The following is a 144,179-nucleotide window of genomic DNA, read 5'->3' as shown; positions in this document are numbered from 1 at the left end:
GTAGGACATAACCCCCCCAACCAGATAACACAGTCATAAGTATAACAATATCACAACATCAAATCAATTCATACCATACTTGCATACATATACCAACATATCATATCACATACTATTCTCAAATACAATATAACATCACATCACAATGTAATCTTAATGCATGTTATACTCACACACATAACACATAGTATCTTATCGCACATTGTCCTCACATACGATAATCTACTCCCACTCATGTTGATCAGACATGAAGTGTAACTTTCCCTGCCTTGTGCTGTTCTCACACTCGGCATCCAATAGGGCAATCCCTTATCACAAGTTGTACTCACCCATGATAGGATAACCTACAAGTAAACCCATACAAGCAGCCAAAAATATATCCTGCAGTGCTATGCTCACACCAGCAGCAGAAAACATATCCTATAAGTGCTATCCTCACACAAACAGTCAAAAGCCTTATCACTATCACACACTAATAACATTAGCATAAAACAACAATCTACCATAGAATAAAACATGTAAATACAAACCCATAATACAGTTGTATGTTTCAACATACACCCTGTGCACAGATGTCCACTCTTCTTACCTCAGTTGTTAAGAACACCTTCTTGCTACTCCAAGCACCTCAATAAATTTTCTTGTTGAGGACAAGATCCTCAAATCCCACTGCTTAAGACTTGTTATCTCGTCACTACTACCTATAACAACACATGGTTCAAGGCCCTAACATTAAAATTCGTACTCTTACAGTACAGCAGAAAGATCACTATTTTTGACCAACAAATATACTAATTCAGTGAAAGTTGTCTTCATAAAAATTATAGAAAATTTCATTATCTTTCCAATGATATAAAGATCATTAAAAATGGATTAAAACTGAGGGAGTTATGATTGTTTTACTGAAACTATTTCTGAGAAAGAATATGGAGTAACGAATTACACAACTTAGCAAAAATACAAACTTTTGACATTGAATGGTTCAGAACTAGAAGATAACATCTTCATCAAAGTTTTAGGAAATTAAATTCCCTTTCCAATGATACCAAAATCTTTGAAATTGGAATTATATTCAAAGAGATATTACAATTTTACCAAAACAGTTTTGCAAGAACAAGATTCAAGAAACGAATCACATGATATTGAATAAAACTAACTTTTTGGCATAGTATGACTTCGAATTAACAAAAAGTTTCTTCATAAAACTTATGGGAAATCGAATAAGCTTTCCAACGATATAAAAATCTCTAAAAACGGATCAATATCAAGAGAGATATCATCACTTTACTGAAACTTGTTTTTCTGAAAACGAAAAAATATAATAGATCCGAACCCTAGATAACATTTAGCATTATTGAGCAAGAAAATATTTCATACCTCTTCACATATTTCTATTCGATGTCTTAAGCCCGCAAGCCTTGATTATAAATCCAAAACTTTAAGAATGAAGGTAGAAAATAAGAAGAATTGTGGAAGGTTTGAGAGGAGCAAACATGAAGAAGAATGAGGCTTTGACTAATTGGTTTGGAGAGGAAAAAATAAAACTATGATAGTTTAGGGTTTGATAAAAAGATTATGAGATATCGTATTCTGATAGGTTTAGGTTAACTAAAAATAATAATATATAATAAAATGCTAAAATATTATTAAATCAACAAATATCTAAATTTTTAAATTTTAAAAGTAAGCCCTTTATTTCGTAACTTTAGGCTCCGTTTTCACCTAGAAAAATTCCGAATTATGATATAACTATTTCTACAAAATTTATAGATCTTTGAATTATCTTTCCAACGCCACTGGAATCACCTCAATCGGAGCTCTAAAACTCTAGATATGATCATTTTAGTAAAACAGTTTTTAATCCTGGAATTTATCAAAACCTACGAATTTTTGTGACATTAATTCCATTATAATGTTATTTAATGCACTTCATACAATAGATTAAACCCACTAAATAATCTATAAAACTCTAATAGACTTTCATATTGGGCTTTAATTGAGTAATTATCCTAATTCGTAAAAACACCATAATTTTACCTTGACACTTACTATAATTTCAACTATGTTTAGAAATCTATCAATACTATTCTAAGCAATAGTCTCTATTCACTATTAGTAGAAATAAATGAATATTTATTCTCACACAAATTGTATAACAAATAAAATTTAAAATATATGTATATTTTTACCGGGTATTACATTCTACCCTCCTTAAAGAAATTTCGTCCTCGAAATTTAACTACCAAATACACGAGGGACTTCATGTTTGTCACCACTGACTACATGACCTCCTTATCTACCTTATGGACCCAACAAATATGTACTTAACTTTTATCTTATTGGTCAAACTACAACACATATAACATATACAGCCTAATTAAGTATTGTTATTCCTTTATATATTACTTAAATAACAAACATACTCCATCACAATACTTACATATACGTGCTTTAAATACATAAATTTTGCAATAACATGCTCGCAATTTTATATAAAAAAAAAACTCTTCTCTTATGAACATCCTTATATGCCACTTGAGAACACATTATACAATACAAAAATAACAAACAACAAGGAGTAGGGTAGAAGAACTTATGCAAACTTCTCTTTAATTGTTCCCATTCTTTCATTGAATGTTAATTTTTTTTTTTTAACTTAATTTCCTCCATAAAGCTACAATTCCGTTATTATAGTTACGTAGCATAATTATTAAGAATGTTGCCCTACACATAACGATCCAATATATCATCAACAAACCGATGTCATTCAAACAGACCACATGTCTTCTATAAATTACATGAACTACATGTAAGCTAAAGATCGTTAAAGGTCTTCTTACACATGCGAGCTAGCCAATATATAGGCTTAGAAGCATACAAGTTAACATACTCTCAGGAATGAGCTACATGCATATCACTATAAAAGAAACATTTACTAATCCATCCAACTAATGAAATATGAATAAAATTTTCTATCAAAATCACTCTTTCTAAGAATAACTCGAGAACGAAAATCGCTTAATCCAATTCTCATATATATTTTTCTTTACTCGCTTAATCATATACCATTTATTTGTACTAAACGAAACCATTACATATATGTAGGGATCACAACCCTAACATCATACTCATAGCACAATCATAGCAATAACATATAAAAATTATTTCAATCATATCATGTCTTTACCATAACATTGGCATATCATAGCCATTCCTTACATAACCTGGGCCTAGCCTGGCCTTACAATATCCTGGGCCTAATCTGCCCATATAATAACCTGGGCCTATGTAGCCCTACCATTGTTATAGGATAGGGTATCTCTATATTCAACAGTACATCACTGTATCATACCCCACCATAACAATGTCATACACAAATTAGACAAATATAGGGTAGGGTATCTCTACATTCAACGACCTTATCCCGTATCATACCCCACCATAATAATTTCAAACACGACTCAGAAAAATGTAGGGTAGGGTATCTCTACATTCAACGGCCTTACCCCGTATCATACCCCACCATGGTCCCTCACTTTACCTGAGACGTTAGCATACAACTTGCAGCATACAACACACAATATATGAATGCAACATACAACATATACAAGTCAAAACAACCCTAATCAATATATCAATTCATAAACTCATATTGTGTCCATACCACACATTCTCAGTACCACATACATATTCATAATAACAAAGCATAAAGCATATTCCAATACATAAAGAGTTTAAATTTATGCAAATAAACACAAACAAAACTATCTAATTTCCTTACGAATCACGGGGCTACTGACTGTCACAATCTATTCTTCTATTATAACCTTAATGATTAGATTTCACCCTTAACCAAAATTCAACTTAATTATTTCTAATAAAAGAGTAGAGCTTAAAATTATCTATCCATTATCACTTAAAAAAAACAAACTTAAGAACGTACCAATAGTTATATATGTCTAATTTATTAAACCTGAAACATACACTCTCGTTAGAAATACTAATATAACAACTAAATTCTTTTTTTTTTTTCCTAACATACTCTATTCCAATATGCTTATAACACAATTCCTTTTGAAAAACACTCTTCTTATGCTCCTTATTTATGAAAATAAGTACAACTTATCAAAAATCAAACTTAAATTACGTAATATAGCAATACCTTGAATTCTTTTTTTTTTCCAAAAATATCTCATAGATCGAATCCTACCCATAAAATTTTAAGACATATTCTTCTAAACACAAAGAAAACTTCTAGTTACACTAAAGATGTAACGCAACATAAAATATGTAAGACTAACATGAACAGATTAACTAAAACTTACAGTACAGTGAGTCGAGCTCGTCTTGTGGCAATGAACTTTACATGTTAGGGTCAACCACATCCTTTAGGACCGTATTGCTCTGATACCATATTGTAACGCCCCGATTTCCCGAGACGTCACACTCGCTAGTCCGTTTAAAACCATTTATAATAAAAACAATAAACTAATTTATTGAAAATAATTAAAGCATGAGATCTCATTATTTTAAAACAAAAACACTTGATTCATTTACAAATTTTTAAACATTAATTTTTACAAAAGTAATCGAGCCATAATCTTTAAAGAAATATTCTTAAACCAAAACATCGTGACAATCCCCTAACATGTAATCCACGCCTCGAGCTCGCCACCCTCACTATATAGTTTTGCCTTTACCTGCACACAGAGTACCCGTGAGCTAACGCCCAGTAAGAAGAGCTATGTAGGACATAACCCCCCTAACCAGATAACACAGTCATAAGTATAACAATATCACAACATCAAATCAATTCATACCATACTTGCATACATATACCAACATATCATATCACATACTATTCTCAAATACAATATAACATCACATCACAATGTAATCTTAATGCATGTTATACTCACACACATAACACATAGTATCTTATCGCACATTGTCCTCACATACGATAATCTACTCCCACTCATGTTGATCAGACATGAAGTGTAACTTTCCCTGCCTTGTGCTGTTCTCACACTCGGCATCCAATAGGGCAATCCCTTATCACAAGTTGTACTCACCCATGATAGGATAACCTACAAGTAAACCCATACAAGCAGCCAAAAATATATCCTGCAGTGCTATGCTCACACCAGCAGCAGAAAACATATCCTATAAGTGCTATCCTCACACAAACAGTCAAAAGCCTTATCACTATCACACACTAATAACATTAGCATAAAACAACAATCTACCATAGAATAAAACATGTAAATACAAACCCATAATACAGTTGTATGTTTCAACATACACCCTGTGCACAGATGTCCACTCTTCTTACCTCAGTTGTTAAGAACACCTTCTTGCTACTCCAAGCACCTCAATAAATTTTCTTGTTGAGGACAAGATCCTCAAATCCCACTGCTTAAGACTTGTTATCTCGTCACTACTACCTATAACAACACATGGTTCAAGGCCCTAACATTAAAATTCGTACTCTTACAGTACAGCAGAAAGATCACTATTTTTGACCAACAAATATACTAATTCAGTGAAAGTTGTCTTCATAAAAATTATAGAAAATTTCATTATCTTTCCAATGATATAAAGATCATTAAAAATGGATTAAAACTGAGGGAGTTATGATTGTTTTACTGAAACTATTTCTGAGAAAGAATATGGAGTAACGAATTACACAACTTAGCAAAAATACAAACTTTTGACATTGAATGGTTCAGAACTAGAAGATAACATCTTCATCAAAGTTTTAGGAAATTAAATTCCCTTTCCAATGATACCAAAATCTTTGAAATTGGAATTATATTCAAAGAGATATTACAATTTTACCAAAACAGTTTTGCAAGAACAAGATTCAAGAAACGAATCACATGATATTGAATAAAACTAACTTTTTGGCATAGTATGACTTCGAATTAACAAAAAGTTTCTTCATAAAACTTATGGGAAATCGAATAAGCTTTCCAACGATATAAAAATCTCTAAAAACGGATCAATATCAAGAGAGATATCATCACTTTACTGAAACTTGTTTTTCTGAAAACGAAAAAATATAATAGATCCGAACCCTAGATAACATTTAGCATTATTGAGCAAGAAAATATTTCATACCTCTTCACATATTTCTATTCGATGTCTTAAGCCCGCAAGCCTTGATTATAAATCCAAAACTTTAAGAATGAAGGTAGAAAATAAGAAGAATTGTGGAAGGTTTGAGAGGAGCAAACATGAAGAAGAATGAGGCTTTGACTAATTGGTTTGGAGAGGAAAAAATAAAACTATGATAGTTTAGGGTTTGATAAAAAGATTATGAGATATCGTATTCTGATAGGTTTAGGTTAACTAAAAATAATAATATATAATAAAATGCTAAAATATTATTAAATCAACAAATATCTAAATTTTTAAATTTTAAAAGTAAGCCCTTTATTTCGTAACTTTAGGCTCCGTTTTCACCTAGAAAAATTCCGAATTATGATATAACTATTTCTACAAAATTTATAGATCTTTGAATTATCTTTCCAACGCCACTGGAATCACCTCAATCGGAGCTCTAAAACTCTAGATATGATCATTTTAGTAAAACAGTTTTTAATCCTGGGAATTTATCAAAACCTACGAATTTTTGTGACATTAATTCCATTATAATGTTATTTAATGCACTTCATACAATAGATTAAACCCACTAAATAATCTATAAAACTCTAATAGACTTTCATATTGGGCTTTAATTGAGTAATTATCCTAATTCGTAAAAACACCATAATTTTACCTTGACACTTACTATAATTTCAACTATGTTTAGAAATCTATCAATACTATTCTAAGCAATAGTCTCTATTCACTATTAGTAGAAATAAATGAATATTTATTCTCACACAAATTGTATAACAAATAAAATTTAAAATATATGTATATTTTTACCGGGTATTACAATAACTATAACGAATATTACTATAAAGAAATATTCTGACAATATGTAATCTCAAACAGAATCAAATTGAATAAAAATGCGTACTTAACAATCCTAAATAATTTTAATGTTTTCTAATATAATGGCATAAAAAGTCAAGCAAAGCTGCAAAACAACAAATTGGCAACAATGCAAATAATTAATATTACTCAAATTGATGATTATATATGTATTAATGTGGTGTTTCGAAATATTTATAAGTATATATTTATAAAAAAAAGAAAAAAAAAAAGATAGTTAATTGATAATTTTAGTATATACTAGGTGATTGTTACGTGTCAAGCCACGTAGTGTTAGTTTTATTTAATATTTTAGTTTTTTATTTTAATTAATAATTAAAATACTATAATTATTTGAACGATTTGTTTTATAAAAATAAAATATGTGTCAGTATATTTAGTAAGTAAAACATAGTTGTGTTATAATAATGTATGTTATTAATAGTAAAATGTACATTAATCTTCCAATTGAAAAAAGTTCTATTATCTCATTTCATATCTAATAATAGCTACACAACTATATATTTATAGACTTTCACATTCTTTGCAAATTACTAATAAGCACCAATAATATTTTCATATTCTAATATTTTTCAACATTCTCCTCTTGGTGGTAAAATTAAAAATAAAACTAAAAATAAGCACAAACATATAAGGTAAATACTAATTACAGCCCACTTCATCTTTTTTTTTATTATTTTTTTAAGCCCAAGCCCAAAAATCTCTAAGCCAACACAATCAATCTTCTTTTAATTTATATTATCTTTTCTAGATATTTTATCTATATTTTTCTTTTTTAAAAAATAAAGAAAAAAATTATTAATATTCTCCCAAGATAGGTTTGTTAGAGAGATATGTGGCTAAGATGATTTTTTTAATTTAAAAAGAGATTATTAATATTTAAAAGATTGTTTATTTAAAAGATTATTTAATTTTTTGGGTTTAATTATTGGGTTTATTTTTTAACGGGAGATCAAACCTAATCGTTAAATTTAACAGAATATTCTTTTATTTTTAAGTATATTCTGTTAAACCAAGAATGTTAAACCAAGAAATGCCGTTAGATAGCCACTTTTAATATATAAAGATATTTTCATTAGACATGAGAAGCTTCGTTAATTCTAAAAGGATAAAAGTTCAAATTGACTAAAACAGTCCCTTTATATTCCATAATTAGTAACACACTAATTACACTTCAATAATGAATTAATAGTTGTATAATTAATATAAGAGATTTTTTTATTTTTACAGTTAAATACAATTTATTTTGTATTATTTTATGAAATTTTATATAGAAACTTCTATTGCAACTAGAGCAACCTAAATCGCAACCAAAAATCGTATAGCAACCTACATGTATAGAAACCACTTTACAAACTCAAACTGCAAATTTGAAGAAAAAAAAAATTAAAAAAATAATATATAAAGTAATTCTCCTTAATATAATACGTCTTAAAATTAGTACTCTAGTCGATCTAGAATCATGGTCCTTAATAATGGCAATTTTTTTATTTATTAATTGTAGCTAGTTAATTATTTTTTTCATTTTAATTATTAAAAAGAAAAATAAATAAGGATATAGTCTTATATATATATAAGTCATAAATTTATTTAATTACCGTTAGGGTTGTTTGGTATGAAGTAATATGTTGTAATAAGAATGATAATGTCTTACATATGGCCTGTATAAGATTTTTCTATTTTAAGGTCAGTGTGGAAATTAAATTAACCTCTAAGGAATCAATCTTAAATCTTTCGAAAAATGTGGATTTCAATTAATACTATGGATTTAATATATTAATATTTTTATATAACTTTTTACAACAAATTATTAGATTTCTATGTAATTTAATTAAATATTTTTATGTATTACTAAATACAGTTGTAAGTTTCCGCCCAATAATTATATTCTCTATTTTATTATTCTAATTATTAATTGAATTATTTTGAATACTTCGTACTAAACATTTCAACAGTTTCTCAAGTAAATTAATTATAAGGAAAATACCATGTAATAAAAATGGATAAACCAATATATATATTTTAATGACTTAATATCCACATGTTGTCCTTTTAAACACTATATATGTACTACATATAATAGATTAGATTATTTTTTAACTGTTTCTTTTTCCTTTTGAATAAGAAACCACTAATTAAATATGTGGTCATCTCTCTCAAAATAATTATAAAAAAACTATACATGGTCAAACCACACTATTTGATTTGTATATACGTAACAAAATTTTGATAAAAATAAATTAATTGGCAAATTTATATATACATGTATATATATGTACATATATAGTGTGTGGCTAGCTATAGTTACTTCTTGCTGAAAAACAAGTCATGAATTTTATATAATTAGTCTTAATCAATAACTTATAAATTTTAAAAAATAAAATAAAATACAGAAACATGATGTTATATTATAAGTTCAATTTAATTAATTCGATTAAAGTCTCAGAAAGCAAAATCTTATATTAATTAGTTTTATTATTTTAGCCTGAACACAATAAAACAAAGTTTGACCCTTAATTTTATGAAGAATCTTTTATTTTTAATTTATGTATCTATCATATATACAATATAATATATATATATGACTATTTGAAGAGGTGAGCTTCTAGAAGATGTTTAAGTATAAAACCCTAAGATACACAGGAAGAGTACGTCCAAGTCAATTTGCTCACCAACTCCTAAATCACAATCAATCTCTTATATATAAGAATAGTTGTAGTTAATCTTCCCACATTATAAAAAAAAATATTTAATTTAACTATTAATCTTCTATTATAATTTTTTAGTTGATTTTTATTTTAAAAATATATGGTGGAATATTTATTGTTATAATTGTATTCGTTAGTTATAACATATCCTTGTAAGTTTTTAAATATTTTACAGTGTCGAAAATAAATTTAAAATTTTTCAAATACGCATTATAAATTGAAATATTAGAAATTCTATTTTTGGTATTGTAAACTATTTAAAATTTTTTAAAAATTTAAATGACAATATTGTAACTATAACGAATATCACTATAAAAAAAATATATCGATATGTGATTTCAAACGTAAAAACTGACTTAGAGATTGTAATTTGCAATTCTCTTAATTTTATCGTAAAACAATTAATGCGATGGATAGTAGTTGATCAATCAATAAACTTGAATATATTATAATATGATGGAATGATCACATCACTACATAAAAAAAAAATTACTTGATAATTTTTTAGTCATAACATATATTTTTTGTGACTAAATGTAACTTTTAGTCACAATAAAAAGTTATTTGTACTAAAATATAGTATTTAGAATTAAATTGTCGCTAATTTAATTTTAGTTATAGCAAATATTGTGACTAAAAATACATTTAGTTACAATAAATTGTAATTTTTGTGATTAATACATCTACCTATACGGATCTTTTAGTCACAATATAAAAAAATGACGATTCATAATTAGTCATAATTTTTACTTTTAGTCAAAAAATTTATTGCAACTAAAAATAAAAATTTTTGTAGTGTGTTACTGTAAAAGTTATATTTCAATATCTATTATTTACAAGCCATCTAAGAGTAAAAATATTAATTATTTAATTTAATATTATTATTCTATTATATTAATTCTTCTAATTAAACCATGAATATGTATTATTTCATGTGCTTCTTTTAATTAATTTCTCCATCTATTTATTCAATATGATTGTTTGTTTATGACTTTATTATTTATAAATTAAAATTTCGACTGGTTAGTTTGGCATTCCATTAGACCAATTATTTTTTCTTTAATAATAATCATTGTTTTCCCATATACATTAACTACCTTGTCGTTTACTCTCTTATTATTTCTTTTTTTTAAAAAAAAAATATATATATTAATTATTATAAATTAATTAAGCTTTTTGAATTGTATGGCTTAGCTTTATGATAAGATATATAGTTTATTCTAGTAAAGTCTATAATGGAACTCTTTTTTAATATTGCTTTCCTCTTAAGATATTACTAGTTATTAGTTCTAGAATTTTTGTATATATTATAAATACACTTTTAATTATTGATTTATTAAAATCTTCATCATGAAAAGTACTAGGTAGCTAATCAAAGTTAAGTGCATATACTCTCCTTTGGCTTTTCTACCCTAATGTGAAGATTAATTTAGAGACTTTAAATGTATAATTACATTAATTATTTTGATTCTCTCATCTAATGAAAAATAGACATATATTATAGTGAATCAGTCCAATTTTATTTGCGGTTGTTAATGGAGCACTATACTTATATTTATATATTTATATATATGAGTTCATATATATATACAAATTTCTCTTTCATTAATAAGTACTTTCACACACTTAAGCATCCAAAAGTATCTTTGTTATATTCTTTGAGAATATATAATAAAAAATGTCCAAATTTTCATAGACTTGTGCACTAGTACAAATTTTCAAGTGACTTTCCTCAATTCTCTGCCATATATTAGTATTGATATATCTTATCAGTTGATTTTTCCATCTATATAATGAGTACAATCTTAGAGATGATTAACACTAGGACTCATACTTATAAAGGGTAAAAGAATGAAGTTTTAAGGGTATGAACCCCGATGAAATTAATATCCTCGCATGATATAAACTTGTGAGAAGGCTAGCGATAGACAAAGTCTAATCGCGTGTTATGCATTGCATAACAATAAGATAAAAGCAGGACAAAGAAAGAATCAAGCACGTCGCGCGTGATATCTATAAAATATACATGATTACGGTACTCATATGTGTTTCATACTTTAATGAGAATGGTTGAATTGTTTCTGATTCATTAATTTTCCAATGATTTCTTATTTAATTTGATGCATTTATTATGTAAAACGGTCTCGTTTTATTATTAGAAATACGGTGTACATTTTTTATTTTTACAGTACAAAATAAATAATCTGAAGAGAAAAGTAAGGAGATCAAAAAAATTACGGACCTATATCTTCAGTTATTTCAAAATAATTGAAAACATGGGTTTCCACTATCCTAGCACGATATTAGATACACGTGGAGGCTTATGTCTTCGATTAATTCAAAATAATAGAAGACACAAGTCTCCACTACCTAACACGATATTAGATACACGTGGAAGCTTATGTTTTCAGTTATTTCAATTATTTTGAAATAACCAAAAATATAGGTGTATAAAACCCTAATGTCAAATCTAAAACTCTCATTTTCTTTTCTTTTTTTTCTCTATGTTTCTCTCAACGAAAAAATGCCACCACATTCATCCTTCAAGCTCCATTTCTACACCATCATTTTCCCTCAATTTTTTTTTTTAAACTTTTAGTTTTCTCACCTAAAATAAATGTACACTATAAAAATTAATTTATTTTAGGATATGAAGGTAAATGTAAGAGTTTAGGCTGACAATTTTGTAGGCTTTTTGGAAAACAGCAATCGGCTATAATGACAACGATCTTGAGGGAATCTGTTATACCCATATTTCGAACAAATAATATGGTTATGACACGGGTATGAAGAAGCTAAAAAATAAACCAGTTCAAATTATGAAGAAATTATAAATATGTTCAAATAACTTACCTTGAAAAATATATTTAGTAGAAATATTCAAATTCATCATTTCAAAGATAAGGGTGAGTCGTGAATAACAACTACTATTTTGTAAGACCATCGAGGTGAACAATCAACGTAAACGGTCCATCTTAGGATACACAGAATATAATACAAAACAATAGTCAGTTGGAAAGGGTGGATAATGAGTTCTTTTAGAACTTATAACTTATTAACACACATACTCGTAAGTATATTGAAAGACTAAGGGATCGATATACACACATTGTAATTCATCTCAAAATTATCACATTGTGATAGTATCTTGCGTTTGCCTCTCTCAACATTAGAGAAGGATGCGAGAAGTACTACCCAATATTATACTTAGACGCAAAAAGTTATCTTCAAAGAAAAGCATCCTAAGATGATCATTTATGTTGCGAGGTGAAGAAGCGTAGTCAGCATACCACTTATAGGTAAATACAAGAACAGTTATAGCGGTTTACTTACTTTTATCTCATGTGTTGTAAATATGAAACGTATGGATCACTACTACAAACCAAGCTTTTAGAGGCACTTTTTTTCAGCAAATATTAAAGAACCGACGTCATAGGGTTGGAATTTTTTGGAAGGGATTTTGACACCACCTATGGCGTCGGTTATTTGGAAATAACCGACGCCATAGGGTGTCCCCCCTATGGCGTCGGTTATTTCTAAAAAAACCGACGCCTAAAGGGTTTATAACCCTAGCCCAGCCCATCATCTTCCTCATTCGACCAACCAACCCAGAAACCCCCAAACCAGAGAACCCCAAACCCTCTCCGCCAACCACCACGAAAAACAACCCCCATTTCACCATTTTTTCACCATTTTAGCTCATTTTTGTTTCTAAATCTTCTATTTTTCATACCTAAAACTATATACCTGAAAAGATCACATTTTTCCTCATTTTTTAGGGTAAACCAAAGGTAGAGGTAGTGGTGGTGGTGGTTATACCTCCGGCCACCGTTTTTAGTGGAGAAAACATTGTATTTCAACGTCTATTAAGGTATAAATCTAATTTCTACTAATTTTAGTACTGTACATTGCTTTATTTTTTATTTTATAAATTTTTTTAGGGTTTTTCTATATTATTAAATATGTATTGTGTGTATATATTGTGAATGAGAAATGTATTGTGTGTATATATATTGTGAATGAAAAATGTGATATAGGAGAGTATATATGTATGTATTTTGTGGTGTATTGAATATGTATTATGTGTGTATGTATTGTGAATGAGAAATGAGATAAATAGGAGAGTATTTTATATATTGTATATGTATATATTGAGTATTTTAAACAAATAGTTTTGTTAAATATTGTGAATGAGAATGAGATAAGAGAGTATTAAAATAAAAGTTTAGAAATTGTTTTCTAAAAAATTAGTTTAGAAACAAAAGTTTAAAAATTAACTCTATTTTGTATCAATTTTTTTTCTATTTTCAATTTTAATCATGTGTTTTTATTTTTTTTAGTAGCTAGTAGATAGTTAATTACAAATACTTAGCAAGTTACTAATTTTCATTCTATTCATGTATTTTTAACTAGTTAGTAATAAATTAACTAGTTAGTAACTAAATACTCATAAATTATATAACTAGTAAGTAGCTAAATAAAAAAAATTGTAATTTTGTAGTATTTCTTTCTGTTGTAGGTTGTGAGGTCAATTTGCAAGGATCTGATTTATTTGGTATTGATCGGTTTCTAGTTAGCTCGAGGTATACACTCACTAAATTTTATTATAAATTAATTATGAATGCTTAGTAGAGTTTGAATATCTTAAATATTCATCCGTAGTGAAGTAGGTTCTGTAATATATTGTAATGCGCCGGATCGATGGGTGAAATAATATGCATGTTAGATGAGTTTGAATATCTTCAATATTCATCCTTAGTGAAGTAGGTTCTGTGAATACATGTACTGCAGTCGAATGGGTGGTAAATTTTTATATTGCTAAATGTTGTTGTGATTATTTCATATTGTTTTGAATTGTGTTTTGTTGTTATTAATAGGTTTGAATTTTTCGGAAACGTTCAATTATAGTCGTTATGCTGCCGAAATTTCAGTAAAATTAGGATAATATTTGATTTTAATTTCTCTTAAACTTGGTTGTTAGGATTTTATCGGAAGTGACTTTATCAGAAGACAAGTACATAATTTTTGGTATAAGGTATGCTTTCTTTAACCTACTTTTATAAGAATATTTTTCATATATATTTAGATAATCTTTAAATGCTTAAAGTAATTTTAGAATAATATTGATGTAATACATAGGATATATATTGTTGAGTGCTAAGGATAGATATAGTAAGCTATAAAAAAAATACAAAAAAGGTCTATATTGGGATTTGAACTTGTGACCAAAAGGATAGATTGATAAGTTTTTACCAATATACCAAAACACACTAGAATTAACAAATACATTATAAACATTAATTCTAATACTTAAAATAAGAATTCTATTAGTTTATGTTAAGTAAAATACCAAAATAAAACCCAAAAAATACCAAAGTTCAAAAAAAAAAAAAAAAAAAAAATCGCCTCAAGCGGACAACCGGATCAAAAGTTATTAATAATGTTCAAAGTTTTTAAAAAATTTCATGCAAATTTTAACCCTTTATCTACAAAAATACAATACACTACAAAAATGATACTAATATATTAAAAAAAAATTATAAAAATATACTAATATACTACAAAAATACAAACACATAATATAAAATATTAATAAAAAGATAGCTAATATACAAACACTTAGAGTAATGTAGATGTGTATTTATTCAACTTTTCAATTTAATTTGTATTTATGGTTATTATATATAATTTATACTTAATTTAATTATATTAATAATAAAATAATATATATAAATTATGCTAAAATACAAAATTGGAAGCTGAAAAAAAAAAACCATAGGAAGACCCTATGGCGTCGGTTATTTCATAATAACCGACGCCATAGGACCCCTATGGCGTCGGTTATATGAAACAACCGACGCCATAGGACCCCTATGGCGTCGGTTATTATGAAATAACCGACGCCATAGGGGTCCTATGGCGTCGGTTGTTTGTAACCCTTTAGCGTCACCCGGAATAGCGTCGGTAGCGAATTTCGCCAATACCGATGCTGAAAGCCCTTAAAAACCGCCTCTAAAGCCCAATTTTGTAGTAGTGGATTATCCATGTTCCATGAACGATTATAAGGATACGATCTTAAGGGAATGTCTATCATCTTAAAACCCTTTTAAATAGGGACAGAACTTAAGGAAAAGGGGGAAGCCAATTTCAAAAATAGAGAAAATATTATACAAATATTATATATTATATTCTGTAAACACTTTGTGAAATTCTAGAAATAAGATGGACTCGTAAAGTATGAAGAGTTAACTTCAAAATCACGTTAAAAACCTTATTATTATTATTATTATTATTATTATTATTATTATTATTATTATTATTATTATTATTATTATTATTACTATTATTATTCATTATTATCTTAGAGTTTATTTATTACATTAAGACTCATTTATTGGTTAACGAAATCATTGTTAACAGTTTCAATATTGTCTTTTAGCTTACATTGAGATAAACATCACTTTAGTATGTTTGTCTTTTAGCTTACATTGTATTTTTGTGTGTGTGTGTGTGTGTGTGTGATTTAGGGGTTTGGATATATCGTTGTGGTTGTTGAAAAATGCATGATGGTTTTTGGAAAATCATGCACGGTGCCCTATAAGAAATGTCACTTTTATCGGCACAGTGTAACGTCCCCACTTCAAGCCTCCATTGGGTTCTTACACCCACGGAATGAATGACTCTTATACACGAGTACGTCACTTTGGCTGCTTCCTGGACTGATGACTGACCCTACAGACCAACACGAGTGTTTTCAGCGTGCTTTGTCCTCACTCGTAGCTTCCTTGGAAAACTTCTCAGGAGGTCACCCATCCTTAAATTGCTCCAAGCCAAGCACGCTTAACTGTGGAGTTCTTTCGTGATGGGCTACCGAAAAACAAGATGCACCTTGTTGATATAGGTAGTACCAATCAATCCATTTATGCTCTCTTCAACTGTGTAGTCCCATACCTACACAGTCTCAGAATCATCCCACTTGACCTTCCCAGGCGATGTGGGATTGCACAGCTTACCCGGTATTTCCCCTTACAGATCACGGGACTACTGACTGTCACAATCACCCCCCCTTACGGGGTCCGACGTCCTCGTCGACCACACTTCCGGCTGGGTCAAGGCTCTGATACCATTTGTAATGTCCCCGCTTCAAGCCTCCATTGGGTCCTTACACCCACGGAATGAATGGCTCTTATACACGAGTACGTCACTTTGGCTGCTTCCTAGACTGATGACTGACCCTACAGACCAACACGAGTTCTTTCAGCGTGCTTTGTCCTCACTCGTAGCTTCCTTGGAAAACTTCTCAGGAGGTCACCCATCCTTAAATTGTTCCAAGCCAAGCACGCTTAACTATGGAGTTCTTTCGTGATGGGCTATCGAAAAACAAGATGCACCTTGTTGATATAGGTAGTACCAATCAATCCATTTATGCTCTCTTCAACTGTGTAGTCCCATACCTACACAGTCTCAGAATCATCCCACTTGACCTTCCCAGGCGATGTGGGATTGCACAGCTTACCCGGTATTTCCCCTTACAGATCACGGGACTACTGACTGTCACACACAGTTCGTTACTGCATTGGTAAAAGTAACTTTTACCAGCGCATTTCGCAAACTGCATTGGCAAAGAGGTCAAAATTTTACCAGTGTTCATTTGGAGTGGCTAAAATCTAACTTTTACCAGCGCATTTACGCGCTGGGAAAAGTCATTTTTGCCAGCGCTTTTTATTTTATGTTGGCAAAAGTTCTAATACCAACATTGATTTGCCGACCCTCGTTTTCCAACACATCACAAGTAAATTTTATTTTACCAGCGCAATACCAACTTTTGCCAGCACAAAAATGTGCTGGCAAAAGTGACATTTCTTGTAGTGGTGCTTGGAAATTTAGTGGTGTTAATTGGTGGTGATTGATAAATAATGTTGTCTGATGATTTTGATTTTATGGTTTTGTGGATTTGGGGCTCAGCAATGACAATATTAAACGGTGGCTTCGACTTAATTAGGTATAAATATAGATTTTTTATATAAAAAAAAATACCATGTCTTCAGTTATTTAAGATAGATCCTTTGTATGTCTTCAATTTTTTCACGACCTACGGCTTCGTCTCAATTATATTCGGAGCGAAATTTTATTTAACTGAAGATAAATTGGCTTAAAACCAAAAATAAAGCCAATTCTTCTAGTAATATCTAAACAATTATATATGTATATGATCAAAGGACGTTTGCATTCTATATCAAGGGAATATTCACCAACTAATGGACTCAAGGCCGACTCAAAGGTGGGGTAGTAGGGGCCCACGCCTAAGGCTCCCTACCCAAGCCCAAAAAATTTTTAACAAAAAAGCTTTAAATTTATTTTTTTAAAATACAGTATTTTGTATTTTAACTATTATTTATTAAAAAATAACTATTTAATAAAAAAAATACTTAATTTATTTTTTAAGATATTACATTTAATATTTTATTGAGATAAAATGCCTATTTATATTTTTAAAATACTATATTTTAGTTTTTTACCACTATGTATACAAGAAAAAAAAATATAAAACATTTTATATAAAAAATGCTCAATTAAATTTTTTTGGCTCAAGGCCCCCAATTAGTTTGAGACGGGCCTGAATGGACCCAATCACAAACTTTTTTAAAAGTAAACTAGATAGATCGAACTCTTACTGAACTACTATATTTATGTGTGTTCTTTACTTTTTTCTTTGCATAGTTGTTGTTTATTAACAGTTTTTTTTTTTTAATTTTATTCCATTCGAGTATTCATTAATCTAAATGAATAGTCACTGTTATATTTTGGTGTTGTTTATTTTTTTTTTTTTATTTTTGAACAACAATGCACATATATGCTCAATACTATAAAGTAAATAAATTTATGTGTAGTAATATCTTAGTTTAAATAGTATATATGTACTAATTATATACATATAATAAACTCACATATATATAAATTTATTAAGCTAATATTACGTGTAATACACGTATACTTAATTATATTTTTAGTTGTATAATTAGATTTTAATTTATTATGTGATTTAGTAAATAACATCATCTTTTATTAAAAAAAAATATTAAATGTAAGTGTTATTTATAAAAGAAAATATAATAATATTTAAAATTTGTTGTTTATTATAATTTTAGTTTAACCATAATATTTTTAAATTTATTTTTATAATATTTTTTATTTTTCTAAGAAATATTATACACTTTTTTATTTCTTTTTTAAATAATAACAAAAAAAATTGTAACTGCAATAAATAACAGTGTCACAATAGTGATTCGCTAAGAAACATAAATTCCTTTTTTATTTCATTGTTTTAAATAATAATAATAATAGAAAATTATTTTTTTTGGATATATAGATTGGGTAAAAAATGATAATAAAAAGATATTTTTTAGATTTGTACAATGAATTTAAATTTGAATTACAATGTCCAAAAAAAAAATTTATATTATATAACTACATTTAATATATGATAAAAAAAATTAAAAGAGAAATGTATAATAAATTTAAATTTGAATGTAATGTATTCTTTATAAACATGAGGAGAATCTTTCTCTTTTTTTTTTATCTCTAATTTAAATGAACCCTACTAATCTATTCTATTAATTACAATATTTAGTAAATAAATGAATGATAATCAATACCATATTTACCTTAAGGGCATTTCTAACGCTAGCAACGTTGGTAGAGCTTATTTTTATTTTTTAAAAATATTAAATTTAAATATACCAATAAAAAAAAGGGAAATTTGAATTTCTATGCTTACATTAAGGAATAATTTTTTCTCTAAACTTAAAATAGGGTATATTGGTAAAATGGGATAACATTTTCTTAATTCCCACAATACCCCCCCCCCCCCCCCATTTGAAACCATCAGCCCTCTCTCTTTCGCCTCTCTTTCTTTCTTTCTCTCTTTCTCTCGGTGCCGCACCCACACACCCACGGCAGACCACCACGCCGTCGACGCTTAAACCATTTCACCGCCCCCACCTTCAAATGCACCACCACGGCTCACCTCCACCACCCACCCACTGTACCGCCCCTCTCACTCTCTTCGTCTCTCTCTCTCTCGAACAGGAAAAAAAAAAAAACATATGGTCCGATCGGACCATGTGGTCCGACCATCGGACCATATTTTTTTTTTTTTTTTAAGGAAAACGAAGAGAGAGATGGACATGGTCCGATGGTCGGACCACATGGTCCGATGGGTCCGATTGGTCGGACCCCATCGGACCATGTGGTCCGACCATCGGACCATATATTTTTTTTTTTTTCGATCGGAGAGAGAGAGAGAGAGAGAGAGAGAGAGAGAGAGAGAGAGAGAGAGAGAGAGAGAGAGAGAGAGAGAGAGAGAGAGAGAGAGAGAGAGAGAGACAGAGTAGATAGAGGGGGGTATTTTTGGAGTTTTGAAAAAAGAGTCATATTTTTCATAGTGTAAAATGTATTGGTTCAAAAAAGAAATTTTGAAAATTTTTAAAGCATCGAGTGCTCCTACTAAGCAATATCACTTATATTATTTATTAAAAAGTCAACAATTGCACTATGTAAACGATAAATAATTTGATAAGCTAATAATTTTTTATTGTGTTTCAAAATAACTAAAAATATTATGATTAGTCACACACTTAATATTAATTTCTTGAGTGGTATATATACATAATTTTTTTTTTTTTGTTTATTTAAAACTTTACAAATAATAATAAATTAATATATAATAATAATCTTTATGTGATATATAGCGCTTTTATATTAAAATAAAGTCAACAAACATATACAAGCTACTTTTTTTTTAGAAAACAAAATGTATTACCTAAACCATTAATATCCAACCCTAAGCATTATATATAGTATAAATTAGCTAGAGTCCTATTTATATATATATATAATATATAATTAATAAAGGTTCATATAATATGGCATGCATGCATTAATTTGTAGGAAATGAATTATTTATGACACAAAAATTAATTATTAGAGAGAAAATCTTGAAAATGGTCATGTGATGTATACATGATGAAAAGGGTAAAAACTTTTACCAATTATTAACAATTAATGAAATAGAAATAGAAATAATTTTACCAAAAAAATCAAATAATAATTTTGAAAGCATGCACCAATTATATGGGTAAGATAATTTGACAAAGAAGAGAAATTTTAAAGTACTTGCTATGCTAATTAATAAATGTATATTGCTAGAAAAACACATCACTTAAACCTATATACATAAATATATAAATACATTATCTCAAAAAACAAAAAAAACTATAAATATATATATATATATATAAATACATGTGTTTATAGGGTAGTTCTTGGTCCATGGCATACTACTTCACCTTTAGTCCTTGTCTCACCAGCTAATAAGCATTAATAACATCTTATTTTCTCTTCAAGAGTTGGTAAAGTTAGCTCTCTAATTAATTATAAATTGGAAAATCCAAATCCAAATCCAAATTTACATTTACATTTATATTTATATTGTGTTATTGACTATGTTGGAATTTGAAGATATTTATAAATAAAAATGCTATATTTATATTGATAAATCGAAAGCGAAGTTGGAAATTATAATAATTAATTAAGTTAAAAATTGATTAAGTACATTTAAAACAAAACTAAGCATTACTTACATAAAATAGAAATGAGAATGAACATATAGGAATAGAAATGAGAATGTGAATAGAAATAAGAATAGAATGGAATAAAATTTAAAATGTATAAAAAAAAATTGATAAAAAAATTATTAAAATTTTTCTCTTATTACATTGGAATTGTCTTTCATTCCTTTTTAAAATAGAATAGTCATTCTACCAAAATATAATACTTTAAAATGCAATCAAACAAAGGAATGGAATAAAAATTGTTTATTTTCCATTCCATTTCATTACCTCTAACCAAACGCCACATGACGTTATCATATTTTTGAATAGAGAAATGCTAAAGGGCACTAGTGGTCCCTAACTAGTACCCTCTTATGTGTCAATATCGCTATTAGTCTAACTAAATATCAGGTTCCATATAATTTAATATAATAGCTTTTAGAGAATATCGTTAACCAATCGCAATGTAACACGTCGAGAAAGTGCTAGACACTAATAGATACCTAATTAATAGCAATAATTCAAAATTGTTTTATATATTTTATAAATGTAATGGTGACTTTTTTTATATACATATTATAATAAATATTTGGCCGGTGTATATATTTAATAAAATCCTCTATTATAATTATAATTAAGTCACACATGCACATGCATTATCGTTTGCAATGGCAGACAAAAAAAACCATATTGGCAAGCAAGATGCATGGTTTCGAACAAAGATAATCATAAACCTATCTGCCTATATAATTAATTACCTATATATATTGAGAGATTATATATATGATCAATTAATAATTATTATATAAGTCAAGATGATTTTATAAAAAGCAGACCATGCTAGCTTTATTATTAGTACCTCAAGCCACTAGAGATTACACAACACATATATATATATATATGTATAAATTATATAAATATTTATAATAATTAGGATATATATGATGATCAAAGTCATAAATTACCAGTTACTAATTAATTAGCTTCTAGAAAAAAGCTTCATAAAGATATATAAAGAAATATAAATGATTTGTTTTATTATCATCAAAGTACTATATATATATTTATATAATTAAATCGTGAATCATAAACCTATCCCTTTGGCCCCTCTGAAAGTAGTAGTACATACATAATAATATATTGACAATTTTAGTATCATTATATAATTCAATATATATATATATATATATTTATATGACAGTAAAATAACACTCAAATAAAAAAAATGTTATCAAATATTTATTGAAAAAATTGGAAAATTTTGGGATATAATTAAAATCTTTTTTATAGTGACAAAAGTATAAATAGTACTATTCTAATAGGAGTAATTAAAGTAGTAAAAGTGAACATTTTCTTTTTGTACGTAAATTCTATAGTTTATCATTTGCATGCGAAAAGAAATAAATAAATATAAAAAAGGATCACGTTTAATTATAATTACAAGAGTAGGTAACATATTATTAATTAATATATATTGATACATTCAAATCATATATATAATAAGATGAAAAATCTGATCAAACATTCCAACGTACGTATGTATACGCACTCACGCATGAGTATATACTAATTGATCACTCCAATATTCATATACATAAATATAGATTTGTAGTGATCTATCTAACTATATATATATATATATATATATAACATATATATAAACTTTAAAGTGACCTTTTTTTTTAATGATAATAATAAGAAAAATTTATATATATATATATATAGTAATCTTTAAGAAGTGTTTTTGTACGTATATTTTTGTTTTGATATTTAAGAAAAATTTTTAGTTTACTTTTATTTATAATCGTGTATATATAGGACAGTGTAAATTTTTTTAAAAAAAAACAAATTATTTTTAGTACCAAAAATAATATTCAAATACTTTGTTGTACTGGTTATTTTTTTAGTACTCTATCTATTTTTAAGTTTTTAAAAAATTTATAAGTGATATTATTAAAACGAATATGAAAAAAAAATAGAAAAAATATTTCTTAAATTTTAAATTAATTTTTATTTTAAAATTAGATATGTGGATAAAAACTTAACAAAAGTCCTATATTTTACCATTATCAAAAGTTTGTTGCTAAAAAAAACATTATCTATGGTTTCCAAAAATTGTTAGCAAAGAAATTAATTGAGCACAATTTATAGTGGTAATAGTATACTCGAGGGTGCAAAAATCTCCATTGTTAAGCTTTTACAAGAAATTCAACTTAGAGAACCATATGCATGGGACTGAAGTGTAAAATGAAAAATTGATGATAAAATGTGTTATAATGTATATATATATATATAAATATATATATAAATATATATTTTGGTTACTCTGAAATGTGTTATGAATCTTAAAAAACACATTTACACTATATATATCCTTACCAATAAAAAAAAACATTTACACAATATATATTAGCACATTTATTAAAATATAATTTTCATCATAATAATAAATATATTAAGGAATTATAATCATTAATTTATTATGTTATATTGTTTACCAAATAAAAAAGAAAATCGACAGCATTATTTTACTTTATTTACATGAATAGTGTCTTTTAATTTTTTTAATAATAAAAAAGTCAAAAAATGTGATCAAACATGTCATTTTTCTAAAGATTCTTTGACCAGTATAAACCCATTATGGGAAAAGCCCAAATAACGAGGGGTAATGGTTTTGTTTGGACCCAAAAGATAGGTCCATTAACGAGGAACAATGGAGTAAAACTGTTTTGGGCCTACTTGATTATAGGTTTCTTAATGGAGTTTTTACAAAAAAATTAAGTAAAAGTTTACAATTTTACTGTCACACGAATTTTTTTACAAAAATACTGTCTTTTTATAAAATAATTGTAAAACAACAAAATAAAACAATTAAAACAACAGTAGAACAACTAAAAAATAACCGTGAAAACTTAACACAGTACACAGTATAAAACTTATACAGTATTTTAAAAAAAAAAAATCTTCCCTACAGTAAAAAAATAAAAAAGTTGAAAATTTCAGTATGTGGTGTAAAAATTCCTTTCTTAAAACTTTTGGGTTAGCCTGTTATTCTTATTTAAGAGCCTACAAACTTACAAATTTCAATATAATTACACCAAATGTTTCAACCTAGGCCAGGTGAGAGTTTCAAACGTTACAAGTGTTTAAGCAGTACATGCAAAATCTACATCTCAAGAAATGTAATATTTAATGAGATGGAATTTCCTTTTAAATCTGATTTTCTAAACACACACCAATTTGAACAGTGTCAATGTTCAAGTCCCATCCTGTTTAGCATTCATAAATGTTCCACTTGTTGTCTCTAACACTCAACCTCTTCAAAATAATGTTCCTAAAACTAATAAAGTTCATACTCCAAGTGTCCTTGGAGCACCCTCACCTTCTACATCTACAACTCAAGCACTTGATCGAAGTACAGTGTATAATTTTAATCAAATAGATGATGATGTCGATAGTGAGAATTTAGAAAAATTGAGAACTGAGAATGATTACGCTACTGATGACCTGCAGCCTCAGCCACTAGGTTAAGAGCAGCCTGCAAAACTATTAGCTCTTGATCATCCTATGGTGACTGTTGTGTATTTTTCTATGCAAGTGTACGTATCGAATGCAAGTATATACTCACATGAGTGAGGTCGAAACCACAAAAATTGTAGTTAAGTACTAACAAATTAAACTTCTAATACTATTTGGAAATCACAAAATTTTTAAGAGAGAATAAAAATTGAAACAATAAAAATAATTAAACTTAGAATGAAAATTATCAATGATCAAAATTTAGGATTACTGATTTCAATTGTATATATCTTAGATAGCATAATATAATTTTATTCTTAATTACCAATTTCTACCAAAAATGTGAAACTGCACCAAACACAAATAAAACTATTTAAAAACGCTTTAAAAACAATCTGAAAATAATAACCTAACAATGACTAGAGCTAAGGCTAGAATTTTTAAACCTAAAGCATAAACTAGGAAAGCTAAGATTGTTGAAAAGTTTGCAGAACCTAGCTCAGTCACAGAATCTCTTGCTCATGCAAGTTGGAGAAATTCCATGAATGAAGAAAAATAAGCTCTAGTTAAGAACAAAACTTGGATCTTGGTGCCCAAGTTACCTAACTTGAACATTGCTCACAACATGTGGGTGTTCAAAGTTAAATGGAATTCAGATGAAATAAAGATTTCGATTAGAGATCAGGAATCTATTGTGGTGAGACTTTTTGTTCAATTGTAAAAGCTTGTACCATCAAATCATTGTTGTTGCTAAGTATTGGGGGGTAAGACATCTTGACATAATGTTTATATAAATTAGCATGTTAGTTTTGAAGACAAAAATCATCCAGATTATGTATGCAAGCTTACTAAAAGCCTGTATGGATTGAAACAAGCTCCTAGTGCTTGGTTTGATAAACTAAAACAGGCTCTAATGAGCTTGAAATTTGTAAACTCTAAAGATGATTCTTCATTATTCTTCTACAAGACAACAAGAGAAGTCATGTTTGTGTTAAGTAGATGACATTATTGTCAGAGGTAGCAATGCAGACTGGGCTCATGGCCCAGATGATAGAAAATCAATGACAAGTTATTGTGTCTATTTTGGCAATGCTTTTGTTTCTTGGTCTTCAAATAAACAAGTTGTGGTGTCTCGATCTACTAAGTCGAAATACATTGGAAGTGGTTGTTGAACTTGCTTGGATTCAATCCTTGCTTCAAGAGTTACAATTTCCTCTTCAAGAGGTTTAATTACATGGTGTGATAATATGGGAGCTAATAGAAACAAAACATAGAGAGTTGGATATTTACTTTGTTAAAGACAAAGTTTTGGCCAAAACTCTTAGCATCCAACATGTACCATCTCATGATCAATTTGCATATTGTTTGACCAAAAGTCTTTCCAAATCAAGATTTTATTTTCTTATTGACAATGAAACTACGTTGGTTTCTACTATTATAAAAAATAGCTACACTAGACCTTTCAGTCACAACATAAATTTTTTGTGATTAAATGTAATTTTTAGTCACAACAAAAAGCTACTTGTGACTAAAACATAGTATTTAGATACAAATTGTCACTAATTTACTTTTATTTATTGTGACTAAAAATATATTTAGTCACAACAAATTGTGATTTTTGTGACTAATATTGTTAGCGACGAATTTCTTAATCACAACATAGAAATAATAATTTATAATTAGTAACAACTTTTTCACTTTTAGTCACAAGTTTTGTTTTGACTAAAAGTAAAAAAAATTATAACTTATCAGTTAGTTTGAGAAGAGGTGTTAGAAAATGATATTGCTTTTGGTTACTGGTTACTAATTAGTCGCTACCACTAAATTGTATTGATTTATACCAATTTTTCTTTTCATGCCATTTTATTGTAGTCATTAGTGAATATTGTTAGTTTTTCTTTCTCTTTCCTTTCGGTTAGTGATGTCAAAGAATATCCAATTGGTAAGGTGTCCTTGTTGTAGAAACTTTGTAATCAAGCCTTACAACTATATATTGTCATGTCCAAGCTTTGAGCTGCTTTTTATGTCAAAACCTATTCTCTCTATTTTTCAACTAACAAATCATGAGTGCTATAATTGAAACGTGAATGAACACATATGACATCTAGCTAGGCATGATATTTGTAATTAAAGAAAATAATCGAAAAGTTAAATAATTAATGGACTTTTTGTACCATATAATGAAATTTTTAATTTTTTTTATCTTTACAGTGAGGTGTACTGTGTTAAGTTTTTATTGTTGTTCTACGATTATTTTTTAGTTGTTCTACTGTTGTTTTTAATTGTTTTATCTTGTTATTTTACGGTTGTTTTAAGTTGTTTAATAAAAAGACACAAGTAATTTTGTAAAAAAATTTGTGTTACTAAAAACTGTGTTGCAGTAAAATTGTAAACTTTTGTCCAAAATCTAATATTTTTGTAAAAATCCAATAATTAATTGTGTATTAATCAATTCTTGGTGAGCTTAATTCATGCTTGGTTTTCATTACACCCCTAAACCTATCCCTAATTTCTAGTATTTTTTTTCAACTGAATATTAAAAGTATCAATATTTCTTCAAATCTACATACCAATATTATTCTCCTTACGAAATTCTTTTATTTTTTGAAAATTCTCACAATTTTTAGAAATAATAATATTATCGGTGATGTCAAAACCAATGACAACAATGGTACAAGACCATAGTTGCTCACTATTGTAGCTTTGAACATAAATTTATTAAGATTTTAAAGACATTAAAATTAGCACTAAAAGGTCAATTTTCGTAGTAATCTTCGAACCTCGAGAATTGTGACAGTCAGTAGTCCCGTGATCCGTAAGGGGAAATACCGGGTAAGTTGTGCAATCCCACACCGCCTGGGGAAGTCAAGTGGGATGATTCTGAGACTGTGTAGGTATGGGACTACACAGTTGAAGAGGGCTTAAATGGATTGATTGGTACTACCTATGTCAACAAGGTGCATCTTATTTTTCTGTAGCCCATCACGAAAGAACTCCACAGTTAAGCGTGCTTGACTTGGGGCAATTTTAGGATGGGTGACCTCCCTGGGAAGTTTTCCCAGGAAGCGTGTGAGTGAGGACAAAGCACGCTGGAAACACTTGCGTTGGTCTGTAGGGTCAGTCATCAGTCCATCAAGCAGCCAAAGTGACGTACTCGTGTATAAGAGCCATTCATTCTGTGGGTGTAAGGGCCCAATGGAGGCTTGAAGCGGGGACGTTACAAAATGGTATCAGAGCCTTGACCCAGCCGGAAGTGTGGTCGACGAGGACGTCGGACCCCGTAAGGGGGGGTGATTGTGACAGTCAGTAGTCCCGTGATTCGTAAGGGGAAATACCGGGTAAGTTGTGCAATCTCACACCGCCTGGGGAAGTCAAGTGGGATGATTCTGAGACTGTGTAGGTATGGGACTACACAGTTGAAGAGGGCTTAAATGGATTGATTGGTACTACCTATGTCAACAAGGTGCATCTTATTTTTCTGTAGCCCATCACGAAAGAACTCCACAGTTAAGCGTGCTTGACTTGGGGCAATTTTAGGATGGGTGACCTCCCTGGGAAGTTTTCCCAGGAAGCGTGTGAGTGAGGACAAAGCACGCTGGAAACACTTGCGTTGGTCTGTAGGGTCAGTCATCAGTCCATCAAGCAGCCAAAGTGACGTACTCGTGTATAAGAGCCATTCATTCTGTGGGTGTAAGGGCCCAATGGAGGCTTGAAGCGGGGACGTTACAAAATGGTATCAGAGCCTCGACCCGGCGGAAGTGTGGTCGACGAGGACGTCGGACCCCGTAAGGGGGGGTGATTGTGACAGTCAGTAGTCCCGTGATTCGTAAGGGGAAATACCGGGTAAGTTGTGCAATCCCACACCGCCTGGGGAAGTCAAGTGGGATGATTCTGAGACTGTGTAGGTATGGGACTACACAGTTGAAGAGGGCTTAAATGGATTGATTGGTACTACCTATGTCAACAAGGTGCATCTTGTTTTTCGGTAGCCCATCACGAAAGAACTCCACAGTTAAGCGTGCTTGACTTGGGGCAATTTTAAGATGGGTGACCTGTTGGGAAGTTTTCCCAGGAAGCGTGTGAGTGAGGACAAAGCAGGCTGGAAACACTTGTGTTGGTCTGTAGGGTCAGTCATCAGTCCATCAAGCAGCCAAAGTGACGTACTCGTGTATAAGAGTCATTCATTCCGTGGGTGTAAGGGCCCAATGAAGGCTTGAAGTGAGGACGTTACAAGAATAATTAGGATATATATGACCATATAGACAAGATATTTTTTAAGAAAATAAACAAAGGTACACTTTAATTTGATTTTGTATTATTAATAATTAGATCGAGGAGTATTAATTATAAGTTTTTATTACAATTGTTAATTTCATTTTGGAAAATACATATCAAAATAGAGATATTGTTTTACTTTTTTTTATTATTGATGTCCTTTTTAGTTATAGTATCAAACTTGTAAATTTTTAACCAACTCAAAATAATTAATAAAAATGAATTGTTTTTTTTTTTATGAATAATAATAATGAATTCTTGGTGCACTTAATTTGCCCTAATTTTCATATTACACCCCTAACTCTATCCCTAATTTTTTGTTGTCCTTCAATTGAATATTAAAAGTGGCAATTAAGTTACGTACACGTGGAAGTAATAATGTGTATGTAATCTTTCTTTTTCTTTTTCTGGTAAAGAAAATCATTGACCAAACCAAAGACCTACAGACTAAGCTATGACTAGACCCTAGAAATAAACGACAACAACATCGTAGAATACAAACTAGGCTATTAACACGTGGCAACATTACTTCAAATTTTCTAAATTTAGAAATTAATGTCTAAAATAAAAATCTTAATTATATATAATGCATATTCAATCATAATTAATCCTAACAAAGTTATAGGAACAACGCTAAAGAAGATGAAGAATATTATACGTGTCATTGCAAGGCATTTTAGTATTTTAATTTATTTTAATAAATATTATTTTATAAAATAAATTTATAGTACATCTCTGAACAATATATAATGTTATATTTTTGTGGTCATAAACATAATTTAGTAATTTTATAATTCATGATGATGAAATTTAAAGGTTAAATCTTTTCTTTTAATATTGAAAAATATATATATTGAGATCTGTTTTGCTAGATAAGCTTTTTAGTTTAAATTTTTATATATATATATAATTATATGTTATTTATAATTTTAGAAAAAAAAAATTATAAATATTATATTTTAAATAAATATAATGTATATAATTATAAAATAAAAATTAAAATAAACAATTCTAGCTAGATGAAGATTTTATGAAACATACCATTATATAATTATAACATAAGAATGTATATATACTAAATAATTTTCGAATCCTATATATGTAATATGTACAAATTAAAGAAAAAGAAAAGAAAAGTAATTAAATGGTGAGATTGTAATAATAATAATGATTTGTTTAAGTAGGCAGTGGTAGATGTAAAATTATTTGTTGGTTAATTATATTTTATGTCAAATCAGCTTTGATAATCAGTGACGTAAAATATAAAAGGGACTAGTAGTAGTATAGCTAGCTTAGAGGTGTGTTTATTATTAATAAGAAATAATATCATTAATATATATACTAAGATTAATATAAGTTAATTAATTTGAACGTGTCAAAATAATGTGGTTGGTTAGATATAAGTCAAGTCACACCCTTTTGCCTTGCTACGTATGCTTAACTAACATTTACTCTTGTTTTGGAAATTAAGAACCGAAAGGGAAAACTAATTTGAGGAAAGAACAAAAATAATGAAGATAGCTAACAAATATAAAAGAAAAATATTCTAATTAATAATAAGTTTGGACTAATTGTATTATAACTAAATTAAAAAAAAATTAGGGCTTCTCGTTTTAGAATTTATAGCTATACATGTATTTTTTCTTCGGCTAGAGGCCCGCTGGCTTTCTCTAAGTATAGGTACAGTTTGGTCGAAGTTGCGTTTTGCTATTGCAATTCAATTTTTTCTACTGCAATTAGTCTTGTCTCTATAACTTAGTTTTGAGTGTTTTAGTATTGTCTCTGTGATATAATTTTGAGTGTTTTAGTCTTGTATGTGTGACATAATTTTGTTTTGTTATGTTTCGTTGTTGGTTCTTCTTTGTTCTTCGATGACTCCATCAAACTGTTGTTAGTAATTGAGAATAACAAGTTCTTTATGACAGAAGAGGTTGTTAGTAGTGCAATTATGTACCTTGCACAATAATTGAGCGCTCAAACTACAAGGTTGAATGAACCTGCTGTAACAGTTTTTTCTGTCGTGTCTTTTACATCAGATTTTATTTTAAGTTTTATTGTCAAATGATTTAAGAATTATTAGACAGCTAAATATTTAGCTCATTTTTTTTTTAATTTTAATTATAGTCGTGTCTTTAATGGGAGAGATGTCCCAATTAATTAATTACAGACTATTATTTTAATTAATTGCTATTAACAAAATTGCATGATTTATTAAAAATAATAATAAATTTAAAGTTTCTATTGACTGCTATGTATAACGACTTCTCTCCAAATCTTTTTGTACATATACGTACTAATAACATGCATGGCCTTGATATTATTTTTGTTATAATAATACAACTAAATCAAATTCTCAAGGTTTTGTTTGGTACACAATCTTCTATAGTATAGTATTATATTGTATTGTGTTCGATTATATTATATTGTGATAGATTGTATTGTACTATATTGTATTGGTATTGGCTTATATTATAAGTGTGTAAAATTATATTATATAACCATAAACTCGACCCCAATCCCGACTCTGGATCAGATCCCATCTCTAGTACTCCCAGCCCACAAACCCCGACCTCGGACCCCATCCCTAAACCTTGACCTCATACCCGGACTCGGACCCCATGCCCAGATCCTAATCCCAGTTCAGGGTCTAGGTCCAGAGTTGGGCAGGTCTTAGGTCTAAGATTCGGGTTCGAGTACAAGTTTAGGGTCGAGTTTGGGGCTAGGGCCAAGGTCAGGTTTGGGGTCATATTAGGTGTCCAGGGTCGGTACTTGGCCTAGATTCGTGGTCAGGGCAGTGTTCGGAGTCCAGGCCCAAAGTCTATGTCCGGGGTTGGTCGTATTAAATAACATGATTCGTATTATATTAAAATTTATGATCGTAATAATTATTACAATACAAAATTTTATCTAAACATAATGTTCATTTAATACAATGTGACTCATATGGTCTACCAAACAAGCCGACATATATATTTTGAGCAAATAATTTGTGACTTAAACAAATAGTAACAAAATAATATCAGGGCACGACATTTTATTGTGGTGCCAAAAGACTCTCTTTAGGCACGACAGAATAGGTATGAATTGGCGTGTCAGAAAGTACATTGGCATGGAAAATAAGGCTTGTAGGCACGATTTTTGTTATGCTAGTGGACCTTTTTTCTTGTAGTGGGGGCTGCTAAGTTGGCCATATCATATATTTAAATATCTAATTAATAACATGAAAAACAGAGAATTAGGGTTTGAATACATGAATAATAAAATTAGAAATAAATTATCATATATCTCTATTAATGTAATTAAATATATTAAATTTTACATAATTTAATTTAATAATTAATTATTATAAAATATCACTATTAACCATTTACAAAACATCACTTGTAGACATGATATTATTAAACACCACTAATACCTAATTATAACACTGAATCAATGTCCATTTAGAGATAGAAAGAAATAGGATTATAAATTAAAATATAATTAATGGTGTGGTGAGGTGAGAATGAGATTTTCAAATATGGAAAGACTTGACTTTATTATTTGTATAATAAAACAAAGAAACGTACGTGTTTGAATAGTAGACCACCACTCAACTGATGCAGCTACAGCATGCACATATATATATATCATATATACTATATATATAGTATATACGTGTGCATGTCAAACTCAATCAAAACCCTACATATTATGCCTAATTAATCCCTATGTATATCATAATCTCTACTCTAATCTCTTATAATCATTAATTCATTAAAATTATAATTCAGAGAATAATCAATAATAATAAGTAATTTACGGTATAAATATCTAACTTTAACTCTCAGTTAAAAATAAATACTTAAATTTAATTTTTGGAGGTAATAATACTTAAATTATATTTCTATCACTCTAACTAGATACTTGACCGCTAAATGTTAAATTATTATCTACATGTCATTTTTTTATTAATATATTTAAACTATTTTTAAAAAAAAAATTGATGACTTAGACCAATCAAAAATTGCCACGTGACAACATATTTAATATTTAATATCCAAGTGCTTACAGAAATTTTAAATTATAATTTAAGTATTATTACTGTCAAAAATTAATCTTAAATATTTATTTATAACTAAAAATTAAATTAAATATTTATCCCATAAATTACTCATCATCCGTTCTATACTAGTTACTATTAATGTAGGGAAGGAAGAGCTATACATGATAATTAGACATGTGTTAATAATATAATGATTTATCTGTCAAAAAGTTGGATGAATTGTATATGTTAGAAAATTTATAAATGCATTTAGAACACTATGAGAAATTTAATGATGTAAAAAATTTATATGATGCTCGAAATAATAAAGATCGGTAGTATATAATACTAAATTACTAAGATAATATGTATTTGTAGAGTTAGAAATGAAGTATGGTAACAAAATCCTAGTTAAATTTGGTTTCCTCATCAAAAGCTTCAATTAACTTGAAAAATTCACACTTCTGTTTCAACTATAGACTTCACACAGATGTGAAGCATATATTAATATATATATATATATATAAATATATATATATTTACTACAAGAAACAAGCCAATCTCAGCAGGCCCGGGCCCCTGTTATTGTTCTATTTCAGTAAGCGCAAACCGCCGTGAATTTGAATACCGACATTGAGAAAGGGTCATTCTCGACAAGCTAGACTCGTCGAGATAGATAAGCAATCTTGGCAGGTCAGCCCCTCAAAATATGTGAGTAATCTCGGAGGGCTAGGTACCCCTCGTGATAGGTTATTTTTTTATTAAAAAATTACAGAAATTAAAATTTACTTATTGCTGCCAATATTATATATACATTTTTATTGCTTTCATCTAAACTTTAGACCATAATAATACATCAAAAAAATAGATATTTTACCGTAAATATATAAAATTCTGTTTTCGTACAAAATTGTGTTTTGTAATTTTTTGTGTGTTTTTTTTTTTTTTTGAAATAATCTCCAAAAAAAAATTATAATAATTAAAAGCTTAAGATAATAAACTAAATCTACCAATAATATTTAGAATACGAAATTCTATAGATATGGGATTAAAAATCTATAGATGATTTTGGCGGTACGTACATATATAGATATATTTTAATTAGTGACTCATTAATACTATTTATATGTTTCCATTCAAAAAAATTACTTTTTATATGAGTCATTTGATATGACTTTGTACAAAAGTGTGTATCTTGTTAGAATTTGAGGAATAAGATGAATGAGGTTACATTTCAAAACCAATTGGCAATGGGAGGAGTAGCCCTTTTTATCTTATATATCACAATTTATTTCCACACATTAGCAATGTGGGACTAACTCTTAATACACCCTCCTCACGTTTGGGCCTGAAAAGTGTGGGTATAACGAACGACCTTTAAAAGACTACAGGACCGAACGTGACATTTGAAAGAATCCCATAAGGCCAAATATTGGGAATTTTGTGGGTGTACAGGTTAAAAACCCCAACACTGGAAATTGGCACACATTGGCCGAAAGGTCCCAAATGGAGGTTAAAGGGGAGACAGCGGAAGTATCTGTTTGGACCGGCGGCATTGGCTCACAACGGATCACAAACGGCTTTTTGGACTGGTGGCAATTTAGGCTCACAACGGATGACAAGTGGCTCTGATACCATGTTAGAATTTGAGGAATAAGATGAATGAGATTCCATCCCAAAACCAATTGGCAATGGGAGGAGTAGCCCTTTTATCTTATATATCACAATTTATTTCCACACACTAGCAATGTGGGACTAACTCTTAATATATCTTGTTAATTCGGTTCATATTTTTTTATGTTTTTAAAATATAATTAAGTCGTGTCATGTCGTGCCTTAAAATAATATGAATCATCTCATATCAAAATTTTCAAAGAATAGACCTAACATTTTGGTGTCATATTTGGATTTGTATGTGTTGCATTATGTTCATAGCTTTCAGGCTCGTGTCGATTTTTATGCCGTATAAAAAAAACCGCCAACTTGTATTTTCAGAACTTTTATGGCACGTTTACTATACAGTAATCAGAATCGGAATAAATTAATGGAGAAATGTAACGGAATAAATGAAAAATAATCGGAATCAATATTTGTAATATGTTGTTTACTAAATTTTTTTAGAAATGGAATAGTTGTGATTTATCTTGTTTACTTTATTAGGAAACGTAATCGGAATGCTTAAATTGACTAAATTGCCCTTTTGAGTTAAACTATATTATATGGTAGTTATTTTGCAAGACATATTTTAAAGGACAAAATTGTCATTATATATTTAATATTAAAAAATAAAATAAAAATAATAAAAATCCATTACCCTTAATGGCATTCCTTACAAAATTGGTGGGAGAAGTTCTCCCTTTCTTTTCTCCCTTATTTAATCAACTTCTCCCTTTCCTAATTTTAATAATGCAAGTAAACAAATGTAAGGGAATGATTACCTTACTATTGATTCCCATTACTTATTAGTAAACATGCCATTACATCAATAAGGCTTAAAGTCCTCCCCTATATTAATCTTAAATCAACATATTATATTCTTAATATGTCAAAACTGAACGGAAAAGAAAAAGAATAATCATAGATCCCTAAATTAAAATATATAATTCATTCTTAAAAACTAGTTACTATTTCACCAGATAAAAAATTAATAATAACATTTAATAATTAGTTTTTGTCATTTAAACTATAATTACCATCTGATTTGTTATATTTTTTGTTAATTAGTTAGCCAAAATTGAGTGTATATCTCCTTTCATTAATTTTTAATTACAACTACACTTTTGTTGGATTTCACTCTTGTGTCTCTTTCACAGGAATCTTCCTCAAATAAGAAATTATAGAGAGACCTAATTCCATTTTAATGAATGATATATATATATTTATATATATATATCTATACTCAAATAATTATATATTGAGAAGATATGATAGAGAAAAAATGGAATATAACCTTCTTCTCTAATCGGCTGCATAAAACATACACGTGTATGCCTTGTTTAACGCTAAGTACACGTGACAATCTTATAATACTAAAATTAAACACTATTAGTAACAACTAAACATACATTTTTGGTTTTTCTCAAAAAAAAAAAAAAAACATACATTTTTTTGTTTATTTGTTCAAGATTGTCAATTTATTTTATCTTCTTTAAGTAATGTTTCTATTGGTCATGTTAAACGGTCTACTAACAAAGCCGCGCACTGTATGGCACGTGGTGTTTGTTATTGGTCAGGTCGTCTTTTTACTGAGAGCGATATTCCCCTTGCTCTTCAATCCATTGTTTTAGCGGATGTTTCTATCTAATAAAGTTTATTTTCATTCAAAAAAAAAAAACATACATTATTATTAAATAGAGAAATCCTAAAAAGCACAATGAATGATACGTAATCTCTATGGTGTAATATCGTTATTGGTAAAATTAAGTATTAGATCTCATATAATTTAATTTAATGACTATTATAGAATATCACTAAACAGTGGTAATAAGGCGCCTAGGGTCGGCCCAGAGTTTAAATGAGCCTTAGAAAAAAAAAAGATTATTTTATAAATACACAAAAATTACAAAAAAAAAAAAAAATACAAAAATACAGTTGTGCGGAATTTTAAATATTTTTTCAATTTTTATAATTTTATTTACAGAAAATATGGTCTTTTGATGAATTTTTATATTGTACCCTTGTTAATTTATTGTTATTTGTATATTATTTTTTGTTGTTATTTGAATGTTATTTTCTTGTTACTTTTATGTAATTTTGTGTTTTTTTATAAAACACCGTAAAAACGTAAATAAAAATCTGTAAACGTAAAAATGTAAAAAATTTACAAACAAATAATATTTTATGTAATTATCCAAAAAATAATTGGACCCTTATTATAAGAATAAGTGGTATTTTAAAAAATTATTAAGAAAATATATATATTTTTTAAAATATATTTTTTATTTGGGCTCCTAATTAAGATGGGTGGGCCTTAGGTCCGATCCTATCCCGCCTTAGCCTAAAATCGGCCCTAAAACTGCCACCAAATATTAAGAGGAAATTACACTCTATACCCTTTTTATATTGTCCTCTTTTATTTTTACCCTGTTTTTAAAGTCTATCAACTTTTCCTCTTTTTTTAAACATTGTACGAGTTTTGCCCCTATCACTTCAAGATACTCTCCATGTTACTCTCTTATGTTAAAGTATTTTAGGTACAATACATATAAAAGAGGTATGCTTTAATTAAATATAAAATTAGAGGTAAATTTAATTAATTGATTAATAAAAATGGTAATTTTCAACTTACTCCAAATATTAATTACTAGAGAATAGGCACTACTAATACTTATAGTATTGCTCTATTAAACAAAGTAAAATGAATATATAATGCAATTTTCCATACCAAATATTACTAAAGTAGTAGGCACCAATGATACTTATAGCATTGTTGTATTAAATATTATGGTATTGATTAATGTGTCTCTATAATACCAGCAGCTACCATTTTGGTAGGATTGTCTCCAAAATATTATATATATATATATATAAATATATATATATATATATATACACACATAAGTACTTCATCGAAACACTCTATTAATTAGCCAAAAAAAATCAACAATAATAATGAAGAAATTTCTTTCTATGAAGTCTTTCTCAAGATCAAGATCAGTTGTGGTGGTCCATGATGAAGATGATGAAGCTGCTCATGATGAAAAATACGACAATGAAAAGGATGTCGTTTTGACAGTGTGGAGAAAATCACTGTTAATGAGTTGCAATGGTTTTACAGTGATCGATTCACATGGAAATCTGATTTACCGTGTTGATAATTACATGAGATTTCGACCACAAGAAATTACTCTCATGGATTCCTCTGGAAAATCTATCCTCACATTCAACCATCGTCCTACGGTACATATATTATTACTATATATACTTTTAATATTCTTATATATAACTCTCTCTCTCTCTATATATATATAGTTATTAAAAACTGTTATCTTAGATAAATATTACTAACAAAAATGTCAGATATTTTTAACTGTTGTCTATTCTCATTTTTATCTGGATTTTCACTTTAGAGGGTTAAAATTTCTTAGTTTCATCATGGTTTTGCAGTACAGTTATAAATAATTTTCGGGTGCTTTAATTTTAAAGACCATTTTTTTTTTTGGTTTTTGGTATTTTACAACATAATAATTTTCTTTTTATATGTAACTGTGTATTATGTAATAACAATCCTTATTATCTTACTATAATTTTTTTTAACAACATAATTTTCTTAATTTTTTGAAATTATGAATAATTTAGGTGTGGAATATAAATTTTAAAATAGTTAGTAGCACACGGTCGACGGACCCGCGAGAAGAGACCGTCACTCTCTCTTAAAAAAATATATATATTTTAATTAATTACAATATATATTTATAATTATTGGGATAAATATAAATATAATATTAATTTTAACATAATAATTAAATTATCTTACATATATTAGAGACGTTTAGATCTTATAAAAAAAATAAGAGTAACAATTTTTGGCACTGTATTTCATTTGAAATTTGCCGAAAATGAGTAGAATGCTTGCTGTAACTATAAAATAGAATGTTATATATATTGAAGAAAATATTATAATGTTATATATTTAGGAATTTTTTCTTTTGAATTATAATTAATTTGGTTTGGTAATTAATTTACAGAAGCTTGGACTTGTGGATAGTTGGGTTGTGTACGAAGGAGAAAGATCAATTGATGTTGATCATAATAAGAAGAAGAAGATTAATGTTATTAGAAGATCAAAATCATTATCATCAACATCAAAAAAGCCAATTTTCTACATAAAAAAGAACATCAATTATCTTTACAAGTCATCATCATCATCACATGTTCTTGCCCACGTGTTTCGATGTGGTTCGTCCGATAAGAATACTAAAAGATCATCATCATCATCATCATCATGTGGTGATTACGTGATTGAAGGCTCTTACACTGAAAGATCATGTAAAGTGTTAGATAAATGGTGTAATAATAAAGTGGTTGCTGAAATTAGAAGAAAACAAGAATGTGTTAGTGGAATTTCCTTTGGTAATGAGGTTTTTCACCTTATTGTTCACCATAATTTTGATCCAACTTTTGCTATGGCTTTTCTAATGTTGTTGGATCAAATGTTCTCTTGAATTTTTTTTCATTAGTTATTACTAATTAGCTTAGCTAGATTAATAGATTATTTAGATAATATTTAGTTAAGCTAGAATTTTGACAAATTATAAAAGTCCATCATGATTTCTTTTTTCATGGAAAAGAATTTGTGAGTATGGTGGGTTTCGTATGCAGTACGCAATATTGTAAATTAATTTATTAGCAAATAAATAATTATAATTATTATTTTTAATTTATTATTACTTTTGAGAGAATGGTCGGTTGATGATGACTTTGACTATTTTTAAATGATTACATCTGCAATTACCAAGATGACCCGATGAATTCAAGAAAATGTATCGATCAAAATAACATTATAATTATTGTTGTTATTATTATTTCAAAAAAATTAATAATAATAATAATAACATAATTATTAGTGAATAAAAACAAATGTTTGAAAATGATAAAAATGGAGATGCGGGGTATCGATCCCCGTACCTCTCGCATGCTAAGCGAGCGCTCTACCATCTGAGCTACATCCCCTTATTGATGATTGTTTGAATTGTTTTATATATTAACTTTTTTAAGGCCTCGATAGAAAAAACAACCAACTATCCCAATTTGATCTGATGTTTGCCTACCCTTTTGTTTCAATTTTCATCATTTTAACAAATTTCTTAAATACTGACTTCAAAACTAATCCAAAATTGAGTGATATACTAAGTTGGGAAATGGAGTCATTAACAATTCTTTAAATATTTAACGTGTGGCTTTTACTGGCATCTTTTCTTACTTGAGTCAAAGGGTTCGAAACCAACCACAACCCTTCTTGTACGGATTAAAAAAGGCTTAGCCCTCTAAAGATTAGCTTGGTGTCGTAATAATAATAAAGAGATTACACCACAGATTCCCTTTTCTTCTCAGCAAAAAAACACAATTCTTTGAATATTTCAAAAATATTGTCAAGAGTGAAAAATAACAAGCACAACACCAAAGGCATGTGGTTACCCATAGTTAAGAGAAGTGGCAATAATGAATATTTAACTAAAGAGGAAAGAGATGAGATAAATAATTCCCTGCTGCTGTGTTTTTACATCTGCCTAAAATGGTATATTACATACAACATGAGAATTAACCAACCCCACCTTTTCATCATATCCTTTATAAACTGCAAATACCTTTGCCCCATACAACTAATCCCATTCCAGTTAAAATGCTTACTACTACTACTACTACTACAACTACAACAACATTACACACACATATGTACACCCTACTAAAGGGGAGGTATTAATAATAAATCAACAACAATTGTCAGAAGGAATGAGAGATTTTTCTATGTGAAAAAAAAAAAAAGAAGAAAAAATCGATATTGATGATCACTCCAACCTGTCCCTGTCCCTGTCCTTTCCTCTGTTCCATTCTAATGGCAACTTTCTTAATTTCTGCTGATTGTTAGTAGCAATATCCGAAACTCTTACCACTGGTGCAGGCGGCGGCATCATACATGATTGCTTTAAAATATTTGTATTTGTATGTCTTGGGTAAGCTGCAATTATGTCTTTGCCTGTTCTGTTAGGGGACGATCTACTTGATCTCGGAGTTGACCATTTCAAAGTTTCTTTCCTAACATGACTTGGATCCTGTTTGTGGTTGATGTTTGAGAGTTTGGGTTTCTTTGAAGGAAAGGGTACTGTTTCTTCAATTCTTGCCATATTCTCAGGCCGAAATACAGAAGCTAATGGTGACTGAGATTCTTCAGTTTTCCCGTTATATTTCAACTTTCGAGCTTTCATGGTCTTCTGAGACGACTTCTTCGGCCATCTTATCGTCCTATCCAGGCTTTGCCTTGGGGGGTTAGTTGCAATGTCATACAGCGTTCTAGCTGCAGCATATAGTCTCGGACAGTGCCCAGCTGTCGCAAAAATAAATACGTTACAAAACAATAAAAAGGCAAAGAAGCATGCAGATATCGTAACTGTATTTCGAAAAGCTCTTAAACAAGAAAACATATAACCACGACATAATTCAACTAACATTTTAACCAATCCCAACGGGTCTCCAAGCCCTACAGATTACTTAGGTTTCTCATTTAGTTTGTACCGTACTTGAATCTCCATCCATACTCCAATGATCAGAAAATCAACAAAGGTCAACAGCATTGGCAGGTCATTTAGTTAGACCCTAAACAGTAATGTATGCAATGCAGAGAATTTGAAAAATGAAGTAAACGTTAGAGACCTAATACCAGACTAGCCACCAATGATATGTTTAATATAATTTTGAAAGGTAACGTCGTCGTCGTACTTTTATATTCCAGACTTTTATATGACTGATTGCTCTTCTCCTTTTAACATCACTTCTACAATCCTCTTTGGATCCTTTCAAACATCACTTCTACAATCCTCCTTCCATGGGCTCCCAATACTTGAAGATGAACAACAACATACTATGTATTTGTAAAACGCAAATATGCAATTATGATAAAAGAAACCGTACCATTTCCTGGATTGTTCACCTTGCCTCTGGATTCTGCATTTCCATGAGAATAAATAAAATTATAAAGCAATATCCTAGTTGAACCTCCAAGAAAAACAGTAATAGTTACAACATGATAAAGTAGAAGTTATACATGAACCAAATTTATGAAAATGCCTTACCTTCCAAACATGTCGCTTCTGAATCACATCCACGACCAGTAAGACTAGTAGTGGGTTCGTGAAGAGAAGTTACATTGTCTACACAAGCCACTTTTAGCCCTGAAGGGACCAAACTCTGATCATACTTAAGAGACTCCAAGTCTGTAAAATTGCTAGTCACAGTATCAATAGAACTCTTAACCTCTTTCCCTATTTTTAACCATCTACCTTGGCATGTACCCTTAATTGTGGACAACTTAACTGCATCAGAACTAGTTCTGCAGTGTCCACTTGAAGTATGTGACCATTGAAAAGGTGGCAAGCTTACTCGACGAGACATTTGCTTGCCTGGACGTAGATCAGCAGTATTTTTTGAAGATAAAGTAGGTTTTGCTGCATCCAAGAGCAAAGACTCCAAATCCTTTGGTGGAGGAAGTGCCAACCGTTGCAAAATTTCCTTAGGTTGATGCAACAGTGACTCAGGTGGATTATCAGGAGCCTCAGACTTGATACAAGTGTCCTGAAGCATAAAAACTTTAGATGACTACCGACACTTAATAATTTTTCGGACCTACAATTATTATACTTTCGAATTGGCATAAAAAATAAATGGAAGACAATTAGCCTTTCAACTATCAATGGCAATTTTGCAGTTCACATGTGGAATTGAAATGCAGGGACCCAACATCTAGTCTACTGAATATTTGTAGAAAATTCTCTAAGACCAGTAAAATGGATACAGAAGTAGCCAATGACATATTTACAGTCATCAACCACAAAATGCATGCTTTAAATTTTTCCATGACACAATTCACCAGTATCTTAGATATGCTCATGATACTAACCTTATTACTAGACGACACATCCATCAAGGATGAATCTCCTATCTCACCATTGACACCACTAGCTTCAACGGAAACAGAATTCAATAACCACGCAGACATTTTTCTGTTTGAACAACTGTCTATCTCAACAATACTTTGGGAAACAAGTCTTGGGAGGTGAAGGAGGGAGCAAGATTTTCTAAGGGAATTCAGAAAACTTTCATTCACAGTTGTTGCTTTCTTCCCTTTATCCTTGCCTAGGCTAGGAGGTTGGTAATTGCCATGAAGTAGATCGTTCAATGGAAGATCATCTACAAACTTTGTGACGTCATGATTATCTGACTTCAGTCCATAAACTCCTGAATAAATTTATAAATAAATATCACTGGTAAAGAGCATATTTAGAATATAGACAGTTGGCATGCAGCAAAAAATTAGTGAGAATAATAGCTACCAAGCCATAACCCCATGATAGGGTTCTGGTAATTGGATAAATGCTACTTTGGTGTGATTAAATACATCAAAAAAGAAGAATAGTGAGAATAAATGAACTGTAGGAAAAGTTCTTACATTTACTAGCAAGAAACAGATTAGCATAAATAAACACAGTTAACCTACCAACGACTTAAATATAAAAAATGACAGTTAGTAATGACACAAAAAGACGGTAATTATTCTGCCAGTTTGTGTTATTTTATTTTATTAACACAAACCGGTAATAAAATAAACTTCGAGATGCAAGAAGAAAACCAGTAATAGCACATATCATGTGAAAATATTTTTCATACCAAATAAGCTATTCCCTCCGGAAGCCGAACCAAAGCTGGTCGAACCTGCCTTCATTGAAAAGGAATCATACTTGGTCTTTACAGGAACTCTAAGACTTCTCTTGTCACCTCGCTTGCTGTTAAGGTTGCTCTTTTGTTTCACCAAATGAGTTTTATCTAGAATGTTTAATAAAGAAAGAAGATAAGTATATATCAGCCCAAGCTCCTACCCAATGGGCCAAGAAAGTAAAAGAACTACGACCAATCTAATAAACTTGATGTAAAATAATTATCTCAAAAAAAAAAAATACAGAACGTGTTAATTTCCACCAAATAAAAAACTTTTGATTTCATTTCCAAAATGTGTATTTGTGAAACAATTAAAACATGCAGAACCATTTTGAATCTTTCCAGAAGTGGGAGACTTCCCCAGTTCAATCTCTCTTCTTCATTACCCAAGGTGAACTATCCATTTTTACAGAATCTCTTCAGAAACGTAGGTCGCACAATCGCAGAAAAAAGAAAATTTGACTTTCTATTAGACATTGCACACCATACTTCTCTAAAATCTTCTTATCATTGGGTGTTTACCTGAATAAGTGCCTTTTAGTGAACATGAGGTAAGTTTATGAGACATATCCTTTACCCCTTCAACTCCTGTCGGGGGAGGATCTTGCAATTTGATCACACGTGGTCTTTTGGAACATAGATTACTACTACTTCTAGACACTTTTCCTGCTTTCCGTTCTGACTGTACACCTTCGGCCTTGGGAGTCAACAAAAGACCATTCTTAGACCTATCCTGTAAGACTTCTGACAATAATTCACCCTGATTGCTGAGTAGCTGATTATCCTGCTTACGTAGTTCAGGATATAAAAAATCTTTTACTGCAGTTGTCATAATCAAATTCCAACCATTAGAATAAGTACTAGAATAGCAGAAAAAAATAATGCAATTATAGAAACTTTTGTATCAAGAATGTAAGTTAAATCCAAGGGTTCGAGATGTGGTGAGGTAACTGAAAGAAAGACATCATCGAAGTTTACTCAAATTGAAATTGTACATGTTCACATAACTGAACTTCTTTCCACATTATAATATGTGATTGAGTAGCAAAATATGAGATTAGATCCATAAGCAATCAATACATCATTAGAAAGCTAAAGGGAAAATTGTAAATTGTCTTCAAATATTTCCCCAATAATAACTAGAGATGATTAAAACATCATATATCATTACTGAATGATATATAAAAAACAGAACATACAAAAGTACTCTAAAGAAAGTACAGAGGGAAAAGCAATATAAGCAACCAGATTGACTTATCAAGTTCCCACTGACGAATTATGCTAAAGAAGTGTGGCCCATATGTTAGTTACCTTATGTGCCACTTATCCTGGTCATCCTGAAAACATCCATCTCAAAATCTGGTTTTCAAGATGTTATAAAAGGTCCAAGTACAGCAGAACTTGAACATCTCCTTTCTGTAGACTGTTCCCTAACGGATAACATTCTGCAAGTGGAGTTTTTTCTTAACACAAGTCATCCACTTATCCTTAATTCATCCAAATATATGGTCTGACCAGATGAAAATATGTGGAAAAACTAACTGGCGAATAACTACAAGACAAGGAAACCTATTTATAGCCTCGTCAAAAACATGAATGAAAAAAAAAAACATGATTTTTATTATCCAAAGCACATAATACATGTTTCGGACAAGTCATAGTCCGACTTCTAACGCATACGTATCACTGTACATCAAAAATTTCCCAAATTTCCCTAATTTCGTAATAACGCAGAAATGAAAAATAACAGTTATTGTAACCACTCAAATTATTGAGAACCACTCAAAGAAAATTGCTAAAATTCCTCCCACGCCTCAAAAAATCTCTATTCAGAGCCTCTAAATTGATGCTTGAAAATATCGAAAAATAAATTCACTTAAAAAAACATGCTTTTAAAGAAAACAAAAGCGATAAACTCACATTTTTCACTAATATCAATACTAGAACGGTACTCAATTGAACGGCTAGCGATAACTGAAACGCCATCGGAATCGCAACCTTCTAGCTCCTGAACCGTGACTCCGGTTCTCGCAAACCCTTCCGATCCCATCAACTTTGAAGCCGAAGCCACATCCACAGGTAAAGGCAATTTGACCGCATCCATAACTAATAACCTAAGCTAAAAACTACAAAAAGACTCCGATTCATAACATCTCTTCGAAACCTAACCTTTTTGGCGAGAAATCAAGCTTTTATCATATCCACGAACAAATTGCAACCTGAAAATGAGCTGAGGCCTTGATTGGAGTCCAATAAAGTGAAGGAAAGTTGGGGTTTCTGGTGAGGATGAGCATATTGCGGCTATGGGTAAACCAGAGAAAGGGGGTTTTTTTTCTAGGGCACGAATTGGATGAAGAAAAATAAGTATTTATACTTTTCGGGAAAAGAAGAGTATGTTAGGAAACATATCGTCGATAGGGAATATTCCGGTGAGGTTAAATTCACCGTAATCCATATATGACGTGGCATTATCCAATAATTACACGAAAATAATAGCAATAGGAGCTGTTTCACACAGCTTTGCTTTCCAACCAATGATCATCCACCACGTGGTATTTGTTTGATAATCTGTATGTTATTTGGGTTTGTGTGGTTACCAAAATACCCCTTGTGGTGACTCACTAGTAATGGAGTTTTATTTGAACCCCATAAATTTATAAATACATTTCATTATTAAAAAAATATATAAACTTAAATAATTTTTAAAAAGTATTCTTATATTTTTAAGAATATGAATTGGAAGAAAAAAGTTAAAAAAATTTAGTATATATAATATATAAATTTTATATAAAATAAAAATTATTAAAATTGGGCGTGTTTAGAAATTTTCGGGGTGTAAATAAAATTTCCCAATAATAAATACACCTTATTATTAATAAAATATAAACTTAAATATTTTTTAAAAATTACTCTTAATATATTTTTTAAAATTTTTTCCTCACATTATTTTATGTTAATTTCAATACTTATTTTGATTTTATTTTCATAATTTTTTCCAACTCACTCATGTGTATATATTTTTTATTTTTTTCTAAAAAAATTTCATATAATTTTTTATCATAATATTTAAATACAATTTATTTTTATTTGATAGGTATATTTTTTAAGAATATGTATTGAAAAAAAAAAGTTCAAAAAAACGTAAGAGGCGTTTGGTTGGGAGGAATAAAAATATAGGAATAGAAATGAGAATGAGAATAGGAATAGGAATGGAATGAAATAAAATTTAAAATGCATAAAAAAAAATTGATAAAAAAATTATTAATTTTTTTTCCTTGTTACATTGGAATGGTCATTTTTTTCTTTTAAAAATGGAATAGTCATTCCACCAAAATGGTGGAAAGAGCATTCCATTAGAATGTCATTCCAATACTTTAAAATGCAACAAAACAAAAGAATTGAATGAAAATTGTTTCATTTCCATTCCATTCTATTTCATTACCTCCAACCAAACGCTACCTTAGTATTTTGGCTCACTAGGCATACCCGTGACCCATACAAACTAGGCCCACTATTGGGGTAAATACATAAAATACATAACTTTTAGGTCCACTGACAGTATTTTGGCTCGTGGGGTAAAGGTATCCGTACAGTTTGGGGCCACACGGTTTGGGACAGATGACGTGCTTGTGTACTGTATTATTAGATACGCGTCGTTAGACGAAAAGGGAGGTTTTTCCTTTGGTGGTGCGCGTACTACCATGTTTTGACATAGGAGACAAGATCTGATATAGTGGAACCAGACGTTTGAGGGCAGCCATGCCACCTTACAAAGGGCTTCCGAAGGCGCCTTTTGGAATACCTTCTTTAGATGCATCCAAACATTCATTTAGAGGGCTTTATTTATTTCGTCTTGAGAAGGATTGGATGGAACCTTCTGAGTTCGGATGAGTCTCGCCTTCGAAGGCGAGCCTTCTAGGATTCAAAATAGTTCAAACCCATCTCTCCTTTGGACTGGGCCTTCTCTCATGGAAGGACATTAGTCCAAGCCATCTCGAATTAATCATACTTTTGAAACGACACGTGTCACCCTATCAAAAACACGAATAACAATTTTGAATACTATATTTTGCATCATGACTAATTTAAATTTTATATGATTATAGATTGTAAATGTAGTTTCGTAATTTTATACTTCTCATCATAAATAGAAGTATTTAGTTCGCATACCTTTTCAAATATCAAAAGAAAAAAAAATTGTGTTTCATAAAATAAAAAAATATTAAAAACAAATCATTTGATCACATTTTAATAATTTTTTTTTAAATATGATTAGATTTTAAAAAAAAATTATTGAAAAAGTATAAGAGTTAGATTTATAAATATTTTAGTAAGAATGAAAACTAAAGTTTAATTATAAAACACAAAATGAAAACTATTTGATTTCTCGAATTGGTTGATTTAACTGAGTGGTTGGGTGAGTATTAGGAAGTTGGGTGAGACTCAAGTTGTTAGATGGAAGATATTGTGCTATTTGTGTTGGTGTGTCTTGCTGAATGGGAGAAAGCCCATATGAGAGATAACAATCACATTCTTTTACTTACTACTAGTTGGGTTTCAGGTGTGGAGTCTTGGGTTAAGCTTCAATCATTTCAAGTCAAGCCAAGATCCAATTTTTCAATTTTAGGGTTGTTATGGGTTGTTAGGGACCATGAGGAGAGGGTGGTGGAGGGTCACTCATTTTGTTTTGAGGGAATGATTGCTCTCGGTGTAACTGAAGCTATTAGTATTCGAGAGGCGTTAAGTTGGATCAAAACACGATAATGATTTTCAATTTGAATTAGATTACCAACTTATTGTAGATGTAATTTATTTAAGTTTTTCTATGTTTTCTCCTTTTAGTATTATTTTTTTTTTTATTATTATGCTAACAAGTTAATTTATAGTATAGTTAGAGCTTCATATTCTTTTTTATATCATTATTTTAGTTGGAATGGTGTTCTTGGAGAATTTTTATCAATAACTAATAAAGTTTGCTGATTTTTTCTTAAAAAAAATTAATATATAAAAAATCACAATAAGTAATAAAGGATAAATAACAAAAGTGAGAGAGAAAAAATTATAAAAATACCTAAAAATGTAATGTTTCTTACTAAATTTATTTAATTTAATATAATAATATTCATTTTATTTAGAATGTAATAAAACATATTATCCTTTTAAATAGAATGTGATAAAAAAATCATTCTCTTTTAATTTAGATTCAATGAAAAATGAAGATAAACATGAAACAAATTAAAGAAAAAATCCCCATCCACAATTATTATTATTTTTTTAAAATTAGAGAAAATAAATTTATTTAATAGATATTTTTTAAAATAAAATGTCAAAATCTTTCATTCTCATCATTACCACAAAAAGCTTACACAACTCTTATAATAGATATTAGTTTGTTACCAAAACGAGTTGACTCCGCACGTGCGAACCCTCACACGATTCATCCCTGAATTGGATTTGGGGATAGCATTCTTCAAATTAGGGCTTCCATTTCATTACACGAGAGAGTCTTCTCTCTCTCTCTACAAACCCCCAAACCCCAACAAACACAAGCTAAACCTTCTCAATCCCTCTCTTTCGCGACCCAGAAATGGCCGCCACAGCCTCCTCCTCATAAACCCATTCACCTTGTTCCTCCTCTTCTTTCGCAGATTCTTTCTCTTTGGGTTTTGTTTTTGTCGGAGAGTTTGATTTGGGAATCCGATCTTTTTCTTCATCGATCTTCAGTACCGGTTGTTTGGGGGTTTCTTTTCGGGTGAAAGTTAGGGTTTTAGGGTTTGGTTTTGTATTGGGTATTTTTTTTTTAGGGTTTGTGATGGATGATAGTGTTCTTGATGATATTATAAAGCGACTTTTGTCTGCCAAGAATGGACGGACGACTAAGCAGGTGCAGCTTACCGAGACTGAAATTAGACAGCTTTGTTCTACGTCTAAGGAGATTTTTCTTAGCCAGCCTAATCTTCTCGAGCTCGAAGCTCCCATAAAAATTTGTGGTATATATCAAAGACTCTTACTTTTATATTTTGAAAGAGAAGGGAAAACCTCTTTTTATGTTTGAGAGGGAAATGAGTTTTTCAGGTTTTAAATATGTATGTGTATATATATTGTTCAAGGTTTTGAGGGTTTCTTCTTATTTTTCACTAATTTGTGAAGCTTATTATTGTTATTATTATTATTTCTGAGACGGTTTGATAATGAAAAAGCTACGTTCTAAGTGTATTTGGGTTTGTTTCATTTCAGGCATTTAAATGTAAATTTAGTGGCACAATTTAGTATTTGTATAAAAAGTGACATTGTTTGCTGTTTATTTATTAAACACCACTGTGTTCATTCTTGACAACTGTATATTAGAAATGAGCCAGTTGAAATCTGGGAAGAAAGTTAAATGCTTGGATTTCTTGAATTCTGTATTTTTTTGAGTTTTGGATAAAGAGTTGTTGGGTAAACAAAAAAGAATGAAAATGTTGATTGTTTTTTTTTACTTATGGGTGCCAATTTGTTTCTACGAGAACTTACATTTGAGCTAGATTATTATATTGGTTAATGTGTTGTTTTAATGATATCTTTACGCATTCGTTTGCAGGAGATGTTCATGGTCAGTTTTCAGATTTGTTAAGATTGTTTGAGTATGGTGGATTTCCACCTGAAGCAAACTATCTGTTCCTAGGAGACTATGTGGACCGTGGTAAGCAGAGTATAGAGACTATATGCCTTCTTCTCGCGTACAAGATCAAGTACAAGGAGAATTTCTTCCTTCTAAGGGGCAACCATGAATGTGCTTCCATAAACCGTATATATGGGTTTTATGACGAGTGCAAGAGGAGATTTAATGTTCGTGTGTGGAAGACATTTACTGACTGCTTTAACACCCTACCGGTTGCTGCTCTTATAGATGAAAAGATCCTTTGTATGCACGGAGGCTTATCTCCTGATCTAAAACACCTGGATCAGATTAGGAATATTGCTCGTCCTGTCGATGTGCCAGATCAGGGCCTTTTGTGTGATCTTTTATGGGCTGATCCAGATAAGGATATTGATGGCTGGGGGGAGAATGACAGAGGTGTTTCATATACATTTGGAGCTGACAAGGTAGCTGAATTTCTCCAGAAACATGACCTTGATCTCGTTTGCCGTGCTCACCAGGTGATTTGACTATCTTTCTTTTGGCTCTCTTGAGGCTTGTATGCTCATGCATGTCATCATTGAATTGGAAGGTTAATACTTTTGCATTGCTGTTCATGTATACATTTTCAAATAATCTGATGATTTTATTGGCTCACTGTGTTAGTTTTCTTTCCCTTGTGAATGCTAGAATCTTTTGGCATGAAGTAATTCAGCATTCTGATATACAATTTCTTGTTCTTCCAAACTTGACAAGATATTTAATTCAAAAAATTTGCTCCCCTGTATAAGCAATTGGATGATTGTCTTTTGGTCTATACAGATATGATATTGCTATTTAGCAACACACAATCTCGAGGCAATTATATGGCACCTGTTCCTACCTAGTCTCGCCCCCTTAATGGAAAATAACATGCTAGTATTCACAATGAGTATTCTTTAAATTATTTTTCTTTTGTTTTATCTTGCATTTCTTGGTTTTTGTTTATTAGGTTGTGGAAGATGGATATGAGTTTTTTGCAAAGCGGCAACTAGTAACCATATTTTCAGCCCCAAATTACTGTGGTGAGTTTGACAATGCTGGTGCTATGATGAGCGTGGATGATTCATTGACGTGCTCATTCCAGATCCTAAAGTCTTCTGAGAAAAAGGGGAAATTCGGGCTTGCAAACAGCACGATACGACCCGGAACTCCACCCCATAAGGTATAAGAACCTTTCTAATCATGTTCATTGAAGAAAATGTATAGAAGAAAAAACTAGAGGCTTAATATTAGAAGCTACTCTAACTCAGCCAATACCTTTAATCTCTTTTTACATTAATACTTCAACACAACTTTGTTAGGAAGATGACCAGTACTTTGTCCTGTGACTCATAATTTATAAACATCTGTAGATTCTAGGCTTTTGCGAATTAGTACAGATATTTTACACCTGGTCTTTATGAACTCATGCTTATGCTCTCTCTCTCTCTCTCTCTCTCTCTCTCTCATTGAGAGTAAAAGGACAACAACTCTGCTCCAACCTGTCAAATGAACTTGAAATTTTACTTGAACAAAACAAATCTTAGGATATGCTATCAAAATGTTGAGTTTGCTGCGTGTATTTATTATATTTTTATCATTACTTTCAGGGCAAGGGTTAATTGAGACCTCTATTGTGAGCTAATCATGAGTAGTAAAAGCATAAAATCCGGGCTATTATACTTTCCCATCTCAATGTTTAGCTTGTGTACTTCTGAACTTGTGCTGCCAGACAGCGTTGCAATGGCGGGGTTCGATAGTTCAGCGCTGCATTTCAGACATACGAAGACACAGTTACTTCTACAGAGTTAAGAAGAGCCTAACCAGGCATTATAACGTTAAAGCTGTCTTTTTTTTCTTTCTTTCTATTTTCTCTTTTCTTTTTGAAACTAATGTATAATTGAAATTCTGACTTTGTTGTGTGGTGGAATTGGAGTTAATTACTTACTGTGTTCCATTGGCCATTGTTGCTTTGAGATTGGGAAAACTTATTGATTTTTAGTCTTGATTTTATATAAAATTTTATGCAAGTAGATAGTAGTGATTTGAGAGGTTAACAAATCAATATGATGTATAATTTATATTGAAGGATGTTTATTTCTCTTTTGCTCAGACGCTGGTACACTACACTGGGGCTGTGCACCAGTGTTATTGGTATTCAATCAGCCTTTTTGCCCCTTTACACTATTAAGTTGTGTCTCTTATCCTTAATAATAATGTAGTCCTTTCATAGTTTCATCATATTATTAAAATTAAATTGATGCAAATTGAATATTTTTTATTTTGTTACTTTAATGATTAAAAAACTAAAAATATAAATTATTGTATATATACAGAAATTATTTTATTATTTATTAATATAAGAGAATTAAAAAGTATTTAATTTGTATGTATTTATTAATTATTAATTATTATTTTATTTATTTTATAAGTTGCTGGAAAAGTTATGTTTTAATGTGTTAATTATTCTATATATTATAGTTGTGGTGATTGTTATATAATTGTTTTGTAAAATATTATTAAATAATGAATGATATTGAAATGAAAATTCGAATAGATTTACATGTATTAAAAAAATTGTATCTTGATTTGGTTTCTCTAACTTATGAGCTTTTACACAATCTTATTTTGATGTTTAGAGCATGATCAAATATTATAGTTATTGCTTAAAAAGCATTTTGTCATGCTATAAATTTTAAGCAACAATTATTGTATATGTCAAACTTTTATCCATAACCTTTATATTAAGTTAATATTCAACTTCCCATCATACTCTATTGTATGTACTCTATTAAGAATTTACAAAAAAATCACAAAAAACTCAGAAAATACAATTTCACCAAAACTCGATTACCAAAAAAAAATAGCAAAAAGCACAAAGAAAACCAAATCATACATCTAAATAGCATTATAAATCATCAAAATGACTAATAACAATAATAACATTTAAATAACATCACTTACTCGTTAATTTTTTTCACCATGAATGGTCAATGGGGCTTGTGCTTTTTGTCACACATCGGAAGCTTGCCCCTAGCAGCACGACGCTTGTATAGCTTTTCCACAATCTTATTTTGATGTTTAGGGCATGATCAAATACTATAATTATTGATTAAAATGTACTTTTTCATGCTATAAATTTTAAGCAACAAGTAACGTATGTATCAAACTTTTATTCCTAATCTCTATATTACGTTAACAACTATCGGGGTGATGCCTCCGAGCAGGCCAATGGTATAATTTCTTTACTTTATGCTGAAATACTATTCATTGAAATCAATCTTTGACCAATACTTTGTGTTTTGTTTTTGCAGATATGGTTTCCAAGTTGGGGCAATTCACCAAGAGAAAGCCTATAGGCGCCCCCGGGGAAGAATCCCCATTCTAAAGCTGCCTAGAAGGAAGGGTTTAGCTCTACCACTTCGAGTCTTCCTTCGCCACCTCCTTATGCTCCTCCGACCAACTAGCCCGTGGTGCGCAGCCTAGAAGGACGCCCTCCTTCTCCTCGAAGGTCTTGCAAAGAGTGCCAGAAGTCTGGTCAGGTAGGTACTCCAGCCTGGGCAGAAAAGGCCAAGGAGGTTGTTAACAACTAGTGGAGGAGGCCTTGGGTCAACCGTTGGTTGCCCGGAATGAAGAGATCATTAGACTAAAGGAGGAGTCTAAAGCTAACAAGACAACATTGGAAGATGAGAAGGCCAATTTGGAGGAAAAATTGCAAAATCAGAGCAGACCCGGGCTGCGGAGAAGGAAGAGTATGGCAACCTAGCCATCGAAACCTTCTACGAGTTTTGGAAATGGAATCCCAAGGGTGACTACAGTTACATGAAGCCTGACTTGCTTAAAGGGTCGATAGCTCAGGGTTAGGAAATGGAGGTATCCAAGCCACCTGGAGAGAAAACTTCCGCGCAGGATCTTCTCGACCAATCTAGTGATGTTGTCGGGCAGCTTACTCATGCTGCCAACTAGCTTGCTACTCCCTTAGACCCTCCTGGCGAGACAACTTCTTAATTTGCCGCCCAGGAATAGGCCAGCAATAACCTGAACCCGTCGACCCCTTTTGACGTGCCAGAGCTTTAAATCTCTTTATTTTTTTTTCTCTTTATTTGTTGCACAACCAAGAAGGCCATTACATTTGAGACATATAGATGGCCAGGCGACTTTTAATCCTAGCTTTATTTTTTTTTTCAAGATATATGGTTGCCCAGACAATCTTTCCTTTTATGTTTAACAAAGTCATATTTGCACATACTTAGCTTTCAAATTTTTTGCATTAACCTTGCTTTAAATATTTTGCTATTCACTGTGCTTATCATATGTTGTGCATTGTAGGTGCCCCGAAGTGATTAAGTAGACTTATGGTGTCTTGGTCACTTATAATTAACCAAGTGTATGAACCTTTGTCTGTCTAATTTCTTGGGCGGACCTATTTGCGTACATGTTAGACAAAATACTAAATTTAATAAGTCAATTATTAGCAAATTATTTGACATTCGGAGTGAAAAGATCACTTTATTCATTCATATGTTTTACAAATGTGTTGTTACTGGGGCAACATACATACATTAAAAATAAAAACTTAAATGCCTCAAGGCTGCTTTTAAAATCATAAGTATTCACACACTTTTGCACGACATATCGTGTAGAAGCCATCATTTAAAAGTGATATTTTATTTACGAATTCCTGTGCGACATACTGCCCAATAACCATTACTTAAGAATAGTATTTTTTACAATCTACCTTATTGATAATACAATCTGTGATGTTCTTCATTCCAATATCTTGGTAACAAAATCAATTCTATGATCTTATTATACCGGTCAAGTTTGTATGTGCTTGAATTTGTGATGTCCGTGACTTGGTATGGCCCTTCTCAGTTTGGGCCAAGTACTCTAGTTGTAGGATCTTTTTGTGTTAAGAAATACTCTTTGAAGTATCATATCTCCTACAAAGAATTTTCTGTTCTTGACGTGCTTGTTAAAGTATTTGGCCACTTTTTTATTGATAAGCTTGTAGCTTTAAGTTGGTATGATCTCTTATTTCTTTGATTTCGTCAAGTGATTTTGTTAGGAGAGTGATTTACTTTTTGGTTGTAGGATACCCTCCTATGAGACGGTAGTTCTAATTCGACGGGCAACATTGTTTCATAGCTAGGGTTGACAAAATAGTTCATTGTGTATATTTCATGACAGGCGTGTTGATCAATTTTTTTACTCGTGTCTAATTTTCTCAACCCTAACCCGACACGTAAAAAATCATGTTGTGTTCGTGTTGACCCACTTTGACCCGTTTACTATCATTGAAGTTGTAGAAAAAAATGATACATTTAGGTTCTATTTAGAATAAAAATTAAAAAATTTAAAACATTTTCAATTTCGTGGTAAAGAAAATTAAATTTAAAATTATTTAACTTAACAATAAATTACTAAATATATATATTTTGCACGATTATATTATTATTAATAATTTTTTATTTTATTTTATTTAAAAAATCGTGTCAAACGTGCCAAATTCGTGTTAAGCATATCGTGTCAAGTTATATAAACCCATTTTTTACATGCATCTAATTTTCCTGACCCTAACCCATAAAACTCGTGTTGTGTTCGTGGTTGTGGCAAAACCCATTTTGCCACCCCTATCATAGCCATAGGCTAATGCAAAGGGTGTCTGCTCGGTGGCCATCGTCTAGGTGAACCTATGTGACTAAAGTACTTCTGGAAGTTGTTCGGACTAGTTGCCATTTGCCTCTTCAAGAAATTTTTTTAGTGTGTATTTGAGGATTTTATTTACAACTTCTACTTTTCTATTTGCTTGTGGGTGAGCAACTGCATAGAAGCTTTTGATAAAGTCGTGCTGATTATAGAAATCAGTGAACATATTGCTATCAAACTATTTGTCATTGTCTGATACAATCTTGTGTGGGAGATCGTACCGATAGATGATATTTTCAACAACAAAATCCAAGACCTTCTTTGAAGTTATAGTAGCTAAAGCTACAACTTCAATCCATTTTGTAAAATAGTTTATGACGACCAGAACATATTGTACTCCTCCTTTTCCTTTAGGGAGTTACCTGATAAGATTTATTCCTCATATTACAAACGAACATGGAGTTTGTATCTGTATGAGCTCGTTTAGCGGAGCTCTCGGGATCTTGAAGAGCCTTTGGTACTTGGTACTTGTCACATTTCTTGACACAGTCCATTGAGTCCTTGATCATTGTAGGCCAAAAATACCCTTATTTAAGTATTTTTTTTTTTACAAACTCTGCCCCTCAGCATGATTGCTGCAAAATTCTTCATTAAGTTTGAGCATTAGCTGTGCAAATTCTTCTTTAGTGTCACACCTCAAGAGTGGCATCAAAAAATTACGATGGTACATGACTCCATTATGTATGATATACCATGCAACTTTTCTCCTAATTTTCATTTCTTTAATCTTATCTTCTGGCAGGACTCCGAACAGGAGGTATGCTACTATTAGTGTCATCCAGGTTGGGTTATCATCCAATATATCTACTTCCTCTAGTATAGAGATACTTGGATCTGGCAGGTACTAGACATGGACTAGATTGGCCTTATTTGTTTTTGTGCTGCTGGCTAGCTGGGTAAGGGCATCTACTATTAGATTTTTCTCTGGGGATTTATTTGATGGTGTACCCCCTTGAGCTGACTTAATAAGTCTCGTATCTTGCTCAGGTAGGCCATCATCTTCTCCCTTTGAGCAGTGTATTCACCCAGAACATGATTTACCACAATTGAGAATCGCTGAATATGTTCAAATACTCTGCCCAGACCTCGCGTGCCAATTTTAGTCTGATAATAAGCGCTTCATACTCAGCTTCATTATTTGAGGCTTTGAAACCAAACTATATGGCATCGTGAAGTTGTTGCCCCCAAGTGTAATGAGGGCAATTCCTGTACCAGACAAATGATCTGTGCATGAACCATCTACATGTTATTTCCATGTAAGATTCTTTTGCTCTTCCTCTCGCTTCTTCTTTGGCTTTTGCTTCTGCTATTTCTCTTATTTTGAGTCTGTAGGGATTACATTTGTACCTTCAGCCATAAAATTAGCGAGAACTTGGCCTTTTATTGCCACTCTTTGTTGGTAGGTTATCTCATATTGTCTCAGCTTAATTGCCCATTTAAGCCATCGGCCAGAGGCTTTAGGCTTCTATAACACCTGTCTCAATGACTGGTTAGTGTAGACTTGGGATGAGCTTGAAAGTAAGACCTTAGTTTTCTCGAGGCAATCGACAAGCAATATGTTAACTTTTCGATTGGAGGGCATTAACTTTCTGCATTGATGAGCCTCTTGCTAACATAGTATACTAGATGTTGGACTCTATTTTCTTCTCTAATAAGGACTACACTTACTGCAAATTCTGTAACTGCCAAGTATATTCCTAGTTCTTTATTATTTAGGGTCTTTGTTAGGATGGGAGGCTGAGCAAGTTGCTTTGTTAATTCTTGAAATGCAACTTTGCACTCTCCTGTCCATTTAAACTTTATGTTTTCTCATAGGATGTTGAAGAAAAGAACACACTTATCTGTAGACTTTGATACAAATATGCTTAGTGCTGCTATTCGGTTTGTTAGACTTTGTATCTCATTGACACTTGTGGGTGATTTCATATCCAAAAGAGATTGGATCTTCTCAAAATTTGCTTTGATTCCTCGAACATTCATTGTGAAGCTAAGGAACTTGCCCGACTTGACCCCAAACGAGCACTTGAGGGGGTTGAGCTTCATGTTGTATTCTCGAAGGAATCCAAAACACTTGTTCATGTCCTTAATGTGCCTCCAGCCTTTTTAGACTTGACTAACATATCGTCTATGTAGACCTCCATGTTGTAGCCGATTTAGTCCTTAAACATCTTGTTTACAAGACATTGGTAGGTTGCTCCTGCATTCTTTAGCCCAAATGGCATTACTTTGTAGCAATACAAACCTATATCTGTTAGGAAGCTTGTATGTTTTTGGTCTGGCGGATACATCTTGATCTGATTATGACATGAATAGGCATCCATAAAGCTTAGGATCTCATGACCAACTGTGTCGTCCACAAGCTAGTCGATCCTTGGAAGTGGGAAACAAACCTTTGGACATGCTTTATTGATGTTAGTGAAGTCGATGCAAACTCGCTATTTGTTATTTGGCTTGGGCACTAGTACAAGATTTGACACCCAAACAGGGTAGAATGCCTCGATGATAAAATTATTCGCACACAACCTTTCATCCTCATCTTTCAATGCTTGAGCTAGCTTTTTATCCAGCAACCTTTATTTTTGTTGTACATGATGGAAGTTTGGATCTATATTGATGGCGTGGGAAATTAATCAATTTCTACCATATCCTCATGTGACCAAGCAAAAATATCGAGCTTTGCTCCTAAAAATTTTATCAATTCAGATTTTATTTTTGGCGCTACTAGTTTTTCTCATTACAACTAGTTTCTCTCATTACAATATTTAATAAATAAATGAATGAGAATCAATGCCATACAATTGATTCTCATTCTCCTTAATTAAACATGCCAAAGTTTTCAGCAAATTAAAAAAAAGAATATTAAAATTTTTATTTATTTATTTTTAATAATTTTATTATTTAATTAATTTTTAAATCATTTTTTATTAAACTTATGATGTGGACCAATTAATCTTCGACATGTGCATTCTTTAACAGTTAAATTGGGTAGGACTTATAAGAATCATGATTTTGGGAATTATTATCACTATTTTTAGAAATTGTAAACTATTCGGCATTAAAAAAAACTTTTTTTAGGAACTTTTACTGCAAATTTTTCTTAATTTAAATAAATAAAAAATAAAGTGTCACGTCAGCATGTGACTGTCAAACTATGAAATTGTTATTTCACAAATTTCAAAAAGTCAAAAGTAGCATTAAGTGTAGTCAACAAATCTCAACCATTGAATTTGGATCCAATGTTCATTGTTTCATCATGAATCATTAAAAATATTTTTCTATCATTATTTATAGAATATTATTTATTACTCTAAATCTATTTTATTAATTGTTTAAGATTTTATCATTAATGATAATATTCACTATAAATGAGGTTTTTTTTTTTTTTTTTTTTTTTTTTTCTATTGGTAAAAAAATGAACATAATTTTTTAGCTAAAAATAAATAAATGAATTAATGATGCCAAAGAAGCTTTTTTTTTTTGGAATGAATATTTATTAATGAGAAATGTTAAAAGGCACATATGATACTTAATACTTTTGTGAGATGTAATATTATTATTGATACAATTTAATATTAGTTATAAGCCGCTACTTATAGTAGTACTAAATATCTTAATTTCTCTTAGCAATATTTTTTTATTAATTAGTCTAAATAAATAAAAAATAAAGTGGTGTATTGACTATCAAACTATGAAGTTGTTATTTTACATATTTCAAAAGGTTAAAAGCATTAAGTATAGCCAACAAATCTTATTGAAATTACATCCCATGTTCATTAGGAAATCACAAATCATTGAAGATATTTTTCTATCATTATTTAAACCTAGCCCATATATAACTAATTTTTTTTATTAATAATATTATCTATTAAATTTAACATTAAAAGTGTATATTCATAGATATTTAACTAGTTAAAGAATTTTTTTCAAAAAAAAAAGAAAAACTTGTTAAAGAATTATTATAATAACTAAATATATAAACAAAAATTGACATTTAACCAGTGTGACTATCTAGTCACAGATTTTGTAATATCCAGTTTATTTTTTTATTATTATTATTATTATTATTATTATTATTATTATTATTATTATTGTTGTTGTTGTTGTTGTTGTTGTTGTTGTTGTGCGTGTGTGATTAGAAAAAAATGATATATATATATATTAAATAGTGAGATAAATAAATAGTGAAGCATTAGATTAGTTAGTTAGTTTAAAATTTAAAATTTAAATTTAAATCAGCATAATTTTATCTGATTAGTTAGATATTTATTTTTAAATTTAAACCTATTATACGATATGTTATATACGTATATACTCTATAACCCTACAACGCCGAGATAGTATCGTATTCCCTTATTCTCACCATCTCTCAATTTCTTTTTTTTTATTCTCTCTATTGAACCAAATCAATTGTTTTAATCTTAAGAGCTTCGGGGTTAGCAATCAACCGATCATCGTTCCGTGTCTTCGAAATCTTCAGGTAAAATTCGTACTTGTTTTTATTTTCGTTTTCAGAGAAATAGGCTTTCATAAAACTATCATATCTCTCTCCCCATAGGTCCGTTTTCAGTGATCTAGGTACCGTTTTAAAGATAATTTAATGATCTATATTTTCTATGAAGAAACTCTTTCCTAATTTTGAATATTTCGATGTCAAAAAAATTCATGTTTTACAGACTGTCGATTTACAGTTTTTTTAAAATTTCTTTTCGATATTGCCTTAGTAAAAGTGTCATATCTCTCTCGATATCTATTATTTTCAAGCGATTCTTGTACTGTTAGAAAGATAATTCAATAATCCATATTTTCTTTGAAGAAACCTTTCCCTAGTTCGGAGTTCTTACCAGTCAAAAGTTAGGATCTTTACTCGGTTATGGTATTTCGTTTTAAGTTTCGTTTCAGAAAAAGTGTCTTCAGTAAAAATTCAATATCTCTCTCAATTTCGATCCATTTTAAAAGATCTTTATCTCGTTTTAAAGCTTAGGAAAATAGCTACATTTTTTATGAAGAAAGTATTGTCTAGATCAGGGTGTAAATATTTTTAAAACATTTATTTTTAGGCTGTATTCAGAAATCGGCGTGATCCAGGATTTTAAAGAAACTGTTTTGAGAAAACATGCATAACTCCTAGATTATAGCTCCGATTTTGATGATCTTTATACCGTTAGAAAGGTCTTTCAATTAACTAAAAACTTTGTGAACAGTAGGACTTCTAATTCAAACGTTTTATATGTCAAATTCTAGGTTAAACTTGCTGTACAGTAAGAGTAATAAATATATTGAGTTTATCGGTGGACTAAGGGTTTCACTAATTGTTATAGGGCCTAGAAGGTATCGTAAGAGTTAATTACAGCGGAGTTGAGGTAAGGAAAAATAATGATACTTTATACTTGCTTTTTATATGGTTTGAGTATCTAGTATGACTGCTTGAATAAATTGTATTGAAACTGTGGAATGTGATAGTTTCGGTGAAATAGTGTTTTATCGATGAATTGTATATGGTTGTTTAATCATGTTCCAGGTACTTGGAAGTGGTTGGAAACCACACATGTATGGTGATGTGGTAAGTGAGGCAGTGTACGTAAGGGTGCACTGGTTATTGGTACTGCGTTCTGGTTAAGAACGTAAGACACTCCAGATTTGTATGGAAGCTGGAGTGTGATTGTGAGTGTGAGTGTGTGGTATTTCAGTATTTGTGTGGCTGCCTCTATTTATACTTATGATTAGGTTGTTGTATGTTTGATGTATATGTTTGTGCTATGATGTGTGAATCTTTGGTACATAGTATTGTGTTTTTCCTTGCGGGCTTTGCGGCTCACCCCTTATTTACCCCCTATGTGCGGATAAGTAAGCTCTGTAAGCTTTCGGTGACAAGTTGAGTACGGGCGGCATGGGGTGTATCTCGTGTGATCATGTAACTGCGTGTGGTCTTGGCCATCTTCCGCTGAAAGTTTTTTTTTAATTTATTAAACTTATCGAGGATGTTGTCGTTTAAATTTTCTATTACTTTTCCCTAAGTGGTAATACTTTATTTTCAAGGGTACCCATGTTTTGAAAAGTGTTTTTTTTTTAAATAAAGGCAACATTAGTATCTTAACGCCAGTTTATTTATGGCATCTTATTTTACGTAAGTAAGGGCGTTACAAATGGTACCAGAGCCACAGTTACATTGATCTTGAATTCACGCGACATACACACCATCGCTGCAAAGGATCAACTTGTCATCAAGTATGTATGCTTTATATATGTTATGTCTTATATGTTAAATTTGGTTTAGTCTTTATCTTTTAATTTTCCTTTAGTTAGCTAGAAGTTTAGGGTATGGTTAATCGAAACAATTAATGATTCTTCGGAGTTAGAATTTTAGTATAACTCAAACAATTTTCTTATTAGTGTAATTTTTTTTATGAGTGAAGATTATTTATTTATTTATTTATTTTACATGGTGAATTGTTGCTTGATGATTTACGTTTTTTTTTAGTTTATATAATTTAGTGTATAGATATTTCCTTTTTGAGCGAGATACATCTTTGGTTATTTTTCTTAGCGATACCATCTCCTTTCTTTTGAAGAACAAGTTAAGGGATTTGATGGAAAACGGTGAACCCAGAAGATCAACCCGCTTGAATGAAAGAGCTACCGTAAGAGACCGAGCTAGAGGTCGAGGGCGAGGATGTGCTCGCGGTCGAGGCAGGGGAAACCAGCATGTCCCTGCCGAGGCGGTGATCCAGGAGAATCAAAATGCCCCTGTAAATGGACAGCAACCAGGTCAAGGTGGGGGTAACCACGAAGTCCCCGCCGGGGTAGTTGGTCAAGAACACCAAAATGCCCCCGTAGTGGTGCCACCACAACAAGAAGATCTGGCGCAAGAAGTTGCTCGTCTCAAGGAAGAAATTAGGAAGCGAGATGAAGAGGCTCTCAACCGTCGGGAACAACCCAATCAAGGACAACATCAATTTTTGCGGTGCAATACATGCTCGTGGGAGGGTCGATGGGAACCAATATATGAAAGGTTCCGCAAGCAACACCCACCAAATTTTGAAGGGGCTCGGATCCAATGGAAGCCGAGGAATGGTTAAGAACGAGTGGAAGGTATTGTTGAGTACATGCGGCTCGGTAACGGAGATAGTGTAGCTTGTCTTGCTAGTTTATTGAAAAAGGATGCCCGCATACCGGTGGGATGTTATTAAACAAACACGGGATGTGGCCGCAATGACTGGCCGACTTTGTACAAGTTTTTAACAAAAATTACTACGGTGAAGCAATACGCTCGGCTAGAGTTAATGAGTTCACAAACTTGAGGCGGGGGTAAGTCTACGATTACGAGTATGCTCGCCAATTTGACAGATTAGCAAAGTTTGCCACGGATCCGGTTCCTACCGAGTTTACGAGGATTCATCGTTTTCTTGAAGGGCTCGACTCCCGAATAAGTCGGGACATAGCGATGTCGGAGTAAGGGCAACCACGTATGCTTTGAGGTACTAGAAAAAGCCCTAGAAGCCGAGTTGTGTGAAAGTCGTATACGGAAAGACAATACGGCAAGGTGGGAGGCCGAAAGGCCGGTAATGGAGGTGGTGATAACAAAAGAAAACTGCCAACTAACCAACACAACGAAGCCGACAAGAGAAACAAGATAGGGTCCAATAACTACAAAGGGAAGAAGCCATATGTGGAGTACCCGCTATGCCCAACATGTGGTCGTAAGCATCCGGGAGAATGTCGGCCGAAAGGCAAGACTTGTTACAAGTGTGGGCAACCGAGCCACTATAAGAAGGACTCGTCCACAAAAGGTGATCAACTCAAGGATGACAAACTTGTCCCAGCTCGAGTATTTGCACTAACCAGAGGGGAGGCTGAGACTAGTAACACTATAGTTGCAGGTCAGATTTCTATCTCTGAAAAACTATGTACTGTTTTATTTGATTCTGGAGCTACGCACTCATTTATTGCTTTAAAGATGATAGATAAGTTAGAACTACCGTATGTAAACTTTAGTTATAAGTTCATGACGGAGTTGCCCTCGGGCGAGGTTATGATATCATCTAGAGGAGTGCGGGATGCGCCAATAAGGATTGCAGACAAGGAACTTAGTGGAGATCTGATAGAGCTGGAGATGAGGGATTACGATCTTATCTTGGGTATGGATTGGCTATCACGACATGGAGCAACAATAGACTGCCGAAAGAGGACAGTGACTTTCACCCCTGAATCTGGAGAGGCATTCATATTTGAAGGAATCAAAGTCAAGTCAAGCTTACCGCTAGTTACAGCCCTAAAGGCACAAAAGATGATACGTGCGGGATGTCAAGCATACTTGGCCAGCATAGTAGACAAGTCCAGAGAAACCACCCTCAAGCCAGAGAATGTCCACATAGTATGTGAATTCCAAGAAGTTTTTCCGGAAGACCTACCAGGGCTACCCCCAGATAGAGAGATAGAATTTGTGATTGAGTTAGCGCCAGGCACAGCACCAATCTCGAGGGCTCCATACCGCATGGCTCCCAATGAATTGAAGGAATTGAAGGCTCAACTACAAGATCTTTTAGACAAGGGATTCATTAGACCAAGTTACTCACCTTGGGGTGCGCCAGTGTTGTTCGTCAAGAAGAAGGACGGTAGTATGCGGATGTGTATAGACTATCGAGAGCTGAACAAAGTGACTATAAAGAACAAGTATCCCTTGCCTCGCATCGATGATTTGTTTGATCAGTTACAAGGGGCGATCGTCTTTTCAAAGATCGACTTGAGATCTGGGTACCACCAATTGAAAGTCCGAGAGGAAGATATAGCAAAGACGGCATTTCGAACATGGTATGGGCATTATGAATTTCTAGTGATGTCATTTGGGTTAACCAATGCCCCAGCAGCCTTCATGGATTTAATGAATAGAGTATTCAAGGAATATCTTGACAAGTTTGTGGTGGTATTCATTGATGACATACTCATTTATTCAAGGACAATGGAAGAGCATGAGGAGCACTTAAGGCTAACTCTAAGTAGACTCAAAGAGCACCAATTGTACGCCAAATTCAAAAAGTGTGAGTTCTGGTTGGAGAAAGTGGCGTTTCTAGGCCATATAGTGTCCAAAGATGGGGTAGAGGTGGACCACTGCGAAAATTGAAGCGAGTGAAGAGTCGGCCAAAACCAAAAACCGCAAGTGAGGTTCGGAGTTTTCTCGGACTAGCTGGATATTATAGGAGATTCGTTGAAGGGTTCTCAAAAATAGCCACACCATTGACGAATTTGACTCGAAAGCAACAAAAATTTGCATGGACAGATAAATGTGAGGAAAGCTTTCAGACATTGAAAGATAAACTCATAACAAGACTCGTCCCGTGTGTTCCAACTAACAAAGACAAATTTGTAGTATATTGCGACGCATCAAAGCAAGGGCTCGAGTTTGTGTGTTGATGCGAGAATGAGAAGGTGGTAGCCTATGCCTCTAGGCGGCTAAAGGAGTATGAGACAAGGTACCCAACTCATGACTTAGAGTTGGCGGCGGTGGTCTTTGCATTGAAAATGCGGAGGCACTACCTCTATGGAGAGAAGTGTGAAATATACACGGATCACAAAAGACTAAAATACTTCTTTACGCGAAAGAGCTCAACATGAGACGAGGCGGTGGTTGGAGCGGTAAAAGATTACGATTGTGAGATCTTTGTACCATCCTGGAAAGGCTAATGTAGTGGCGGATGCACTTAGCGACGCAACTATGCAAGCTTATCAATGTTAAGGGCATTAAAAGTGCCGTTGCAACGGGAAATCGAGAGATGCGGAATAGAGTTAGTAACCGGAAAGCTAGCTAACCTCACAAGTGAATCAAATTTATTAGAGAATATCAAAGAAGAACAAGCCCAAGATGAGTTTTTAATCAAGAAGCGGGTCGAACTACAAAATGGGAAAGCGGGGACTTCTCGGTTAATGAAGAGGGTATTCTACTATACAAGACAAGGGTGTGTGTACCTAAGGAAGCGGAGTTGCAATCAAAAATCTTACAAGAGGCGCACACTACACCCTATTCTTTACACCCGGGATCAACCAAAATGTACAATGATCCGAAAGGTAGGTATTGGTGGCGGGAATGAAAAATGATATAGCGAATTTGTAGCAAAATGTCTTACACCTTGCCCGGCAAGTTAAGGCCGAACACCGAGACTGCGGGGGCTGTTGCAATCTCTTGATATTCCCGAGTGGAAATGGGAAGATATTGCTATGGATTTTGTGACGGGGTTACCGAAGAACGGCAAACAACGGGATTCCATCCGGGTGATTATCGACGGACTCACTAAATCGGCACATTTTACGCACTGTGCGCACTAATTACAACGCAGAGCAATATCTTTGAACCGTATGTAAAAGAAATTGTAAGGCTACACGGAGTCCCAAAGACCATTGTATACGATAGAGGTTCGGTTTTTACTTCTAAGTTTTGGGAAAGTGTGCAAAGTGCTTTGGGCACAAAACTGAAGTTGAGTACAGCATTCCACCCTCAAACTGATGGACAATCAGAACGAACTATTCAAATACTAGAAGACATGCTACGAGCTTGTGCGTTGGATTTCCCAAGTAAGCTCGGAGCAACTATTTGCCACTAATAGAGTTCTCGTACAACAATAGCTATCAATCTACAATAGGGATGGCACCCTATGAAATGTTGTATGGGAGGAAGTGTCGATCACCACTACACTGGGATGAGGTTGGCGAAAAGCGATACTTAGGCCCAGACCTAGTAAGAGAGGCCACTGAAGCGGTAGAAAAGATTCGAAATAGAATGGTAGCGCACAAAGCCGCCAGAAAAGTTATGCCGACGCAAAGAGACGGAATGTGGAATTTGCAGTGGGTGATAAAGTGTTCCTTCGAGTGTCACCTATGAAAGGGGTTATGCGTTTTGGAAAGCGAGGAAAGCTAAGTCCAAGATTTATAGGTCCTTTTGAGATATTGGACAGAGTGGGACAGGTAGCTTATCGACTGGCATTGCCACCAGTATTAGCTGAGACGCATAATGTGTTCCATATTTCTATGCTACGAAAATACGTGTCGGATCCATCACACGTGCTGAACTATGAAAGAATGGAGCTAAAGCAGGACTTGAGTTATGAAGTGCGACCAGTTCGCATTATAGAGAGAGGAACGAAGGAGTTAAGGTCCAAAAGTATTCCTCTAGTAAAAGTTCTGTGGAGCAACCGTTCAGAAAGGGAGGCAACGTGGGAAATGGAGGGAGACATGAAAGAACAGTACCCCGAACTTTTTGGTAAGTCTAATTTCGAGGACGAAATTTCCTTTAAGGAGGGTAGAATGTAATATCCAGTTTATTTTTTATTATTATTATTATTATTATTATTATTATTATTATTATTATTATTGTTGTTGTTGTTGTTGTTGTTGTTGTTGTTGTGCGTGTGTGATTAGAAAAAAATGATATATATATATATTAAATAGTGAGATAAATAAATAGTGAAGCATTAGATTAGTTAGTTAGTTTAAAATTTAAAATTTAAATTTAAATCAGCATAATTTTATCTGATTAGTTAGATATTTATTTTTAAATTTAAACCTATTATACGATATGTTATATACGTATATACTCTATAACCCTAGCAGCCAGATAGTATCGTATTCCCTTATTCTCACCATCTCTCAATTTCTTTTTTTTTATTCTCTCTATTGAACCAAATCAATTGTTTTAATCTTAAGAGCTTCGGGGTTAGCAATCAACCGATCATCGTTCCGTGTCTTCGAAATCTTCAGGTAAAATTCGTACTTGTTTTTATTTTCGTTTTCAGAGAAATAGGCTTTCATAAAACTATCATATCTCTCTCCCCATAGGTCCGTTTTCAGTGATCTAGGTACCGTTTTAAAGATAATTTAATGATCTATATTTTCTATGAAGAAACTCTTTCCTAATTTTGAATATTTCGATGTCAAAAAAATTCATGTTTTACAGACTGTCGATTTACAGTTTTTTTAAAATTTCTTTTCGATATTGCCTTAGTAAAAGTGTCATATCTCTCTCGATATCTATTATTTTCAAGCGATTCTTGTACTGTTAGAAAGATAATTCAATAATCCATATTTTCTTTGAAGAAACCTTTCCCTAGTTCGGAGTTCTTACCAGTCAAAAGTTAGGATCTTTACTCGGTTATGGTATTTCGTTTTAAGTTTCGTTTCAGAAAAAGTGTCTTCAGTAAAAATTCAATATCTCTCTCAATTTCGATCCATTTTAAAAGATCTTTATCTCGTTTTAAAGCTTAGGAAAATAGCTACATTTTTTATGAAGAAAGTATTGTCTAGATCAGGGTGTAAATATTTTTAAAACATTTATTTTTAGGCTGTATTCAGAAATCGGCGTGATCCAGGATTTTAAAGAAACTGTTTTGAGAAAACATGCATAACTCCTAGATTATAGCTCCGATTTTGATGATCTTTATACCGTTAGAAAGGTCTTTCAATTAACTAAAAACTTTGTGAACAGTAGGACTTCTAATTCAAACGTTTTATATGTCAAATTCTAGGTTAAACTTGCTGTACAGTAAGAGTAATAAATATATTGAGTTTATCGGTGGACTAAGGGTTTCACTAATTGTTATAGGGCCTAGAAGGTATCGTAAGAGTTAATTACAGCGGAGTTGAGGTAAGGAAAAATAATGATACTTTATACTTGCTTTTTATATGGTTTGAGTATCTAGTATGACTGCTTGAATAAATTGTATTGAAACTGTGGAATGTGATAGTTTCGGTGAAATAGTGTTTTATCGATGAATTGTATATGGTTGTTTAATCATGTTCCAGGTACTTGGAAGTGGTTGGAAACCACACATGTATGGTGATGTGGTAAGTGAGGCGGTGTACGTAAGGGTGCACTTGGTTATTAGGTGCTTGCGTTCGGTTAAGAACGTAAGACACTCCAGATTTGTATGGAAGCTGGAGTGTGATTGTGAGTGTGAGTGTGTGGTATTTCAGTATTTGTGTGGCTGCCTCTATTTATACTTATGATTAGGTTGTTGTATGTTTGATGTATATGTTTGTGCTATGATGTGTGAATGCTGGTACATAGTATTGTGTTTTTCCTTGCTTGGGCTTTGCGGCTCACCCCTTATTTACCCCCTATGTGCAGATAAGTAAGCTGTAAGCTTTCGGTGACAAGTTGAGTACGGCGGCATGGGGTGTATCTCGTGTGATCATGTAACTGCGTGTGGTCTTGGCCATCTTCCGCTGAAAGTTTTTTTTTAATTTATTAAACTTATCGAGGATGTTGTCGTTTAAATTTTCTATTACTTTTCCCTAAGTGGTAATACTTTATTTTCAACTGGGTACCCATGTTTTGAAAAGTGTTTTTTTTTTTTAAATAAAGGCAACATTAGTATCTTAACGCCAGTTTATTTATGGCATCTTATTTTACGTAAGTAAGGGCGTTACAGATTTTTAACTTCATATCATTTTTATTTGTAATTTTACTATTTATGTTTTATATCTATAAGATATTATTTTTTTTTCTTAAAACATTTCCTAATTATTTAAGATTTTATCATTAATAACTAATATCCATAAGTTACTAGTTTTTCTTTTTTGTTTTAATAATTTATTTTATTATTTTTAATATTATATAAACACATAAATATTTAACTTCTGAAAATTAAAGAACCACTTGACACTCTTTGGTCTAAATTATTAAAATTTTATTTTATTTAAAAATTAATTTAAATATATTAAAAAAAAATAATACGTGAATAATGATATATGAGTTTCAAAATATAACTTATTTATAAATTTAAATATTTTTACTTAAAATTACTCTATTATATAACAATATATATTAATATTATATATAATGATACAAATATATTAAAAAATTAATATATATTATTTTTGAGAATGTATTTTTGAAAGAGCTGAGAAGTTTCTGGTACTGGTACTGCTACACCCCTATAACAATCATCTAATTTTTGTATTTATTCTAAAAATACAAAATTGTGTTGTTCAAAAAAAAAATAAATATTTTATCTAAATAAAATAAATAAATAAATAGTGTAGCTTTTTTTAATGAACTTTTGAAAATTGCCAGATAGTCCATTTGGTGTGTTATATAAATACTTATTTATATTTATAAATACCGCGCAAATTAAAATCTCTAGAGAGAGAAAGAAGAGAGAGAAGCGGTTGGGTTGAGGCAGTAAATGTCGGAGACGACGACGGCGTTTGCTCCGAGAGAGGCTGTAGTTACGGCGGGTTTCCCCAAACTCAACTCCTCTGTTTGCGTTGCTAGTAGTACATTTGATCTGCGGTTCCCGGCGGCGATTGTGAACGCGTATCGGATCTCCAACGTTATGGATAGGTTGGCCACCATTCTAAGACACCAACGTGTAGACACAGCTGAGTTTTTCAATCTCTGTCTTACCCTCGCCAGGTACAGTGCTTCACCTTTTTTCTTTTTTATGTTTTCAATCTCTCTGCATATTCACTTTTGTTTCTATATTTTTCAGCATTTTTTTTTTGTTCTTGATTTTGATTTAGAGGTTTTTATGTTTTTTTTTCTTGGTGGAGAAAAGATGAAAGTAGTGTGAATTTTTTATTATGTATGACCTAACATTGTACTCGGACTTTTTTTTTTGTTGGGTTTATGTGAATTATGGGTTTTGATGTTGTTCTGTGGAGCTTTGATTTTTAGGGTTTTTTTGTTTCTATTTTTGTTTTTTTGGGAGCCAATGTTAAAGATGAAAGAGGTTAGTGCTGCATTGTGGAGTATGTAGTTATGTATGACTGAAACCAGTGTTAATTTTTGACATTATTACTGTATCACCCGTCGTTAGAAACCCCTTTTGGCCCAATTTTATGGATATTATTCCTTCCTTTGATCTCTCTTCTCACCCCTTTTACTTTACGGCGCGTATGAACTATAGAGGGTTGAGCTGTGCTGTAAAAGCCATTGGTTTTGGTGAAAGTTTACTGTTCATAGCATGACATGAAAAGTCGTCTACACGAAAATATTGGTCTAGTTCAAGCTTTCTTACAGAGAATGAGACCCAGTGGCGACTGGCTATCCTTTATATATGTGTATACAAAGACCCAGAAATAGTTCAATTTTAAACTATTCATTTAATAATTCTTATAATTTAGAGATCAGAGTTTATATACAGTTGAGTACATCTGATTGAAGAAAGTGGAGGAGTGTTTAGTGGAATAGAAATAAGGTTGGTCGGTCATAGATAAGGAGGAGAGTGAACCTGTAATCATTGGTTTAATGGAAGAGTATCTTTATTGGTTTAGTGGAAGAGAATCTTTATGGTGTTAAGAGGGTTAACAAATTGTGGAGAAGACTGGGAGGGGTTGCATTTATGTGACCAAGTGACTAGATTGGTTTAGGATCAACAGCCGATTTCTTAGTAACCATATTGTTACAGGTCGTTTTGTGTGATCTATGAGTAATTTTTTAAATTCATATGGTTGGTATTTGGTGAGATTTTAGGATCTTTGAACAAGTTAGTCTATTACCTCGTGGAAGACCTAACTTTGCAGAAACCCATACCTAACTAGCTTAGGTAACGAGAAGGCCTACTTAACCTGGTCTTGGCGGTGAAGCTTATATCAGTTTATTTTAATTGGTGGATAATGTATAAATCTCCAATGCTGAATGTCTTTTGATTAGCTGTTTCATTCTTTGAATGGGATGCTTTGTATTAAAATCGCAAAGTTGATTGCTAATTAGTGTCTTTTACTTGGCTTGGTTAACTTTGAAAATGCAGGGGTATTGATTATGCAGTTGCAAATAATTTCGAAGCAACTAGATCTCAAGATTTATCTGCAGTGGTGAAGCAGGTGACTTAGTCGAACCCCAACTTTTTTCCTGGTATAATTAGCATATAATATACGCTGAGAGCATGTGCAGGGTTGTAAACTATTAGATTTAGACACATTCATGCATACGTAGATACTCATGTCATGTGTGAATATTTGAGTAGTAAACAGTGTGCTTTGGTATTGTTTGGTTGTTGTACATTGGCTAACTAATTTCTCTTTCTTGCTTGTAATTAGTGCAAGTGATTATTGCTTGGTTGTAGTAAACAGTGTGTTGTAGTACAGGTAGTTTTGTTTAACAAAAAAAAAAATGATGACTCGGGAATTTAGACGATAACTTATCTGTTTTCTTGCTGCTTAACTGTGATACATTCTTAAGAATTTAAACTATAGAGGAGCTTATTGCTTTTTGTATTGACATCAAACCTAGCTAGTCTATTATGTTTATCAAAAATGCAAACTAGGTATGGAATAGTGACAAAGTGAGATCAGACCTCATATTTTTTTCTTCTATTGGGACAATTTGCTCTTTGATGAATTTATTTTGTTTTCACCTGTAGTCTATCTTTGGAGAAAGTGTTTGCATGGCACCTTGGTCTCTATATTTTTGGATTTGCTCATGTATTAGTTCGTTATTTAAATCAAAACCTTTGTTTTATGTCTTTGTAGATTTGTGAACGAAGAAGTGATCACTCCTTACAAGCTATGATTATGGTGGTAATGATTTCTGTAAAGGTACATGTTAAATGCAGCCAATGATGTTCATTTTTTTTTTGTGAGTGTTCATAACAAACATTTAGACCTTTTTATTGGAAAGAAGTTGAACAGTTTTGGTTTCTGATTGTATTTTATTAATTTAATTTAAGTAATACCCACTGCTTGCTTAGCTAAGGGTATAGTATTTCTAATTACTATAATTTTTTTTGGGAAAATCTCTTTCGCTCTCTCTCTCTCTCTCTCTCTCTCTCTCTAAAAGATGTCTCTTAAAATGACTGTTATATGACTATGTTCTCTGCAGAATGCTTGTAAAGTTGGATGGTTTCCAGAAAAGGAGACCCGGGAACTTTATACTCTAGCTAATGAGGTTGTTACCCTATTGTATTTTTTTATTGTTCATGTTATTTTATTTTGTTTTTTGTAAAATTTATGGTCTGCATTAGATGGATTTTTATGTCCGTGCTCATTCACCCATTTTGTTGATACAGATAGGAATGTTCTTCAGCAGTCAAGGGGGTCATAACACTGCACCTAGCTGTGTGGATTCTAATGTTGCAACAGTCATGGAAAGGTGAGACTTTTGATCTGGTTTTTACTGTTCAATTTTTATTTTATTTTATTTTGTTCGAGCTTAGTTCATTAAGTTTTTTCCTAGTTGGTTATATGCTAGTGGTAGTTGAGTCTTATTGTTGAGCCTCCTTTTACAGGTTTTATCCACACTTGAAGATGGGCCATATTCTTGTTTCTCTTGATGTCAAGGTAGATTTTTTTGTACATTTTGCATTTGTGAGAGTTGTAAGTAACCCCTCTTTATTTATTTTATCTGTTTGTTTTATTTTTTAATATTGTTTTCCAGCCTGGATATGGGATCTACACAGTTGATTTCAATATATTGAAGAACAACGTGCAGTCTCAAGAGGATAAGATTGTAAGCATCTCTTTAACAATATTTATATGAGATTCTTGTAGTTATAGATCTGCTTAACCTAGTTTCTTTCTATGTACTTATCATTATAAAGCATCTATTCAACTCATTTTTTGGATGCAAGTGTGTGCAAATATGCCTGTACCACAAGGGCTTTGTCTCCTAGCATATATACATATGCGTATTTATATATAAATATGTATTTCTATTTGCTTTTGCATTTTGAAATAGGAAGCCATGTTCTATAATGCAAATATGACTTCCTCTGTATATATTTGTTTTTTTGACGTTATGGATATGAGCAATATAGTTCTGCTGATTAGTTGATCTTTTCTTGTAAGGAATGTAAACTTTGGGCATTTTCATCTAATTTTTGCAAGGCATTTACAGCTTCGAATCAGTAGTTCAACTTAGCAATTCCTTTCTTACTAAAGTTGGGAATATGGTTTGTGGGAATTATTCTAAATTGTACATTATTTTTCTTGCAGCGGTTATTTGTAGCTCAAGTAGATAATGTGGAGACATCTGCGTGTATCATAACTCCTCAACAAGTAAAGTAAGAATCAATTTACTATTTTTCCCTGAGAAATCAGGGGAGTTGTTTGGTATAATTCTATTACTCTTTGTTCTGATGATATTTTCTTTGGACATGTAGCTTCATTGTGAATGGAAGGGGAGTGGATAAGCGAACTAATGTTTATGTGGTTTGTCTCTTTCGATTTTATTTCTGGATCATTCTGTGTATAAGACAACAACTGTGCACCTCAAATTGTTTAGAGGCTTAATATATCAGCTCGTTGATCTCTCTGTACTTTTTTTTCCTAGGATGCTGGGCCACAAGTGCCAACTAATGTGACTCCATTGTTAAAATATGGAACAAATCTACTTCAAGCTGTGGGCCAGTTCAATGGTAAGCTTGTACAGTAGTCTTTTAGCTTTGAAATAATGGTCACATTTCATCGTTTCATGACAGTGTGCAACTAATTTTCAGGTCACTATGTTATCATTGTTGCCTTTATGAAAGAGACGAAATTATCTGACATTCCAGTCCTTTCAGATTATGTTCAGCCTCTTGCAGGTGGACTTCAGTCAGGTATGCTTAAACACAAAGATAGGAAATATTTTTATCGGCTGTTTATATCCTATTGTATTTATGAATTCTAGGAGCTAACTGTTGTATATTTTGTAAAGATCTTGATCTGATCGAAGGGCCATCCCGAATATCACTTAATTGTCCAATAAGGTATACCATTCTATATTACAAAATTTAATTTATTAGCTCTTATATCTTCTATTTGTTAATAATCCTGATAGACTTGTATTTAATGTTAAATTTCAGATAAATATTATATCATTTTCTTACAATTCTTTTTTCCTTCATATCTAATTGAACTGATAATCTTTTATTAATTCATTTGGCTATATATAGTTATACTCGTATTGGTACTCCAGTCAAAGGGCATTCATGCAAACATCTTCAGGTGAGTGTGAAAAATACAATCAAGATCTTTGTGTAATTTAATGTTTTAGATTGGTGCTAATTATTGATTCCAACAGCAATTTTAATTTTAATGTGGCAGTTTCTCTAAAATGTTCTACATATAACTGTACTCTAACCACAGAAGATTTTATATGTAAAGAGTTTCTAGTTTCTCTGATAATTAAATGAAATTGGAACAATTTTAATTTTTATTAAGCAATGGAAAATTTGGTCTATAATTTTTATCATGAAAAATGAACCTATCTCGTAAATATTATTCCATGCACTTTTTTTCTTTTCTTTTGGGTGCAGGGATTGCCTAGTTTAATTTTTTTTTAGCTTCAAAATTAGTATTTTGACATTCTTGCGGTAATTTTGGAATGTCTTATTATGCAGTGTTTCGACTTCAGTAACTACATTGATATAAATTCAAGAAGACCATCTTGGCGCTGCCCACACTGTAATCAGCATGTTTGCTACTCAGATATTCGTATAGATCAAAATATGGTCAAGGCAAGTGGCTAGACATTTGTTCCCTATGTGTTGTTGTTGTTGCTGTGTGTATATTTCTGATGTTTTCTTTCTCTCAGGTCTTGAAAGAGGTTGGGAACGATGTTGCTGTTGTTATTATCTCCACAGACGGGTCATGGAAGGCTGTCATGGACAATGATGATCAGTCTGATAAGGCTCACGATTCAAATTGTTCGAAGCAAACGATTGAGCTGCAGGAGTCTACCGAGCCAAATGACATTCATAATATTCTGGATCTGACTGGTGGTGATGATGATGAAATGGATATCACTGTTAGTAACATTGATGACTTGAAACCTTCCAGGGGTGAACTAAATGTCCTGCCTAGAAATCAGAATGTTGGTGCTCCTCAAGTAGAGGATACAGATTGGTCTGCTCTCTTCAATTCTCCAGACTTGTCGACCGCAGTTTGGTCAGAAGCCTTGTTCGGTCCAACATCTCAGTCTACTCCAGCAACTTTTGTGCAGACTCCTCACTTGGCTGATGTTTCTCCGGTACCTACTAATCATGGAGCTGGCGGTCTTGTAAATAGTAATCTCACAGCTTCTGAAATGATGAATCATTTTTCTTCCCCAAATTTTCAGTTACAACAGATGCAGTCTACAAACCCAAATACTAATGAGTATGGGAGATTTCCAACATCTTCCCCAGTTCCGAACAGGACACCAATCGCTATTCAAGCCCTCGCAGCACAGCCACAGACACCACAAACTTCACAGCAAATATTAAGAAACAATTCGAATTTCTTAACTCCCAATTCTTCTGCTATGGCATCTCAGAGTGCACCTACAGGTTATAACACAGTATTCAGTGATATGGAGAGGCGGCAACATTTTAATCAATCCCTTATAAACCGACCTCAAGCCCCCAACGTTGCCCCATCTTCAGCACAGCCTTCCTACGTAACACAGGTAAACACTACAACGACCACCTGTGAAAAAGCTTGCACTGTAAATGGTTTTAAATTGTTTTCCAGCATGCTTGATTTGTGGATAATTCATTTTATGGAAATTCTTTCTAACATTTGCCTCTTTCAATCCACAGAACCGGAATCATCAACATCAAGATCGTTCATTTTCAGGTCAACGTCCAAATGGTTATAGGCCATCCACACTCTCAAATTTTCAAAATTCACACCTACAAGAAACTTTCAATAATGTAAGGATACCGCAGTCACATGCCATCCGACCTTCACATATGTTACGAAGCCCAGTTCCCTACCAAGGAGTTACTCAACTGGGAACTCCTCAGGTATCTCAAGTTAGTGGAAATCAACAAGCTAGAATGGCGGGTTTGGCTGCCCAAAGAGATGCACATGCAGCTAGACAGGATTCGACACCTGAGCAGAATTGGCTTGCTGCAACAGCTCGAATGCGTGGAAGCTCAATTCCACCTGCACTTAATAATTTGATTATTCGGCCTACTCAATCACCACAACCGTCTCAAGCTCCAATACTACCATCAACCCCAGCCACTTCCCCGCAAATGATGTTGCCTCAAATGACCGCTCTTCTTGCCAACAACGACAGAAACGTTCGAGCACTTCAACCTCATAATCATATCAACTGAAATGCTGCTGCTCAAAGTGGGTGTGTAAATAAATAGCATGGAAATTTTTGTAGCTCGTTGTCTCCACTCCATGTATAAAAGGTTTGGAAATGTTTGGGAACCAAAAGCTTTAATAGTCTTCTGTTATGTATGTAGCTATAGTTTTTTTCTTTTCTTTTCTTTTTTGTTTCATATGCAGTGGAAAATTGGGTTGTCTAAATGTGCAGTGTTCCAAGCTTTTCGAATATTAATTTTAGAATGAAACTTATATATAGTCAAAATGAATGTTATACTTGTTTAGCCTCTTTTTCTCTTTGAGGTATCCCTTTCAGTCATTATTTTTTGACTATTGCCAAGAACAAGGTTAGTTCTAATGATCTTTTGAAGCTTATTAGGCTTCAATTCATCTCTCATAATTGGGGTGTTTTGGGTTTGATTTGATTTGCCCAACCATTTTAAAAGGAGTAATTACATTGATAAGGCATAAAGCCAAAAAAAACAAAGGCAATATAAAGTAATTAGTGTTGGAACCTGTGGGGTAAATTTGGTCAACAAATTTGAGAAACATTAAAGCAATATCTGTAAGAGTAGGGGTGTTCATAAAATAACCGATTCAATCCAATTCGTACGATCCAATCCAATTTAATCTGCACTTGTGCGGATTGGATTGGAAAATTCAAAATCCGCACTTGTGCGGATTGGATGTTGATTGACATGTAAAAGTAACCGATCTAATCTAATTCACACATATTTATAACAAAATTAAAAAATTATATATACAAATAACATTTTAATGTAAAGAAAATAGTAATTTAAAAGTCTAATACATATAATACAATCATATTGCAAAACTTAATAGATAAAATGTATATTCTATTCTTATATATTTTTTTTTACATACAATTTAAAATAAAATTAAATATTTTTTTTATATATACAATTTTTTTCTTCCTTTGAATTTGTTATTTGTTATTTTATTTATGTAATGTGTTGTTGGAGACATAAAATAACTATAATTTGTTTTATTTTGTTGCTAGTTATGTGAAAAAAAAAATATTTTTTTTTCATAAATATTAAATAATTTAATATTAAAAAGTAACCAATCCAAAGTAACCGATTCAATCCGCACTTTTGCGGATTGGATTGGATTGGATTTGAGCTATTGTGCGGATTGGATTGGATCCAAAAAATGAAATCCGCACTTAGTGCAGATTGGATGTTGTTTGATCAAAAAAGTGCGGATTGAATCGAATGAACAACCCTATGTAAGAGAATGAGTCAATAACATTATTGATCTGGTTAATATTTGGAAAAGAAGACGAAATATATTTATTGGGATATGATTTTGTCCCGTTATTGTACTTTCACGGATTGTAATCCGTGATGTACGGCAGCCGTCAGATGAGGGAGTTATTTGATCTAACGGCTGAGATTGATCTAGGGGTAATTAGGGTCAAAAAGTAGAAACGTACCCTGACACTCATTTAATGTACCCTGAGACCCATATAATGTACTACGGAATACATTCCGTGAAAGTACATCACGGGACAAAATCATATTTCTATATTTATTATCATTTACAATTGTACCAAATTCAATTGACCGTTTTCTATTGCTTTCCCAACTTTTGAATATTTAATATTAAAAAAATCAGAGAGAGAGAATGAATATTCAATTCAATGATATGCATTTCATTCATTTTGGTCTTTGTTAAGGTTATTATTATAACTTATTAGTTTGATGTCAGATTTTTATTGGTGTTTAGTTGGTTGGGATGAATAAAAATATAAAAATAAGAATGAGAATAAAAATAGAAATGGAATAGAATAATATTTAAAATGCATACAATAATTGATAAAAGAATTATTAATTTTTTTTTTTCAAATCTTGCATTGGAATGATCTTTCTTTCATTTCAAAATGGAATAGTCTAGGCCTGGCAAAACGGGTCAGACACGATAACACGACTCGAAATCCACACGAGAGTTAGCGAGTTTGGGTTTGCCTTAAAAGGGTTCGGGTCGTGTTTGTATTGACTCGTCGAACCCGTTTAATAACCGGGTTGTGTTTGGGTTGACACGGCTAACACGAAACTTACCTGTTAATGGTCTATTTAAAGTTATTTTAGTACTTTAACATATCATAAACGGATTATAAACGTGTTGAATACTTAATAAACGTGTTATTGGTTGACATGTGTTAAACAAAATATGCATATAAATAGGTTACACGGGTCGTGTCATGTCAACCCGTTTATAAACGAGTCGTGTTCGGGTTTCATTTTCTGATACGATTATTAAATGGGTCGTGTTCGGGTCGAGCATATACCTATTATAGGGCTGTACATAAATTTTTGTAAACCGCCCAACCCGAACAACCTGTGTAAACCAAATTGAGATAACCCGACGAAAAATGTAAACCGAAAAACTCGATGAAAATATAACCTGCTCAATCTTTATATTGGGCGGGTTGAAAATAATATCAACCCACCCAATCAACCCGAACTAATCCGACCAACCAGATTAAGAGAATTTTTTTTTTTTATATATATGTTTTTATTATATATAATCTATATATTATATAATTTATACACATATTTATAAAAAATAGAAAGTTCAAACTACTATATTTTTTTTTTATAGCGGATGATGTGAACTTTAAATTCAATCTTTATATTTATCTCATTATCACAATAACTAAAATATAACAATTAAATATGAAAAAAAATAAACATTAGTACTCGGTTTGGACGGGTTAAGACAAAGAGACGGGAATAGAAGTTAAAATGAGAAGGTTATTTTGAGGTTTAATAAAAAAATAAGCACACCTAACCAATTTGGAGATACTTTATTTATCATTTAATTTTTAACCTAAAGTAAGCATGGAAAATCTAACTTTTACAATTGAATATTAAAATACAATATTTATTCAAAAAAAAAAAAATACAATATTAAAAATTAATGCAAATATATCATAATTTTTTGTTGCGTCTACAATTCCATCTTACCTATTAAGTTTGATGTTGCTATATATTTGTTTTATTATTAGCTTATTTAGTGTTTAATTGATGTATTCTAATTCTCAATATACTCTATTTACAATTACTTTTATTTTTTAAATTTATATTGGTATTTTATTATTCTTTTAAGTTATCAAACAATGTGTCTAGGTCATTATCTGGGTTTTTTTTTTTTTTTTTTTTTTTTTTTTTTTTTTTATGGTTTTATAAAAAGTCTTACAATTGTTTGAGGAGAAGTGGTAGCTTTGATGGTAACATTGGATCCATTTTTTACCCTTACACTTCCTCTCCATTCATAATTATTGTGCCTTGATCTTTGTGTTCTCTAAGAGATTTCATTTTTTTAAGCTCTTAGAGTTATTCGCTTGGTCTCCATTTTCACTAATTGTTTAGCATTGAGTTTTGTTTCTCTAAACAATGTAATGACTTTAGATTTTTTTTATATGATTTCTTTCTTTCTTTTTAAATGAAAATAAATATAATTTATTAAGATAGATTCGCTACTACAAAAGAATTTAAAAATCGTGGACAAGCCTCCGTTCATACACACTCTCTTCAACTAGTAACATATGTTGTTAATGTATGAGCAACACTATTCGTAGATCACGGAATGACACTACAAGTACCACCACCAACAACAGCTAATAAAAAATTAATATATAATAAAATAGACTAAAAAATAAAATTTGGGTGAAACATTAATCCAACCGATTGTTAGAGTAGAATTACTATTAATAATTGAGATACTGAAACTAAATTGATGCGCAAGAGTCAGACCCAATTTAATTGCAAGCAGCTCCATCACATTAACAAAAAAATCACCTAACACATCAAATGACCAAGCAGCCAAACCACACCCGCAGCATCCCGTATCACTCCACCTAATCCGACAAAGCCTCTCCCAAGAACCACCAAAGCATCGGTCACAAGAGCAAAGGAATCAGGAGGAGGTGGCATTCACCAAGTAGGATGTTTTTCAATTGGGTTTGAAAAGCACAATCCCAAATGAAGACCCTGCCGAACATACTCCTTGAATTCTGACAGGTGATTATGAGTTAAATCTGGAACAACATCTAATCTCAACTGCATATTACCTAACAATACTGAGTTTCGATCATACCAAAACAACCATAAGTTAATCATCATCAATTCAAAAGCCTCACAAGATAACTTTTCAAAGAGACAAAGGAGAATTTCTGGCATTGGTCCATGTATACATCGACGAAGCACCGGCCATATCCCCAACTGATGTCACATTGGAATCAAACCGAAGCAGGAAAATAGAGCATGTTCTGGAGTTTCAGATTCTTCTCCGCACCGTGAACAACAAAGAGGTACCTAAACTTTTCGGGAGATAAGCTGTGTTGCTACTGGTAACACCAAATGAAACATACGCTATACAAAAATTTTCACCTTTGGTGGCATAACAAGATTTCATACTCCATTCTACTAATAAATTAACTTGAGTGAGTCTGCTACTCCCTCATAAACCTGGCGACCACGCCAGCGAGTAGCTACTCTTACCATTATAAACCCATCTGGATAATTTTTTTTGTAAGTTTGTATCCCAAACTTAAGTTTGTTTTCTTGTTTTATGAAATATCCCAAACTTCATCTCAATAGTTAGTTATGCATACATGACATTATTTAAATGAAAAGAAATACTAAAGGATACTCATGGTGTTTAGTATTTTTATGATGTATAATATTACTATTAGTATAATTGAATATTAAGTTTCACTTATTTTAATTTAATAAAAATTATAGAAAATTATTAACAAGTACTAAACGTGCCACACAACAATGCTCTTAAATGAATGGCTTAGTTGTAAAGTGTTTACTCTCAAGTAGTTTCACGAGTTAGAAATCATGAATTCGAATCTAGGTCATTCATGCATCTAGTACTTGGTCGGGACTCATATAACGTAAGGGCAATCTCGCCACCTAGGATCTTAGCGAACATTCGTGAACGGAGTTAGAACTATCATGCTAACCCCACCCCCCCTTTTCTTCATTAAAAAAGAAAAAAAAAATCATATTTTCATTTTCATTATTATTATTATTTATTTATTTTATAACAATTAAAATGATCATTTAATTATTATAATTAATTTATATTATTGTCTTAAGGTAGAATATTTGGTAGTGGAGAGTGGTTTGCGAAGAAGTTCAACATTTCTTCCCAAAATTCTAATGTTTCATATAATTCTTTCTCTCAAAATTATGATTTATATAACCACAATTGATTATTCAATTCAACTAAATCTTCTGTAACATCCAATAATTCAATAAAGTTTCTTTCTTTTTTGTTTCTGAAATCGTAAAAGTTGATTTGAGCTGTGTTAAGCCAGCAAAAATGGCCACTGCGGCGGAAAAATACCAGAGACCTAACCCCGGCGCCGGTGCCGCTGATCGGCGTATACGAGCTTCGTTTGTGAACTGGTATCGGATCTCCATTGTAATGGATAAATTGGCCTCCATTTTAGGGTCCGGAAAGTCTGTAGACTCACGCGAATTCTTCAGTCTCTGTTTATCCCTCTCCAGGTACTTGATTTTGATTTAAAGCTTTGTTTTTTTTTTTTTTTTTAAATTTTCCTTGGTCGACAAAAGATGGAAGTAGTTTGAGTATTTTGATTATACTATATGACCTTTTTTCTTTTGGACTATTTGAATTCTTTTTGTGTATCAAGCTTTGATTTTTAGGGTTTTTTTGTTTTGGGATCATTGAGTAAAGATGGTAGAAGTTAGTGCTGCATTGCGGAGTTTGTAATTATTTGGATAATTTTCTTAATTTTAGAGCTTCATGTTTTATTATAACTTTGAGTAAAACTGATTGAAGAGACTGGAGAGGTGTTTAGTTGGATAAAAACCAAGCTTGGTCAGTCATAGATAAGCAGGAGAGTGAGCCTTTAATCATTGGGTTGGTGAAAGAGAAGCTTAATGGGATTTAAGAGTAAGCAGGAGAGTGAGCCTTTAATCATTTCCTTAGTAACCATATTGTTACAGAGTTGGTTCTTTGGAATAGATGTAATCAATGTATGGGATTTATGAGTAAATTTTAGATTCATATGGTTGTTACTGGTAAGATTTTAGTATCTTTGAACCAGGTATTCTCTTACCCTGTCGAAGACCACCTCACTTTTTAAGAAAACGCTTGGTCAACTAGCTTAGGTAACAAGAAGACCTATTTAACCTGATATGGGGGGAAAGCTTGATTCGGTTTATTTTAATCGGCAGATATTGTACACATCTTTCTGATCTTTGTTGTCATGTCGATTAGCTGCTCCATTCTTCGAATGGGATGCTTCGTTTGTGTCTGTTGAAATCGTTAAGTTGTTTTCTAATTGTGTCTTTTACTTGGCTCGGTTTACTTTGAAAATACAGGGGTATTGATTTTGCAGTTGCATACAAGGAAAAATTAACTAAATCTCATGATTTATTTACATTGGTGAAGCAGGTGATTTTCTGATTATAATCAAACTCCTATTTTTTTTTGGCTTGTATAATTAGCATATATTATGCAGAAGATTTGTGTAGGGTTGTAAACTACAGAAAGATTTACATGCCTACTTAGATACTACTGTCATGGGTGAAGATTTGAGGAGTGAACAGCGTGATTTGGTATTGTTTGGTTGAAGTGTATTGACTAAAATTTGTCGATCTTGCTTGCGAATACAACACACCGGCCACTCCCTTACGTATTCAACTTTGCTACGCATTATTGCCCGCTTCATATTTGCATAATACCATTTCCTTTTGTACACGTATGTATTGTGGTGGGTAGAGGGGAGATTAAGCATAAGAGGCACTGAACTATTCTCCATAAAAGTGGCAAGTGAATGATAGTAACTTTGTATGAATCATTGTGGTTCTATATTTAATTTTGCAAATGCGTTCTTGATTGTGAGCAATTTTTAGATAGCGTTGCTTACTATACTAAATTTGGACATGGTAGATTTGGTGCATCTAGTTAATAATAGGATGACTCAAAGGAATTTAGACAACAACTTCAAGCATTTATGGGATCGGTACAACATGAGATCACACCTCTTTAAAACTTTAATTGTTATTGGGTACAATTTGTTCTTTGATGAATTTATCTGCATTTTTATATTCACCTAGATTTTTGTGGGGACGTATTGGCATAACACATTGCTCTCCAGATTTATGAATTCTCTCATACATAAGATTTTTATTTAAGTCAAACTTTTCTTTTTATGTCTTTGTAGATATTTGAACGGAAAAGTGATCTCTCCTTACAAGCTATGATTATGATGGTAATGAGTTCCGTGAAGGTAAATGTTAAAATGCATCCAATGATGTGCAAATTTTTTATGTTCATAACTAACAATTAGACCTTTTTACTGAAACCCATTTGGTTTCTGATCATATTTTATTAACTTAATTTAATTATTATTTCTCTTCTTTAAAGATGTCTCTTAAAATGACTGTTATATGACTTTTATGAAGTTGTACTCTGCAGAATGCTTGTAAAGGTGGATGGTTTTCAGAAGAGGAGACCAAGGAACTTTATACACTAGCTAATGAGGTTTCTACACTATTGTATATTTTAACTGTTTATGTTATTTATTATTACTTTTTTTTGGTAGAATTTATGGTCTGCATTAGATGGCTTTTAATGGCCCTTTTCCTCATTCATCCATTTCATTCTTATAGATAGAGATGAACTTCTGCAGTCCGGGGAATGTTAACACGGCACCTAGCTGTGTGGATTCTACCATTGCAACAGTCATGACAAGGTGGGAATTTTGATCTGATTTAGTGTTCAATTTTTTTCCCCGAGCTTAGTTCAACTAAACATTTCCTAAAATCTAATTTCAGCATTATTAAGTTTTTCCTAGTTGGTTACATGGTAGTTGAATCTTTTTGTTGAGTGTCCTCTTTTTCAGATTTTATCCACAGTTGGAGATGGGCCAAATTCTTGTTTCTCTTGATGTCAAGGTAGCATATTTTCTAAAAAATCTGTACATTGCGTTTTTGAAGCGTGCTGTAATCTCTCTTTAATTATATTTTTAATTTTTCTTTCTAGCCTGGATATGGGATCTACGCGATTGATTTCCATATATTGAAGAACAGTGCACAGGCTGAAAAGGAAAAGATTGTAAGCATTTCTTTAGTTAATTTGTATACAAAATTCTTATATTTCTAGAGTTGTTTGTATGCATTTATTTTTGTAATACAACTATTCAACTCGTTTATAGGGTGCAAATTTATGACCTTTTCTTGGTCTAAGGCCTGGACTAGAAGGGGTAATCCTGCCTCCATTTCACTCGCATGCTCTCTTACTAATTTTCTTTTTATTGGTTGTGTGATCTTTCCGATCTAACTTAAACTTTCCGTCGCTATTGTTTGTTGCATTTGTTTACAAATGATATACATGATTAATTTATACATATGTATGCGTGTATATTCTTGATGCCTTGATGGTTCGATAGATTTTTTAGTCATGAATGGTTAGGCATTTATATCTTGGAATCAGTAGTTCAAATAAGCGATTTCGTACTTGCTTACTGAAGTTGGGAATATACTTTGTGGGAATTACTCTAAATTGTACATTCTTTATTTTTCTTGCAGCGGTTATTTGTAGCTCAAGTAGATAATGTGGAGACATCGGCATGTATTATAACTCCTCAACAAGTAAAGTAAGGATCAATTTTTCTGGAGAAATCAGGAGAGTTGTTTGATACAATTTTGTTCTGATGAGATTTTCTTTTGACATCTGTAGCTTCATTGTGAATGGAAGAGGAGTGGATAAGAGAACGAACGTTTATGTGGTTTGTCTCTTTCATTGTGAATCGAATCTACTTTATAATGGCTTAATATAGTAGCTCTCTAAATCTCCCTGTAATTCTTTTTTACTAGGATGCCGGACCACAGATGCCAACTAACGTGACCCCGTTGTTAAAATACGGAACAAATCTACTTCAAGTTGCGGGGCAGTTCAATAGTAAGCATGTACAATAGTCTTTTAGCTTTAAAATAGTGATGACATTTTATCGTTCCATGACGGTTGGCTACTGATTTTCAGGTCACTACGTTATCGTTGTTGCCTTTATGAGAGAGACAAAATTGTGTGAACTTCCAGTCCTGCCAGATTATATTCAGCCTCCTGCAGATGGAGTCGATTCAGGTGTGCTAAACGGAACAAAGATAGGGAATTTTTATTGGCTGTTTATATCCTATTGATATTTTAGATCTTTCTCCTCACCACTCAATCTTCTATGGCGTCTTTATGGAAACCCTTCCTTTATCACAACCCTAGAGCACAGCAAATCTCGTACTCTTCAAGATGACCTACCGAGAAACATTGTTAGGAAAAAACACTACAGAGGGGTGAGACAAAGGAAATCTGGGAAATGGGTGACAGAGATTCGCAACCCCAGGAGTAGAGCTAAGGCGTGGATTGGGACTTTCAGCACGGCAGAGGCAGCTGCTCTTGCTTATGATGAGACCGCTCTCCGCCTCTATGGAAGGAAAGCTATCCTTAACTTCCCAGAAAGAGCTAAAGCAAAAGGAAAATCTAGGACTAAAACCGCTGCTACTTGTACTCGTGATCATCAATTAGGTACTTATAATAATAACCTTATTAAAGCCGCTAGTACTAATCAAAATTATCATCATCATCATCATCATTACTCCCATACCATGACAAGTACTATATAATAATAGTAATGGTAATGATATACTTTCTCGAACTACCTGACAATATGGCAACGTGATTAGTAGTAGTTATGATAGTAAAAGCATATATCACAGAGTAGTAGTTTCTATGGATCAGCTGGAGAAAGTTTGAATATTCTCCCTGATTAATATACAACTCAACAACAACAATTACTGCAACAGGATCATCATCATCATCATCAACAACCACATCACGAGCTTCTGAGACCGACCATGCAGTTTGGAAACCCTCACATTTTGGCGGAGAAAAGCCACGGTTACACGAAACTTGGACTTTGGACTCCCAACCGAAAGAAATAAGAAAGTTCTAAAATTACAAAATGATTACAGAAGCTCAAACCAGTTAGATAACTAGAACAAAACAGCTAGAACAATAGGTTTGCCCACTCTCGAAACAAATCTAGGAGAAAAAGATCTTGATTAAAACTCTGAGTTGCTACCCAAAATTTCATCTTTCCCAACATTCCTCTACTGTAGACTCTTAATCCTCAAATATTCTGGTGTTTCTTTCTCTCACCCCACACTGTCCACATAATGGCTAGCACTGCTGCCGGCCATAATTTCGACATAAGCCTACCCCCTACCAGTCTGCTCTCAATCATTCTTACTTATCCACTTGGAGACTATAATATATACATACATATACAAACCTTAATATTTGTTGGACGCGAACGTGTTGTATTTTTTGTTCTGTTTGTGTGTGTGTATGTTTTTGAATATCCATTTATATTTATGATTTCTTGGAGCTAACTTTGGTATGTGTATATTTTTTAAAGATCTCGATCTAATTGAAGGGCCATCCCGAATATCACTGAACTGTCCTATAAGGTATATCATTCTAAAATCTCTTTTTTGTCAATGCTAAATTTCATATCCATATTATATGAATATCATGTTCTTACATTGTTCTTCTTCATTGTAATAGAACTGATAATCTTTCATTAATTTGGTTGTAGCTATACCCGTATTAGAACTCCAGTCAAAGGACATTTATGCAAACATCTTCAGGTGAGTGTGCACACACGATTATTATGCAAGATATTTATAAATTTAAAGTTTTAGATTGGTGCTCATTGATTCCAAAAGAAATAGCTATCTAAGATTAGGCCGAGCATTGTAGTTATCGATTAATTTGTTTTGTTTCTGGGATTCTAACCCTTAAAACAGTTAATTGTTTAAGGCCTGAAATTGTGTTTCTCTAAAAATGATGTATACATATAAATGGCTTTTGACAACAGAAGATTTGTAGTAAAATAATTACAAGTATCTAGATGTAAGTTAATCAAAATGAAATCGGAACAATGTTAATGTTACTTTATGAATTGGTGATCAGGTCTAGTAGCTACAGAGTAGAGAAACAGAATTGGCAAAACATGAAGAAAAAAGAGAAAAAAAAAGCACAAGTCTTTCTTTTGTTGATACATTTTCCTATCTCTTGGCATATCAGCAAATGGAAAATTTTCTCTTTGTTTTTTCTCATGAAAAAATGAACTTAACATTGTTGATGGGGACTGTGTAGTTTTATTTTTATGAGCTGCAAGTTTAGTAATTTGACATTGTTGATGTGATTTCGGAGTATCTTATTTCTTGTCTTCTTATTTTATGCAGTGTTTCGACTTCAATAACTACATTGATATAAATTCAAGAAGACCATCTTGGCGCTGCCCTCACTGTAATCAGCATGTTTCTTACTCAGAAATTCGTATAGATCAAAAAATGGTTAAGGTAAGTGGATAGACATTTGTTACTTACGGGTTTTATCGTTGTTGTGTAGATTTCTGATGTTTTCTCTCTCAGGTCTTGAAAGAGGTGGGGAATAATGTCACTGATGTTATTATCTCGACAGATGGGTCATGGAAGGTTGATCAGGAAAATGATAATTCAGATAAGGCTAATGATACAAACCTTGGTTGTCGGAAAGAAAAGTCTGAGCTGCAAACATGTACTGCCACCCCAAACGATGTTCCTAGTATTATGGATCTCACTAGTGACGACGACAATGAAATGGATATCAATGTTTGTGACATTGATGACATGAATCCTTCCAAGGGTGATCTAAGTTCTTCGCCTGATTCGAGCAATATAGAAAATCAAAATTTTGATGATCAAGTAGAGGATACAAATTGGACTGCTCTCTATAATTCTCCTGACTTGTCGACGACAGTGTGGTCAGAAGCCTTGTTCGGTCCAGTCTCTCAGTCTAATCCCGCAACTATTGTGCATACTCCTCACGAAGCTGATGGTCGTGTAAATACTAATCTCATCGCTTCTGAAATGCATAGCGGGGTGACACCAATTACAATTCAGGTTCCCCCGACCCAGTCCCCGGCCCTACAAACTCCACAACAAAGAAATACTTCTTCTGCTGTGCCTTCTCCGGGTGGTTTATCACCTACTGACACAGTATACAGTGATATGGAAAGACAGAAACATTTCTTTCAATCCCTCATAAAACAGCCGCCTCAAGTAGCCAATGTTGTCCCATCTTCGTCGCAGCCTTCCTTGGTAACACAAGGAAGGCCGAGAAGGGCTGCTGCTAAATCAGTGAATTTGGCATCTGAGCAGAATTGGCGTCCAGCAGGTCGTATGCGTGGAAGTCTTACAGGTCAGGCTTATTCGTCTGCCCTTAATCGGTTGATGATTAAGCCTACTCAATCACCAAAACCGTCTCAAGCTACAACAACACCGTCGATCCCAGCCCCACCTTCCCACAAATGATTTCGACTTTAACTTCAGGTAATTCCTGTCGACAGCAGAAACGCCCGAGAACCTCAACCACGCAATCATACCGATTTGAATGCCGTTTTGTGAGAATTTTGGTTATGGGAGATTATTCACATTAAAGGGTGTGTATATAAACCGCATGGAAAAGCTTCCATGATGTGTAACTCTAATGAAATAATTCTCATGTAGTCATAATTCTTTTAGCTCTACTTGGCACTAGTTATAAATAGGGATAAGCTTCCCATTATATTAAGTTAGATCAATATTATAATAATTATCTTAATATTAACTATATATTATCTTATACATACAAAAAATTTAAGAGAAAATATAAAATATGTTTTAAAGTTGTTAAAGAGTAATGATTTGTTCTTTAGAGTGTTAAATTTTTTGAATTTGCTAGTTTGTAATAACTCCCCAACATTATCTTTTTGTTTTAAGGCAAAATATTTCTAGTCATCATACTTTTTGTATTTTGCAATTTCATCCTCAAAATATTATAGATTTTTCAGTGTTTGCCTATTACATTTGGACAGAGTGTGGCCTATGTTTCTCTATATTTTGTTAAACAATTTGCAAACTGAATAGTTCACTATCATAGTGTTTATTTTTAGTCATAACATTTCTCCATACTAGAAATAGAGTTCAAATTTTTTGCTAAGGGACATCTTATCATTGAACTCCCCTTAAATTTTACTTGTTTAATTATCTATTTTAATTTCTAAGACCAATTTTAATACTGTCTACACTAGACAAAATTTCATAAAAATCCTTTGAATACATTTGTCAATAAAATTGTCATTTTCTGTGTCCAAAGACATGCAAGTATGACTTTCCTCAAGTGTCATTAAGTTTTATAGCCATAATAGCATTAATCAGTTTTATCAATATAATCAGCTCCATTCCATTTTTCCACTAAAGTTTACTAATTGAGACCACTTTAGTTAATTTTGTTATTTCAACTGATAATTAACAACTTGGCTTAACATTTTGCAAGTCTCTGAAATTATGTTCAGACATGATGAGATGGTGTAAAGAAGGCAAGAATAGTTTATCAGCAAAGATTTTCTGTAACAGAAGAAACTCAAAAACAAAAATTATTGGGTAACTTCCCTATAAGATAAAATTACGAATTCAAAAAACTACAAATAAAATTGGACAAGTCCATCATCAATAAAGCCTCAAAAAGATTTTGATTTATACTAATCACACCTATAGATAATTAATCCCAAGAGGGATTTGGGTAATTACTAACACAAATCTAAAAGAGCTTTCCCTCATTTTGAAAGAAAATTACACTTTCCTACCGACGGGACATTATGCCCGGGTCTTATTCCATCTCAAACTCGGATTAAGAAGAGTGCCCTTTGAACTACAATTCAATCATAATAAACAACACAAGCAAATTGGTTTGGCTTGGCTATCTAATAACAGTAAATTAAATGTTTGTATTTGAATGTTCTGTGGTTCAGTCAAAGACAACTAAAAAAGACATGAGAAAGAAACAAATTTGACCGATAATTCACATTTCATTAGAATTGAACTTTTAACACAACAAGGGTCAAATTCTAATGTGTCTAAGATGCTAACCAAATGTGGTTTACTGCTTTTGTCCACAACGATCTATGAACCCCATTTCTTCAAATCCATACCACTTGGGGGGCTACTCTCGACTTTCTTTTGACCCACGTCTTTCCAATCTGTTGACAGAACTGTTCCATTTGACTCGACCTATTCGATAAAACAAATCCAGATTAACAATTATCATCGCCATTTTTTTAGCAGTTAAGAAGAAATTAAAAATGAAGAAAATGGTGTAAACTGAGACAATTGAGATAACACTAGAGGTCTCTTGAAACAGATAAAATGTATATCTTACAAAGGATTTGGCCATAGCTCTCCTCGTATCCTCATCGGCATCTTTGTATATGTCACGGAATAGCTTGTTCAGAGCTGCATCACCATCTAGCTTCTCTTCTTTTTCCTGACATTTAGAAGTTTAGTGGATCAGTAATACACTATTGATACAATTCAGTTCTCGAAAGAATTAAAATATAAGAATCTTATTATTATCAAATAATTACAAAGTTCAAAACTTTTCAAGACAGTTTGGTATCTCCCCAGAAAGTATTTCACTTTCTTTTAACACAAATTCTAACTGATATCCTAGTAAGATAGGACTAGCCTTTATATAGACTCGGCTACTAACTAAAAAAGCAATACCAGTAATCTAACTAATTAATTAACAAAACGACCAACCCTAAAGGAACTAAACTGAACAACTTATTCATACACCTGGATATGAAAGCATATATTTGAGGCCTAACAATCAGTCACTGAAAATCTTACTGAACAAGAGAAAGTGACCACTTCACTGAAAATCTCTGAAAATCTTATTGGGAAATGATGCAAAACTGAAATTCCTTCCGATTTGTCATGAACGACAAGTAGAACAGAAAGAACAGCTTATTCATTGGCTTATACCTCTTTCTTCACTTGAGCTTCTAACTTATCCCAGTCTCTTGATCTTGGTTTCGAAGATGGATACACGGGCTTGTGAGATCCTACAAATACATGGATATTACTTAAGTTAGAGACTAAACAAATATTTAATGCCTATCCATTTCTTTAAAAGCAGATTAGCAATACAAGAACAATGAAATTGAAATTGAGACCAAAATGCTTTAAATTTTCACTAATATTATGAGATGGTCATAACTCATACGTATACACTCCAGAACAACAAATAATAATAATAAAAAATAATGAAAAGAATGAATGCTAAGCTTACCAGATGATACATTAATTTTTTGTGGAACCATAGCCTCTTTGCTATATTCAAGCGATGCCCAGTGAATGTTGTCGGCTTTAGAAAGACGAATTTCGACTTTAGTTGACAACACCTGGTATCTGCACTTTTCTGGTATGATCTGTTTTACAGTCAATATATCTATATCAGGAAAAAAGAAGATGAAGAGCAAAGTAGAGCACAATAGGATATTATTTGCATTTGAATTAGAGTCCTAAAATGTAGTACTCGGTAAACGCATAATGAGTTATCTTTAAATATAACCAATTCAAACTTCAAGAGCAGACCCACTTTGAAATCCTATCCTTAAACTTCTCCATTTTCGAAAGAAACATTTAAGACAAATCATTAAACATTGTGTGTCTTCCATCACTTCAGACAAGGAATAAATAAAATTTATAACTGAGCAAATGTAATACCTTCCCAAACAATCGAGACTGGAAATGATAAGCATCTTCACCAGGAATTTCTATAGCAACACTTAGCTGCAAAGCAAAATGTCAGCAACTAAATCATATCAATTCAGGGAACATTTATAGAATAAACTTTGAGAGGATCAAAATAACTTACAATCTGTTCTCCGAATTCCACAGCAACATTTCTTGCTGGTATGCCTTTTGCAAATATTGTCACAACAACTTCATCTGGCTTCTGGTAGAACTCATGTCTGTTTGACAAAACATTGTTAGATAACAATATATTTGAGAAATAATTTTGTGAAACTAAAAATGAACCATGCCTGTGGAAAGACCTGATTCGAATACAGCTGTAACTGTCTGTAACTGTCTTTATTTCATTAGATAGGAGGATTGGGATAGTTATTACTCGATTCAAATTTGTGTGTTTCCTGTTTTGATATTTGATTTGTTTCATTCATTAGGATTTAGACATCAACAATATTTTTGCAATAAAAGATATTCTATGTGTGTACATCTCTAGTATCAGAGCGTTACCTAAACCTTATACAATGACAAGTGGCAGAGCGTTACATTTAAATTTTAAGTAAAAATTCAAGTAGAAACCTAAACTTTGTTCGCCTTTAACCATGACAAAATATGGTAGGTCCACCGACACGTAGACTTCAGAAACAAAGAATATTTCTATAACTATATGATGCTCAACACCACATGATGTGGCATTGTAGGTTTTGTTGAATTAAAATCACGTAGAAAAGAGACCGAGGACACATGTCCGTGAGTGATCATGGCCCAAATTTATTAGACAACCTCACTTATGGCGGAGGTAAACCATATTAAATTCAATCACTCCTAAGATATCAATACTCTATCCAAAACCACCATTAACTACATAATTTGTTACAACAAGCATGCTTTGACTCAAGCAATCATGGTGCTTCAAATGGTTGAGCCCTACCTATTAGGTCAAAATTTGAATAGGCGAAAAATTGCATTCAGTGGTCAGACTGTGCGATAGTGTTCATTAGTGGTCGTAGCAAGAACGATTATCTCACGGGAGCATTCACTCAACTCACCAAACGTGAGGAGGAGAATCAAAAGGCAAGGGAAAGTGTGGACATCAAGCCTCTATTAAAGAAAAACTATCAAAAAGGCAAGTAGAACTTTGAAATTGAGCCTATGGAAGAAGTGATTAAAATCCACGATCTTGGTTTGATTGCTTTAATAAGCACGACCAAATTTGGTTATTCTCAATGTCAAATGAATCGTACCTTATAAAACAATCTCTTACAAGGAAACAAATCATTATGGTATATAAGGTTGATATCATTGTGACATGAGATTATGAAGAAATAAGACAATTAAGTCATTTGCTCAATGGTTTAAAGTTAAAAAACTAAGAGACCTCAAATATTTCCTAGGAATGGAAGTTGCTTGGTCAAAGAAAGGAATCGGGTCTCCCAAAAAGCTAGTAAAGGATAAAGGCATGCTCGTGTGAAAAATGAGTGATAGTCATATGTAATACACTACAAAGTTGGGAATCGTTAAAGAGGTGCTCTTGTTGATATAGAACAATATAGAAGACATAATTTTCACAACGTTAAAGAGGTGACATTCAATTGAAGAATACTTGGAGGTTATGTATCGAATTCTAGGTAACCAAGAAATGATTCCAAAGTGAGGATTGTACTTTAAAGAGACTTTAAAATAGAACTGTAAAGATGTTTTATGATGGTAGCTCAACAAGATCTTTATTTGCGAAGATCAACTTCGGGATATTGCATACATGCATAGGAGAACCCTACACGGCGAAACAAGAAGCAATTTGTTGTAGCTAGAAGCTATGACTCAAGGAATATGTGAAGGAATGTGATCCAAGACCGTCTTTAAGAACTATTAATTGCTTTAGAATAACCTATGAACATGTTGTATGACAGTTTAAAAGCTATAAATCTCAAAGAATCACCAATTTATCAAAAAGAAGAAAGAAGAATCTCATTGGTACATGTTCCAACTACCTCCCGATCAACAAATATCCTCACCAATGCTCTTCCAATGATGAATTTTAAAAATTTAAGATCTAAACTAAATATGATTGATATTTACAACTCGACATAAAGAGAAGTGTGGAAAGATCGAATTTACAGTTACAGTAACAATTGTAACCGTAACCGTGTCTTATTCTATTTCCTAAGAAGGATTTGGTAGTTATTACCTAATTCTAAGCTATGTCCTTGTTTTGTAATTTGAGTCATTTCATTTACTATGATTTAGACATTTCCTTTTACATTTTCGCAGTAGTCCGATTGTGTATAGCTATAGACTTTCAGCATAGTTAATCAATAATAAAAAGAAGGTATTCTCTTTGATTGTTCATCTCTCTCACTGTTGGATTCAATGTACTTTAATAACTTAAATCTGGTCTGTTTGTAGAAGCTGCCATGTTCCACTGTTAATAAAAAAGTACATAATACACATCAATATTTTCCCGTGAAATCATAACATACCAGCAATCAAAGCATCATTTACCAAGCTAAAATAGGAACAGATACAACACAGATGTTTAACTTTTTATACAGTCAACAAAAATTCCAAACTTTATCGACTATTTTAAAACTTGAGCGAACCAAAAGGAAAGTTGTAAGATAAACAAAGAATGTGGCAGTAACCTGAATTTTGGCTTTGAAGTCATGCCAACCTGATTCGGCAAAGTACACCTTTCTTTAGAATCTCCCAAAGATTCAACGGACACATTTGTAGTACTTGCTTGCCCATTTGGTGTTGACTGTTTCTTTAGAGCCATGGTTTCCTCTGAGGAAACATCCAAAATTCATATCAATACAACACAAGAAGCAGAAGGAAAACTCAAACAGGTAAAAAATAGTATTTTCCAAAGTCAAAGAAACTAAAAGTAAAACCTATTAATTGTTAACACATAACCCAGAATGTGTGCTAATTTAAAATGTTTAATCTGATGAAAAAAAGTGAAACATGTTATACACACACATGGAAGGTACATCAGTAAACATTGTACTTTACTTCAAAATTTTATAATGCAAGTTTATTATATACCAAAAACCAAGAAGGGAAGTGATGTTCCAAGCTAAAAGAATAAATGACATCTACAAATTAAGCAGAGAATCAAAAACCAGCATTCAAATGACTGCAAGTGAACTGAAATGTTTGTTGCAGAGGAAATCCTAACAGTTACAATACCTGCAATTTGCTGATCACATTCACTGATCAATTTGGCGAATCTTGAATCGCTTTGGGCCAAGGAGGCACCAATTTCAAGTGCAGCCTTTGCAGTATGATATTCTTCAAGTTTCACGCATGCAATGCTGCATTAAGAAGCAATGCCTCAAGCCAACGATTCAAATAAACACATTTCTCAGACAATAAGATTTCAACATCACCAATACACATCCTTTACAAGAACGCACTGTAACTTAACACTAGCTCAAGTGATTGTGTGGGTGAGTGTATACATGTGGTGCAGAGTTAAAAGTCTTAAGAACAAGAATAAAAAAGCATATGATACACACATAATTTACAAAGTAAAAGATCATAATGCATTAACCAAAGTAATTAACTTCATAAATCAAACTTCACAAATAAGACGAAAATTAGTCCAAACAATGAATAATATGTAAATCCCCTTTTCCCCAAATTTAAATCTTAACCAAACAATGACAAAATTTTTTAAAAAAACATACAGACCCTTTACGAAGATAAGCTTTAACCAGTGACCGGTCCAGTTCAATTGCCTTATTAGCGTCCCCAACAGCCTCTGTTTGAAAAATTCATTACTCAAAAAAAGTTAAAAACAAATAACAGTAGCCAAAAATCCTCAGCAAAACTAATAAATACTCAAAACACATAAATACAAATACACACAAACATAAAGATATGTCTTCATTATATATACATATAAAAAAACGAATCTATTCGCTCATCGCACTTTCTACCAACTGATAACAACACAAACTAAGTTTAATTTTCACTTTGCATGAAAAAGATAAAGAGTACCAGTGAAGTTTCCGAGCTTGATATTAGCTTGAGCACGCTCAGCAAAAAGATCTGCATTTCGAGGGTTTAATTTGATGGATTGAGTATAAAGATCAACAGCGAGTTCAAAATTGTCGTCAACGAATGCTTCTCTAGCCATTTCGGCTAGGTTAGTGGCCATTGTAAGTGCTCAGATAGTGTTCTGAGAAACCTAGTTAAGGCGTAAGAGGAAGAAGAAGAAGAAACGGCTAATTGGGTTTTTGGGGGTTACGAATGGAGACAATGTTGCCTTGACACTGAAGATAAGACTATAAAATAGTTTCGATTTGGAGGGAATCTGACTCTGTTTACCTCTTCTTTTAGTCTCCATTTGTGGCCCAACTCCATAATGATTTGTGGGCTTTGTATGGCCTGTTTCAGGATTTCTGGCCCAATTACCTTTTTGGGCTGCAATATGCCCATTTACCAAAAAAAAAAATAAGTTGAGGAAAACCTCCTTTTTGGGCTGCAATATGCCCATATACCTACTTTTTTTGAATGAATTGTCTAATATAACCTCACTCTCCACTTAAGTTTAGTACATATTTTACATTAGCCTAAGGGATATAATGGGAACACCATCTATAAAAATCAGTATATCTTAAAGAATATAAAAATTAAAGTAAAAATTAAAATAAATAAAATAAAATAGATATACAATACAATTTTGGGATTATTTCACAAATACACAAAAAATAACAAAAAAAGTACAAAAATGTTATAAAATAATATAAAATAGATGAGAAGAAAGAAGAAGAAGATGAAGAGAGAAAGAGAAAGTGAATGAGAATTTCTGAGTTGTTTTTCCAATGGGGTGAACCCCTATTTATACAAATACAAGAGTGAGATATTAAGAAACTAAGAAAAAGGGAAACTAAGGAAAAGAGGAATGTTGATTACAATTCATGGTAATAAATAAAAGATTTGAACATCCACGTAATTATTAATATTTATAACACTCCCCCTTGGATGTCCATAATAACTGCCTTATTAAAAATCTTGCTGAAAACTTGATCAAAGGAAAAAGAGTATAGTGTAAACTAACTCCCCCTCATTTAGGCATTTGTGGAGATCTTCTAATCGATGAATTTCGATCTTGTCTGCCGTCTTCTCAAATGTTGATGTTGGTAATAACTTTGTGAATAAGTTTGTAAGATTGACACTTGATTATATATGTTGAACACCAATATGCATTTTCTTGAAGCGTATAAAGAAGAATTTCGTGAAATGTGTTCTAACTCTATCTCCTTCAATGTACCTCCTTTTAGTTGAACGATGCAAGCAGTATTATCCATAGAGAATTTCTTGGGTTGATACTTCTTTATTGAGTGCAATTCATATGTTTCCCGAATATGCTATGTCAATGATCTCACTCACACACATTCTCTACTTGCTTCATAAAATGCAAGTATGTTAACATGATTTATAGTTGCCTCGTTAAAAACCTTGCCAGAAAAACCCAGTGGGACAAAATCTGAGCTAGGGAAAAGAGTACAATATATATTTCATATTCATAATTATTTGCAAGTTGCCTCGTTAAAAACCTTACCAGGAAAACCCATTAGGACAAAACCTGAACTAAGGGAAAAAGAGTGCAACATGAATATGTCTCCCCCTCATGCACATATAATCCATAATTCTTTTGGTGATAATATATCTCATAAGATTATTGTTATCACTTTTAAAATATCACCATATATAATCTTTGATCATATATTTTCTATAACTCTTCCAGAGTATGTATGGACTTCTAAATTATAGATGAGGGGTTCGTGGAACATTAGTCTTTATCCAACTAATTGTATCATTCATGTGTGTACACAACTTTGTTCATACGAAAATTTAAAATTTCAAGTAGATATGAACATAACACATTAATGGTACTATAAATTTTCATTTGTGACAATGATAGTACTCCAAGACCATATATTTATTCCATCTTGTTTTATGATCTTAATTTCCATATCAAATGATCATATATCTATAATTCTTGATACATATGAAGTACTTCAGGACTTCAATACTAATGAACAAACTTTATACATTAATATTTCTCGAAATACAAAAGAAATAAAAGTTTGTTCTTCAATTAATCAAAAACTTTTCAAGAGTCTATCACAACGTATATTTTACGTATTTATATTGCATAGACTACCATAGGTATTCTTCAAATAATAATTTACTTACATGTCTTTATTTCATACAAAGATCTTTGTCATATAGTGCGCGCGACTTTGAATTTATATCACTTAAGACATGTATTAAATTCTTCTAGAATTTTTAGATAAGGCTTATTTCAAATTCTCACTATATTAGGAGCTCCAAATAAATAACCTTTTGTTGCAACATTTATGTGACGCTTATAAATCCTCATAAAATATATTCCAGGCTATAATCAAATCATGATTATATTTTCTCAATATTTAAGCCTTACTTCAATCAATCTCATGTCTATGCAAACTTTGTACAACAATTCATTATGTACAAATACATATATGTAAATTTCTCATTAGAAATATTTATTTGCACACCCTACAGGTCTTACTTCACTTTATGTGAGTAAATTTGCCTGGATTGCGTCATAATATTTTGGCCAAAAATCAAAATGTAAGTCGATGATTCTCGACAAATCTAATACCATGATCCTTGCTATCTCATGTTAGTTTATTGCATATGCAAACATTCAATATTTATTGTCGACAAAAATTTCAATAAATGATAATTTCCTCCCATATTGACATAACTTATAGAGATCTCTTTAAATTACATATTTTTCAAATATGTTTATCATTTATAGGTACCTATATAGAATCACTTCAGGGATTCAATTATGATCAAATGTGTTATGTCTAACTTCTCTTGGGAGTCTTTTCGAGTACCGTTTTCATCACGGTTATCATTTTAATACTTTATGACATTAAGGTATCTCCATGAGTACCTCTAGATTTAACAGCTTCTGTAACGTCCGTATTTTAATAATAATAAACTCGGAAAATAACTCTAATAATTTATATATTAATAAATATATGGATCGGGATCCCGAGTATCAAAATTTGGATTAAAAGTATTTTACTATTACATATACATATATATATATTTTTTTTTAAAGCTTTGCGGACATGCATCTTCAAAATACAGACTCCAAGATATTTATAAACCGAAACCCTCCAGGTTGCACTGCCGCAATATGTACAATCATGCCGAGTTCCACCTCACTGTTCCTCCAGCTTTGCTTTTCCTTTACCTACACAAGGTAGCAAACTGATGAGTCAACAGACTCAGTAAGATATGCAAGAAATATAAAAGTAGCACGATGCCAGCTTTATGATCAAGCTGCCCTGAGCCTAACAACGAAGCTCACCAAATGATTAAGAACGTTCTTAAGGGTAGTACGACTACTATACCAAATGCACTAAAGTATCAACTCTATACTTGTGTTGGTAGAGCCCTGATTGTACTCCCGAGAATTACTAAGTGTTGTACCACGAACACGACGTACCCTAGGTACTCGTGTTGGTAACACCGTACTTATAATAACATTCAAAACAAGCATAAACATTCATATATATAAATATTCTTACGCTATCTTACCTCGTTCCTTGCTCAAGTGTGCCGGTCAGCCTGAGTGGAAGTGCAGCTCGACGTTTTACAGGGCCCTAAACCATAACGTTCAAAAACCGATGAGAGACTCGCTACAACACTTATCGAGGATTTAAAATACAAACTAAGCTTAACCCTATCGATGAAAAGGATGCCAATACCCTAAAATACTTAAAAACGGGAAAAACTAGGGTTCGGGAAAAAACCCCAACCGGCAGGCCGGTTCCCAACCGGAAGTCCGGTTCCTGGGACCAACCGGTCGACCGGTTGACGCAGGCTCCCAGGAACCGGAATTCCGGTTCTGGTCTGGGAACCAAAATTCCAACCCCACAACCTCAAATCCAACCCAAATCTTGTGAAACTCTCCAGAATACCTGTATACACTAAAATATACCAGTTCCAATCAACAAAACTCCACAATTCAATCAAATTCCAAAAACACCATTGATGACCTAACTTAGGTTCCTAAACTCTAGCTTGAATAATTCAACACCCTAGGGCTTAAATCTAGTTTAAAACAGTAGGAATAGCCATAATTTAACTTCAGCACTTGAATTCAAACTGAGTAAACATATACAGCCCCTCAATTCAACCTAATTTCACCTAGCTTAACTCAAAATTCAACTAAAACTTCAATAGAAAGTTAAGAGGGTTACCTTGATTCAAAGTGTTCAATAACTTGCTGAGATTAGAAACTTAAACAGAGAAGCAAATCCTCTCCTTGCTGGGATGATGGTTCGAAAGAGAGAGAGAGAGTAGAATTGAGGATTTTTCCTTTAGTTTTTTTCCTAATTTCCCTTCACCATAAACCTTCCTCAAGTTTATCTTCTAATTCAATATAATATATGGCTGTATTCAAATGTCTACTACAAGCCAAAATAAAGAGGAAAAGACTTAAATGCCCCTTGACCCTAATAAATTAATTATAAACCCTCAAGGGCAAAATGGTCCAATATTAATCCCCGAAAATTCTAGCGCCTCTACCAAATAACGATAATATCCCGATAATAAATTAAAATTATAAAATGCAACCCTCTAGGCCCAACGTCGCTTTCCACAGCTTCCGGACACAATCACAAAAATTAGGTAATTAAGTATAAAATAGCATAAAAACACATATGTTATATAAAATATATTTCTAAAATATGCACATCATAATTATTAATACATAACCTTAAATAATTAATAATATATAAAGTATTATTCATAGGCGGTCTTTACAATTATCCCCCCGTTAAAAGGATTTCGCCCCCGAAATCTACCTGAATAACTCAGGATACTGGCCCCTCATATCAGCTTCCAATTCCCAAGTGGCCTCTTCCACTTTACTGTTCCTCCAAAGTACCTTGACCAATGATATGGTTTTGGTTCGGAGAACCTTTTCCTTTTTATCTAGAATTCGCACTGGTTGTTCGTCATATGATAAATCAGGTTACAATTCTAGTGCTTCGTAACTCAGAACATGCATTGGATCAGACACATACTTCCTCAGCATGGAAACATGAAACACGCTATGTACTGCTGATAAGGAAGGAGGTAAAGCCAACCTATAAGCAACTTGTCCAACTTTTTCCAGAATTTCAAAAGGTCCAATAAACCTAGGGCTCAGTTTACCTTTCTTTCCAAAACGTCTGACTCCCTTCATCGGGGATACACGCAAAAAGACATGATCACCAGGTTGGAATGTAACATCCCGTCGCTTGGGGTCTGCATAACTTTTCTGCCTGCTTTGAGAAGCAAGCATTCGAGCTTTGATCTTGTCTATTGCTTCATTCGTTTTCTGGACTAATTCAGGGCCTAAGTATTTTCGTTCTCCTGTTTCGTCCCAATGAATTGGGGAACGACACTTTCTTCCATAGAGCAGCTCATAGGGAGCCATTCCTATGGTACTTTGATAGCTATTATTATAGGAGAATTCAATCAGAGGCAAATACTTACTCCATGACCCTCCAAAGTCCATAACACAAGCTCGTAACAAGTCTTCAAGTATCTGGATGGTTCGTTCAGATTGACCATCTGTTTGAGGATGAAAGGCTGTGCTGAACTTCAAATTAGTTCCCATAGCCTTTTGCAAACTCATCCAAAACTTTGAGGTAAATTTAGGATCCCTATCTGAAACGATTGACTTCGGTACCCCATGAAGACGAACAATTTCTTTCACATACAAATCAGCATACTGATCCACTGAATAGGTTACCTTAACAGGTAAGAAATGTGCTGACTTTGTAAAACGATCCACCACGACCCAAACTGAGTCGTACATCCCTGTGGTTCTAGGCAATCCAACCACAAAGTCCATTGCAATGTCTTCCCACTTCCATTCCGGAAGTGTTAATGGTTGAAGTAACCCTGCCGGTCGTTGATGCTCGGCTTTGACTTGCTGACAGGTTAGGCATTTAGTGACATAGTCCACTACATCCTTCTTCATCCCATACCACCAGAAATAGGGCTTCAAATCTTGATACATTTTGGTGGTTCCTGGATGTAATGAGTAAGGGGTAGTATGAGCTTCTCCTAAAATTTCTTTCTTAAGCTCAATAAAATCAGGGACACACACCCGTGCCTTAAACAACAGCATTCCATTGTCAGCAGTGGAGAAGTCCTTAGCTTTGCCCGCTAAGACATCTTCTCGAATCTTAGTCAATTCTGAATCTTCTAACTGAGCCATTCTGATTCTTTCCAACAAATCTGACTGAAGTGTTAGATTAAATAATTCCTCAGTCACCAACTCAATGTTTGCTCTAGTCATTTCCGTGGCTAGCTGAGAGGAAATCATAACCATATTAAATATCTGATCAGGTCCTTTTCTGCTTAAGGCATCAGCCACAACATTTGCCTTTCCAGGATGATACAGGATTTCGCAGTCATAGTCTTTTACCAATTCTAACCACCTTCTCTGTCTCATATTCAAATCCTTCTGAGTGAAGAAATACTTGAGACTCTTGTGATCAGTGTAAATCTCACACCTTTCACCATACAAGTAATGTTGCCAAATTTTCAGGGCGAACACCACTGCTGCAAGTTCTAGGTCGTGAGTTGGGTAACGCTGCTCATAATCTTTCAGTTGCCGAGAAGCATAAGCTATGACTTTATCTGCTTGCATCAACACACAGCCTAAACCCTGCCTAGAAGCATCACAATACACCACAAACTTTTCTTGATCAGAAGGCAAGGCTAGAACAGGAGCTGTAATCAATCGTTGCTTCAGCTCTTGAAAGCTCTTTTCACACTTATCTGACCATATAAATCGCTGATTCTTCCTGGTTAACTCAGATAACGGCATGGCAATTTTGGAAAATCCTTCCACAAAACGCCGATAATAACCCGCTAAACCGAGAAAACTTCGAATTTCAGTGACTGTTTTAGGTCTAGGCCAATTCTTCACTGCTTCAATCTTTCCTGGATCAACCATAATTCCGTCTTTTCCAACAATATGCCCCAGAAAAGACACTTGTGATAGCCAGAACTCACACTTTTTGAACTTTGCATAGAGTTTATGATCTCTAAGTCGCTGCAGAACCATTCGAAGGTGTTGCTCATGCTCTGCTTCTGATCGAGAGTACACAAGAATATCATCGATAAATACAATTACAAAATTATCGAGGAAATCCTTGAATACCCTATTCATGAGATCCATAAAAGCTGCCGGCGCATTTGTTAACCCAAAAGACATAACCAGGAATTCATAGTGACCATACCTGGTTCGGAAAGCTGTCTTCGGGATATCCTCTTCTCGAATTCTCAATTGATGATACCCAGACCTCAAGTCAATTTTAGAGAATACAGTCTTCCCCTGGAGTTGGTCAAACAAATCGTCAATTCTGGGCAGAGGATATTTATTCTTAATGGTTAACTTATTCAGCTCCCGGTAATCGATACACATTCGAAGAGTTCCATCTTTCTTCTTCACAAATAGCACAGGGGCTCCCCAAGGTGACACACTAGGCCGAGTAAACCCTAGATCCAGCATCCCTTGGAGTTGTATCTTTAGTTCTTTTAACTCAGCAGGTGCCATTCGGTAGGGTGCCTTTGAAACAGGTTCTGCCTCAGGGATTAAATCAATGATGAAATCTATCTCACGCTGAGGTGGTAATCCCGGCAATTCCTCTGGAAATACATCCAGGAATTCCTTAACCACATTAACTTCTTCTGGCCCAAGTAACACAGGTTTACTGGAATCCACTACCACTGCGAGAAATCCAACACATCCATCTCGTAATAAATCTCTAGCTTTCAGTGCTGAGATTCTAGGGACACGAGAACCTTGGACCGAGCCAACAAAAACAAAAGGTTCCTCATTTTCCGGTTCAAAAGTCACCATTTTTCGTTTACAATCAATACTAGCAGAGTATTTGGACAAAAAGTCCATACCAAGTATAATATCAAATTCGGCCAGTGGTAACTCTACGAGATCAACACTCAATTCTCTATCTTCAACTCTAATTATTACTGATCTAATCCACTTTCTTGAAATAATTACTTCCCCATTAGGCAACAGGGTTCCAAACCCCGTCTCGAGAATCTCACTAGGTCTATCAAATTGATCAAGAAGTCTTGATGATACATAAGACCGAGTAGCACCCGAATCAAATAAAACAGTATAAACAAAACCATTGATTAGAAGCTGACCTGTAACTACTGAAGGACTGGCAGCAGCATCTGCCTGAGTTATAGCAAAAACACGAGCAGGTGCAGGCACAGGTTTGACCTCGGGCTTTGGTTCCTCTTTCTTCAACTGAGGGCAGTCTTTCCTGAGATGTCCCACCGAACCACACTGAAAACAGGCTCTCCGGTTACAAACCCCGGGATGATGCTTCTTGCAACGCGGACACTCAGGATAAGAATAAGTCTGACGTCCTCCTCTATTCTGGTTTCCTCGAAACCTTTTATCTTGCCCTGAACTCCCCGAAGATGGAAAAGTTCTTTTCTTCTGTTCAAAAGTGGAACCCCCACTCTCTTTCTCAGGACCCGATATAGGGAGAGTAGTAGCCCTACCAACCCCAGAAGACTCTCGGGTTTCTTGTAAAAATTTAACTGCTCCTTCAGCCCGAAGAGCCTTATCAACCATTTCTGCATAGGTTGTGGTATCACTTGTTGTAATAACCAAGTCATGTCTGATTTTGGCATTCAGCCCAGCCAAATATTTTTCTTTCTTGCTGAAATCTGTTGGTACAATTCCGGAGGCCAACTTGGCCAAGCGGTCAAACTTGGTGGTATACTCGGTCACTGACATTCCCTCACCTTGTACCAACTCTATAAATTCCTTCCGCTTTGCACTGCGGACTGCCTCGTTGTAATACTTGGCATTAAACAATTCTCGGAACTCTTCCCAGGTCATTCTAGTTACATCCCTAGTAAGGGATACCATTTCCCACCAAATCAGGGCATCCTCCTGAAATTGGAACGTGGCACATGCCACCCTATCATTTCCAGCAACTCCCATAAAGTTCAATATTTTCTCAATAACAGTCAACCACTGCTCAGCTTTTAACACATCAGGGCCTCCCAAAAATACTGGAGGCGCTTGCTTTCTAAATCTCTCATACAAAGGTTCCATGCGGTTACCAGCAACATGTTGCTCAGCTGGCACCGCAGGGGCTGCAGGAACTGCAACAGCCGGTTGCAGGGGAGGCTCAACAGGGGCATCCCGTTGCCTGAGTCGCCGGATCTCTTCTTCTTGTTGCTCAATTCTAGTTTGCATTTCAGCAAACCTTTGTTCCCAATCAACAGGGGCCTGAGGTGGATTCTCCTGTCCACCTCTCGGAACTCGACCGCGGCCTCTACCGCGTCCACGGGGGTTTTGGGGATTTCTACCACCCTGACCACCTCCGGTCTCAACCAACTCACCCTGCCTTCTGACGTTTCGCTGGTCGTCCATTATTTAGGACTTAGCCTGCGAACCCACAAGGCACGTAGGTCAGACAGTGGTCAAATGTTTTCAGGACCGCAATTAATATTTAAAACATCTTATTTAATCATATACACAGCACCACATATCTTAAAACAGTTTGCAAAAGAAATAAAGCTTACGGAACCGTGAGTTGAACTCGACACTGGCCTTGATTGTACATATCTTGACGGTCTTCAGTGAACAACCCGGTGGCTCTGATACCAAACTGTAACGTCCGTATTTTAATAATAATAAACTCGGAAAATAACTCTAATAATTTATATATTAATAAATATATGGATCGGGATCCCGAGTATCAAAATTTGGATTAAAAGTATTTTACTATTACATATACATATATATATTTTTTTTAAAGCTTTGCGGACATGCGTCTTCAAAATACAGACTCCAAGATATTTATAAACCGAAACCCTCCAGGTTGCACTGCCGCAATATGTACAATCATGCCGAGTTCCACCTCACTGTTCCTCCAGCTTTGCTTTTCCTTTACCTACACAAGGTAGCAAACTGATGAGTCAACAGACTCAGTAAGATATGCAAGAAATATAAAAGTAGCACGATGCCAGCTTTATGATCAAGCTGCCCTGAGCCTAACAACGAAGCTCACCAAATGATTAAGAACGTTCTTAAGGGTAGTACGACTACTATACCAAATGCACTAAAGTATCAACTCTATACTTGTGTTGGTAGAGCCCTGATTGTACTCCCGAGAATTACTAAGTGTTGTACCACGAACACGACGTACCCTAGGTACTCGTGTTGGTAACACCGTACTTATAATAACATTCAAAACAAGCATAAACATTCATATATATAAATATTCTTACGCTATCTTACCTCGTTCCTTGCTCAAGTGTGCCGGTCAGCCTGAGTGGAAGTGCAGCTCGACGTTTTACAGGGCCCTAAACCATAACGTTCAAAAACCGATGAGAGACTCGCTACAACACTTATCGAGGATTTAAAATACAAACTAAGCTTAACCCTATCGATGAAAAGGATGCCAATACCCTAAAATACTTAAAAACGGGAAAAACTAGGGTTCGGGAAAAAACCCCAACCGGCAGGCCGGTTCCCAACCGAAGTCCGGTTCCTGGGACCAACCGGTCGACCGGTTGACGCAGGCTCCCAGGAACCGGAATTCCGGTTCTGGTCTGGGAACCAAAATTCCAACCCCACAACCTCAAATCCAACCCAAATCTTGTGAAACTCTCCAGAATACCTGTATACACTAAAATATACCAGTTCCAATCAACAAAACTCCACAATTCAATCAAATTCCAAAAACACCATTGATGACCTAACTTAGGTTCCTAAACTCTAGCTTGAATAATTCAACACCCTAGGGCTTAAATCTAGTTTAAAACAGTAGGAATAGCCATAATTTAACTTCAGCACTTGAATTCAAACTGAGTAAACATATACAGCCCCTCAATTCAACCTAATTTCACCTAGCTTAACTCAAAATTCAACTAAAACTTCAATAGAAAATTAAGAGGGTTACCTTGATTCAAAGTGTTCAATAACTTGCTGAGATTAGAAACTTAAACAGAGAAGCAAATCCTCTCCTTGCTGGGATGATGGTTCGAAAGAGAGAGAGAGAGTAGAATTGAGGATTTTTCCTTTAGTTTTTTTCCTAATTTCCCTTCACCATAAACCTTCCTCAAGTTTATCTTCTAATTCAATATAATATATGGCTGTATTCAAATGTCTACTACAAGCCAAAATAAAGAGGAAAAGACTTAAATGCCCCTTGACCCTAATAAATTAATTATAAACCCTCAAGGGCAAAATGGTCCAATATTAATCCCCGAAAATTCTAGCGCCTCTACCAAATAACGATAATATCCCGATAATAAATTAAAATTATAAAATGCAACCCTCTAGGCCCAACGTCGCTTTCCACAGCTTCCGGACACAATCACAAAAATTAGGTAATTAAGTATAAAATAGCATAAAAACACATATGTTATATAAAATATATTTCTAAAATATGCACATCATAATTATTAATACATAACCTTAAATAATTAATAATATATAAAGTATTATTCATAGGCGGTCTTTACAGCTTCAGGGCAAATCAAATGAACATTTATTAATAATTTCTACATTGTTCATTTACGCTTCAGGCGTTTTCAACTCATTCTATCTCAACTTTGAATAATATTGATTTGCAGTTGGTATATATCATTTTGAACTATATTGTTCTTATATAATTTGTGCAAGGATCATTTTTCAAAAATTATCATCATCCCAACTGCTTCTCTCCCCCTGATCGAGAGAATTTTTAAAAATTGTGATATCTAATAATATTAATGTACCTGTAGGGATTTCAGTATATCACAATGAATCAATATTTGTTTAAACTCATATATACTATATGACATTGAACTTTAGGTTCAATAAACTTCAGTTTCAAGTTCAATCCTTATGAACTTAATTCATTTCTAAGAATGAGTCATACGTGTATAATTAGAAATACATAAATTTACACATTTTGTAAATGCATGATTATATAATCTTATCACATTGATAAGAAACTATGCAATAAAAATCTAACAATAGCTCAAGATTGTTAAGGAAATATAATTTAAATATTTTCTATGTGCAAATATATGCACATTCTTCTTTTGAGCCTTATAAATTAACAATGAGAAGAATCTTCTGGTTCTTCAACAAAATTTAGTCAAATTCTTTGACAATTTATTGCATATGATTGATCATGTCAAAATAATTCAATTCATGAACTTCAGGTTCACTATAATTTGTATTTCAATGAAACTTTCAAAATGTAATGTAAATTCATTACAACATAATCATTACAAGTTTCATTTTTATATACACGAATAATATAATTATATTATTCTCCAAAACACATACACTCTTCAGGAATCACTATCATCAATTCAATGATGTGTATAATTTAAAAGATACATGACAACTTCATCATGTTATTGTAATGGTCAAATAGATATAACCATAACATATCATTCATTTTTCCTGATATTTTTTTAACAAGTCGTCTAATTTATTAATAGACTATTCATCAGTCTAATTATCATGACTTGATATATTATATATTTAAATGTACAACAAGTACATATAATAAGTTATTTATTATCACTTTCATAATTAGATAAAAGTTACACATCTAGGTACATACAAAGACATTTTACTGCTCAAAGTAGCAATTGTATGTAAGACTTCTTCAGGAAGCTTTTCAACTAATCATTTTGTGATTCTTTATCACTTTGATTATATTGGATCACTAACAAATATTAGTAAATTATATATCCACTTTTGGGAATATGCAAACTGAATTATATAGTAACTATATATATATATTTACATATCATGTACCAACAATAGTTTGAAACTATTGATTTCAAGAAATAATAAAATATGTATATATTAATTTGCTTCTGGCATTACCAATATATGTGAAATCTATATTCTTTGAAATAGAATTTCATGCCTATTCATTCTCTTTAGGAAATGATATTTAAATATTCTAAATGTACAATAAGTTTGTACAATTCACATTCTATTAAATAATCGAGTATACTTTTATCTTGATTATAAGTGTGTCCGTACTACAGGTACGCGACCACTATTATTCAATTCCACACATGATATATAGATTTCATGCACTTTGATTGTGTGTGGTATCTCATCTTTTGGTTGTTTCCACTTTTTTCTGGAAATATTTGAGTAGTAAATAATGTCATTGATTATTTAAAATCATTACATTCACTTCGGGGAATGACGTTGAACAAGTAGAACATTATTATAAATTTCTTAAAAATTTATTACTTGTTCATCCATAAAAATATAAGAAATTATTCAACAATTTCTTTTACGATATTTCAAAGAATATATGAATGCAATTTTTGCATAGTCTCCAAAATGTATGCAAAATTTAATCTTTAATATATGTCAGATTCAATAATTTCTAACATTGCAAGTAATAACAATGTATAATAACATGACTAATACGAGGAATCTTTAAAAGTAATTGACTTCAATTCGTATCATTCTCTGCAGGGAATGATGAACAATAAATACATGCCTCATGTATTTAAATAACATTAGTCATGCTCATTGTTATTCTTATACTTTGATGTTTCAATGCAATTTTCTTAACATTCTTTTTGGATATTCAAAACCCACTATAAAATTGCATCAATAATAATCATTTTTAATGATTCTTTAGTTGTATTCACATAAATACAATCATTTTTTTTGACAAATATAAAACATTTACTTCAGGAAATGTTTGTCAAAATCTATATCGATATTAGATTACTTTTCATTGTCCTCAAAGAATACAAGAACATATATATAAATATGTATTCATCTCTTTCATTATATATCCATCAACTATATAATGAATATTACGTTTGCATAATCTTCAGGATATATGCAAGATTTTATTGAGGACGCATAATCATCAGGATATATGTAATATTTTATCGAGGATGCATAATCTTCAGGATATATACAATTTTTTATCGATGATGCATAATCTTCAGGATATATGCAATATTTTATCGATGATGCATAATCTTTAGGATATATGCAATATTTTATCGATAATACATAATCTTTTGGATATATGTATAATTTATATAGATTTTCTCTATCATATCATCGGCACACATATATTGTTAATATTATGAATGATAATAAACATAATATATATATGAAATTAATAATAAATATATAAAAACATATACATACATATAATATATAGATATATAGATAAAAAGAAAAAGGAAACCAAATGATTCTTGAAATTGTTTCAGTCAGATGAGTATATATATAAATATATATTTAGTGTATCGTGACTTTGAAACAATTCAAGAACTTTAACAAAATACTTACATCGGGTCTTAGACAGAGACTCATGCTTGAAGCTTGGGCAGAGACTCGTGCTGATAACGTGTTATAAAATAATATAAAATAGATGAGAAGAAAGAAGAAGAAGATGAAGAGAGAAAGAGAAAGTGAATGAGAATTTCTGAGTTGTTTTTCCAATGGGGTGAACCCCTATTTATACAAATACAAGAGTGAGATATTAAGAAACTAAGAAAAAGGGAAACTAAGGAAAAGAGGAATGTTGATTACAATTCATGGTAATAAATAAAAGATTTGAACATCCACGTAATTATTAATATTTATAACAAAAAATACAATTTCACGGAATTTTAAATATTTTTACGATTTTTTTGATTTTATTTACAGAAAATACGGTATTTTTATGTTGTACTCTTGTTAATTTGTTGTTGATTTTTTGTTATCTGTATGTTATTTTTTGTTGTTGTTTTGATCTTATTTAGATGCTATTTTCTTGTTACTTTTATGTTGTTTTCGTGTTGTATGGTGCCGTTTGGTAATACTTTTTTAATCAGTTTTTTATTTTTAAAATTGAAAAAGTGAAAATATTTTTCAAAAACATGTTCTATAAAACTGTTTTTATTTTTCAATTTTTTTAATTGAGAATCAAAATTTTTTTTAAAAAAAATCACTTTCAATATTTTTTTAAACAGCTTTTTTTTTTCTCTTAATCAATATCTTGGACTTGGATTATGACCCGGACCCGAATCCCCCCACGGTCCTGGCGCTGAACCCGTCCTCTGACTTGAACCCAAATCCAACCTCGGACCTAGACTCGACGTAAATAAAATCAAAAAATGAAAATGAACTTTAAAGAACACACTTTTGTTTTCTGTTTTTAAATTTGAAAAACAAAAGTGGTTACTGAACGCATTTTCGTTTTTCAAAAACAAAATTTTTAAAAAAAAAAATTTAACTTTCATTTTATGATTAAAAAATTAGAAGACAAAAGTATTACCAAACGGCACCATAATTTTTTTACAAAAAAAAAATGGTGTCTTATCTATCTAATTATCCCTACAATTTTTAGGTCATTTTTCATTGGGAAACTTACAAAAATACTAGAATTTGGATTAACTTTTACAAAAATATTTTCACACAGAAATCTTTTCAAAAATACTGTGTTTTTATAAAAAAACCAGTAAAATACAAAGCAGAACAACTCAAAACAACAGTAGAACAACTAAAAAACACCAGTAGAACACGAGTGAAAACTTAACACAGTATACTGTAGTATGAAACTTATAAAAAAATACAGTAAAAAAGTAAAAAATACCGCCTGGCAGTATTTTTGTAAAAAATAGCAAAAGTTAGTATACCATCTAAATTTCCCTTTTTCATCTCAGCTCTTTACGGCCCAAGTTCCAGGATTTCTAGCCCAATTACCTTATTGGGCTGCAGTAGTGAGCCCATTTAGAGGCCGGAAGGTTGTTGACGACGTAGCCAGAAGAAAGAACTGAACTCGATCTTTTCTCAACCAGTTTTACAGTGACCATCTCTCATGTGATCCCGACTCGCCACGACTCACTGAGTCATGAGATGCCGATCCGTAGCTTGCATATGGCCGGACACCATTCCGTCTCACCAAGTCACGGCAACCACCGTGCTTAATCATCCTCCGACGCTCTATACCGGCGGATCTGATGGCTCCATCATCTGGTGGAGCCTCTCCTCCTCCAACGACGATTCCAGTCAGGTAATTCTAACCCGCTCTCGAACTCAGTTTGAACTGAATATAGCAGAAATTAGTTTCTTCATATCACTCTTATGCCATGGCCAATGCTCAAGAACAAGAACGAATATGCTAATATAGAAGTGAAGACTCCGTTAAGCAATTTGCTAGAACAATGACTATTTTGGTTAGTTTTCGTTAATTTATTTATGGAATTTGCATTTGTGTAATTTAGAACTCATTTGAACAGGAGTTTAAACCAACAGCTATGTTGTGTGGTCATGCTGCACCAATAGCAGAACTTGACATTTGCAATCCTGTTGTAGTTTCGGGAAAGGCCGCAGATAAATATTTGTCTGATCATTCAACAGCCAATTCTAGCCGTGGTGATGGTGATGCCTTAATCAGTGCATGTTCTGATGGTGTATTGTGCGTTTGGAGCAGAGGTAGTGGACATTGCAGGCGGAGACGGAAGTTGCCTCCTTGGGTGGGAAGCCTATCCATGGTGAGGACATTGGACTCTAAGCCGCAGTATGTATGTATTTCATGCTGTTTTGCTGATGATTCTACTGTGTTGGGGGATGTTTCGGCGGATAGTGAGGAGTCTCAGAATAAGAAAGGTGCTAAGTGTGCTGTAGTTATTGTTGATACATACACTCTTACCATAGTGCAAAAGGTTTTTCGTGGGAATTTATCCATTGGGTCATTGAAATATATGGCTGTAGTTTCCTTAAACAAGGAAGAGGAAAAGCACTCTGTGCTGTTGTCTGATTCATTAGGCCGATTGCAGATGTTGCCAATAGAAAAGGATCTTCAAGAAGAGACAGAGCGTGATACTGGTTCGCCAAACAACTCTTCTCAACTGGAAATGATTGTTTCGGCAGATGGTATAAGTGAAGGAGGACTGATCATGTCAATGACATTTAGTAGGAACATTATTGCTTTTGTTCTAAATAGTCATTGCATATTCAAACTATTAGACAGTGGTACTACAATTGGAGAGATCTCTTTTGTAGACAATTTCTTTTGTGCAGACGGTGATTCTACATCGCATGTTGCAGGGTGTATGTTTTTGAAAAGGGAAGATGATAAACCTATGTTGAATATTGAAGAACCCTATGGAATACATGAAATGGAGTTTGCTGTTTGGAATAATAGAGGTGGTTTGGTAGTGTACTTGATTACATATTTGAATGATGTCTTTACATCTAAGCCTCTCTATGAGATACCATTTAGTCCTCGTTCCCAAGATATGAGACTATCAACTTCCTTTATTCAATTGAACCATTATGTTCTTCGGATAGAATCAGTTGGTGTTAATGCTGAAGAACCTGTACATTGGAAACCATTTGTTACAATATATTCACCATGTCGAAAACATGATGAGAATGGAAACTTGTCCTTTAGTTTCAGAATTCATGGACAAGCTTCTTCTTTTGTTGATTGGACTAAGCCTTCTAATTCAATTTGTGAAACTGAGGGTTTTGATGGAAATGACACCGAAATATCTTCTGGTAAATATGCTGTTCAAAGTATAAAAAAGGTAAACAATATAGATCTAGACATGGGTAGTCATAATGTTGCTAGTAAGCAACAAGTTGTGTCTTCTTCCATGGTTATTTCCGAGACTTCCTTTGTTCCTTATGCTATTGTATATGGATTTCTTAGTGGGAAAATAGAAGTTGTGCGGTTTGATTTGCTTGATGGGCTAGATTTTCATGGTGAAAGTCCACATTCTGCAATTACTTCCCATTTGTCTAGACAGAACTTTTTAGGGCACACTGGAGCTGTACTATGTTTGGCTGCTCATCATATGGTTGGTACCGTCAAAGGATCAAGTTTCAATAAGGTTTTAGTGTCTGGAAGCATGGATTGCACAGTTCGCATATGGGATCTTGACACTGGAAATGTTATTTCTGTAATGCATCATCATGTCGCTCCGGTGCGCCAAATAATTCCTCCCCCAATTAGCACTGAACATCCATGGAGTAATTGTTTTCTTTCAGTCGGGGAAGATTTGTGTGTTGCTCTTGCTTCTTTTCAAACATTGAGAGTGGAGAGAATGTTTCCTGGACATCCCAACTACCCTGCAAAAATCGTATGGGATGGCGCAAGAGGTTATATTGCATGTCTCATCCCAAATAATTTTGGAACTAGTGATGCTAATGACATTTTATATATCTGGGATGTAAAGACGGGTGCTCAAGAGCGGGTCATTCACGGGACAACATCACAGTCAGCGTTTGAACATTTTTGTAAGGGTATAAGCAAGAGTTCTATATCAGGCACCATACTTAATGAAAATACCTCAGTTTCCTCCTTACTTCTTCCAATTATTGAAGATGGAAGCTCTTCCAACCCTCATTTGAATAAGTTAGAGAAATTGGTGACTTCACCTAAAAGCATAGTTGCACGGAATATTTCTCAACGACATGCTGGGAAAGATAAACCAATTATCATTCGCAGTAACAAGTATGCTGTAAATTGCTCTTGCCCTTTCCCTGGAATTGCAACTCTAAGTTTTGACCTTGCATCACTAATGTTTAATTATCAAAAGCATGACACCATGGAAAATGGAAACCGAACTCCTAAGAATGACAAGGTGAGGGAGCAAGTAGCTGAGACATCAAGTCCTCAACAAATGAGTTCGAAAAATGTATTTGACACAGATAGTACATCAAATGAAGCTACAAATGAGCTTGATTGGATTAGGTCACTAGAAGAATGCTTAGTTCGATTTAGCTTGTCATTTTTGCACTTGTGGGATGTGGATCCTAAGCTTGATTATTTGCTTCTTACCGACATGAAGCTTGAGAGACCAAATAATTTTATTGTGGCTTCTGGTTTGCAAGGTGACAAAGGATCTTTAACATTGGCCTTTCCTGATTTGACTGCAATTCTTGAGGTACTTTGAATTTTCAAAACATAATTTATTATTTGGTCTCTTATTGTTTCTCATACTGAAAATGAAATTTCAGCTTTGGAAATCATCTTCTGAGTTTTGTGCAATGAGGTCCTTGACAATGTTATCTCTCGCCCAACGAATGATTAGCTTGTCGCATTCCACTTCATCTGCCAGCAGGTGGTTGCTAGTTTCATACATGTGAATTGAAAATATCATGTATGATACTTTTCTGACAAAAATTTAGACTAGCTGTAACTGTTTTAGGCATGTGCATGTTATAACTTTGATTGGCATGTTATGCAGTTCTTTAGCAGCATTCTATACTAGAAGCTTTGCTGACAAATTTCCAGACATAAAGCCACCCTTACTTCAGGTAGCTTCATGTTCTTATGCTTTTTTATATTCTTACCTTGAGTTTTGCATAACGTAGTCTACTATCCAAGAATGAGAGCCAACTAACTCTGAATTGCTCATTATGCTGCTTTCTTGTATTGACTATGTAACCATAAATGTGTAGAGTTAATCCTAGTTGTGAAAAATGATTTATATATATAATATAAATAGCTACCAAATCAGTATTAGTGAATTATTTAAGCTCTTGAGATATGGAAGTTTGAACTTCTACAGTTTGTCAATTAAATACTATGATTATCTCATGTGTTTTTTATCCCCTCTCACTCTCTCCAGCTCTTGGTGAGTTTCTGGCAAGATGAAAGTGAGCATGTACGTATGGCTGCACGTACTTTATTCCACTGTGCTGCTTCACGGGCAATTCCACATCCCTTATGCAGTCAGAAGGCAACCAATCGTGCAAATATGAATCGCCTCTCTGATCCTAGTGAAGATGGAACTTTAAATGTACAAGCAGAAGAAACACTTGCTAATACATTGTATACAGAACAAGTGATGGACACACAAGCGATATGTGAGGTAGAGCAATCTGACATATTGGCATGGCTTGAATCATATGAAATGCAGGATTGGATTTCTTGTGTTGGGGGAACCAGCCAAGATGCAATGACTTCTCATATTATTGTAGCAGCGGCATTGGCTATTTGGTATCCAACTCTTGTAAAGCCTTGTCTTGCCAAGCTGGTGGTTCATCCACTTATGAAGCTGGTGATGGCCATGAATGACAAATACAGCTGCACAGCAGCTGAGCTCCTTGCTGAAGGTATGGAGACCACATGGAAACCCTGCATTAGTTCAGAAATTCCTCGGTTGATTGGAGATATTTTCTTCCAGATAGAATGTGTGAGTGGTCCATCAGCTAGCTTAGCTGCACAAAAGTCAGCTGCACCAAATGCCATCCGTGAGACTTTGGTTGGGACTCTCCTTCCTAGTTTGGCTATGGCTGATGCACCGGCTTACTTAAGTGTTATAGAAAGTCAAATTTGGTCAACTGCATCTGATTCTTCAGTTCATCTAGTATCTCTCATGACTCTCATTAGGGTTATGCGTATCTCTCCAAGAAGCCTAGCTCAACACCTTGATAAGGTTTGTTCTACCAGATTTATTGGCAAATATACTTCCCTCGTCATTTTAAAATTAGAATGCAAAGAAGGACGATTTCTTTAATGCAGGATCATCAAAATTTTGTATCACAGTTTGAAACTAAATAAAAAAAACCGTCATTTCTTAAATTGTTCTATGCGGCACAATTTTTTGTTACGACTTATCCAATAAATTGGCACTTCTGTTTGTCTGGTTTTGGATGTGGATGTAGTAGTAACTGACTAGTATTTTTATAATTACATTTTTGGAGGAACTAGTGATGTGGAAGTTGCTTTTCTTTGGCTGATATTTTCAACATTGTTCTCATAGATTAAAAGAGCTAAATACATGTTTTCTTATTTTGGGTCCGGGACAAGCCCTTTAGATGCTTGATTGCCATTTGGTGTAACCAGAATTACAATAGAAAACTAATAGGAAGAGGGTAGTGAAAGAATCTGCATATAGGTGGATCTTTGGTCTACTCAATGTTTTGTAATATAATCGTTATATTTATGTGACATAAATTCTGATGTCTGCATCTCCATATTAGATGTTCCGTCATGATCATTTCTTTTCTTTTAATTAGTTGCCATGTTCATTTATCCTCACATGCTATTAAAAGTGCCCAACTCTTTCTTGTTTGTGTTAACAATAATTAATTGTTCTTGTTGCATTGGCGTTTCTTTCTCGGAATTTCTGAACTCAATCTACTCAGCAGCAAACACTATTTGACAATTGGATTGATGTGCAGGTTGTTAACTTTATTTTACAAACCATGGACCCTAGTAATTCAGTTATGCGTAAAACTTGCTTTCAAAGTTCAATGACTGCACTAAAGGAAGTTGTACATGCATTCCCTATGGTGGCTATTAATGACTCGTGGACCAGATTGGCTGTAGGTGATGTTATTGGAGAGATCAAAAGTGCTAGCATTCGTGTCTATGATTTGCAGAGGTATTCAACAAATCCTACAGGATTTTTACTTCTTTATAAAATAGAAGCTGTTTTAAAAGATATCACCACTCAGTGTTTAGGAATTCATGACCTTATAATTTTGTACAGGTAAAATCTTTTATACTTATTTATATATAAAATATATTTTGTTTGTCTACATCAATGATGTATATATGTGAATGAGCCTCAATGTGCAAAACTTGATTTCTTACTTCATTAAGTAAATAATATCTCAATGTGCTTCTTGATTGGGATTTTTTCACTTACTAACCTTGCCAATGTATACTAGCGAAATTGAAATCATTGCTGTTTGATCAACTGACTTCATTACTCTTCTACACTGTAGTGTGCTCAAGATAAAGGTACTGGATGCAAGTGGACCTCCTGGACTTCCAACTTTGCTTGCAGCAGCAGGGGCAGCATCAGAAACAGTCTTAGCCACTGCCATTTCAGCTTTGAGCTTTTCGCCTGATGGAGAGGTATAGCTTTGTTAGATTCCCATACTTCAGTGTAATACTGGTTCTTGAATCTTTTATTGGTCATCAACTTGTCTGTTCACTAGTTTCTTCTTGGTTATCAAATTTCAGTTTCAAAGGGAAGACCTGTGCCTTTTCTTACTGTCTTGCTGGTTAATATCATGTTTTATTTGTTCTACTTCTGTTTTATATGCTGAAAAGTTTCATTCTATACTATCTATGATCCTCCCGCATGTGAATATCGCAAACCCCTTAAAGCTTTAATGTTAAATTAGTAGAATGTATCTACTTCAAAGTGTCTTCTCTGCCTTTACTTAATTTCTTAAATAATGTAGGGACTGGTGGCGTTTTCTGAACATGGATTGATGATCAGATGGTGGTCTCTAGGATCAGTTTGGTGGGAGAAACTGAGCCGGAACTTAGTCCCTGTCCAGTGTACCAAATTGATCTTTGTGCCACCATGGGAGGGATTCTCACCTAATTCTTCTAGATCAAGTATAATGGCAAGCGTAATGGAACAGGATAGACAAGTAGATTTTCAGGTAGTCCTCGACCTAACTTCTGAGATTACCGTATACTGTTATAACTTCTACTTTATAGTTTTATTGTATTTTCATACTTCGAAATAAGTAGACTGCAAAATAAGTCTTTGTCATATAAATCCATTCAATATGAAATCATTCCTTAACAATGCCCCCTCCATCTTTTGCAGGACAATCCAAAGGTTTCAAATAATCCGGATAATTTGAAATTGCTGATTCATAACATGGACCTTTCTTACCGGTTAGAATGGGTTGGCGAACGGAAAGTACTTCTTACAAGGCATGGTCATGAGTTGGGCACTTATCAGTTATAAGTATCCAGCAGTAGCAGTGGACAGAATGACATACGAAATAGGTTGGCGACATCAAGTACATTTTACAAGGCATGGTCACGATGAGACGAGCACTCTGCAAGTGCAATTAACAGGTGAATATTTCTGTTCACTACTCTTCTTGTGTATGAGCAAAGCAAAACAAATAAGAAAACATTTCTTGCTGAGTAGCACTTCCCGGCCTGCAATTTTGGTTTTCTCAGGCTATATATATATATATATGTATATGTATCCATATGATATCTTTATAGCTATGCCATTTATTCTTATTTCTTAATTTCATAGATAAATATGATGTCTTTCTCTCTCTGTCTCCGGTAGCATTAGTGAATTCAACACAGATTTCACAAATTGAAATGTATTCATTTGTTTGTTTTCCTTTGTCGGGTTTGGAAGAGTTAATGAGGGTCGTTCATTCAAGTACATTCATTTTTACAAATTAAATGTACAGAGTTGAGATTCCTAAAAGTAATGAAGTTGAATAAGTTTGATGAGGCTTATTCCTTTTTCTTTGTGATTTTTTGTTGTTTTTATTCATAGAGTGTGAACACTAGAACATGTTAAAAGACACTGGTATATAGCACCCTCTAACATGTATTAGTACAATTAAACATATAATATATTAATTTTTATGAAATATGGCTAATTAATTCAAAAAGTTACTTCTAAATAGTGTTATGTATCATTGGTATTTTATATCAATGTTTTTATCAAATAAACTTTTACCAAATTTCAAAATAATACCTTATTTTTTTTTGTTGTGGTTTCAAGATTAACATTTAATTTAAATCTGTATTTGTGTTTACATATCTTCAAAAAAATTACTTTCATTTAAGAAAAAGAAATTCAAATGTTGGAGTAAAATATTGATTATATTATGTCTATAGTAAGAATGACATTGACTATTATTGAGTTCCATCGAGAATTTTATTTTTTCATAAAAATATTATTTTTAATATTTTGTGAGCATTAAAATGAAAATTAAAATATCAAATGATAAAATCATAAAAAAAAATATTTTTTCATAAATATATTATTTTTATAGTAACATTTTATATGTGAAAAAATCTTTAAAAAAAATCCAAATGTATAAATTAATACCATTTGAATTTAACTTAAGTAGCCATATTGTGCAAAATTTAAGCATATATAGACATTTTAATAATAAAAAAAATGCAGAATATAAGTTTAGGTTCTAAAAAGGAAAAAAAAAATTATTTAAGACATTTTCTTTTTTAAAAAATAATAAAAAAAGAGAAAGAAAGAACCATATATATGAATTGAGAAACGCTAAAATACATTATTATTGGTACAATTAAATATCGAATCTCATATAATTTAATATAATAATTTTTAGGGAGTATCACCAAGAGCATCTTGAATGGATTGCTAAAAATATGATGTATTACTATATTTTAGCACACTTAAGAAAAACTATTACTCTAATAGTTTCTAAAAAGTGTACTAAAAGTTGTGTCAAATTTGGCACAAAATATAGCATTGTGCCAAATTTAGATCACAATAAATATTATTTTTTTGGGTAAATAGCGGCATAAGTACTCAAAATTTTGAGTTTGTAAGCGACATAAACCCAATAATTTTTTTTAATGGCATAAAACCCAATGTTTGTAAAACTGTAATTTTTCTCTATTTTCGTCAGTACAGGCTCCGTTTTAAATTTATTAAAAAAAGATTTGGAAATAATTGATACTACATATTTTTCGTACAAACCAAATAATTTAAAATTTGGGTCTTATATGTGTGTTGTTTAAGACATAACATAGTCTGTATTGATGAAACTGTAAGAAAATTACAGTTTTATAAACATTAGGTACTTATGCCACTAAAAAAAAATCATTGACTTGCCGGGGCGAGGCTTTGCGGGGTTTGGGGGGGTGATCCGGGGAGGTGATGGGGTTGTGTGGGCGGCTTGGGCGGGGGGTACACTCGGGGATTTTCAAGTGGCGGTGGCGGAACTCCTGGCTTTACGTGAGGGTCTGATGCGGGCGGCTCGGTTGGGGTTTTCTTTGACGCGTGTGGAGACGGATTCCTCTGTTGTGTGTTCTTGGATTAATTGTCCTGATCATATTCTTATGTTTAAACTAATTGTTGAGGAAATTATTTCTCTTTTAGCTGCTGTTGGTGGTGGTTCTTGCTGTGCCATTTCGCGTGATGCGAATGGTGTGACCCACGCACTAGCTAAGTCTGTTACTAGTTTTAGTAGGGGTCATTTGTGGACAGATGCTTGTCCTAGATTTATTAGTGCTCCTGTAACAGCTGATTTGATTTGAATAAATAACATACTTTCTTTCAAAAAAAAAAAAAATCATTTGGTTTATACCACTTACAAACCTAAAACTTTGGGTACTTATGCCACTATTAACCATATTTTTTTATTTACTATAATGCCACTAATTATAATGATTTATTGAATTTTACTAAACTTTACATTCTTTATTTACCATATTACTATTATTTAAATAATAAAAGAATAAAAAATAATAATTTTGGTGCATTAAAGTACAATTATAAACAGTGGGCCAAACATATTATAAACTTATTTTTTGTACTAAATTTTACACAAATTTCAAATCTTTCATTGGAGATGGTCTAACCAATTGCACAAAAACACGTCTAGAATGTACTAAACATTATAGGTGCCCAATATCAATGCTTATACAAATTTTGTAGAGAGTAAGACCATCTCCAATTGGAGATGTAAAGTTTAGCTATATTTAGCACAAAAAGTAGTTTTGGAATATTTTTACATTAATTTTTATTATTGTACTTCAGTGCATAATTGTAAATCTTAATTCAAAATTTAATATATCATTTTGATGGTTGTTTGTTTACATGTAATCACATAATGTGTAATTTTGTTGCCCATAATTTGGTTAAGTGGACCTTCACCTACAATCGGTTTGGTTGCTTACTTATTTCTCATATTCCGAAAGACTTATTTCATAATGATCACGAAGTCTAATTTTCTAATTAATAGACAATTATTTTAAAAAAAAATAAAAAATAAAAAAACATATTAACTAAAATTTAATAATAAAATATTAAAGATGACATAATAATAAATATAATATATAATATTTATTATAATGTACATTTTACATCATACTATAATAATAAATATAAATTTTACATCATACTATATTGTAATTTAAATTTAGTTCACTTTTTATTTGCATCACAATTTCACACACAAAAAAGTTTTGTAAATCCATACCACTATTGTTTTTCTATTTTCCTTTTTCTTTTCTCCAAATCATTCTTTGAATTTTTTATTCTTTAATTCAATATTAAATGAAAGAAAGATTTTTCCTCAAAATTTCTATAAAAATGAACTACATTTTACATTTATATCACTTGTTTTTTAACAAGTGCATATAGAAACTCAAATTTACATGTTGTAGTTTCTATTTGTAATTGTTATAGTTTCTCAATTTCTCTACTTTAGCTCAGTAGCTCATAACTATGGCCGAAGCTGTGATTTCCGTGGTTGTTCAGCTGTTGGGTTCTCTTCCTCTAGAAAACATAATCAAACAAGTGAGCTTGCTCAACGATCTTCAACAAATGGTTGAAAATTTGAAGAGAAATCTCAGGTCAATTCGAGCTGTACTTCATGACGCTGAGAACAAAAGATGGACAACTAGTAACCAAAGTGTCAAGGTTTGGCTGGAGACTCTCGAAGATGATTTTCACGAGATGGGTGACGTGCTCGATCGATGGAACACACTCATTCTCAGATCTCAAATTGAGGAACAATTCCGGAAGCGAAGTTTGGTCAGTTTCAGTTTCTTAAACCCTTCTTCTTGTTTTTATTTCCCCAAATTAAATAAGGTGATTTCTCACCGTGAGATTGCTCTAAAAATTGAAGAACTCGATGAAAAAGTAGCTAGAACAGCTAGTCAAATAGGTCAATTAGGCCTTGTAGAAAACATGATGAGAATCAGCACTTATTGCGATAATAATGTTAATACCCTAGTTGTTGCTGGAAGATTAGAAACTACCTCATTTGTTGATGAAATTGAAATTCATGGTAGAGATAAGGATGAGAAGATGTTGTTAGATATGTTAATAGTGTCTGATAGAAATCATGGCATTAGCCCAGGAGGATTACTTGAGGTCATTTCTATTGTGGGTATGGGAGGACTTGGCAAGACCACTCTAGCACAATTGGCATTCAATAGTGAAACTGTTAAGAATCACTTTCCCAAAAGAATTTGGATAAGTGTCTCTGAGCCTTTTGATTTACTCAAAATTGCTTCAGCAATTATTGAAAATCTTCACAAAGATTATCAAACTCAAATCCAAGGGGAAGATGCAGGGGAAGGCGAAGGCGAAGGCTCATGTCGTACCCAATATAAGAAACCACCAACATTTCAAACCTTAGAAGCAGCGTTTAATTGGATTTCTATTCGCCTAGGTAAAGGTCGATTTCTTCTTGTGCTAGACGATGTATGGAACGAGGAGTACAGAAAGTGGGAACCATTAGAGATAATTTTGAAGAAGTTAGCTTCTGTTGGAAGTAAAATTTTGGTTACGACACGAAAGGAGAGTGTAGCAAGTGTGATGGGAACCACAACTTCTAAGATCATTAACTTAAAAGAGTTGAATCATGATGAGTGCCAATTAATATTCGAAAGGCGTGCTTTTAATGGAAGAAAGGATGAGGAAATCAAAGAATTAAGAGATATTGTTGTGCAAATTGTGAAAAAGTGTAAAGGGTTACCTCTGGCTGCCAAGACTTTAGGTGGTCTTATGCATTTCAAGAGAAGCAGACAAGAATGGGAAGATGTTTTGCGTAGTAGATTGTGGGAGTTAAATGTTCGTGAAGTTGAACAAGATCTCTTTGGTCCGTTGTTATTAAGCTATCTCGATTTACCTTCTTTAGAGAAGCGTTGTTTGTTACATTGCTCCATATTTACCAAAGATTATTTGATTGATAAAAGAGAACTGATTGTATTGTGGATGTCAGAAGGTTATCTAAATTCAGAGGAGGAAGGGGCAAGTGTTTTTCTAAATCTGACAAGGCGTTCTTTCTTTCAAGATTTTCAAGAGGTAGAAGATGTATTCGATGAGGGTAATGTGGTTTGTAAGATGCATGACATATTACATGACTTTGTCAAATATTTGACAAAAAGAGAATGTGAGATTGTAGAAACTTTTAATATTAATTCAAATGATCAGAAGAGTAGACTTTGTGATCAAAGGATCCGACATTTGACCATAGCAATGGAATCTAAAGCTGAGTTTCCTGCTTTGGAATTGACAGATGAGAATAAAAGATTTCTGCACTCCTTTCTAATTTTAAAGAAAGGTAGGTATCCCTCTCTCAACAACTTCACCTTCTCAACACTAAAACATATTCGGACATTAAATTTGTCCAAATGTGGGCTCAAGAGATTGCCAGGGAACATTGGTGACTTAATATATTTGAGATATCTTGAGTTGTCAAAAAATCCTTTGATTAAGTTACCAGACACAGTATGTAACTTATGCAACCTTCAAACTTTGAAATTAGAGTCTTGTAGATCATTACTACAGCTACCAGAAGGAATGGGAAAGCTAATCAACTTGAGGTATTTCTATTATTACAGAGATGGTGCTTTCGAGAGACTTCCAAAAGGAATTTCAAGGCTAACTTCGTTGCGAGTTTTAGGTTGGTTTCAAGTTCCCAAAGATGAAACGAAGTACTTGACTCTTAGAGAGTTAACCAAGATGAACTGCAAGCTCAAAATTGGTCAACTTACTATTGATTTGATCCGTCTTGTTAGTAAAGAACATGCAGCTGAGGATAACAAGGTCGATCTAACCACTTTGGAACACATCAATGAACTCATCATCACATGCCCAGGAGAAAGTCACGAATTCGATGTTGCAATTGATTTCTTTGAACCTCATCCAAAGTTAAAGATCTTAAAAGTAGGTAATTTTACTAGCCACACATTTTGTCCAAGATGGTTCATGTCGTTGCATCTTTTGCGAGAGATTGAATTCTTCGGTTGCCATGGTTTAAGGACATTACCTGCTGCTTTAGGAGAACTACCATACCTGGAATCACTCCATTTCAAAAATTTCAACTCCACAAAAATTGGTCCTGAATTCTTAGGAATAATGATAGACCAAGCTAAAGATCATGAACAAGTGTCATTTAGTACTACTCTGTACCCAAAGCTTCAAGAGCTTTGCTTCATAAGTGCAGAAAATTGGGAAGAGTGGGAAACAGAAGTACCTTGCAGTGTGAAACTTATGCCGTGTCTTCGAGCCTTGGCATTTTATGATTGCTGTAGTCTTCGAGTGCTACCTGGCTTCCTTCGAACAGTTCCGTTGCAATTTATATACATATATGTTTGTCATACTCTTAAGGAGCATTGCAGAACGAGGGAAGAGAATGAATGGCCCAAGATTTCTCATGCCAAAAACATTCTTGTCAACAACGTCCATGTGCAGAAGGATGGCTGTTACGTCTATGATACAATTTGAACAACAGCGTTGGTTTCATGGAGCCATGAACGTACAGGTATTATCATACTAAATTGAATTATATTATATTTAATTTCCATTTTCTTAAATAATTTAAAGCATGCCTATTAAAGGACCATCAATGTATGAAATAAGTTAATGTCCATACATATTTAGTAATATAGCCTGCTAATTATTATTGTATAGCCGTGATATTATTTCTACGTACCTGAAACAGAGATTAAACATTCTTCACATTCATGTTACAACAACTCCAAGATTGTTCTTTTTTTTTTAGCTAAAATGATTTAATTTTCTTACACATTCAATGTTGCTAATTATAAAAGTTTGAGATTTCACTGTTTACAATTAACATCCATGTGTGATGTTACTACACTAACAATTTATTACTACACTAAAATGTTAATTCAGTTACAACCCATTAGAAAATTTTGTTAAAATTTTAGTCAGATTTGTGACTAATTTTTCAATTATATTTATCTATATATCTTATATTAAATAATAAAATCTATAGTAAACGATTTCATGAACTATCTGTATTTCCACATGGACCTGGGATGTCGTTTCTTTTAGTTCTTTTCTTTTATCTTCACATGATATGTAGATGTTTTATATCTTAGCCAATAAGAGTACTAAACTTTTTCTTATTGATGTATATAGAGAATTATTAAATACTCATTGCATTATCCCAGAAATTATGAGCTAGAACTTCTCAACAGCAAACTCTATTTGACAATTGGGTTCATGTGCAGGTTGGTTTGCAAACCATATGGACCTAGTAATTCAGTTATGCATAAAACTTGCTTTCAAAGTTCAATGACTGCACTAAAGGAAGTTTTACATGCATTCCCCGTGGTGGCTAAAAATGACGCGTGGACCAGATTGGCTGTAGGTGTTGTTATTGGCAAGATCAAAAGTGCTAGCATTCGTCATTCGTGTCTATGACTTGCAGAGGTATTCAGCAAATCCTACAAGACTTTTGCTGCAAAACTTGATTTCTTACTTGCTGGAGCTGTTGAACCTTTTAGCCATAAAAAACTTGTAACATTAATCAAGAATGAAAGAGAGAGATGAAAGAGTTGTAAAGAAATGAAATAGAAAGATTAATCTCATGTGTATTGATGTCGGTAATATGTTACATTTATATAGAGTTACACAATCAAGCAAATAGTAACAAACTATCAACTAACTGTAACTAACATAAGGACAGTACACTAACTGTCATAACAGAAAACCAACACCTTAGGTTCCCTAATATTACTTCATAATGTAAATAATCTCAATGTGCTTCTTTTGATTGGGGTTTTTTCACTTACTAACCTTGCCATCATATACTAGCAAGATTGAAATCATTTCCTTTTGATCAATTAACTTCATCACTCGGTGTATTCTGTAGTGTGCTCATGATAGCAGGGGCAGCATCAGAAACAGTTGTAGCTGCTGCAGTTTCAGCCTTGAGCTTTTTGCCTGATGTAGAGGTATGTATAGCTTGTTAGATTCCCATACTTTTTAGTGTAATACTGGTTCTTGAATCTTGATTTTTCATCAACTTCTATGTTACATTTTGCATGTAAGTATTTCATACTGTCTTGCTGGTTAATATCATGTTTTGTTTGTTCTAGTTCTGTTATGGTGCAAGAATTTGGAGTAAAGAAAGGAATTGGTCACAACAGAGAAGATGGATGTCCCAGGTGCTAATACATTTGGTGTTAAGTGTTAATACAGATAATTTAATTGTATAATAATTAATTGTTTAAAAATTGTAATATTTCATAATAATGTGTGATTATATTCAATTCTCATGGAATACATCATAATACAACCCAAACTTAATAATTATCAAATACATATATTCGATAGTAATTTTTCTTTGAAACAATATTCAATAGTAATATAAACAGACACTCCAAACTTAATAATCATTTTGAATTAAAGACTATTTGTTTTGCTACTGACATAATTTTTTTCCATAAGGTAATACTTTCAAAAGTGATGATTACTTTCCAAACATTAATTAATTAAAGCTAGTTTAGTGTTTCCTCCAACCAAGAACTGGTCTTAATTATTAATTAATACCTTTCAAGCTTTTAGCGTTGTGAAATTACCATCTTCTTTTGGCATTTTGATGGCTTCCATTATTATATAATATATATATAAAAAAAAAAAAATAGAGGTTGATTTGACCTTATAAAAGAATTAAACAGTAGAGGTTGACTTAGCTCCAACCAAGAACTGGTCTTAATGATTATCTTATCTGTATACTGAACTCCACAAAGTGGTAAAGATTTCGTGGTCAAGAGAAAAAAAAAGAAAAACCCATAGATTATCTTCAAACTTGATCAGATCAGTGTTGTGTTAACAATGGCTGAAGCAGTGATTTCAGTGGTGGTAGACTTGTTGGGTTCTCTTCCTCTTGAGAAGCTAATACAAGAAGTGAGTTTGCTCAACAAAGTTCAACAAAGGGTGGAAAATTTGAAGAGAAATCTGAGGTCAATTCGAGCTGTTCTTCATGATGCTGAGAACAAAAGATGGACTACAAGTAGTCAAAGTGTCAAAGTTTGGTTGGAGACACTTGCTGATGATGCTCATGAGATGGGAAATGTGCTCGATCGATGGAACACTCTCATTCTCAAATCTCAAATTGAGACTCAGTTTCGAATCAGAAATTTGGTTAGTTTCTTCAAGCCTTCTTCTTCTTATTCTAGTTTTTGTTTTTTCAAACTGAATAAGCTAATTTCTCACCGTGAGATCTCTCAAAAAATTGAAGAACTCGATGAGAAAGTAACCAGAACAGCTAATCAAATAGGTCAATTGGGGTTAATAGAAACCATGACTAGAGCTGATTCTTATGGGGTACAAAAAGTTTTGGGGAGATTAGAAACTACCTCTTTTATTGATGAAGCTGAAATTCATGGTAGAGATCAAGATAAGAAGGTGTTGTTAGATATGTTAATGTGTGAGGAGAGAGGCCATGGAATTGACCAGGGATTCTTTGAGGTCATTTCTCTTGTGGGGATGGGTGGACTTGGTAAAACCACTATGGCACAATTGACATTCAATAATGAAACTGTTAAGAACCATTTTTCTAAAAGGATTTGGGTTTGTGTTTCTGAGCCTTTTGATTTACTCAAAATTGCTTCAGCAATTACTGAAATCCTTCATAAGGGTAATAATCAAACTTATACCCAAGAAGAAGATGATTTGAGTCAAACCCAATGTAGGAATCCACCAACATTTCAAACCTTAGAAGCAGCTTTTAATTGGATTTCTGTTCGCCTAAGTAAATGTTGTTTTCTTCTAGTTCTAGACGATGTATGGAACGAGGAGTATAGTAAGTGGGAGCCTTTAGAGATTATGCTGAAGAAGTTAGATTGTGTAGGGAGTAAAGTTTTGGTCACTACAAGAAAGGAGAGTGTTGCACTTGTGATGGGATCTAGTACTTCTCGTGTAATTAAGTTAAAAGAGTTGAATCAGAACGAGTGTCAATTGATATTCGAAAGACGGGCTTTTAGAGGTAGAAACAGCGAAGAAATCGAAGAATTAAGAGATGTTTCGGTGCAAATTGTGAAAAAATGCAAGGGATTACCTTTAGCTGCAAAAACTTTAGGTGGTCTTATGCATTTCAAGAAAAGTAAACAAGAATGGGAAGGTGTTTTGGGTAGTAAATTGTGGGAGTTAAATGTTCGCGAAGTTGAACGATATCTTTTCGGTCCATTGCTATTAAGTTATCTTGATTTGTCATCTTTTGAGAAACCTTGTTTGGTACATTGTTCAGTATATCCAAAAGATTATTTGACCAACAAGAGACAACTAGTTGAATTGTGGATGTCAGAAGGTTATCTGAATTCGGAGGAAGAAGGGGCAAGTGTTTTTCAAAATCTAACAATGAGGTCTTTTTTTCAAGATTTTCAAGAAGCAAATGACATATATGATGATAGTAATGTGATTTGTAAGATGCATGACATATTACATGACTTCATCCAATATTTGACAAAAAGAGAATGTGAGATCATAGAAGCTCTTAATATCAACTCAGATGTTATGAAGAAGTGGAGCCTTGGTGATCAAAGTACTAGGCATTTAACCATAGCAATGGAGTCTAAAGCTGAGTTTCCTAATTTGGAATTGAGTTATGGGAACAAAAGGTTTCTTCACACCCTTCTAATTTTAAGGCAGGAAAAGAATACCTCTGTTGATAATTCCACTTTCTTGACTCTAAAACATCTTAGGACATTGAATTTGTCCAAATGTGGGGTCAAGAGATTGCCAGAGAATATTGGTGAGTTGATACATTTGAGATATCTTGAGTTATCTAACAATCCTTTGGTTAAACTACCAAAATCAATTTGCAACTTGTGCAACCTTCAAACTTTCAAATTAGAGTCCTGTCGAACATTAGTAGAGGTCCCGAAAAGGATGGGAATGCTTATCAACTTGAGGTCTTTGTATTGTTACAAAAATGGTGCTTTCACAAGACTACCAAAAGGGATTTCGAGCCTAACTTCGTTGCGATTTGTAGATTGGATTGAACTTTTCGGAGATAAAACTAAGTACTTGACTCTTGGAGAGTTAACGAAGATGAATCGCAAGCTCAAAATCGATTACTTGACTATTCATTTGAAAAGTCTTGTAAATATAGAACATGCAAATGAAACTAACAAGGTGGATCTTTCTTCTTGGGAACTTGTCAATGAACTCGTCGTCATATACCAAGGAAATCGCCATGAATTCGATGTTGCAATCGATTTCTTCGAACCCCATCCAAAGTTGAAAGTTTTGAAAGTAAGACATTCTTGTTGCCGCACATTCTCCCCAAAATGGATAATGTCCTTATATCTTTTGAAAGAGATTGAGTTTTATCATTGCTATAGCATAAGTTCATTACCTGCAGCATTAGGAAAACTACCATCTCTCGAGTCACTTCGATTTTGGCATTTCGATACCAGAAAACTTGGCCCCGAATTATTAGGAATAGTTGAAGAACATGGTGATGAAAGTACTACCCTATTCCCTAAGCTTAAACTACTCACATTCAGAAATGGAGATTACTTGGAAGAGTGGAAAACAGAAGTACCTTGTAATGTAAAGCTTATGCCATGTCTCAAAACCTTGCAATTTATGTGTTGTCCTAGTCTTAAAGTGTTACCTGAATTTCTACAAATGGTTCCTTTGGAATTTGTATACATATACTATGATAGTGTTCTTATGGAACATTGTAGAACGAGGGAAGGGAATGAATGGCCCAAGATTTCTCATGCCAAAAACATTCTTCTTGATGATGTTCATGTGCAAAAAGATGGTCGTTACATCGAGTAAACAATGTGATAATTAGTGTTGGTTTCCAATCCATGAATGCACAGGTAACTTTTTTTTTTTAATAATTTTGTTTCTTGGTTTGATTCTTATAAGTATGCATGTTAAATAATCATTGTTATGTGAAAAAATTAAGTTTTGTGAATTTTTCCATATATGGAGAGAGTTGCAGGGGCCAAAGTGTAAATTTATTTTTTTATGTAAGGGGTCTAATTTATGAATTTTGAGAAGAAAAAAAACTATATAGTAGAGATGGTAGTAAATTTAACACTTCTCTTAGTAATATTATAATATGATGAAATCATCTATTTGGGCTAGGGATGAAAATTGAGTGGGTAATAAGTGGGTTATGCCCCACTTATTCTTAATCTCCCATAAGTTTGGGGTAGGAGAATTTTCATTGGGCATAAAGACTTATTGAGTACCCATTAAAATTAAAACAAATTTTGTTGCTTAATTTACTTGTTATTAATGGTTTTTTTATGAGACAAGTGTACAAAATAAATTTTGCATGCTTTAAATTGGTTAATAAATTAAATTTTGATTAAACATTTAAAATTATCTTTATATGAGAATATTTAGTTTTAACTTAATTTAGGTTTTTTCTTTTTGTTGGTTGTGTCAAAATCAAAAGAATCCCCAGTAGCCTGTGGCCTACTGAGCCGAGCAATGCACAAAGCAGGCCTAATGGGCTTCCATTCTCAAGGCACGGACTCAAAACTAAGCCCAGCAGCAATGGGCAGCAAATCTTCGGCGGCAGCCCACCTACTTCTCCCTAGGGTGTTCACAAAGGATCCAATCCAATCCGCACGATCCAATCCAATCCAATCCGCAAAATGCGGATATCCGCACTTGTGCGGATTGGATTGGATTGAAAAATCTAAAATCCGCACTTGTGCGGATTGGATGTTGTTTGACCTCAAAAAGTAACCGATCCAATCCAATCCGCACTTAATTATATATATTTTTGAAAAATTATAATATGTAATATATATATTAATTAAAAAAAAGACACAAACTTCTAATTTCTTAATCTTTTTTAGTAATATATTGAGTTGGTGCATTTTATTTATTTTGTAATAAAAAATACAAGAAAAATAATTCTTATCCACATAGACACATACACATAAAGTTTAAATATATATATACTAGCTTATTTATTTTAGTAATTACATACATGTATATTTTAGTGTAAATCTAAAAATAAGTATATATATATATTGATATATATGTATATTGGTTTAATTTGTATATAAATAGAGATGGAAATAGATTAGTATTGGAGATTAAGAAACAATAGTCTTTTTTAATTTTTTTTTTCTATGAAATATTAAATAATTTATTATTAAAAAAGTAACCGATCCAAAATAACCGATCCAATCCGCACTATTGCGGATTGGATTGGATTGGATTTAAACTCTTATGCGGATCGGATTGGATCCAAAATATGAAATCCGCACTTAGTGCGGATTGGATGTTGTTTGACCAAAAAAGTGCGGATTGGATCCAAAATATGAAAGCCTAACTTGCCTACTCTCAAGATCAGTCATACTTTAAGATCAGTGTCAAGCATTACTAGAGGTGATATATTATTGTTACATTTTAATATTAGTTCCTATTTAATTTAATTTAATAAATATTATCAAAAATTATTAATTAATTATAACGTGTCACATCAATATAATAGTTATGATGTAAATCACTTAATTAAGACAATTCCAATAAAAACACTCTACTTTGATGCTTGCTAGACCCACAAATTACTTTTTACTTAAATTAATCAATCCAAAAATATATATACACACATAAATATTCGGGCATTCTTTCTTATCCATTATTTTATGATTTCATTTGGTCCCTAACTAACAAGCACCTATATAAGCACCTCTATTCAAACCTTAAAATATTAAATAACAATACTCTTTATAAAACCATGTGTTGCTATACTCATTACTATAAATTTTTCAAAATGAAACCCCATTATTAATTCTTACCATACACATCAATATTGTACTTCCCAAATACATAACATTAATTATAAAAACATGTTACTTCCCGAACTATATATACATTTTCACATCATAGTCACCTTGTCCCTAAATCCAACCCTCAAGTTTCATATGGATAATAACATGAAGGAAGAGTATCTTCATCAATAAATTTATAGCCACAAGATCCTCAAAGACCCTCACACATCACCATCTTCTAAATTAGAAATGCATCAAAAATTAGAAGATTATTGAAGAGTATATATAGTTGTATAATACATATCCTTATTAAGCTGCCAATCAAGGCTATATATGTATGTCTTTTATGTTTCTTTTATATAAGAATTAATTAATATACACATGTAATCGAATATCATGTGTGCATGCACTTTGTTTTCAAGTACGTACTTTACTTTATTAAAACTATATTTATTGCTTATGTATATATTTATATAGTAGTGGAAAGGAATTGGAGCTGGTTGAGAATTGGGGCTAAAGCTTGCATTAAATTGTGAGAGGGATGATTATGGATGCCCTCATATGTTGTCACCACCACATCTTTGTCTTTTGACAACCGTTGGATCTGTTTCTTTACACTACATGTATGATGCGCACAACGGTAATAGCTCCTTCATCAATTTCACATGTATATATATATATAAAAGTAATTTACGGTATAAATACTTAAGTTTAACTTTAATTTGTTCTGTTGTAAATAAATATCTAAGTTTAAATTTTTGCGATATAATAATACTTAAATTATATTTCTAAAATTTTGTAAGTACCTACAGTTGCGGAAATATCTTTACTACTATACCAAAACTTATATTATATAAATATCACTTTTATTTAAAAATAGATGTTATAACTAACTAAAATAATGCATATATATTTTTTCCTTATTTTTTTTTCAGAGACGACTGTCCCACCTCGCCTTTATGTGGGTCCGCTCCTGGGTATTTGGTTGTTTATGTTAAGTAAATTGCAACGTTACAATCTCTTATTGGTCCAGAACATGATTTTTTTTTTTTTAAAAAAAATTAATTTAAATATGCCAATAAGAAAATGACATGTGAATAATAACTTGACATTTAACGGTCAAGTGCTTACAAAGTTCTAAAAATATAACTTAGGTATAATTATTGCCACAAAAAATTAAATTTAAGTATTTATTTATAATTAAAAGTTAAACTTAAATATTTATACCACAAATTACTCTAAATATATACAAAAATACTCAAATGTCAGTATATATATACGTACATAAGTTTAAGTTTAGCTTGAAGAGATATTAAACATTGAATGAAAATGATATTAAATATGTAATATTAAATATTTAAACACAAAGAAATTAAATTATTTTAACCAGGCTAGCTTGCTGCCAAATTACTCGTCCAAGAAAATTCAGTATCTAAATTAATCATACTTTTGATCGTCGCCAACTTAAGAAAACACCCACCGTAACCAGAAAAATAGGGCAACGAAGTACAAATATAATTTTGGCAAGATCTAGCTAGGAGTAAAGAATATCCATGTCTAATTACTAATTTGTTGTGAAGCTAATAATTATTATAGCATCAATACTAATTAATTATCGATCGAAACTTTAATTAAGATGTTTATAATATCATGATATGCATGTATATGTTATAATAAATAATATATATAGTATATATATACCTTGGATGAGAGTTGTTCTTGACAGTTTTTTGGCCATATTTCCTCCACCTATAGCCATCATCTAGAACATCATCATCACTCCTTGTATGAAATGCAACCCTTTGATGATGACGACTACTATCTTTCTTTTTCCTACCAATATCATTATTCATTGTTTTTCCTTTATTTTTATCATCATCATCATCATTACCCTTATTGATCATCAAACATTGTTCATCATAATTTGGTGATGATGATGATTATAATGGTTAGAGCCACACAACCAATCTTGATCATCTTGGCCGAGTGATGAAGATGAAAATATTAATGGATTTGGATTTGGGTTAGTAGTGTTTGGAAATCCAGATAACATTTTATTTTCATCCATAATTAGGGTATATGATGATGAATATTATAATGATTTGGAAAGTAATTAATTAGTAATTGATATATATATATGTAATAATTAACTTGAAATTTATTAAGGTAAAGTGTTTATAATGAGCTAGGTGGTGTAGCTATATAGCTTAAGCACATGATAAAATTAAGCTAACTACACTTCATCTACTTCTTGTTCAACTGCATGAGTTGTACGTACTTACCATACTTTTTGTCATCAAATATATTAATAATGAAAAAATTAATAATTAGACAATTTATAATTAATTAGGGTTTCGTGTATTGTTGGAGAGTAATCCAAGATTTGGGGTTTTGAGAAAATATTGTTGTGGTAGTTTAGACTAATTAATGTTTATTATCAACTAGGAGCTAACTCTCTAGATCATGATCTAATCATCATAGTCTTAATTTTATACCCTAATTAATTAAGTCAATAGGGTTTAACGTTAACCGTACATCTAAACACATTTTTGTACATTAATTATGTCGTATAGTTTTATAATTTTATTATATTTATACAGATAAATATTAGGGCAATACTATTTTGACCCTTTATTTTTCTTGAATTGAATTTTTATGAAAATAAAATTTAATAATAATCTAATTTAGATGAGTTATGACAAAATTGATTATATTTTTTACATCTATTCTTGTTAGGAAATATTATCTTCAAGATAGTTATATAAAAAAAAATCGAAAATTGAACTCAAAATCATATTTATATCATTTTAGAAAATATAAAATCTATATTAACTTTTGTAAAATACATAGTGTAAAGGTATTAACCATAAATATTATATATTAGTTAACTTATCTTGTTCATGATAATTCTTAATAAAAACTTACTATATATAGTAATATGTTTGGCATGGTAATTAATAAGATGTACTTGTGTAGTTTTCGATCGTATCCATGATGATACATATTATGTATTTTATTAGAACATTTTTGTTGACTTTGTCCAATTTCTGGAAGGACATTAATTATTTTTTTTTTCTTTGACAAATTTTAATTTATTTGTTTAATCTCGGCTGTATCTCCAACCAATAAAAATAAGACAAATAGAGAAGCATGACCCGCATATTGTTGAGGCGCTTATAATTAAGGAGAATCTAAGCTAGATTAAATGAACATTCTTTTCAAAAAAAAAAAAAAAAAAAATCTAAGCTAGATTAAGACTAAGTGGCTAGGGACTCAACTGGTTTGGTTGTGGAGGCTAAGTGTGGTAGCCAAATTGGGAAGCATGACCCATGTTGAGGTGTTTTGGAATCAAAGAAGCTTTAAGTTGGATTAAAACTCGTAGTTAGGCAGATGTTTGAATCTAATAATCTTATTAATTGTGGTTAATGATCATCATGTTGAATAATAACTGCATGCATGTAATTTCGGATTGTAAGGTTATTATTACTAGTATTGGTTCTATTTTTTTTTTTAATTTGTTAAGTGATCTGCTAATAAATTTGCACATGTTTTGGTGCATCCTTCTCCTTGTAAGGCTGATTGTGTTTTCAAAAAAAAAAAAATAAATAACAAATTCTAACACTAAGAAAAAGAATTTTTGCTGGTGAGATTCATAAATTGCGCTGACAAACCTCATCGGGGAAAGGTGGAAAATTTATCTCTGCCATTTCACTATGGGAACACCTATACCGATGAGATATTTTGTCGGCATAAGTATGCCGACGAAACTATTGTACTTCGCCGGTAAAAGGTGGTAAGCGAACCGCCAAAAGGAGTTAACTTTTGGCGATTCATTTTCACTTTTATCGGATGTGTCGAAAAGTCATTAAAAATTTGGCGGTTTAATTTTACTTTAGCTAGCGAGTAAATGTGCCGGTAAAAGTCATTAAAATTTTTGGCGGTTCAATTCTCTCGCGCAGTAAAAATGTGCGCAAAAAATTAAGTAAAAATTTTGCCGGTGAATTTAGGCTCGTCGGCAAAACGTTTTACAATTAATAAAATGTTGCATTTCATTTTTATTTTAGGGGAAAACCTTTGCCGGTGACTCTAACTTTGCTGGCAAAAGTCGAAGTTGAATAAAATTTAGAAATATCCTGATGTTAATCTTCAAATTATGTGAAGTAAGAAAATGTTCTTGAATTTCGAAGTCTTTCTCTTCTTTCCTTGATTTTTTCCCTGCTTTTTGTTGTAGCTTTTCTTGTCACGATTAGCTCTGATACCACTGTAGAAATTTACTAATTCAACCTACACCCAATAGGAATTGGTCAAGTTTTAATTAAGGTCAATAAGGACCTTACGTACCTTGAGTCAAAACTACAGTTGACTCCCCTTATCTCTGAGTCAAACGATATTGTTTTGCTCACAAACAAAATCTCCTCAGAACAACCTCGAACCTAATTCATTTCTACCTCGCACAAACAAAAAGAAACCCTAGTAGAGCTTCGAGTTTCTTCTCAAGAAACTCAAAGACTGCTATCACCCTCAATCTAACCTTACCACCCTTCCCAGATCAAAACCAAAACACAAAATTACACACACAAACATAGCAATAATATATATATATATATAAAAAAAAATAAGAGAAAAGATAGCACTAGATTTATAGAAGTTCCCCAAAAAATATTGTTGGGCACTTTCTCTTTGAGTTTGCCTAAAAAATAGTTCGATTCCACTATTGGATCTTCAAGATCAGCAAATTACAAGCTTGGATTCCAAATCAGAGGTACGATTAGTAATCCCTTTTATTTTACAAGAGTTTATAGTATTTTCTTCTCTCTCTCTCTCTGTTACTGACTTCTTCTTCTTCTTCCTTGTGTATGGTGTTCCCTTCGAATGGATCTCTAAGCTCTAATTCTAGGGCTCTTATCTCTGTAAGTCTCTCCCTTTCTTTTTCTCTTTTGATCCTATCTGTATTTTTTTCAGTTGATTGAATTTGTATTAATAGCTTAGGAAGTAGATGAGAGAGCTGAGAATTAGTTGCAATAGTTTTAACAAACTTTACAATTAACTTTGGTTCTACTCAATAGGTTGTTAAAGGCCGAATACTACTTGTAGGTTTATAATTCTTTTAACTATTTTTATGTTGACCTAGACAAGGGATTTATTTTAACAAGATTTTTTTTTTCTTTTTTTTAATGTACAAATTAGTCACAATGTATATGACAACAAAATACAAATATTAATGAGAGTGCTGTATAAGTTTTCTAAGTTTCAAAATGTTGTAAGAAACAATTATTGTGTGGCACAATAAAAGCTCCTAGAAATACCTATAATTTCCCATTAATTAAGCATATATATGCGGTTGACAGTTAATCCAAACTAACTAACATGAGATTTGGTCAAGTCCAAATGTGAAATAGCAATATATCTCTATATAATAAATCATTGCTAATTAATTTCCACAATTAATGCATAATCAAAACTATTTACATATTTTGGGAAAGAATAAAAAAATAAAAGAGTACATCACATCATGATGATATAGCATAATATATACCATTATTATTCTTCCTTAAAAGAAAAGTTATCCAAATTCTAAGCCAAAAATTATATAGGAGAAAAACAGTCAAAATTATGTACATCCAACAAAACATGAATATATCCCATCAAGTATACGTATGTACAATAATTACATGTATAATTAATTATTTGAGGAAAAAAATTGATTAAGTTGTGTTGTCAAAGATAATATAATGCAAGTATTCGAGTTAAGTAAGAACAGTACTTAGAATAATAGGAAGTATTCACAAAGTGTATACTCATGCGTAACGAGTATTAAAAGTAAACAACGAGTATGCAAACATGAAAAGGACGTATAAATTGTGATTCGATCTGCTTAGTCCACTTTTACAAGAGTCTGTGATTAGGTTTAATATGTACGTGGATCACCTATTTATATAGAAATGCAAGTGATCACCTATACAAATGAAATCCATTAAATGAAATGGAAAATGTTTGTAAAAATAATTAAAAAAATAATTTTAACTGTTCTTAAAGTTTGGAACGTATGCAACTATCTTGGTTGTGTATTGACCATTCGTATATTGACAAAACTTAAAAACTTATACGTTCATACGTTGTCGCGTATATTTAGAAAGTATATATTAATCTTTATTATTAAAAGATGTTTGGTTGATTACGATTGACAAGAATTATGAGATTTCATCTCAAAATTAAAATAATGAGTGGAACAATCTATGCTTTTATATATGATTTAATATTTTTATATTTAATCTACGTGAGACAATATTATCTAATAGTCATTATACGTATGATCTGTCACATATTCATTCAGGAAAGAAATATAGTATTCTTTCCATTCTTTTAATACTTCACAACTGACAATTTATATGAGTTATTTAGTTGAAGATAATATTAGGATCTTTAATCTATTTATTATAAATGACTTAATTGGTCTATTATTATACATTCTACTCAATGAGTAATATTGATCTAGATGTAATAATATACTTATTATAATAGAAATTCTCATTTAACTTTTTTAAAAAAAAAGTATATATTAATTTGCATGGTATAGAGATGATGAAGCCAAAAGATATAGAGAATCAACCTTTTGACATCATCATTATTGGCAGTGCATTATGCATTATTATATTATGGGTCACATATAAGCTAATAAAGTTGTTCTCCTCCTCAAGTTTCCAAGCAAAATTTTCTTTATATGCCAAACTTAATTTGAGAGTTTCACGCCAAAAATCTATCATGTATACCTCCAAACAAGACCTTATTCAATTTTGGGTGGCTTTCTTCTTGTGGTATCTCAAATAAACTATACTATATATATATAGATCAAACACTAACATCATACTTACCCAATTACAGTGTACTATATAATAACTACTATTGTACGTAGTTGGACAATATTATTGTTACATATCATTAATGTGAAACTATACTCTCTCCCATGCATGATGATCATAAATTAATAATGTCTCAAAATAATCTCCATGACTCAATCATTAAATTCACGCAATCTCCATTCCCTTTAATTTGGCGTGTCATTATACATATTTATCAAAACATCATTAATTACCTCCTATTATAATTTTTTAGTCAATTTCCACCCGAAAATACATGTCCGAATATTTATTTTTTAAAAAAATTTATAACGGTGTTCGTTATAGTTACAATATCATGATCCCTGTAATTTTTAATTTTTTTTTTTGAATAGTTTACAATGCTCAAAATAAGGTTGAAATTTTTTGAACACGCGTAATTGACTGGAATATTAAGAACTCTATTTTCGGTACTGTAATAACTATTTAAAAATTTTCAAAAATTTACAAGGATGATGAAGTAACTATAACAAATATTGCTATGAAAATAAATAAAAAAAATATTTCGGAATGTGATTTCGGACGTGAAGCACCATAAGAAAAAATTACTTTTAGTGACAATCTTTTAGTCACAATATAATTTTTTTGTGACTTAATTTTAGTCACAACAAAAAATTATTTGTAACTAAAGCATAGTATTTAAATATAAGTTGTCACTAATTTAGTTTTAGTCACAATATATATTATGACTAAAAACATATTTAGTCATAACAAATTGTGATTTTTGTGACTAATAACTTTAACCACGAATTTTTTAGTTATAACATAAAAATGATGATTTATAATTAGTCACAATTTTTCTTGTGACTAAAAATAAGATTTTTTTATAATAAAAGTTGAATAAAAGATTCTAATAATTAGAACTTCTTTAATTCTAAAGGACTTGATGAAGTACTACTTTTTGTTTTTTCTAGTTCTATAAATACCCAGCAGTACTACTACTATAATTCATTCAAAGATAACATTGAGAGGTTCATATATAATTAAGTCTATTGGAATAGTATACATATGGGGCAGTGTGGGGTATTTTGGGGTACTAGTTTTGCTTTTCTATTATTTGTACTAGTGTTGTTTAGTGTGAAAGGAGGGCTAGCTTTTGATGATGATAATAATCAGTGGGTGATCTCTTCTTCTGATACTAATATTAATTACAATTATAAAGATGCCCTAGACAAGGCTATCTTGTTCTTTGAAGGGCAGAGGTCCGGGAAGTTGCCAACCAATCAACGAGTTAATTGGAGGGGAGATTCTGCTCTCTCTGATGGAAACCCTGAAAAAGTACATATAATTTTTTATCGTTAATAATTAAATTGAGAGTAGTGTTAAATATACATTCAAATTATACATATTTTTTTTTACATATAATAATGTGTATTTAATTTTAATCGTATATAATTTTAAGTGGCAACCACATCACTTTAATTATATAGCTAAAATTAAATATACATTACATTATTGTGTATAAAAAAATATATCAAATTTGAGTGTCTAAATATACACCCTTCCTAGTTAGAAAGCTTGTTACATTTATGGTTTAATAGAACACTAGCTAATGTTTCATCGAATTAATATTTCAACCAAGAATAGTTATATTACTACTTTTTTTTTTCTAACAAAGTTATATTATTACTTTTATATATATATATAGAGAGAGAGCATATATATTTCAAAGAGGAAGAAGATAGTTTTATCTAAAAAATATATATGATGTTACTAAGTTAAACATTATCATATCATGTTATATTTAGTGACACTCTAGATTCTGGATATAGGCAGGATAGGCTTGGGCTTAGAGCCCACCTAGTTTTAGAGCTAAAGAAAAATTATTCTCTTTTAAATATATATTTTTTTAAAAATAAAGACTCAAAAATATATTTTTTCTTATAGCCTACTAAATTTCGGAGCCAGGGTGATTAAGATAATTTAATTTCTTAATATGTTATATATGTAAAAGACTAAAAGGGTGGTGATGTTTGAATTTGGACAGGTTGATTTGGTGGGAGGATACTATGATGCAGGTGATAATGTGAAGTTTGGATGGCCCATGGCGTTTTCTGTAAGCTTATTGAGTTGGGCTGCAATTGAGTATAGGGCCCAAATATCTTCTGCCAACCAACTCAACCATCTCCAAGATGCAATCCGCTGGGGAACTGACTTCATTCTAAAGGCCCATACTTCACCCACCACTCTATATACTCAGGTTAGGTTCTTTGAAGGGATATTTTCGTAAATACCCAAAAATGACAAAAAAAATTACAAATGTACCAGTCTACAGTTTTTTTTTTTTTTTTTTTTTTTTTTTAATATATATATATATATTTTTACGGATTTTAAGTAAATTTTTCTTATTTAAATATGTTTAAAGAAAAATGTTGAAAGATATTAGTAATATTTAGTAGACCTAAAGTGTCATATTAATATTTGTAAAATAAATATCGAATCTCATAATTTATTGTTTGGCACCACTGATGTTTCAATTAATTAAAAGATTATTTCACAAAAACATAAAAACAACAAAAAAAAATTATAAAAAAACTGTTTCACAGAATTTTAAATATTTTTACGATTTTTTTTATTTTATTTACAGAAAATACGGTCTTTTTTTTATTGTAATCTTGTTAATTTGTTGTTGATTTCTTGTTATATGTATGTTATTTTTTGTTGTTATTTTAATGTTATTTTGATGTTACTTTTATACAGTTTTCTTGTTAATTTTATGTTGTTTTCGTATTATTAATTTGAAAAACCGTAAAAATTTTTTAAAAAATATTCTTTGAACGTAAAAATATAATTATTTTACAAAAAATTATGTCTTATGTAATTATTCCATTAATTAATGTATGTGTATAGGTAGGAGATGGAAATGCTGATCATCAGTGTTGGGAGCGTCCCGAAGACATGGACACCTCTAGAGGACTCTACAAAATCACTTCTAGTTCTCCGGGCACTGAAGTGGCGGCCGAGGCAGCAGCCGCCCTTGCTGCCGCCTCAATTGTTTTTAAAAAGGATGATTCCACTTACTCATCAAGGCTATTAAGCCACTCACAATCAGTAAGATCACAGAAAATGACATGGTTTTTAATTTTTACCACTAATAAAGTTCCCTTATTCTAATTAATTATATAATTAACAAAGAAATTTTGTTTTACAGCTGTTTGAATTTGCAGACAAATATAGAGGATCTTACCAAGCTTCTTGCCCTTTCTATTGCTCTTACTCTGGCTATCAGGTAAGGCCAAGCTCTTAATCATACCTAACTATTTATAATTATAATTACTTGTTAAGCATATTAGGGCTCGTTTGGAACGCCGTATTAGGTCGTATTGTATTGTATTGTATTATATTGAATTCGATTATATATCATATTTTTATATAATACTATGTTAAACTTTAATTTATACTAAAATATTATATATTTAGGTGTCCATAAAAGTTAATACCACATATAGTTTTACGTAAAAATATCGCATAAAATACAATTCAATATAATACAATACAATACAATACGACCTAATACGGCGTTCCAAACGAGCCCTTAATGTATAATTCAGTGTAATTATGATGATTATATTTATTTTTAATCGTTTGATATTTATTAAATAGTTGTGATTAATTTAAAAAATTAATTAAAAATAAATAATAAATTATCTGCAACTTAATAGTAGCTCATTTTTATTTTATTTCTTTATAAATAAAAAAAATAAAAAATATAAATATTAATTGTTAAAAAAGTCTTATTATAAATATTTTAATTAAAAAAATAATTTTAAATATATTATTAATTATAATTAATTTTGAGTTTATAAACAAATTTTTTACCAATGTTATAACAAGTCATAAAAAATATAATCATTATTGATATAACTATAATAGTCATCCATATATATATACACTACTAAATTATACTTGGCTACAATTACCAAATTTATAAAAGTATATATCAATAATATATGTAGATATAGTTATTAATGTGCACCATCATATATAACATTGTAATCCTAATTTGACACTTTTATAAATATATGTTAATATGTATTAGCCCTCAAAACTCAAGGAAAAATATTATATATTTTGCAATTTTTATGGAAAAAAAATTGGAC

The 144,179-nt window shown here is 32.2% G+C and overlaps 11 protein-coding genes and 1 non-coding gene across 15 annotated transcripts in view; 8 read left to right on the top strand and 4 right to left on the bottom strand.

Annotated features, from left to right (window-relative positions):
- Positions 1-37,714: 37,714 nt before the first annotated feature.
- LOC115718104 (protein LURP-one-related 17) lies at positions 37,715-39,522 on the top strand. Its single transcript, XM_030647065.2, has 2 exons — positions 37,715-38,042; positions 38,831-39,522. Exons 1-2 carry the CDS (start codon positions 37,755-37,757, stop codon positions 39,305-39,307), a joined length of 765 nt encoding a protein of 254 aa, XP_030502925.2. The 5' UTR covers positions 37,715-37,754; the 3' UTR covers positions 39,308-39,522.
- Positions 39,523-39,742: 220 nt separating this feature from the next.
- On the bottom strand, positions 39,743-39,815 carry TRNAA-AGC (transfer RNA alanine (anticodon AGC)). The gene has a single exon. It is a non-coding gene; the product is annotated as a tRNA-Ala (tRNA).
- Positions 39,816-40,311: 496 nt separating this feature from the next.
- LOC115716267 (uncharacterized) lies at positions 40,312-46,093 on the bottom strand. Its single transcript, XM_030645030.2, has 7 exons — positions 45,492-46,093; positions 44,094-44,390; positions 43,524-43,679; positions 42,757-43,094; positions 41,933-42,431; positions 41,772-41,804; positions 40,312-41,187 (listed from the first exon to the last, which is right to left on the bottom strand). Exons 1-7 carry the CDS (start codon positions 45,673-45,675, stop codon positions 40,652-40,654), a joined length of 2,043 nt encoding a protein of 680 aa, XP_030500890.2. The 5' UTR covers positions 45,676-46,093; the 3' UTR covers positions 40,312-40,651.
- Positions 46,094-48,925: 2,832 nt separating this feature from the next.
- LOC115716031 (serine/threonine-protein phosphatase PP1) lies at positions 48,926-52,244 on the top strand. The gene is made up of 4 exons (XM_030644721.2): positions 48,926-49,561; positions 50,152-50,711; positions 51,182-51,394; positions 51,822-52,244. The coding sequence occupies exons 1-4, from the start codon at positions 49,384-49,386 to the stop codon at positions 51,831-51,833; spliced, it is 963 nt and encodes a 320-aa protein (XP_030500581.1). The 5' UTR covers positions 48,926-49,383; the 3' UTR covers positions 51,834-52,244.
- Positions 52,245-53,204: 960 nt separating this feature from the next.
- Positions 53,205-65,038, top strand: LOC133038509 (uncharacterized). The gene is made up of 6 exons (XM_061116680.1): positions 53,205-53,261; positions 53,358-53,368; positions 53,526-53,684; positions 56,663-56,761; positions 62,465-62,929; positions 63,448-65,038. Exons 1-6 carry the CDS (start codon positions 53,205-53,207, stop codon positions 65,036-65,038), a joined length of 2,382 nt encoding a protein of 793 aa, XP_060972663.1.
- A 4,934-nt stretch (positions 65,039-69,972) lies between these two features.
- On the top strand, positions 69,973-77,191 carry LOC115715802 (E4 SUMO-protein ligase PIAL2). 2 transcript variants are annotated; one of them, XM_030644471.2, is made up of 17 exons: positions 69,973-70,321; positions 71,658-71,730; positions 72,379-72,444; positions 72,728-72,793; positions 72,915-72,997; positions 73,134-73,185; positions 73,283-73,354; positions 73,840-73,907; positions 74,007-74,055; positions 74,177-74,261; positions 74,343-74,444; positions 74,543-74,594; positions 74,781-74,832; positions 75,228-75,344; positions 75,422-75,856; positions 75,947-76,273; positions 76,407-77,191. In XM_030644471.2, the coding sequence occupies exons 1-17, from the start codon at positions 70,092-70,094 to the stop codon at positions 76,929-76,931; spliced, it is 2,454 nt and encodes an 817-aa protein (XP_030500331.2). In that variant the 5' UTR covers positions 69,973-70,091; the 3' UTR covers positions 76,932-77,191. The 2 variants fall into 2 exon arrangements, with proteins under 2 accessions (XP_030500331.2, XP_030500330.2); XM_030644470.2 differs by having other exon boundaries at positions 75,422-76,273.
- Positions 77,192-82,051: 4,860 nt separating this feature from the next.
- On the top strand, positions 82,052-89,644 carry LOC115715803 (E4 SUMO-protein ligase PIAL2). Of its 2 annotated transcripts, XM_030644472.2 has the most exons (16): positions 82,052-82,472; positions 83,313-83,385; positions 84,158-84,223; positions 84,412-84,477; positions 84,606-84,688; positions 84,839-84,890; positions 84,979-85,050; positions 85,524-85,591; positions 85,675-85,723; positions 85,812-85,896; positions 85,978-86,079; positions 86,212-86,514; positions 87,407-87,458; positions 87,587-87,638; positions 88,239-88,355; positions 88,428-89,644. In XM_030644472.2, the coding sequence occupies exons 1-16, from the start codon at positions 82,285-82,287 to the stop codon at positions 89,346-89,348; spliced, it is 2,349 nt and encodes a 782-aa protein (XP_030500332.2). In that variant the 5' UTR covers positions 82,052-82,284; the 3' UTR covers positions 89,349-89,644. The 2 variants fall into 2 exon arrangements, with proteins under 2 accessions (XP_030500332.2, XP_030500334.2); XM_030644474.2 differs by lacking the exon at positions 86,212-86,514.
- A 971-nt stretch (positions 89,645-90,615) lies between these two features.
- On the bottom strand, positions 90,616-96,911 carry LOC115717074 (protein SGT1 homolog). The gene is made up of 10 exons (XM_030646011.2): positions 96,609-96,911; positions 96,300-96,369; positions 95,796-95,920; positions 95,249-95,390; positions 92,734-92,830; positions 92,583-92,648; positions 92,146-92,284; positions 91,839-91,918; positions 91,234-91,338; positions 90,616-91,085 (listed from the first exon to the last, which is right to left on the bottom strand). Exons 1-10 carry the CDS (start codon positions 96,766-96,768, stop codon positions 90,978-90,980), a joined length of 1,092 nt encoding a protein of 363 aa, XP_030501871.2. The 5' UTR covers positions 96,769-96,911; the 3' UTR covers positions 90,616-90,977.
- A 15,562-nt stretch (positions 96,912-112,473) lies between these two features.
- On the top strand, positions 112,474-119,925 carry LOC133038027 (uncharacterized). Its single transcript, XM_061115983.1, has 9 exons — positions 112,474-112,729; positions 112,956-115,610; positions 115,684-115,787; positions 115,914-115,983; positions 116,298-117,107; positions 117,856-118,058; positions 118,405-118,537; positions 118,870-119,076; positions 119,247-119,925. The coding sequence occupies exons 1-9, from the start codon at positions 112,568-112,570 to the stop codon at positions 119,388-119,390; spliced, it is 4,488 nt and encodes a 1,495-aa protein (XP_060971966.1). The 5' UTR covers positions 112,474-112,567; the 3' UTR covers positions 119,391-119,925.
- Positions 119,926-122,781: 2,856 nt separating this feature from the next.
- Positions 122,782-132,347, top strand: LOC133038026 (putative disease resistance protein RGA3). 2 transcript variants are annotated; one of them, XR_009687994.1, is made up of 4 exons: positions 122,782-125,940; positions 126,656-126,857; positions 127,300-127,381; positions 127,526-127,763. XR_009687994.1 is itself a non-coding variant. In XM_061115982.1 (4 exons), exon 3 carries the CDS (start codon positions 128,265-128,267, stop codon positions 131,217-131,219), a length of 2,955 nt encoding a protein of 984 aa, XP_060971965.1. In that variant the 5' UTR covers positions 126,656-126,857; positions 127,300-127,381; positions 127,526-128,264; the 3' UTR covers positions 131,220-131,263; positions 131,851-132,347. The 2 variants fall into 2 exon arrangements, 1 of the variants encoding a protein (XP_060971965.1); XM_061115982.1 differs by lacking the exon at positions 122,782-125,940 and adding an exon at positions 131,851-132,347 and having other exon boundaries at positions 127,526-131,263.
- A 480-nt stretch (positions 132,348-132,827) lies between these two features.
- On the bottom strand, positions 132,828-135,273 carry LOC133037690 (probable WRKY transcription factor 56). The gene is made up of 2 exons (XM_061115066.1): positions 134,885-135,273; positions 132,828-133,833 (listed from the first exon to the last, which is right to left on the bottom strand). Exons 1-2 carry the CDS (start codon positions 135,085-135,087, stop codon positions 133,653-133,655), a joined length of 384 nt encoding a protein of 127 aa, XP_060971049.1. The 5' UTR covers positions 135,088-135,273; the 3' UTR covers positions 132,828-133,652.
- Positions 135,274-141,023: 5,750 nt separating this feature from the next.
- Positions 141,024-144,179, top strand: part of LOC133038025 (endoglucanase 20-like) — a 4,989-nt gene continuing 1,833 nt past the window's right edge. The window contains exons 1-4 of the mRNA XM_061115981.1: positions 141,024-141,357; positions 142,067-142,279; positions 142,930-143,130; positions 143,231-143,308. Of these exons, the coding sequence (XP_060971964.1) occupies positions 141,088-141,357; positions 142,067-142,279; positions 142,930-143,130; positions 143,231-143,308 (762 nt within the window). The 5' untranslated portion in view covers positions 141,024-141,087. The remainder of the gene's footprint in view (positions 141,358-142,066; positions 142,280-142,929; positions 143,131-143,230; positions 143,309-144,179) is intronic.

The sequence above is a fragment of the Cannabis sativa genome, chromosome 5 (assembly GCF_029168945.1).
Source record: "Cannabis sativa cultivar Pink pepper isolate KNU-18-1 chromosome 5, ASM2916894v1, whole genome shotgun sequence".
In the NCBI taxonomy this organism is placed as follows: Eukaryota; Viridiplantae; Streptophyta; class Magnoliopsida; order Rosales; family Cannabaceae; genus Cannabis; species Cannabis sativa.
The sequence above is the reverse complement of the archived record's forward strand: the minus strand, read 5'-3'. Positions and strand labels throughout refer to the sequence as shown.

Bases quoted from the DNA above. Each gene is read 5' to 3' on its own strand.
- LOC115718104 (XM_030647065.2), top strand. From the start codon at position 37,755: ATGAAGAAATTTCTTTCTATGAAGTCTTTCTCAAGATCAAGATCAGTT. The intron at 38,043-38,830 runs GTACATATATTA...ATTAATTTACAG, and splicing joins CATTCAACCATCGTCCTACG to AAGCTTGGACTTGTGGATAG.
- LOC115716267 (XM_030645030.2), bottom strand. From the start codon at position 45,675: ATGGATGCGGTCAAATTGCCTTTACCTGTGGATGTGGCTTCGGCTTCA. The intron at 42,432-42,756 runs GTTAGTATCATG...TTTATGCTTCAG, and splicing joins ATGTGTCGTCTAGTAATAAG to GACACTTGTATCAAGTCTGA. The intron at 41,188-41,771 runs GTACGGTTTCTT...TTTTTGCGACAG, and splicing joins GGTGAACAATCCAGGAAATG to CTGGGCACTGTCCGAGACTA.
- LOC115716031 (XM_030644721.2), top strand. From the start codon at position 49,384: ATGGATGATAGTGTTCTTGATGATATTATAAAGCGACTTTTGTCTGCC. The intron at 49,562-50,151 runs GTATATATCAAA...ATTCGTTTGCAG, and splicing joins AGCTCCCATAAAAATTTGTG to GAGATGTTCATGGTCAGTTT. The intron at 50,712-51,181 runs GTGATTTGACTA...TTTGTTTATTAG, and splicing joins TCGTTTGCCGTGCTCACCAG to GTTGTGGAAGATGGATATGA.
- LOC133038509 (XM_061116680.1), top strand. From the start codon at position 53,205: ATGGGGCTTGTGCTTTTTGTCACACATCGGAAGCTTGCCCCTAGCAGC. The intron at 53,685-56,662 runs GTGCGCAGCCTA...ATCTTCTGGCAG, and splicing joins CTCCGACCAACTAGCCCGTG to GACTCCGAACAGGAGGTATG. The intron at 62,930-63,447 runs GTTCCGCAAGCA...GTATACGGAAAG, and splicing joins TGGGAACCAATATATGAAAG to ACAATACGGCAAGGTGGGAG.
- LOC115715802 (XM_030644470.2), top strand. From the start codon at position 70,092: ATGTCGGAGACGACGACGGCGTTTGCTCCGAGAGAGGCTGTAGTTACG. The intron at 73,355-73,839 runs GTAAGCATCTCT...TTTTTCTTGCAG, and splicing joins AGTCTCAAGAGGATAAGATT to CGGTTATTTGTAGCTCAAGT. The intron at 74,833-75,227 runs GTGAGTGTGAAA...CTTATTATGCAG, and splicing joins ATTCATGCAAACATCTTCAG to TGTTTCGACTTCAGTAACTA.
- LOC115715803 (XM_030644472.2), top strand. From the start codon at position 82,285: ATGGCCACTGCGGCGGAAAAATACCAGAGACCTAACCCCGGCGCCGGT. The intron at 84,478-84,605 runs GTTTCTACACTA...TCATTCTTATAG, and splicing joins TTTATACACTAGCTAATGAG to ATAGAGATGAACTTCTGCAG. The intron at 85,051-85,523 runs GTAAGCATTTCT...TTTTTCTTGCAG, and splicing joins AGGCTGAAAAGGAAAAGATT to CGGTTATTTGTAGCTCAAGT.
- LOC115717074 (XM_030646011.2), bottom strand. From the start codon at position 96,768: ATGGCCACTAACCTAGCCGAAATGGCTAGAGAAGCATTCGTTGACGAC. The intron at 95,391-95,795 runs GTATTGTAACTG...ATGTTTCCTCAG, and splicing joins ATGTGATCAGCAAATTGCAG to AGGAAACCATGGCTCTAAAG. The intron at 92,831-95,248 runs GTTACTGCCACA...TTTGTCAAACAG, and splicing joins ACTTCAAAGCCAAAATTCAG to ACATGAGTTCTACCAGAAGC.
- LOC133038027 (XM_061115983.1), top strand. From the start codon at position 112,568: ATGAGATGCCGATCCGTAGCTTGCATATGGCCGGACACCATTCCGTCT. The intron at 115,611-115,683 runs GTACTTTGAATT...ATGAAATTTCAG, and splicing joins ATTTGACTGCAATTCTTGAG to CTTTGGAAATCATCTTCTGA. The intron at 118,538-118,869 runs GTATAGCTTTGT...TAAATAATGTAG, and splicing joins GCTTTTCGCCTGATGGAGAG to GGACTGGTGGCGTTTTCTGA.
- LOC133038026 (XM_061115982.1), top strand. From the start codon at position 128,265: ATGGCTGAAGCAGTGATTTCAGTGGTGGTAGACTTGTTGGGTTCTCTT.
- LOC133037690 (XM_061115066.1), bottom strand. From the start codon at position 135,087: ATGATCAATAAGGGTAATGATGATGATGATGATAAAAATAAAGGAAAA. The intron at 133,834-134,884 runs GTATATATATAC...AAATTGATGAAG, and splicing joins AAGAACAACTCTCATCCAAG to GAGCTATTACCGTTGTGCGC.